Source organism: Vulpes vulpes, chromosome 9, assembly GCF_048418805.1.
Source record: "Vulpes vulpes isolate BD-2025 chromosome 9, VulVul3, whole genome shotgun sequence".
In the NCBI taxonomy this organism is placed as follows: domain Eukaryota; kingdom Metazoa; phylum Chordata; class Mammalia; order Carnivora; family Canidae; genus Vulpes; species Vulpes vulpes.
The window spans coordinates 72,429,839-72,574,017 of NC_132788.1; the positions used below are offsets into that span (position 1 = coordinate 72,429,839).

A 144,179-nucleotide genomic window follows, 5' to 3' on the forward strand; every position below is an offset into this window, starting at 1 on the left:
TGAATTATATACAGTTTGGGCTATTATAAATAATGCATTTATGAACATTCCTGTACATCTCTCTTGATGGATGATTACCACTCATTTCTGTTATATATCAAAGAGAGGAATTGCAGGCATATATGTATACAGACATACATATGTTTATTAGCATATACCACCAAACAATTTTTATTTTATTTTTAGTTTTTTAAAAATATTTTATTTATTTCATGAGAGACACAGAGAGGCAGAGACATAGGCAGAGAGAGAAGCAGGCTCCCTGCAGGGAGCCTGACGCGGGACTCCATCTCCAGACCCTGGGATCACGACCTGAGCCAAAGACAGATGCTCTACCAACCACTGAACCACCCAGGCGCCCCAAACAAATTTTTTAAATTTTTATTTATTTATTTATTATTTATTTATTTTTATTTATTTTTATTTATTTATTTTTTTTTTTTAGCCCCAAATAATTTTTAAAGGTAGTTGTGCCAGTATACAATCCTACTATAATCTTTAATGCCAAAAGAGGTGCATTTAGATCTGTACAATGGACTAAAAACACATTCACTTTGAATCAAAGAAAAGATTAGATTAATCATAACTAATTATGGTTAATAATTAGATTAATAATAATTAATGATTAATAATTAGATTATGAGAACTTTAAAAAGTTACATAAAAACTTGTCATGTATTTTTGGTAGATATCGTAGATCCTTTTTTCTAGTAGTTCTGCTGAAGTGTAAAGAACATGAAGGAAGGAGTTTCTCAAGAGGAACTCATGGGTCAGGTGCCCTAGATTTATTTCCCTGAAGCAGAGCCTGAGACAAGAATTTGGATGCATGTGATTTATCCAGGTGGCATTTATAGGAGAAACCTGTAAGGAAGGATGTGAAGAAGGACAGGGAAAAGGAAAGAACTGAACAGGGATATGGACTTGGGGAAAACTACTCTTGGCCTGATCCCAAAAGGAACCCTGGAGCATAAGCCATATTTGAGTCGTCAAATATGTCATTTAAGGCAGTATCTGCCTCAGATCAGTCTTCATTTTTGTGGGCCTGGATGGCAGAGTAGTGGTGGTGGTGGTGATGGTGAGAAGTACTTCCTGTATCCTCCAATCAATCTAGGTCATTTTCAACCGTGGGCAAATTTGTCCCCTGAGAGACATTTGGCCAAGTCTGGGGAGTTATTTGTGGTTATCACAATAGCAGGGATGGTACTGGCATTGGGAAGTTAAGAGGCCAGGATGCTGCTATACATCTTACAGTGCACAGGACAGCTGCCCACAACAAAGCATTATCTCCTGAAATACTTGGGGTGGACAAACACTGGATTAGGGCAGTTTTTTGGAGAAGGGGTCAAGGGCAAGCCATTAACCACATTTGCTGCTAGTGACAGATGGATTCCCTATTTCCATTAAGGTCATCTGGGCAGGGCATCAAAACATCTCCTGTAGATATCCTTTAGATATATGATGTTTAACAATGAAGAAAGCTTGGAATGCTGTTTGGTTAGCCTTTCTAAGTGGTCTGCATTTCATCTAATGGGATGGGACTAAGCATCTTGAAATATATGTTGCTAAGCCCTTAGCTACACACTACACAAACATGTTGCAAAAAGTTTACTGGTGTCAATGGCAGCCACTTTGGATTTTCTTCAGAGCTTTAGGGAACTTGTAGAAAATCGGAATTGGACTAACTCCTACCTGAAATACTCATCACTGCGCTAGGTTATTATCAGTGCTGGGCTCTTTTAACTACATAACTTGAATAGGCTGAAGGATTTATGTGATGATCAAAAAAAGTTGTGCTTACTATAAAAGGGTTTAAAAAACACTGGAGACTCATGGTCTGCTCTGTCTATATCCTGTTGGGACCATCCCTTAAGCCTCTTTTACAATCCAGTATTCATCTGTACATTATCCAAGAATTCATCCAAGCCCTCTTGGAAGCAGTTTATAACTGGGAATGGCAAAACTTAGGATGTCTAGTTTTATAGTACATACTACTGTTCTATAAAAGGATAACTTTTTTCAAACTTCAAAATGTCTTATCTAGTTTGTTTTCTAACTTTTGTATTTTTATTCCTGGGTCATGATCTATGTTTATGATTCTTTTTTTTTTTTTTTTTTATGATAGTCACAGAGAGAGAGAGAGAGAGGCAGAGACACAGGCGGAGGGAGAAGCAGGCTCCATGCACCGGGAGCCCGATGTGGGATTCGATCCCGGGTCTCCAGGATCGCGCCCTGGGCCAAAGGCAGGCGCCAAACCACTGCGCCACCCAGGGATCCCTATGTTTATGATTCTACTATTGGTTTCATTTTTTTCTTCTTTCAAAACCAATCCTCTGTTTATTCATCTTTTAAGTGTTATGATACTAACACAGATAAATAAGAAGGGTAAAATTATGGTACAATATTATTGACCAAAAAAGTAGTCAAACAGAAATATTGTAATGCTACATTAGGTGAAAAAGTAAAAATATAGAGATGATACAATTTTTGCTTAAAAATCTTTCTGTACTTTTATGAATAGGAATCTGAAAGGAGGTACACCAAAATAATAACAGTGGTTAAGGTGTAGTTTGCAAGTTCTGTGTAAGATCCCACCACTTCCCAAAAATGGCTCAGAGAATGAACTAGAGCTATAAATAGCTTTTTAAGGAAGCTATTTCCAACGTAAGTTAAAACTCTGTTCTTTGTGATAACACTGTCTTAATCGTCTATATGAATGCCACCTTCTGGAAACAAGGAGCATTTCACCATTAAAAGAGTGCTGTAACAATAGAATTTTGTCATATGGCTGAAACTGGAACTGTTTATAGAAAGTGTATTTTTAAATTTAACACTTAATTTTGAACTTTGCAGATTACAATCAAGTTTGTTAGAAGATAGGCTAATTTAATATAACCAGAGATGGTAAATTATATACACGTCCTCAATAAGGTGACCAATGAAAAAACTATTTTTAAAACACTGAAAGGGCATCCAAAAGTAAGTGTGAAGAAAAAAAAAAAAAGAAAACAAATACTGTACCCTTTGAATGACTCAAAAAATGATAAAAAATTCATTCCTGTTTGATTTTCCTTTACACCAGAGTTAACATGAAATGTTGAAATAATGTCTTGATTTTCAAGCAATTTCTATATCTAGACATGAAACTCAACTGACTCAACATGATCCATGAGTCTAAAATACATAGGTCTGAAAAATGATCAAAGTAAAAAAATAAAATGTTGTACACTTACAACATTTTACAAGAGATTACATCTATTGTTACAACATGTACGATAGATTTACATCTATTGTGTGATAACGTGCCCATGCATATGCAAACATAAAGTAACAGGTGCTTAGAAATGCATATAGAAATATAAAAAGTTTGCAAGTTTATCTAGAGGAATTAACTTTGGGGAAGTGGAAAAGGGGACCAAAGTTGGATGGCAGTAGAGGGAGATTTATCTAAAACATTCTATTTTTTTAAAATGTATTTAACTTGTGTAATTTACCACTAATTAGAAATTAGTTGCAACTGTCAGTATTTTGTGATTATAGGAGATGCAATATGTTTCTTACAAATAACAGCAGAAGTGAATCATATAGTCTCTTTATCTGTATTGCAGTCCTGTGTGTGTGTGTATGTGTGTGCGTGTACAAGTGTATGGCCAAACAGAATAAAATATCTAGGAAGTGTACAGGTCTAGTTTGTAAAGTGCTTTCACTTACAGTGTCCCCATGGAGAGAATAGCTTCAGCCTCAGATATTTCTTTGGCATTAATAATTTAAAAATATTAATGCTTGTCACCTACAGGAATGAGGTCCCCTGGTAGAAGTAAAGATTCTTTCTAGATAAGCTAATTTGAAATTATCTAGCCAAAGGCGTATCTGAAGGGACCTTTTGAGAGCTTTGCTAATTCCAAGTTTGCCCCAATTCATTTCCAATATTGGGCACCTATTATTTGTAAAGCTCATTATGGTCTACAGCAGGAAGGCTTAGACTCAGAATGTGGAACAGTTGGGTAGGTGGTAATATTGGAGGGAGGAAACTATAGTATTTTAGAGTCGGGGGCCCAGTTGGGTTTCAATTCCCATGGCACCAGGCACCACTTACAGCAGTGTGTTCCTGTGTGAGCGCTGGGGATATAGATTGCCTGCTTCAAAGAGCAGTCAGAAGGGATAAAGGGGATCATTATAAAGGATTTGACACAGTGCTGGCACATGGTAAGTATCCAACTAATTCAATTGATCCTCCTGCTACCCAGGAAATAATATATATGTTTAAAGATTTTATTTATTAATGAGAGACACAGAGAGAGAGAGGCAGAGGTTGAGAAGCAGGCTTCATACAGGGAACCCAACGTGGGACTCGATCCCGGGTCTCCAAGACCACACCCTGGGCTGAAGGCGGCGCTAAACCGCTGAGCCACCCGGGCTGCCCCGCTACCCAGGAAATAGATGAATATTTAAAGAGTATTCTTTCCATTGTTTCACACAGAGCCTCTTATTTTATGTTTATCAAGACTCCCAGAGTTAAGCAGAGTCGTTTTTTTTTGAAATTTTTGTTTTACTTGCTCCTGCTGATGTTTTTCGGAGTCCTAATTAATTTTCAAGATTCGTAAAAATTGGAGGTCAAAAAGGCTTTTGGATTTATCTGGTCCACTCACTACCACAGAGATGACTCTCATCCCTTTTCCATTGACATTGAAAGCCGGGAGGTAAATACTGTTTCCCGATTACTCTGAGTTTCTGGTGGAATAACAGGAAACATAATGAGAGGAAGTCAGGCCAAGGGAATAGGTAGGGGTTAAAAGGGAGATCAGTGAGACTAGCATTGGGAGAGTATGAGGAGCATGGACTAAAGTGTATGGAGAAAAGTGAGAAAAAGCAAGAAGGGGTACAGAGGAACGGCAGCTTGTCAATGCAGGCACTAACAGGGTTGAAGAATCAGATGTTCTGGTAATTTTAAGATGCATGATTATAAGATATGGTGCTTAACCTCTCTGAGTCGTGTTCTTTGGCGTTCACAGTACAGAGTCAGGGAGGTTAGTGGGGTGGACACTCTGTGAACAAAAATAAACAAGGAATTCAGAAGGGGAGAGAAGTAGCAGAAAAAGAGAGGGAGAGGAAAAGGGAGGGAGAGAGAAACCGACAAAGACGGAAGGGGGAGGGAGAAAAGGGAATCGGTGACAAGGCAGGTGAGAGCTAAGGAAAACCACAGTAACGACAGGGCTGTGGCTCCTGCGGTGACCGCTTGCACACAGGGAGCGTTGACAGCTTGCCAGGTACGTCGTTAGGGCTTTACTTGCATAACTTCATGTTATTCTGACCTCTTCGCCGGGCCAGTATTATCATCATTTAATACAAGAGTTATCTGAAGCATAGAGAGGTCTTGCAACTTCCCGAAGACCTTACAGCTGAGAAACGGCCGAGAAGGGACTCAAACACGCAGGTCTTCCTACCTGCAAAGCCAACAATGCCTGCCACGGCTAATCTCTTAGGATCTCGAAACAGGCTTGGTGAATCGCAGGAGGACGCTTGTCCCCGCTTTTCCGAAGTTATGCCCCTTGGTCGCATTCCTGCGGTCCCATCCTCAAGCTCCACGCCCTCTCGCCACGAGCAGCGTCCGGTCTCCATGGAGACCGGCGTGGGGCGGGACTTCCTGCCTCACGCAGGAGCACTTCCTTCTGGTGCCGGAAGCGCGCTGGCTGGCGGGTCGGCTGGGTGCCGGCGGCGTGGGTTGACCGGAGCGGCTCTGGCAGCGGAGTCGGCATGCTGACCCCTGCGTTCGACCTCAGCCAGGACCCGGCCTTCCTCACGGTCGCCATCCGCGTGCCCTACGCCCGGGTGTCGGAGTTCGACGTGTACTTCGAGGGGGTGGACTTCAGGTTCTACGCCAAGCCGTACTTTCTCAGGCGAGTTCCCGCTCTGGAAAAGCGCACACGTGGGGGGGGGGGGGCGGTGAGGAGTTGACGGATTCACTCATTTTCTTCACCTTCGCCTCCGGTGCCTGCTTACAGAGCGAGGGGGACAGGGCGGGACGGCGTCCCTTGCCTTTTCCCGAGGTTTCCGCAGCATCTGGGACGCGCGCCCGCGGCGGCTCGTTCCCTCCTTAGACTTTGTTAAAAATCCCCAGCGGGGGCTGTAAGGCGCGGCGTTGGGGCGTTGGGAGCCCTGGAGCCCGTGCAGCTTCGGTCGGGTCAGCCTGGTTCTCGCACCTCCCCCAGGAAGGTCGTACCGTCAGCCCTCGCCTGCTTGCTTTTTTTTTTTTTTTTTTTTTTTGCATTTTTTTGCATTTTTTGCATTTTTTTTTTTTGCATTTTTTTGCATTTTTCTCATTTGCAGAACCATAGCAACCGTGGTAATAGCTAACCGCTCCCTCAAACGCCTGAAGCCACGCGGGCTAAGTGTATTGATGGGTATGCATCATCTCCTCCAATCTTGACCTCACTCCTTGGAAATGGGCGTTCCTATCAGCCTCTTTTTTACAGAGGACACCGCTGGAGTATTTTCTTCTAAAAAATGGCCCATCCCTTATCCTTCCCTTTTCCTGCTTGGTAAAAATCCATTCTCTTAGTTTCTCCCTGCGACCTCTCCTTCCTGCCCATGTGCTTTCCTAATCAAAACTTCCTCTTGAGTCAAGAGGATCCAGTTTCCCCCCCTTTCCCTTAGGCCCCGACTTAGTCCACCTACTTGCATATATTGCACTTTTCTTGTTATTTATTTATTTATTTATTTATTTATTTATTTATTTATTTATTTATAAATGGGTTTTCAGTTTTGGGGATGTGGTGGTGTCTCATGTAGTTTACATTCTAGTAGGGAGAGAACAACAAACGGACAAGTAAACATGTAACTACAAAGTGTGTCAAGTGCTCCAAAGGGGGATGGAGAGCACTGAGCATTTTAATTTTTATTTTGTTTAATTTTTTTTTTTTTAGCATTTTATTTTAGAAAATAAAAAGTAGGGTACACTTGGGTGGCTCAGCGGTTTAGTGTCTGCCTTCGGCCCAGGGGGTGATCCTGGGTGCCCGGATGGAGTCCCGGGTTGGGCTCCCTGCATGGACCCTGCCTCTCCCTCTGCCTGTGTCTCTGCCTCTCTCTTTCTCTCTCTCTCATGAATAAATAAATAAAATCTTTAAAAAAAACAAAAGAAAAGAAAAGAAAAGAAAAGGGAGTCTGTTTAAATACAAAGTGGCCAAAGAAAGACTTTCTGAAGAGGTGGTATTTAAGGTAAGACATGAAGAATGGGAAGAAGATGGTGTTGGTGGTAGCAGACATTTACTGAATGTTTTACTTCAGGTTAATACTTAAGGTGGGCGATCTCATTTGATTTTAGGACAGACAGTACTACGAGGTAGCTTCTGTTATTTACATATGTTGTAGATGAGGGATCAGAGGCCCTGAGAAAAGATCTTAAATGAGATTAGGAATGTAAAATAAAAAATACATTCACAGAAATTTCAAAGTAAAAACCACTTTGCTTATGTTTGGGAGTTTTGATGAAGACCAAATAAGAGGTTGTGTGTGAAACAGTTTAAAGAGTATTCTTCACATGAACTCATATGCTTGGGTAGCAGCAGGAGCTTGGGAATTAGGCACACCTGGGTCCTAGTACCGTAACAGTTCTGGGACTTAGGGCAAGTTATTCAGTCTCAGTTTCCTAATCTGTAAAATGGGACTAATACTAGGGATCCTAAAGAGTGGATTTGAAGATTGAGATAATGCATGCATAGTTTTTATTACCAGGCAATCAGTTGTTCAGTAGACAGTAGATATTTATTATGAGGGCCTACTGTTCCGGTCTTCTCTTACTGCATAACCAATCAAACTTAATGTTGCAAAACAACAATTATTTAACTCGCTTGTTCTGGTTGTGTGTCAGGAACAGGTAAGGGCTTGGCTGGGCTGTTTTGACTTGAGATTTTTAATTCACTTGTAGTCATATTGTGGCTGGACCTGGAACGGCAAGGGCCAGAGCTGGTGGCTGGGGGAGGGCATCTCCTTTTGTGTAGTCTCAGGACCTTACTGTGTGAGGTCTTTGCATGGTCTAGTTTGTGCCTCCTTTGGGGAGGCGGAAGCTGAAGGTTTCATAGCCAAGTATTGCGGGGGGCGGGGGCGGGCAAGGCAGGTTCATGTCACCGTTTGTGACCTAATCTCAGAAATCGCATTGTCAATTCTGCTGTATTATATTGGTTAAAACAGTTCCAAAAATTAAAAAAAAAATTAATTTTAATTCTAGTATATTTAATATACTGTGTTATATTAGTTTTAGGTTTACAATATAGTAATTCAACAATTCTATACATTACTCAGTGCTCATTACCTATTTCATCTATCCCTCCCACTCACCTCCCCTCTGGTAACCATCAGTTTGTTCTCTACAGTTAAGAGTTTGTTCTTTAGGGGCCCTGAGTGGCTCAGACAGTTGGTTGGGCATCTCTTGATTTGGGCTTATGTCATGATCCTGGGGTCCTGGGATGGAGCCCTAAGTTGGGCTCCCTGCTCTGTGGGGATTCAGCTTGTCTCCCTCTTCCCCTCCCCCACCTTGTGCTTGCTCTCTTGCTTGTCCTTTATCTCTCTCAAATAAATAAATCTTAAAAAAAAATAAAATCTTTTAAAAAAGTCTGTTCTTTGGTTTCTCTCTTTTCCCTCCTTTGTTTTGTTTCTTAAATTTCACATGTGAGTGAAACGCGGTATTTTGTCTTTATCTGACTTATTTCGCTTAGCATTATACTCTGGATCTGTTCATGTTGTTTCATGTGGTAAGATTTTATTCTTTTCTATGGCTGAGTAATATTCCTCTGTGTGTGTGTGTGTGTGTGTGTGTGTGTATAACATCTTCTTAATCCATTCATTTATCGATGGACACTTGCAAGCTCACTCAGTTTTAAGGGGAGAGGACATATATGCCACAGTTGGGAGGAGTGATATGAGACAGGCCATCTTTGAAAATACAGTTCATTGCAGTATACCAGAGGTGAATAAAACCTCGCTTCTCTCCCTAAGGAATTTAGAGTCTAGTAGGGGTGGTAGGTCTGTGAACAAATATAGTTTCACTATTATGCAGTAAGAATTTATACTTACAAAGAGTTTAGGAAAAGGAAGTTGGTAATAATAGCTTACATTTTTTTAATGCTTACCTGTTTCACTAGCCACTAAGCCCCTTGCATTTTCCTTTCCTTCTCACAGTGACCCTGGGATACATTCTGTTGGTTTTCCTTTTAACAGATGAGGAATATGAGCTTTGAAGCTAATTGTACAAAGAAAGAGAGGTGGTAAATGGCAGAGCTGAGATTCAACTCAGATTCTGATTGTAAATTTAGTGTTTGTTACCATTATAACAAGCACAAACTGACTCTTTATGTTGGGCTTAGAAGGTATTTTGGTTTGGAAGATGCATTATAGCTCCAGAAACTATTAAGATCAAAGGTAACTAGTTTGTGAAGCCCTGTACCTTTGGGACCTGCCAAGTTTTGAGGAGGAGGAGGAGGAGGAGGAGAGAATAGGAAGCAAAAGGAAAAGGGGGATATAGGAGGAAAGGAGCCTAATATTTTACTTTGGAATAGAATGGGAGCTGGTCTGATACATGGTACCAATGAGTTTGAATTATTTAGTTGGTGTTAGGGAGCTGTAGAAGTTTTTTCAATAGGAAAGTGATGGTCTGGTTTCTGTTTTAGAAAAGTTCTTTTGGAGCCTTAGTGGAAGGCTGACTGAATCAGAGTAAAACTGGGCACAGGGAAATCAGTTCACTTCCTTTAATATGAAAGAGGGGGAAAATCTCTGTATAGTAATAATGAGACTTGAGAAAAACTTTTGCTTTTTTTTTCTTAAGTAGTAATTTGCCCAAAATAAATAATTGATTTGTTGTTTCTTAATTGTTTTCCATTTTAAAAATTCTTTTTAGTGGGGTGGGAGTCAGTGAATACACCTTGTTTGAGCCCCTGTGTGTCAGGCATCAGGTATATTAATGTCTCTTATTCATTAGGAAGACAAAAGTGTTGTAACAATAGTGGTAACCAATATTTATTGTGACTTTTCTTTTTTAAGTATCACTTTTTTTTTCAGTATTGCTTTTATTGGTGACTATGGAGTATTCAAACAGAAAGTTGAGTCACCTGTGATTTCTCATTTCTCAGCTAGGAAAAAAAATGTAAGTTATTTAGTTTGTAAAATGTTAAAGAAATGCTGGGGAATTGCCTTTTAAAATGGTTGATAGAGGGGATCTCTTGGTGGTTAAGTGGTTTAGCACCTGCCTTTGGCCCAGGGCGTGATCCTGGAGTCCTGGGATTGAGTCCTGCATCAGGCTCCTGTATGGAGCCTGCTTCTCCCTGCCTTTCTGTCTCTTTCTGTGTCTCTCATGAATAAATTAATAAAATATTTAAAAATAAATAAAATGGTTGATAGATTTCAGAGGTAAATGTATATTATCACTGATGGTCATTTATTATACTTTGTGCTTTTAGTACTTTATGAAACCTTATATTAAATTTGCAGATTGACCCTTCCTGGAAGAGTTGTGGAAAATGGAAGTGAACAAGGATCCTATGATGCAGATAAAGGTATTGCTTTTTGAATTTTGTTTATTCTTTAGATTCTTCATGTTAGCATAACTACGTCGTAATCCTTCAAGATTCGATGGGGACCTTTAGATGTTTTGCAAGTGCAGTCTGTCCTGGTCACATGTTATTGTTTCTTAACAAGCCTAGTGCCTACTATTCGTGGATTTCTTAATAGGTATAATTTTCTCAGTCCTTTCAAGTGCTTTACAGTTTTTAAAGTTGTTTACTGTTTCTTTTTTCTAGAAGTTTATTTTCTACTTCCCCTACTTTTAGTAAGCATTTACAAGTCAGATTATATGAAGTGATTACAAAAGATGTGGGTGATTTTTATAAGCCCTGAATGGAATTTTTCTTATGTGCTTTCAAACTTAAAACCTAATAACGCGTAGGTGGGAGAGAAACTGTCCAGAAGTGGCATTAAAGGCTGACTGAATTTTCTTTTCATGATTGATAAGCCCTTCATTTTATCTAGCCTTGAAACCATTTATTTTCCTTTTGTAGAAGCCACTGGATTTTCCTTTATCTGTGGATGTGGAAAAAGAACATATACTCGTGTAATTTATTAAGTGAATGTTTATTGACCTTAGTAAACTAGGGTAAGGGAGGAAGGATGGCATGAAGTAGTTAAATGACAAAGTTATAACCTATAACACAATGTAATTACTATGATAATGAAATATAATGAAACTGCCTTTCTAGGTAGTAAATCTGGTTTTAATTGCAGATAAGTTATATATTGAAACAAATTTATTAAAATTTAAAAGTACCCAGGAGCTTAGGAAGGTTGTGTATGTGGAAGTATTTGGGTTAACTGATATACACTTGACCCTTAAATAACATGGGTTTGAACTGTGCAGGTCCACTTATATGCAGATTTTTTCAATAAATACCGTACCATACCGAAAATGAATTTTCACTTCCCTATGATTTTCTTAATAGCATTTTCTTTCTTTTTCTTTTATTATTTTATTTAAATTCAATTAATCAACATATAGTATATCATTAGTTTCATATGTAGAGTTCAGTGATTCATCAGTTGCATATAATACCCAGTGCTTATTACATCACATGCCCTCCTTAATGTCCATCACCCAGTTACCTCCATTCCCCCCCAACTCCCCTCCAGCGACCCCCCAGTTTGTTTCCTATGATTAAGAGTCTCTTATGGTTTGTCTCCCTCTCTGTTTTCATCTTATTTTATTATTTCCTCTCTTCCTCTATGCTCCTCTGTTTTGTTTCTTAAATTCCACAAATGAGTGAGGCCATATGATAATTGTCTTTCTCTGATTGACGTATTTTGCTTAGCATAATACCCTCTACTTCCATCCAGTTCATTGCAAATGGTAAGGTTTCAATTTTTTGATGGGTGAGTAATACTCCATTGTATATATACCACATCTTTATCCATTCATCTGTTGATAGACATGTGGGCTCTTTCCATAGTTAGGCTGTTGTGGGGATTGCTGCTGTAAACACAGGGGTGCAGGTGCCCTTTTGGATCAGTATTTTTGTATCCTTTATTTATTTATTTTTTTTAATTTTTTATTTATTTATGATAGTCACAGAGAGAGAGAGAGAGTCAGAGACACAGGCGGAGGGAGAAGCAGGCTCCATGCACCGGGAGCCCGATGTGGGATTCGATCCCGGGTCTCCAGGATCGCGCCCTGGGCCAAAGGCAGGCGCCAAACCGCTGCGCCACCCAGGGATCCCTATTTTTGTATCCTTTAGATAAATACCTAGTAGTGCAGTTCCTGGGTCATAGGGTAGTTCTATTTTTAACTTCTTGAGGAACCTTCATACTGTTTTCCAGAGTGGCTGCACCAGCTTGCATTCCCAACAGCGTAAGAGGGTTCCTCTTTCTCCATATCCTTGTCGACATCTGTTGTTTCCAGAGTTGTTAATTTTGCCATTCTGATTGGTGTGAGGTAATATCTCACCTTTTCTCTTTATTGTAATAAGAATGCAGTATGTAATACATATAACATACAAAGTATGTGTTAATCAATTGTGTTATTGATAAGACTTCCAGTCAACAGTAGGCTATCAGATGTTAACTTTTTGGTGAGTCAAAGTTATACACAAATTTCTGACTGTACAGGGAGTCAGGCCTTAAGCCCCATGTTGTTCAAGGGTCAACCGTATTGGAGTATGGTTAAGTACAATGAAAAGAGTTAAATATTTTAAAATTCAGAGTAGCAGATAATGTAAGTTCATGAGGGGAGCCTAGATGAAGTTGATAAGCCCAATCAGGGAAAGAAAAGAAGTACATACAATTTGAGTATTCCTTAGACTTTGGAGTTATGTCTCTTGAGATAGCAGAGAACTTTATTAAGCTATAATTGCTTTAAGATTTTGTGTGTTTTTGAAACTACTGCTATTCATTGGATTAGATATCCTGATTTTTTTTCTCTTCTAGTCCAGAAATAAATCTTTTAAGTAGCTACAGGTTAATTTTAAGCTGCTACCTTCTCAGGCCATTGAGTTTTAGAGATTTTTGACTTGGACTTTTAATATTATCAATAGGTTAAGAGGATACTGTATAAGACTAAAGCATTCTGCAGCTTTAGCAGATTAATTTCTTATAGAGATGATAGCTGAATCAGTGATTCTGAAAAGCCTTACTTGAGCCTTTTTCTGTCCTGGTTTTTGTTCACTAAGTATATAATGGCATAATTTTGAAGCCCCATGAAATAGAATTATAATTTACTAAGATACATATTTCTTAGATGTATTTGTGAAGTCTTTGAATTTTTTAATAGAGCTAAGCTTAAAATGAATTTATCTTTAAGGAATTTTTACCATTCGATTGCCCAAAGAAACTCCTGGCCAGCATTTTGAGGGGCTGAACATGTTAACTGCTCTTCTGGCACCAAGAAAATCCAGGACTGCAAAACCACTTGTGGAAGAAATAGGTATGTTTATTGTAGTTAAGAAGAAATACAGGTTTTAAAAAAAAGAAAAAGAAATACAGGTTAATACAATATTTGGAATGCTGTACGTTTCTAGGGGAAGAAGGATAAAGCAAATAGGAAATCAGAAAAATCCTTAAGGTGACAAGGTAAGGATATCACATGAAAATGCAAAAAATAGTTCATTTGGTAACATATAATTTAAAGACAAAAAGAACTTTATCAAACCCATATGTCAGTCACGTTTTTGGACCATTCAAAACAGCATCTCTGTCTTTTGCAAAATAATGGCCTCATGAGCTTAGATCGAAAGTTTATAATCCAATGAATTACAAAAAAGAAACACCACCTAGTCAGGAAATGAAACATTTCCAATACCCTGGAATCTTACCCTGAACCACCTCCTGGTCACTTCTCCCTCCCTTCTCTCCATGTTACCATTAGCCTCTATTTTGCCTGTTTGAATTGTGTATATAATTCAGACGGTATGTATGCTTTTTTGTCTGGGTTCTTTCACTTAATATTTTTGTGGGATTTATCCATCTATAGCTCAGGTTTGTTTGCTTTCATTGCATTTATCATTTATACATCCTACTACTGATGGGCCTTTGGGTCATCCTTATTTTTATTTTTAACTTTTTGACTATTAAAAATAGTGGGGCTACACATATTCTTCTACGTCCCTTTTGGTGCACATGGGAAGACATTTTTTTTCCCCTATACTTTTTCTTCCCCAAGTTGTACCCGGGAAATCTAATACTTGAACAATTAATATTTAACACATTCAGGTGCATCTGAGGTTTCTGAGGGAGGAGTAGAAGAGGAGGATGAAGAGTTTGACTGGGAAATTGAACAGTCCCCCTATGAAGAGGCATCAGAAAGTGCTCTGAATCCGCAGTACCACTATGGCTTTGGAAACTTAAGATCTGGAGTGTTTCAGCGGTTGCAGGTGTGGTCTTTATAAAACACCTTGGTTTTACCATCTGGATATTTTAAGTTCATTTCTGCTCCTACTGGGAGGTTTTTATGAAGATTGTAGGAGATGACGTATTTAAAGCACAAATCCCAGCTTCTTGTATGTAGCAATGACCCAGATGTTTGTTCCTTTCCATTGCTTTGGCTGTTCTGCCCAGTTATACTGTGCTTACAGATGTCAGATGTCCTGTTACTTTCTTTTTTCTCCACTTCATTCAGTATTCTAGACATGAAGTTTCCAAAATACAAAACGGAACTCCTCTCTCCTCATACTTCTTGGCAATCTTTGTTTTATACTTCTGAAAAATGAAAATTATTACATGATGTCTCTTCTGTTTTATAAATATAAATGAGACCAAATGTTCCCGGTGGGAGTGAGTTTGTGTCTTTTGATCAAATTGTTTAGTTCTTGGTGTACAGTAGGCACTTTTGTCTATTTACTCTTGGTAGTGGGGATTGAATGTAATCTCTTGTTAAAACCCGATCATTTGTCAGACTAAAAAGGAATGACATCACTCTCTTCCGCAAAACACATAGGAAATGCTACTTTATTTTAGGCTATGTGGGGAGAATGAAATGGAGAGGAGAGATTTTGAACTATTTTGTCACTATGTTGTTTTACAGGAAATGCATCCTAGAACGTTATATAATGAAAGTGTTTGTGAGCCATTAACTTGGGTTTTTCATTTCTTTTTTTAAGTGAAAGAAACCACAACAACAGCCTTTTTTTTTTTTTTTTTTAAATTCCCCTGCCTGGGGGGAGGATGTTGAATCTGTTCAGAGTGTGGTTTATTGTAGTAAGACATATTTGAATCTACTCAGGAGTGGTTTACCTATGTTTTAATCCCACTTCTACATTGTTTAAATTTAGGATGATAGGCCACTTATTTGACTACAAACAAGTTTTGTCTCCTCTTTGTCAAATAGAGATAAATTTGCTCACCGACTTTGAAAGGCCATTTAGAAAACTTAAGGAGACATTGTGAAAACTCTTTGAAAAAAAAAAGTAGGATGCTAGAAAGACTTCTGCCCTTGAAAAATATTAAATGCTCTTGAGACTCCTTAAAGGGAGAAATATTGGAATTTACTTAAGCAAATAATGCCAATTAATTACCTTCAAAATGCTTTTTTGCTGAATTACAGTCTCTCTGGGTTCTCTCTCCCTAATCGCGTTGGTTGGTCATCTCTGAGGTAGTAAGAATAGAGTCAGTTTTGTCTACAGCAGAAACTACAGCAAGTGGACCTAAAGTTGTTTAGCCAAGAGCGACTCTGTGGTCAGTCAGTTCTGGGCTTACCTGTTTGGAGCTCTAAATGAATGCTAATTCAAGTCACACAGGCTAAGTACAGATTGTACATTCAGATGGAATATAATTTCTGAGGCCAGGGAACTTGATTTCTTGCCACTGCCGTTGAGGAAAGGTCCTTTCAAGGGATTTCTGCCAATTTGATGCGAAGCTGCCAGACACTGTAGTGTGATCCTAGACCAAGTCCTTTAAGTCACAGCTTCTTGCATCTGTTGAAATGTTCAATTAGTAACTTCGGTTTATTTAAAAAAAATTATTTTGGGATATTCTTTATGTTTTTCTGAATATCTTAACTAAGGCCCCAAATCCCTAGATGCCTATCACCCAACTTAAAAAATAAAACATAGCATAATTGGAGCCCCTGATTACATCATTCTGTTCCCCCCACTGAATTTTTTATTTTTTAAAGATTTTATTTATTTATTTGAGAGAGAGACAGAGATAGCAAAAGAGAGCACAAATGAGAAGGAGAGGGAGAAGCAGGCTCCCTACTGAGCAGGGAGCCTGATGCAGGGCTCGATCCCAGCCCTGAAATCCTGACCTGAACCAAAGGCAGACCTTAACCAGCTGAGCCACCCAGGTGCCCCTAGTTTAATTATCTAAAATCATTAAATTGTTCAGTTTTTTTTTTTTTTTAATTTATTTATTAATGAGAGACACAGAGAGAGAGAGAGAGGCAGAGACAGAGGCAGAAGGAGAAGCAGGCTCCATGCAGGGAGCCCGATGTGGGACTTGATCCCAGGACCGTGGGATCATGCCCTGGGCTGAAGGCAGGTGTTCAGCTGCTGAGCCACCCAGGTGTCCCTAAACTGTTCACATTTTAATTGAACATTGCTATTCTAAATACTTGGAATGCATATTTTTCTCAGCATAGGAAAAAAAAAAGATACACACATGCATGAACACTCTGAGGGATGATGTAAGTAGTAATGCTACTAGTAGTATAGGTTCATAGCCCATGTCTGTAGTATTGAGATCAGAGAAAGTTCTTTAAGCTTTTTTTTTTTTTTTTTTTTTGTATTTAGTCTGGTGGCAAAACCTGATCTGAGCCAATGTCTTTTACTAGTTTTTAAATCCCAGTTAGTGTGCATATTCATAAATTTTGCCATAGAAAATGTTATGTATTTGAATATGAGGTGATGCCCCAGATATAGAGGAGGTTAAATAAAATACGGGATATATGTATACCATGTTACTTTTTGAAACTCTTTGAAGAGTTTGAATCCTGAAGTTCACCCCTCTCCAGAGGATCTGAGTAAGAGATGTGGTCCTCTAGTGTCTGTGCATTGACAGCTAACAGCTGCTGTGTTCCTGTGCTAGGCACTGTACCAGGCTCCACGTTACTATTCCATCCTTGTATTTTTGCTGTAATGTGTGTACCTTTTACCAGTGGACAAACCAGCAGACACATGTAGGCTTTAAAGAATAGTATATTTTCTTACATGAATGAAATTAGAAGACTGTGATGTCCTTCATGGTTTTAGGAACGATTTATTTTTATTTTAGAGAGAAATGGAGAAAAAGCACGCATGTGTGGCAGGGGGTGGAGGTGGGGTAGAGACAGAGGGAGAGAGAGAATCTCAAGCAGACTTCCTGTTGAGCACAGAGTCCTAGTCGGGGCTGGATCCTGTGACCCTGAGACCACCAGCTGAAATCAAGAGTTGGCTGCTTAACAGACTGAGCCACCCACGTTCTCCCCCCTCCCCCATGACATTAGGAAATACGAGAACTTTCAAAAATCATATGTGAACCAGAGGCCACCCTCTCTGGGGTATTAAGGTAGATGTATTTTATGAGATAGTGGCAAAAAACTTACATACTTGGTATTCCTCACAGAGTTTTGCATTTATGATTGCTCGATTTGTGACAGTCATACCATGTGGTTATAAACAGTGATCATGTAAGGTTAGTGGTGTGACTTTTTGCTCGTGAAGCAGCTAGAAGAAACTGAAAGGATTGCTGCATTAAGAAATTTGAGAACATCTCTTCTGTTTTCAAATGATGTATTTAAGAAACGTCACCATTTTCTCAAATACTGTTTTCTCACAAGTGTAGAGTTTCTCTCGTTCTGCCTTTGGTGAGAAAATATCCATGAAGTTTTGTTGATGGCTTATATTTTGCTCATTTTTTTTGTACTCTTTTTTTCCCCCTTAAGTGAAAAATAGCTTTATTTTCTCTAATGATAAAAGCAATATAAATTTGTTATGAAAATATAACAAAGAGAAGCATCCATAATTCCAAGACCCAGGTATCTTAATTGAATAACTTAACCCTTTATGAGAAGGCATATTCTTTCGTTATTTTTTTTCCCTCCAACCATTTACATTTGCTTGGAAACTTCTGTGTTTCATACTAATAATGAGAAGAAAATAAAGGCATTTTTTTTTTTTCTGAAACAAATTCTTTTTAACATATCTCCCCCCTCCTTTTTCCCCTTTTTCCTTTCCCTTCTGAAATTGCTGCCAGCCACCAGGGCGCCTTTGGAAAACTGCCCTGGCTGCTCAAAGTCAGGCCTTCACAACAAGGTTTAGGCGGTGGTGGCTGCCAGGAGCAACAATCCTGGAGTCTCTGGGCGCCAACCCAGCCAGCTCCTAGGACCACTGCTGCCAGCAGCCACAGGACGCTGGCTTGCTGGCCCTTTCCTTCCCTCAGCTGCACTAAGGACCCGAGGCTGTCGTTTCCAGGAGACCTACTGGCCAGATGTGCACACAGTTCTTCATTTTCTCTCTGGAGAGTCTCTGCCAGAGCTGTGCCAAAACCTCACATAAGCCGGATCTAAATCCTACACGACCTTTTCTTGGCAATGCCCCTCTTTAAATGGCTCTACTCACAGTGGCCATAGCAGTGTTCTAAAAAAGAGAGAGAATCCCTTCCCCTGTGCTGTAGCTGAACCTTACCCATCCTCTTAATCTTTCTGCCTTTGGTTGATGCAGTAGACCAGTTTCTCTACCCCGAGCTAACTTTGCTTTGTAGTTTGTTCTGGTTCCTCTTGCGGGTCCAGTTGGAACAGGGCCACTGTGTATGACTATGCAGAGTCAAGCCTGGTGGGGCATGTAGTACTGTGGATATTAATGTTCTTGGGGGTATAGGCTGCATAGCTACATGTAGAGGCCCTGAGTCTGGAAGCAAGGGGGAAGAAGAGGGAGAGAGGAAGGATAGCTGCATCCCTCCTAATTCCTGTTTCCTGAGAGCTGGGATCTTGTCTTTGTGTCTATTTGTGGATTTCTAGCACCTCAGCCAGGCCCTCACACAGTATTTACTGAATGAATGATTTAGTACTGAAGGCCAGAAACATTGCTGGGGATACAGTGAGGAAGGAGATTGACCAGACTCTTTTCCTCGCGGAGTCTTCTGGTGGGGAGATAGACAGTAACATGTAAACAACCAACATGAGAATTTCAGATAGCGACAAGTGAAGGAAAGGATGGGGTGATGCAAGAGCTGGGGGTGGGGTCAGGGAGTACTCCTTTGGTGAGGATGCTTGGAGAAGGCCCCTTGTAGGAGGTGACATTTGCACAGAGTCCTGAATGCTGAGAAGTATACTGGAAGTGCAAAGACTCAGAGTTCTAGAAATGGAAGGCAGGCTGGTGTGTGGCTTGGGGGATTCGAGCGAGAAGGGGAAGGTAGGAGGTGAGGGTGAAGTGAGGGATAGGGGCTGCATGATACAGAGCTGTGAGTGGGTAAAGTTGGGGTTTATTCTCAGTGCAATTAGTATGTTGAAATGCCTGCAGGTCCCTAAGTCTATTTATCCTTAAATGTAGAATTACCTACTGAAACTCCCAGATTATATCCCACTTGTGACCTTATCTCTGGTCCAGGTGAAATAATGAAGTGGCACATTTTAATCCCCCCCCCCCCCGCTTTTTTTTTATTGCTGTGGGCAAGTAAGGAAATGGCAGGAGAGGGAGGATGTGTAATCTCAGTAGGGTGGCGGCCAGTGAGTAACAGGGAAGAGCAATGGAACAGGGAGATGCAGAGAAAGGAAGCTAATTTTATTGAATATGTCAAGCCCTGTACTTGATGCCTGACTCATATTATTTCATTTAATCCTCATAGCAGCCTGTGGTAGGCAGAATGATATTCCTTTCCACCCCATTCTCCGACATGTCTGTGTGCCAGTCCCTGGAGCATGGGAACACATTACATTACGTGGCAGAAGGGACTTTGCATGCATGGTTAACTTAAGGATCTTGCAATGGGGAGATTAGCCAGCATAACGGGTCCTGTCTAATAACAGGGTCCTTGTAAGAAGGAGATAAGAGAGTCAGAGTGAAAAAAGTGAAGGCCATGTGATGCTGGAAGCTGAGCGAGGAAGAGTATTGTCATGGGGGACCACAAGCCAACAAATGAGGAAGCCACCCCTCCAAGATGGAAGAGGGAAAGCAGCTGATTCTTCCCCTTGACCTTGAGAAAGAACCAGCCCTCCCTTCCCTTCGTTTTAGTTCAGTGACACTGATTCTGGACCTTGGAGCTCCAGAACTGGAAGAGGATATGTTTGCGTTGTTTTAAGCCACCGCGTTTGTAGTTGTTTATTAGAGCAGCAAGAGAAGAGTAATACTCACCTGGATGACGGAAGTGTGACTACGCTCGTTCACAGAAAGGAAGCTGAAGCTCAGGGAGGCCACAGAGTTCAGCTGGAGCTGGGTTTTCTTTCTTTTTTTTTTTTTTTGTCTGACCATAAGGTCACAGTTTTTCTGTTGCATCAGGCTGCTTTCAGAAGTGTGTGTGGTGTGCATGTGTACACGTATGTATGTATGTGCAAAGAACTCCTTGGAGCAAGGGGGAGAGGAAGTGGGTGACTCAGGTATTGGGGAGAAGGACTTAGGGTCTGTGGGCAGGAAAGGACTTTCCTAGGAGTCATCTAGCTGAGGTGAGTCCTGTGTGCACAGTACAACTCGACTTCTCCACCTCCCCCACCCCCCAAGGCCTACTTCAGCACCTTTGCCAACTCTGTGCCTGGGGGAGCAGATTTCACGCAGCCAAGCAAGTAGGGAAGAGAGGAAGAATCCAGGTTGTCCAAATTGGAGAAGAGATGTTTCTGGTGGATTAAAATGGAACTCTGAAAGCATTTTCCCATGGAAACATTGCCATAGGATTGTTACCTTATGTCAGGAGTACCTTGTTTAAAGTTTATTGTGAATTGAATAAACTTGTTGGTTACCATGAGCCTGTAACTACTATTTATAATAGTATTTCTATAGGAAAATACATTCTTAATTTCCCAGAAGTGAATTGTAAAGGAACTTTTGAAATGCAAAATTTTGTTTGGGGACCACCAGTGATCTGGTTTTTGCCTAGAATATTTGTAGTTAGAAGTATTAACATGTTCTGGATGTGACTTTTCCAAAGTTCTGTGGACCTTTTTGTAGTATCAGAATGTGCTTAGATTAAATGTTGATAGTATTTGAGCTAAGTGGATTGCGGTAGGGATGAGAGAGGTTTTTTTTTTTTTTTTTTTTTTTTTTTTTTTTTTACATGTATAAGTTTTGATTGTATGTGTGGGAGTGTGTGTCCTAGTGTGTCTCCTTGGCTTCTCCAGCTTAGGTCATTTCTTTGTACTGAGTTTATCTTATAGTTCTCTACTCTAAGCCTGATTATTAGGTGCTAACCTATCTGTTGTTCCATTTACAAATCTTGTTTTAGTTTGCCTCCACTCTGTCAAGTTATTTCCCTTGATTTCTTTTCAGCTAATACTGAAGGTTCTTCCAAATCCCATTTTTCTCGCTTGCAGTCAGCAATTGGAGTGGGGAGGTTAAAGAAAGAAGAAAAAGGTGTAGCTTTAGGAATATTTTGCATCATGTGAAGTTTCTTGGCTTTATAATTCCAATGAAAAGAGAAAATACTCTGTGGTATCCCAAACAGTTTTCCTACTCTACCTGTTTCCTATAGGATTTGGCCTAGGAAACATGCTGCATATCAGTGTGTATACATCCAGGTGAAGATTTTTACAGTAAAGTTGAACATTACTTAGGATTAGATTGTTAAATTTGCAGATGGAAAGTCATATACATTAAAATTGCCCTTAAAAATTCTTAAATTCTGCTTACACAGTAGAATGTATACAGTTTTGTGTATATATACATTGTATAAGTTTTAGTTGGTAATCCTAATTGAGACCAGTCAGACCAGCTGACTTTCCTTTTGTTTCAGACAGAAACAAAAGGAAAGTGTATGTGTAGATGTTCAAACCATTGACATTCAAACTATTTTGCTTGTTAAAAAATGATTAAAGAAGACAAATTATTAGTGTGCATGGGTGGCTCAGATGGTTAAACATCTGCCTTCAGCTCAGGTCATGATCTCTAGGTTCTGGGGTCGAGCCCTGCTCCCAGCTCAGTGGGGAGTCTGCTCCCTCCACCTCTCCCTGCCTGTTGGTTCTCTCTCTCTCTCTCTGTCTAAAGAATAAATAAAATCTTAAAAAAAAAAAAAAAGACAATTTTCAGTAATACAGACTTTTATTTAATACTTCAGGAAGCAAACAGTCTCCGCTGGAGGTTTGCAAAATGGGGCCAAAAGCAGAAAGCTTTTATAGGATAAAGAATAAAGAACAAGGAGGAGAAAGATAGGAAATATCTGATTGGCTATGCAGTCCACCCTGTTTTGGGTGAGAGGGAACAAGGAAAGACTTCTGGGGCCCATGGTTGGCTTGGCCTCTGGAGATTGGCTGACTGGATGTAGTGCATTTCTGGTCAAGCAGAAATATATAGGGATACAAAAGTTATCTAAGTTTCTGTTTGCTAACATGGCAGGAGTACTTCCATCTTACAGTCTAGAAATTTATTTAAACATGCTGTTAATAACTTAAAAATTTCTATGAGTAAATGGGGAAGAGATAAATGTCCCCACTTGCTTGCATGAGTTTATTCTGTTGGTTTTTCCTTTTTTTATGATGAACTTTTATAGCTCTAATATATATTGATCACTTTGCTGTAAGGAATTCAATGAGATAATTTATGCGAAAGCTTCCTACAGGGCCTGGCAAGCAATAGGTGTTTAACAAACATTTGCTGGATTTGAATTGAAATGTCACAGGTAATATTATGGCCCACTGGTCATATGGTTCCTTTGTTTTGGGCTTTTGTGGGAAGTTAGATTTTTCAATGATGAAATGGGAAGTAGCAATTATTCTTTCTTTTCTGGGTGTTCTTAGGATGAATTGAGTGATGTTATTGATATTAAGGACCCAGATTTCACTCCTGCAGCTGAACGAAGGCAGAAACGCTTGGCTGCTGAGCTGGCCAAATTTGATCCTGATCATTATCTGTGAGTATTGAGTTTTTTAAGGATTAAATAATTGACTTGACATTGATTTGAAAGTTTTTTGAGTGTCTTTTTAACCATGCTAAGCATGTGGTTTGGGATTCTAGAAATTAGTGATGGTTCAGAACCTTAAATGACAATTTGAATTAACCTATAAACTTAGGCCTCTTTGATTTTTGTAAGATGTTTCTCAATAGGTCACTCCAACAGAGGAGAACTCTTAATGTACTTCTTTAAATTTTGTCTCGCCAGGCTTAAAAGTAGAACACCACATTCATGAGAATAATTTTAGTTCTTTTCAGTAGACTTTTTGTTGTAATTAACAGTATATGTAAATGAAAAGATGTTTCAGTTTCTTTAAGAGTTTGACTCTACATGTACTGCACTTCTTGGCTGATGCAGAGTTTTCCCAACACTTGATCTGCGAGCACTTGTACTTGAGGATCTGAGTCTAATTACAAATACTTATTCGTTGTGGTAGGGTATAAATAAAATCTAATTTTGAGTTTTGCTGTATTTCCTGTCTGCTTTAATTGTGTCTTTCACCATAATGTGTCTCTATCAGGCTTGTATTTGCCTAACAAACTTATCTAGTTAATGAATAGGTAAATAATCACTCGAGACACTGATGTCTCTCATTGGCCACGATAGTAGCATTTTTTCCGAGTAAGGGATTGTCACCTGGCCTCTGTGGATGCTAGCTCGTATCTCTTAGGATGTGAGTCATATGTTGATGTTGCCTCAATTATTCTTCTTCCCAAGCTCTGGGCCAGCAATTTCTAAACTTGTTATATGTGCTGCTATAATCATCATTTCCCCTTATATTTGTATGGTGCTTTTAGTTTATCAAGCACTCTCAAGTGATTATTTAAATCACTTTTCACAACAGTTAGGGAAAGAAGGTTAAAGGACTTGCCCAAGGTCATACCACTACTAAGTGGCTCTGTCAGAACTTGAAAAACGTCTTTCCGTTTGTCATTTTGTATTTCCTTTTTATGTACATTATTTCAGTTTAACTGCTGTTGCACTTGTGATTAACATTCTATCTCCTATGACACAGTGGGAGACTAATTGGAATGGCAGAAATATATCTTGTGATGTGCAAATGCACTGAGTGATGTGTAGTGATAAATGGTCAAACTATTCAATGTCCTGGGGGGAGCTGGGTAAGAGCAGGGTATATTATATTTTGGAGGACATCTGAGATATTCAGCTCCATTTACATTGCCATTTCTAATTACCTTTATCTCTCTAATTGTAGTTTTAAAGGTCCACTGAAGAGTAATTTGAAGAAACCTATTTAAAATCATGCTGAATATTTAAAGTGGGAAATTTCATTGTCAGCAAATTTCTCCGGCCGGCATGAAAACAGAATGAGCTTCACAAGACTAAAATTTCAAGTGGGAGGGAGCTTAATTAGAAGAACTGCCTATCTCTTCTCTTCTAAAACTGGAAGAATAACTGTATGGCCTGAGAGAATTAGGAAATTGGAATTTATACTTAACAGTGTGATATTATATGCAGTCCTTATTTTTCTCCACTTCTGTGTCTCTTTATCCAGAGCTCATTTTCTTTCACAGTATGCATGAACTGTTCTTTCCATTTCTCAAGGAACGGTTCTTACACGAGTGGTTTAAATTTAGTCATGGGCAGGTCGGAGAGTGGGAGCCATGAGGTAAAGGTTCTTTGTGACTTTTCTGGTAGGGTGGGACTTTGGCTAATTGTAATTTTTGTGTTACTTCTTACTCATTATTTATATTAGCTGAGTGCCTCACCTAAATATGTTAATAATAAATGAAGTGCAAGTAAAATTCCTTTAAATTTTCAATTAATTTTTTTTTTAGCTCAGTGCTTTTTAAATTGTTCTTATTGGTTAATACAGTGGAAGAAAAGGTTTACTTCAGTTTTTACCTACCTTCTAGACAATACGTTGAATATTTTATATTACGCATTTATGTATGTAAATGCAATGTACATGTGTAATGCATAACATATGTTAGTGTGTAATATACTTTTCAAGTTGTTTCACTTGTCTTTACTGGGTCATGGTGTCTCTTCATGGTGTCATGTTTTTTGGGAGCTTAGGGAAAACCAATTTTAAATCCATCCCAAGGCAGAATACAGTAAGGTAAATTCATCATATAGAAAAATTCATACATTTCAAAGGCACATATAAATGATTTAGGATGATCATTATTTTAAAAATCTTTGGTTGTAAATTCTAGGTGCCATCGTGTGATGTTTTACCCCCTGCTGTGTGTTTTGCAGCCCAGCATAATACTAGTCATATAACAGATGGTCCATAAACACATATTGTTTTTGATATCTATTTTTCACCATTCGTAACTCCTTTTGGATATTATTTTTACACTACAGTTTGTCGAAGGCATTTTGAAACATTCTTTAATAGACATTCCTGTTCTATTATAGCCAAGTTTTCATATTTCTTTTGCTAGAATGTTTTTTTTTTTTCCTTCCCCAGACATATTGTATTTTAATTGTTGGCATATCTTTCACCTTAACCAGTTCATAAAATTTGCCTATTTCCTTCTTTTGGAGAGAATAGAATTTAGTCAGCATTCTAAATATCGGTGAGATAAGAAAAGGTACAAAAATGATCAGTACATTTGGGGTGCCATTTTATTTTATTTAAAAAAAATTTTTTTTTTGTATTTATTTATGATAGTCACATACAGAGAGAGAGAGAGAGAGGCAGAGACACAGGCAGAGGGAGAAGCAGGCTCTATGCACCGGGAGCCCGACGTGGGATTTGATCCTGGGTCTCCAAGATCGCGCCCTGGGCCAAAGGCAGGCGCTAAACCGCTGCGCCACCCAGGGATCCCTGGGGTGCCATTTTAAATTGTAACTTTTCAGTACTATAGATTCACTGAAGAGCTTGGTATACTGATTAGGCTTTTGAATTGATTGAGGAATCTCAAGACTGTAAGTAGTAATGATGAGGCTAGGAAGAGGGTCACCTGCTTCTGACATGTCTCTTTATTCAAAATGCCAAGCTTAGGAAAAAGCATTAGAGTAAAATTTCATCTGTTCATTTTTTCACGAGTGCACTTACTTATTCAACAGATACTTGTTTGGATGAGCTGCATTCCAGGTAGTGTCGCATACACTGAGGATTAGCATGACTACAACAAGGTCACTGCCCTCATGGGGACAATACTTTGATGGTGACAAGTGCTCTGAAGAAAAGCCACATTGTTAAGAGTTTGGAGAGCTGTTAAGGTTTTGGAGAACGACTGTTTGATGATTCTGCTATTGTAACATGTCCAAAATTGAATTCATCGTTTCTACCTGGAGAGTCTTCCTGAATTTTCTCTTTACGAAGTGTACCATTTTTCATGCCAGTCACCCAAGGTAGAAGCCTAGGATTTATCTTTGACTGCTTTCTTACCCCACGCTTCTAATCTATCCTAAAGTGGTACCATTTATCTCTTTCCTATTTCCTTCACTCAGTCTCTTTCTGGTCCTTGTATGTGTCTGCCTTAGTGCAGCAGTCTATTGACTTTGTATTTGGTATCTTTTTCTCCAGCCTGGACCTCTGCAACTCTGTCAGTCATATAAAACCACCAGTATAATGTCTTAAGTACTGAAAATGAACATCTGCTTAAAACCTTACTTCGTCTCCATTGTCTGAGGCATAAGCTTTACCTCCTTGGAATGGCATAGAAAGTACTCTACGATCTGGACTGTACCTGCCTCTGGAGCTTCTCTTTTGCCTCTCTGCCCACATTTTACACTGCAGCAGTAAAGAATTTTAGTATTTCTCCACCTGTATGTACTATACTGCTTCTTGCACACTTTTTATTCGTGATACTCCCTTGATAGCTGTTTTATCCCTTGCCCTACCTTGCTTGAATAACTTTGACTTCTCTTTTAAGATTGAGCTCCTGTTGTCATCTCCTGGCACCCTCTTTCCCAGACAGGCAGAGGAAGCCCTCCTCGGTGCTCCCAAGTTACAGCTCATCTTGATTGTATAGTGTTCTGTGTTTGTATACATTCCCATTAAGTTGTGGGCCAGGAGTGCCTTACTTCTCTTCATCTCCCTGATGCTGCTTGTGTACAGGGCACTCAGTAAATGCTCGTTGAACGAATGACACTTAAAAAACTTGAAAATAAATTTATTTTGTAAAGTGGAACGTTCGATCAACCAGATTTTGTTCACGAAACTCTTAAACCAGGAACAGTATAAAGAATAAACCATCACATTTTAAACTATTGGGACTATATTGTGAGATTTCACTCAAAGGAGTTATTTACACATTTTGAATTTTTTGGAAGGAGGGCATGGAGGCAGTAGAGATATTTTACAAAGTCGTGTTTGTTGTTTTCTTCCCCATCACTTTTCTCTAAGGGAAACCTAGCCTCTTTTCAGATGGGCTCTTCCACTTTGCCTTAAATGTTGTCAGTGCTCCAGTGTCTGGAGTCCTTTTTTACTCACTCTGCAAGTTCTTGCTGGGCAATTCTGTGTTCTATCTTGGCCTCTGTCACTGTCCAAATGCTCATGATTCGCATGTGTGTCTCTTGGGCATCAGATTTGTATGGCTAACTGCCTATTGCTCTAGTCTCTGTATGTCCTACAAGGACCTCTCAAACTCGGCCTGTTCCAAGTGAAAGTCATTATATCTCCAGTCATCTCTATGTTCCTGTCTCATCAGAGGGCACTGTTGTTTACTGAATTGTCCAGGCCAGAATGCTGGGCATAAACCCTGATTTCTGTCTCCCTTTACTCCTGCATCCTAAGGATTCTAACTTCTGGCTGTAGGTTGGCTCCATCCACTTAGCTCCTTGTCCGTTGCTGCTACCCTCTTCTAGGCCTGCATGATTTCTGTGCCTTGGGGCTTGTTCCTTTAGACCTTTTTCCAGACTGCAGTGAGAGTGATACTCCAAGACATAGCAATGTCAGACGATGCAAAAGCTTTTAAGTGTTCAGTTATTTGGGGGGATAAAAGTCCTCTAGGATTTTTTGATGTGGTTGTTAACAATGTTGTTGTTAACTGTAGCATAATATTTTCAGCTGTTCTCAAATTTTTTCCCCCTTAAATATGCTTTCTTGTTTCCCAGCCTTTGCTAACTATTCCTTCAGGTCAGAGTATTTTCTCCCACCCTTCTTAGTCTAGTTAACTGTTAATTATCATTCAGCTATTGGCTTAGATAGTTTTTTTCTCCAGAGACAACCTTCCTATTGTCCCAGTTTCACTTTGCTGTAGTTGCTTGTACTATTAAATCATAGCAATTACCTAGCACTTGTGATTTTTGGACTCTCCCACGATGCTGTAAGTTTCGTAAGGATGATGACTGCCTATGTCCTGTCAGTGGCATAATCCCACTGCCCAAAATGAAGTTGGAACAGGGCAGAGAGTCAGTACTTTTTGTTGACTTATTTAGCATTTTAGCCATTTTTTGGTATTATATTCTTGAAATCTCTCTCGTGCATATGACAAAATTGATATTGAGAATTACCATTTCAAGATCATTGCTATTCAGTTTTGTCCATTATGTACTTTTACTTCCTTAAGCATAAAAATGAAATGTTTATACTGGTTAATAGCTTGGATTCTGGAATAAGACTTAATTGGGTCCAGATCCTGGCCATACTTCTTACTGGTTCTTTGACTTTGGCCATGATACACATTTTCTGACGCTGAGTTTCCACTCACATAAAATGGGAGTGTTAATAGTTCTTGTGCCCCTGGGGGTGGTGTAAGGATTCAAGAAAATAATGGGTGAAAACCATTTAGTGCAGTGCTTGGCACATATGAAGAATTCTGTGGGTTACCTGTGATACTTCTTTTTAGAAAGATTTCACTGTCTCAGTTGAAAGAAAAAATATTTCAGTTGATAAAACTTTCAGCCAGAAGATCAGTTTATGAAATCATCCAATTTCTTGAGTTTCTAATTAGCTGAACTATAAATAATTTTTTCACCAAGAGTTAATACTTTTTGTCACTCTCTTCCATTGAATACCAGTTTTCAACTTTGAATGCAGGGTCGTATAATTGTGAATGGATGACCTCCAGGAGTATATTTTGAATATAACAGTTATTTTTCAAGATAAAACTGAGAAAGTAGAGGCCCCTGGGTGACTCAGTTGGTTACGTGTCTGCCTTTGGCTTTGGTTGCCCTCCCAGCGTCTTAGGATCGAGTCCTGCATTAGGCTCCCCGCTCAAGCTGGGAGTCTGTTTCTCCCTCTGCCCCTCGCCTCTGCTCATGCTCTCTCTCTTGTTCTCTCTCTCTCTCAATTAAAAAAATTTTTTTTAAAATGAGAAAGTAAAGTACAGAAAAATTTTCTGTTCTTTTTCTTGCTTTTTTCTTTTTCAATAATTTTAAGCAGGGCAGTCCCAGTGGCTCAGCGGTTTAGTGCCACCTTCAGCCCAGGGCGTGATCCTGGAGATCCAGGATCGAGTCCCACATCGGGCTCCCTGGATGGAGCCTGCTTCTTCCTCTGCCTGTGTCTCTGCCTCTCTCTCTCTCTCTGTGTTTCTCATGAATAAATAAATAAAATCTTAAAAAATAATTTTAAGCAAAGACTAAAATTACTAAGATTAGCAGAGCCGTGTCAGAGAAATTGTATCTTGGTGAAAAATATGAAAGCAAGTGCCAAAAAATGTGTATGTGTGTTTATGTGTAGCCTTTTTGTGGGTAGCAGTATCCTGTATTTCCTATTGATATGTTTATTTTTCTTTGCTTGGTGGAGTTAAAATTTTTTGTTTTCTTCGTTGTAACTTTACCTAAATAAGTGGTACTTACAAATCTAGCATAAGTTCTCCAGTCCATTGTATGTTCAGATTTGCTTCATCCCATGCCACTGCAGTACAGAGGATGGGCTTTCAGGGGAGGACTGGCACCTTGCTTCAGAACAGAGCAGAAGTATCAGATATCCCTTTAGTCAGATGCATGGCTTTCATTTTATGATGACTAGTGACCACAGAGAAAGTAAATATGGTGCTTGTTTCATTGATCTGTACTTTGAATTAATAACCTATATTTCTAGTACAAATGTGATGAGTTAAGATAAAATTTAAAAAGGTGAAAACCAGCTCAGTTCTATGTAACAAGTTTATTCACTGTTTTCTTTCTAGAGCTGACTTTTTTGAAGATGAGGCCGTTGAACAGGTTTTGAAGTATAATCCTTGGTGGACTGATACATATACAGAAATGATGGTCTCTTTGGGAAAGAGTCAGGAGCAAGAAAATCATGCTGCATTAGGTAAGAAACTCAAAATTAGGCTCATTTGTTTACCGTCTTCCTTGTTCTTAAGTACACAATTCTAATTGCCTCAGAGGGAAGATACTATTTTGGTTTGCTAATTTTGGAAATGGAGTCTTTACCCCGGACTGGAAAATGCTATTCAGTGATTAGAATTGTCTTGGAACAGTCTTTTGAAGTATGTTTTGGTTTTGAATCATTGAGTTCCTTTTTAAAATTTTTATTTTTTAAGTAAATTTAGGGACATGAGCACACAAGACATTTGTAGCAGTTGAGTAATCTGCTTGAAAGATCCGAACATTTAGGGGTACCTGGGTGGCTCAGTCAGTTGAGCATATGACTCTTGGTTTAGGCCCAGGTCATGATCCCATGGGTTGTGGGATGGAGCCCCCATGGCTGGCTCTGTGCTCAGCAGGGAGTCTGCTTGGGGATTCTCTTCCTCTGCCCCTTCCCCAACTTGCATGTGTGTGTGTGCGCACGCATGTACATGCATACTCTCTCACTCTCAAATAAAGAAACCTTAAAAAGATTTGAACATTCCTCTCTGGTAAGGGCATTTGAGTATTATTAATGGTGGAAAAGATCTAGTTTTCATTCCCTTTAGGCTGTTGAATGAATTTGATATGTCCTCCCCAGTTTTTTCAGAATGTTAATTCTGTACATTAGAATTTTAACAGTTTTGGATAGATCAAAAATAGAAGGCTCGTGCTCAGTCATACTGATTTGACTTTTATTTCTGTATTAAAAATGGAATTTCAGGAGCGCCTGGGTGGCTCAGTGGTTGAGCATCTGCCTTTGGCTCAGGTCCTGGGATTGAGTCTCGCATCAGGCTTACCACAGGGAGCCTGCCTCTCCCTCTGCCTATGTCTCTGCTTCTCATGAATAAATAAAATCTTTAAATAAAAAAAATGAAATTTCAGTGTTTAAATGAAAGGAATACACAACCATATATATGAATTGGAATATAGAATCTCCTCACTCCAAACTCCCCTTTCTGAAAGTACTCACTGTTAACAATGTTGGGGTGTTTTTACTGCATATACCCACATCTCGATATTTGCTGTGAGAAGTTTATACAGTCTCCTGTGCAGTCTGTTCTTCCCTTGCTTTCTCCAGTTTGTATTCTTTGTTGTTCATCTTCCATATCCGCACTTAGGGTTTTTACCTGAGGTTTAGTGTCTACCTCGTGTACTGTTGTATATACAAATGAACATTTGGGCTCATGACTACTGGTGGACATTTAGGTCATTTACAGTTTTCTGTAGTGGTGTTCTTTGGCCACTCCGCCTGAAGTAGCTATAGGTCTGTTGCAGAACAGTTTTTGATTCTCTGTGTAGTAAGGCAGTAGCCTGTTGTTTGCCCTGTTTTTGTTGTCTGATGTAGTGCCTGCTATATACTAAGTATGCAGTGAATATTTAGAGAATAAATAAATATTGCTGTCGATATTTTCGTAGTTAAGTTTTATTAAGAGCTTATATGATTTCTTCCAGATTGAAAAATTGCTACTTTAATCTTTGATAATTGACTCTACTGCAGAAGAGAAAGTCATTTATAAATAATGACTCATTACATTGTTTTCAACAAATCCTTGGTTTTATGTTTGATTTCAGTTTAAGAATCTTTCAGAGACTTCCCACATTATATTGACAAATTTTCGGGTATAAGATTGCTAAAACAATATAGTTCATTATCTATGTCATGTAGATCTGTTTGGAAAGCTTGCTCACTCTGGAGTCATTGAGGTTATCTAGTGGTCTGAATAAGTTTCCCCAATTTTAGCGCAGTATTTTGATGAGGTGGTGTGCAGTTAAGTTTTCTGTCCACAAGGGTGAGCTAGTTGCCCTAAAAATCAAGAAAAGGCATTCCAGTTGGTTCAAATTCTAACTTGCTCTACTTTGCTCAGTTGTGGCTTGTTCTAGGTCCTATTTTCTATGAGAGTGAGCCTTTGTGTTAGGTTGGTTTTCTGTGTGTAGTTGTAAAAGAAGAGTAAGCCAATTCATCTGCCCTCCCGTCCCTTCATCTTCATCCAACCCAGGGCATATATCTATCCACTAACCTAGTGTGGAGATTCATTTTAAATATCACCTTTAAAAATACCAAGGACATGTGATTATTTTTTTTTTAATTTTTATTTATTTATGATAGTCACAGAGAGAGAGAGAGAGAGAGAGAGAGGCAGAGACATAGGCAGAGGGAGAAGCAGGCTCCATGCACTGGGAGCCTGATGTGGGATTCGATCCCGGGTCTCCAGGATCACGCCCTAGGCCAAAGGCAGGCGCCAAACCACTGCACCACCCAGGGATCCCCCAAGGACATGTGATTAAAGGTAGAAGAAGTTGAGCGCTGTGTTGTACAGAAAGTACATTTTCCATGTGTGCCAAGTATAGGGTTAAGGATGGGATAGAACTAAAGCTGGGGCTCAGGCATCAATGCCTTGCTGCACCACAGGCTAGTGGTGTGATCTGGCATCTTTGCTGGGTGGCTGCCAAAATTCTATACCTGCCTACCTCCTAGAATTGTCTTGATGATTGAATGAAATGACGTACTTAAAATCCCTAGCATGTCGTAAATGTTAGAGATTATTATTGTAGAGTAAAATCAATGACAGGAGAGCCAGGAATTGAATGGCTTCTCTGTGAAATTAAAATTTTTGTACATTTATAAAGCTTTTGTTAATGAGATTTTTCTTCCTGCCTGCCTTTTTTTTTTTTTTCATTTCTTTTCTTTTCCCTTGTTCAAGTATTTGAGACACCTGGAATTGGGAAAATAAGTTAAAGTGTGTTGAAACCAGATTACAATATGGGAGAAAGGAATCAGCCAAGAAATAAACCTTGAAGTCCTGAGCCTACTCAGGGAGTGTGCTACTGCTGTATTTTCCCTTTCATTTCCTCTTTGTTCTTTGCCTCCTGAGTCTCCTTCCTTTTTCTTGGCATTGCAGTGGGGTGTTTTCTGTTTTATGCTCCCTCATCAGCCGTTGCCAGGCAGATACAACAGCGCAGGTGAGGGCTTACCTTTGATTCCTCTTGGTCATAAAATAGTAAGCTAGATTGTTTTGAATTCCAGGTAAGGCTTGGATGGTGAACTTTGTTCCCTGCCTTTGCCTGGATGGTGATTCCTGTCACTTTCGTTGTAGCCCTGAGTTACAACATGGAGACTTTTATTAACATCTTCAGCAATGATCCCAGTCTTCCTCCCTAAAGGCTTTTAAATGGAAGTGTTAAAATGCTGTGCTCCCCCTGAGCTCTGGTTTCATGAGGATGGACTCACCACATTTCCCATGTTGTCTTTCAGTGGTTAATCTCAGCCCGAGAGTCTTGGCACGTGGTTTCTTGGTGTGACACCACATAACATTTTTAGTCAATGAACTTCCTAGCAGGGACATCCTGTTTGGCACCAGTGAGTTCTTCAGTGTTTGTAGAGCTAACTGTCAGTGTCAGCTTTGAAAGTTGTAGCACTCAGGGCTACCCATTTAGGCTAGAGGTTTGAATGCAGCACATTTTCTTTGGGTTCCCTTGATCTGTTTCCAGAAAGTATACAATACAATCAACAGATTAGCATTCCTCTGAGAGGAGCCAGTTCGGGGATTATTTCACTGTTGACCCATGGAAGACAGATATTTGGGAGGGGGATTAAGAGAGAAGGGATGATATAAAAGTAACAGAAATAGAAAATATTATAAGTGAAGTAAGAAGGTCACTTTCCCTTTTGAAGGAAGCCCCTTTACAGTCAGTCGTCAGACATATTGATTGGGGTCTTTTTTTTTTTTTTTTTTTTTTTGATTGGGGTCTTTAATGTTGGGAGGTGGCCCTGGGCCTTTTGCATCCTGATAGGGCACCAGTTTCTTCCCCAAATGATTTGAGCTTTCAGCTGCCTTTGTTTGACTGTAGATTATTTATAGAAGTATAATTAACTGAAATGTTGTGAACTATATAGCAGAGCTGCTTTGTAGTGTAGCTAAGTCATACGAATGCTTGACAAATGTTACTCATGGTGGCAATCATCCAAGTATTGTTGGCACTGCCTCTGTAGTTCTTCCCATTGCTGCTGCTGGTTAGACCTGATTGTGTGCAAACCTTCCCAAGTTCCTCTTTGGCTGATAGGATTTACAACTCCAATAAAAAAAGGCCTTGGGGAGCCCAGACTTTTGGTGGTTTCTCTAGTGATTTCCTATTTTGTTGATATTATTATTTATTATCTCTGTTTTCTGTGCTCGAATTTCAGAATTTAGATATATCTGTATATTATTAATGAACTATTTAGGGCAAAATGGGACTGGAAACACTTGGAAAAAGGTGGTTTGTTGTAAGGAAAGGCTAGGGGGTACCTGGCATCCAAGAATTCAGAAGAGCACATTCAAGTAGGCTTTTCTTATATTTACAGTCAGGACAATGACCTGTATTATGCCAAAGCCCTTACTTGTGGGTAATGGAGCATCAGAACCTATAGTTCCCAGGTCAGCCTTTACAAATTATGAAGCATATATGCAGGGATGACTATTTAAGAATGAAGGAGTAAACATTTAGATGAGTTAATGTGTTACTAAATGGTTCTGGGCATGCTTACCTTATGATTTAGAATTATCTGGAAGCAGAAGTCCTTATTAGTCAACTAGGTTAAAGGCTTTTCTCAAGTGAGAATATCATCATGAACACTTGGCATTTTCTTATTAGCTAAAGTAATGAACGTCTCAAAAACTATGCCTAGGTAAATACTGCCTTAAACCTTATGAAATACTAAGGGACTAAAATACTTTGTTAGGTATACTTTCTTCATGGAGTGAGTATGTTCCTTCTTACATTTTCCTTATATCAGATTGCTTTAATTGAACTGAGAGCTTTTGTTTAAATTAAGGGATCTTCATGAGCCCTTTAATTTTGTCTTATTAATTTTGTTTCCAAATGTTAGTCTTTAAAAAATGTTTCACCTGAACCTACCTGCATTAAGTTTAAAAGTATACACATTTCTGGGGCACCTGGGTGGCTCAGTTGGTTAAGTGTCCAGTTCTTTATTTCAGCTCAGGTCATGAGATTGAGCCTGGCATCTGACTCCACACTAGGTGAGCCTACTTGAGATTCTCCCTCTCTCTCCACCTGGCCCCTCTCTCTCCCTCTTAAAAAAAAAAAAAAAAAAAATATATATATATATATATATATATACACACACACAGAGACACATTTTTTATGGCCAGCAAATGAAGTAAATGCATTTTCATAGTTATTTGTCATTTATGTAAGCAATGCTTGTGCAAATATATTTCTTTGTTCTTCTCGTACTTTTTAATCATAAAATCTCTAACATCATTGAAAAAATTATTAAATGAATATATTTCAAGACCTGTTTTTTTTGCACTAAGTAAATTTTAATGAGTAAAGGAATATTGCTTCTAGTAATTTCCAATGACTGTATTTAAGATTCTTTTCCCCAGAGGATAGATGGTAAAAACTGCTGGAAGGAAGCCTTTAAACAAAAAGAAGCTGTGGTAAAGTGAAGTCTCCTAAGAGAAGACTGAAGTGGGTTAGGGGAACTCTGTGAGAAGGGGCCAGCATGTGTCAGTAATCATAGTCTCTCTTGACTTTTACTCAGTTGTGAGGAGCAGAAGGGCAGTTTTTGTTGAGCAGAGATAGAAAGGGATGGTAGCTAGGTATCAAGAGGGTGATCTGGGAATACTGAAAAGGCAATGTAGGGGTGCCTAGCTGGCTCTGTTGGTAGAGTGTGTGATTGTTGATCCCAGGATGATGAGTTCAAGCCCTATGTTGGGCATGAAGCCTACTTAAAATTAAAAAAAAAAAAAAAAGGTGATTTAATAATTTTTTATCTAAATGTTAGCTTCACAGACAGCCAGGTGTCTTTTATTAGTCCTCCTCCCTTAAGAGGGTTCCTGAATTGGAGCTGGGTATAGGAGTGATTGCCCTGGGTGACTACCTTTTCTCTCCTCCTTTGCCACTGGGTGTAGTTACGTGACTGAGTCCTGGATGATGGGAAATGAGTGGCAGTGCTATGTGCACTGGACTATTTAGAAAGCAGATGCTTGCCATCCCATTCTGCTTTCCCATTGGTTAGAAAATGGTAAAAACCTGCAGCAGCTTTCTTCAATGCATAGATGGAAGTCATGTAATGGAGATGCTGTTCACCAGTCCTGGATCATTCACTCAGAATAGTAGCGTGGGAGAAAAACTTCTTATATAAGCCACTGTATTTTGGGATCTTTTGGTTAGCAGTTTAGCCTGTCCTTACCTAAATATAATGGGCAATTCTAAACCCTGGAGAAAGAACCTTTTAAAGTTATTTGGAAAGGAGGTTGATAGGAAGCACTGGAACTGAAATCCAGATGCTCCTCTTTATTGGGCTTAAAAACTTTCTTAAGTGCATTTGAAGATGATTGATGCGGCATGGAAGGAAAATTAAGGATTACTTTGCAAAGTAAGAGAGAGAGATAACACTTTATTTAGAGGTAACTTAAAATACCTAGATGGTTGAGTTTCTTTGGAAATCGCTCTAAGACAAATAGTAGGCCATGTTTTACTCGCACTGGCCAGGAACTGAGTACTTGTGTGTGGTTAGCTGTTACTCTTTCCATAAATCTTGCTTTAAGACCAGATGTATTTTACTTTGCAGGTATGGTAATAACTGATAATGCTTATATTTTAATGTGAAAAAATAGATAACTTGATAGCTTACCTGTATTATAGACATCAAAGGAAACTTAGAAGGAACTTTAGTCTCACACTTGCTTACCTTACTAATGTTGACCTAAAGTTTTTCTTTTTTTCTTATTAGCATTTATTAAGGACTTTAGTTTTTTTGGTCCGGGTAGCCAAACATTGGTTAAGAGGGTATGTGAAAAGAAATATTTTCTCTCTCCTCTCAATAGCTTACTGGAAATGGGTGGAAATGTTGTATTTACAATCACAAAAGTTGAAAATGCTTGGAAGTAATTTTTAGCAAGAAAAGCAAGATACTGTTTTACAAAGTTGGTGGTTCAGTACAGTGGGAAAAGATGGATTACTGACCAGACTGTGTTGGCACAATTAACTATTCATCTGGAATTAACCGAAATCTTAAAATATGAAAAAAGTAACTTCCAGATGGATTAAAGACTTATTATATTTTTAAAAGGAAATCATAAATTTTAAGAAAAGCTGAGAGGCTTTCATGTACAATTCAGGGGTTGGGGAAGCCTTATTGAAGGCTGTAAATCCAGAATCTGGTTTTTTTTTTTTTTTTTTAAAGATGCACATATTTAGCTACACAAAAAATAAATAATTCATTGGCAAAAGATCTCACAAAGTCATTGGGAGAATGCAATAGATTTGGAGGTGTGATGAGGGTCATATCTATGATTATGAGTTCTTAAATTTGACAAGCCATCAAATAGAAAAAAATGGGCAAAACACATTTAAATGGTTCATTCACAGGTTGCCAACACATCTATAAAGTAATGCTCAAAGTTCAGCAGTTAGAAAAATACTAACTGCAGTAACAGTGATAGATAAATCACTGTATGAGGTTTTTCTTGCTGTGTAACAAGTTACCACAAATTAGAAACTCTTCTAATTTTACTCAGTTTCCATGGCTTAGGACTTGGGCTTGCTTACTTAGCTCAGTCTTTGCTCAGGATCTTATAAGGCTATAGATAAATTTGGGTATCTTCTCTCTCTCTCTCTCTCTCTCTCTCTCTCTCTCTTTTTAAAATATGTTTTGGTAGCTATGTTCTTTTCTGGAGTAAGGGTCCTTTTCCAGGCTCATATAATAGTTGGGAGACTTCAATTCCTGTGGCTGTAGAACTGAGGTCCCCATGTCCTTGCTGACTGTCAGCTGGGTGCCACTCTTCGATCTCAGAGCACCACCCCCGTCCAGTTTCCTGCCACACAGCCCTCTTACATCATGGCATCGTATTTCTTCAAAACCATCGGCAAGCCTCTGGCTCCAGTCTGCTCTTAATGAGACATAATCATGACAGTGACTATCCCATCACCATTGCCATATTCTCTTTGATAGAAGCAAGTCACAGGTTCTGCCCACATTCAAGCGATGGGACTCAGTGGGTCTCATCTTAGAATTTTTCCTACCACGGATACTTCCTATCTGTTAAAATGGAAATGAGTAGGAGAAGCTCTTACATTTATTGCTGAGTGTGAGGGATGTGTGTAGGAAAGAGAACTTGTGTCCATGACCATTAAAAAGAAGGAGATTTGTAGTCTTTAAATGAAGTATTTTTAAAAAACAGATGCACTTTTTAGCTCAGTGAATCTACTCTTGGGAATTTACTATCAGAAATAAAGCTTCCAGTATCCAGGGACATGTGCTACAGACATTTATGCAGTGTCATTAACAGGGGCAGAGAACTGGAAGCATAGTGGATGCCCATCAGTAGGGGGAGTGGTTGGATAGAACATACTACACCATGGAATATTCTACTCCTTTACAAAAATTAGCTAAGTGCCAATTGACTTGGAGAGATTTGCCAGAAATACTGAGTGAGGTAGGCTAGATGGAGAAAAATAATTGAATTCTTTGGCGGGGTGCATGGGGGGGGGGGAGATATAAATTCCCTTGATATGTTTTTGTGTCTGTATAGCATTATATAATAGAGAAAATATGAAATGATATATACTAGGTTATTAGTGTGGGCAAGGCTGACAGTGAAGATGGAAACAGGGTGACAAGCCAAAAAAGAAAAGACACTGTCGAAAAGAACCATCTTCCCTCTTCAAATATGTGTGATGTAACACTTTGTTCCTGTGTATAAAGAATATCAATAAGTACTTTGCCCTTAACGTTGACTATAATGTGGGAATATTCCTATTTCTTTGTTTAGAACTTTCAAAATGGATAATGGGTATTTATGGAGTGCTTTATTTAGCTATTATTTTTTCTGTTCTTATACTGTCTTTTTATTTTAAAGTAAATAGCTCCAGGATTTAGATGACTTGAATACAGGAGAGTATAGCCAAAAGCGGGATCCTAGAAATAAGGAATAGATATTTAGACATTTCTCCTTTACTTAGATCTACTTAGGGTTTGAGCAGATACACAGCCCTTAATAAAACTGTAAAGTCTAATTTAAAAGTTCTCTCTATATTCAGAGTTAAACAACTTTTCAGTTTCTATAATCGAAGTTCTAATTTTGACAAATCCTTCACACTGGGGGTTTTACAAAACTGAATGGAACATTTAATTTTGAAATGCATTTTTCCCCCTAGTATCTTTTTCTGAAGAAGAGAAATACCAGCTGCGAAAATTTGTCAATAAATCTTACCTACTGGACAAGAGAGCTCATCGCCAAGTATACTATGGTTTGATTGATATCTTGCTGGCATATTGCTATGAAACTTGTGTCACTGAAGGAGAGAGGAATGTAAGTGCATGTATGTCTATGCATGTTGGCTTAAGTGACCAGACTAAATAAACTGTGAGGCATCACTCCTCCTGTCGAGAGTAGGAGCCATTGTGATTAGTAATTCAGGGGATGCTCCTGGCAGAGCTGCATATGTGTGTCGGTGGTGAGTACCAATGTGAACGCATAATGCTTGCTTGATCTTTTTTCTTCTCTCTGGGTATCAGTGTCTACCAAGTAGAGCGAGGCAAGAAAGCTGAGGGTAGAGAAAGATTATCTCTTGGGAGGTGGCTTGTCCAAAGAAAAGAGCTGTTTCCACATGACACTTGACATTGACAAGAGGTAAACTTTACCATACCTGTTTATAGCCTCTGTCCAAGCTGTCCCATTAGCAGACATAAGGTATAGCATTTTACAAAAAAAGGGAATCTGAGCATTTATCCACAGATGTCCTTTAATTTATGTGGTAGATTTGCTTCTGAGAAAATTCTGTGTAAATCACATTTTTGAAAACTTGAATCACGTCTTTTTTGCTATCAAAAAAAATCTTGTAAAAAGTAAAACCTTTTATGAAGTACATTATTTCTTAAATGATCTTTTTAAAAATAATATAAAATTTGTTCTCTCTCTTCTTAATCCACATTTGATTTGTAAATGAAGAGCTAAACTTCCCCCTTACCTGTATCAGTGATTGTATGATTAAAAAAGGTTGGAAAGCCAAAAAAAAGTCTTTCCAGTTAATGTGTCCCTGCAGCTGTTTATAATTGTACTTGCTCAAGGGTTATTTTCCAGCTGAGCATATGCTTTCCTTTTTACAAATTACACAGATAATTCATATCAGCATAAAAGGAAAAATATACATATGAAGAAAATAATTAAAATTTCCTGTAATCTCAGCCAATCAGAAATAACTAGTGTTACAAGGAGATACCTCCCTTCCAGTTTTTTATTGTGTACTTGTGTGTATGTGTATTTAAATTGGGTCATGATGTATATTATTTAATCTGCTTTTCTCAACATCATAGCATTAGTGTATAGGATTAGAATTTGATATGTGCCAAATTTTCTGTTGTTATTATTCTGAAAACTTCAAAGGTGACTCTTGAGATTTGCATTTGACTCCAAAATGAATATTAATGAATGTATCAAGGGCATAATATAGCTGGAAATGTTTTTTGTTTCCACTCATCTTTTAAGGATACTATAATTGAAAAAAAAATGTTCTTTGACAAAGAAAGTACTTCACATTATTGCTTAAGGAGATGAGTGAGAGTGTTCAGTTATGCTCGATAAAATTTGCCATTTTTGATTCTTTTATTCTCATATTTGACATCATGAAGTCTTGCAACTTCAAGACCTTCTCTAGAATGTACTTAACTCTCTCATAAGCATTTTCTGAAAGGCCACGTTCTTGAGCAGCTTTTTAAGTGCCTCAGTCAGCACTTGAGCATTATCTTTGAGTCCTTTGGCAGATTATTTATAGAATGTTTGGGAGGCAAGTAACTTAGTTGAGAAGGACAGAAATTGAGCAAGCCTTGCTTTGCTTTAATTTTTAGTTTCAAAGCCCCTGCTTATTTGCTCTTATGTTCTGGTACTCTTATCACTGGAAAAGCTTTACTTTGTGAAATCCCAAGGAAAGTAGGCAGAAACGTGCCTTTGATAGCTACTGCAAAGCAATTATTTGTTTCCAGTCATGGACACTTCTCAGTTCTTACGTATGTCAATGCTTCTGAGAAACTAGTTGAATAAATGGGTATATTTGCTTTATTTTAGAATGACTTTACCTTTAAAATGACAGTACTCTTTTCTCCAAAACAAATAAAGGTTGAATCTGCATGGAATATTAGAAAACTGAGTTCCACACTCTGCTGGTTTGAGGTATGATTTTCAGTTGTAATTTTTTAGATTTTATTTAAAAAGTTATTTTTCTTTTGCCAATAGTTCATTTTGGGTGTAATTCAAGCAATTCCTTAACTTCTAAAAGTGGAAACTTTATTATACAAAATTTCCCCCATCTTTAATAAAATTCTGATTGCATTTGTAACTCTTCCACTAATCATAGTATACAAATGAAGCTAGGGAAGGTGTTGTGGAATTTGGGAGGACGAGAACACCCTTTGGAGGAGGAATCACATGTAGTCTGTTGGGGGAACAAGTAGGGTGGAGTTAGAGCATGTTTGTAAGTTGGCATATATTTTGGCTTAGAGCTCAAAGTTGGGTATCAAACCTAGGTGATAGTTCTACTAGCTGCCATTTCCTGACCATCAGGACTGTGCTAAGCATTTTATATATATTAAGTCTCCTGTTCCTTGTAATAAGTCTGTAAGATAAGTATTACTGCTATTTTACAGATGAGGAAACTTAGATCATATAGTTTAAATATCTTATCTTAGGTCCTACAATTAGTATGGTCAGAGCTGATAACTCTCCTAGTAATCATTGTTTTTATATCTCTTTCCTAGAAAGTAGTGTGTAAGTCTTATCAAAAGATGATATTTTAAAATGTACTAGCTCTGAACAAATTGTTGAACACCAAAACAGTAATTTAAATAGGAACTTTAGGGCAGCCTGGGTGGCTCAGTGGTTTAGCACTGCCTTCAGCCCAGGATATGATCCTGGAGACCCGGGATCAAGTCCCATATCAGGTTTCCTGCATGGAGCCTACTTCTCCCTCTGCCTGTGTCTCTGCCTCTCTCTCTCTCTGTGTCTCTCATGAATAAATAAATACAATCTTAAAAAAGAAATAAAATGAAATAAATAAATAGGAACTTTGAGAAAGTGTCATTTTAGGGAAGTACCAGGCTGGCTTATTCGGTGGAGCATATGACCATGATCTTGGGATCATCAGTTCCAGCCCCATGTTGGGTGTAGAGATTATGTAAAAAAAGAAAGGAAAGGGATCCCTGGGTGGCGCAGCGGTTTGGCGCCTGCCTTTGGCCCAGGGCGCGATCCTGGAGATCCGGGATCGAATCCCATATCGGGCTCTCGGTGCATGGAGCCTGCTTCTCCCTCTGCCTGTGTCTCTGCCTCTCTCTCTATCTCTCTGTGACTATCATAAATAAATAAAAATTTAAAAAAAAAAAAAAAAAGGAAGGAAGAAAAGCTAGCATTTAAAAGAAGTGTCAATTTAAATAACTGATAATTGCTTCATCAATTAAGTACTATTTTTTTTTCCACTTTAAATCCTAGGTACAGAGATGGTTAAATTGTAAAATCCAGGGCTGTTTCATGACATCACTTTATTCAAATAATAGATAAGACTTGAACAGGAATTGAGACATTCAGCTCTGTCAGAAAATTTTGCTACTCCAAAGAATGTTCCATGAACCAGTGGATCAACCAGCATCCTTGGCTGGGAGCTTGTTAGAAAGACAGAAACTCAGTCCAGACCCACTGAAGCAGAAACTGTAGCAAGGTCTCCAGGGATTCATATGCATATTACAGATGGAGGAGCACTGCTCTCTAGATTTCACTTGGGTTCCTCTTAATTTCTGTGATCAGCATATAATGGAAAAACTTTTTTTAATGATTGCTTTGGTTACTTAGGTTGAAAACAAAGTAGTTGGTGACTAAATAATTTCATAGCTCAGTTATTAAAATCTACGTGATAAATTCACCTATTCATGATTTTACTTTGAAATTTTTATTGTTTTTGAGATAACTTAGAATTGCCAGAGATATAAAAAGCTATGTGAAACTTATTAAAGTATTTAGTTTTCGGTAGAATTTTAAAAATGTTTATAACTTTTTTAGCTATAAACTGTTCTTTGTCAGGTACTCTATATTCTCAACCAGATCTCTCATTTGTTAAGGATTAACATACATGGAAATTATTCTCTCTTAGTTTTACTTTTTATATTTTAAGTTTTATATACCAGTTACAGTTTTACTCAAAATCCAATAAACAATTTTGCACAAAGTGATATCAGTAAGTTTTGAATTGCTGATGGTTTCAGTTTGGTACTATTCAATATAAAATACTTTTTTTTTCAAGAAGTCACTTTTCACTTTGATAAGTGAAAGCAAATTACTGAAGTAAATACCACATATTTACCAAGTATTACTTATGCCCGAAGCACTAAAAAAAAAAGAGTAGAAGAGGGAGAGGTAGGAGACTGCGAATGCACTTCACTGGAGTTCCACATCTTTCATCTACACTATCTTGAAGAGTCCTAAAGGACAAAAATATGAAACGTATATTATTTAACAGTGTCTTTTATGTGCATCTGCATTTTGTTAGTGCCATGTGTTTTAGATTCATATATGTAATTCTTAAAAGACTTTCTAAAACTTTCCTGCTGCATATGTGATTTTGGGGGAGCATTTGTGATATCTTGATAAAGTATGAGAAATTACAAAGACTGCAATTAAGTGTTTTAATGTAAGGTATACAAAAAGAATCTCATTTCATGGTTTTGTATTTCCCTCTTGCGTGGCTTCATGGTGATCCAAACTTAGAGTTTTTAATTGAGAGTAGTTTCATATTACTTGGTGTCCTTTTGTTTATATAATATGGAAATGATTACTTATTTAAACTCTGCTTCACAGACTTGGACCAATGTTCATGAAATCCTTGTGTCTTTTGGAAGAAGAGTTTTGTGCTACCCACTTTATCGCCACTTCAAGCTGGTGATGAAAGCCTACAGAGACACTCTAAAGATATTGCAACTGGGTAAGATAAAGATATTCTTGTGCTTGCAAATTTGAGAGTGGAAAAGTTATGTTTTTAGCCAGTGAGGATGTTGTGAGTTTTGCTTTTCTCTGCATAAATGAGTAATGAAAATCATCAAATTCAATCACTTCTCCCCCTCAGGTATATGAAGTAATAATTCCTCTCTGTAGATATATAATCACACAGTGAGGTGTGGTACTCTTTCCTGAGAGATGCTGGAAGGGTTGGTGGAGAAGGTTCACATAGTATTCCAAACCAGTTTGTAGTATAGTGGATTGCATCATTCATTATTTCTTGGATGTCTGCAGTTTTCTAGGCATTACACTAGGATTGTGGGCATAATAGTAATAATAAGATATATTCCCTGTTTTTATGCAGTTTACAGTTTTCCCAGGGGGACAGATGACAAATAAGTAAGCAATTCCATTATAGAGTGAAAAGCACTCTGTCCAGGGACATAGTGATCACTGGGAGGGGACACAGAACCCGGACTTGGGATGTCAGGAAAGGCTTTCCAAAGAAAACACATTTACTCTGAGGACTTTTGACTATTGCCAAATCTAACCTGGAAAAGACAAATATTTGCTAGTTTTAAGGATGTGGAAAATGTTGAGCTCTGAAACAAATTCCAAAGTGACTAACAGCATCATTGGATGAAGTATATAATTTCCAAGGTAATGACTTTGAAGGGTGGCATCCGTTTGTATGGATTAGTTCTGGCACATTTATTTAAAAGTCACTTTCCATCCTTTATATTTCTTATATTCTTCCCTGGGGAGTCTGATTGCTCCTTTGTCCTTAGATTAAGATACTTCTGGGGCTTAGTTTTCAGACTTCAGGATAAGAAGGGAAAGTAAGGAAGCCCTTCCCTTTACCACCCAGGTAACATCATTGGCTTAAGAGGAAGAATCCCATCTCTAATGTTTTGTCCCCTTCTAGAAGTATACCTATGTTTTTCTTTGACTTTTGTGTAACCTATCACCTTCTTGTCCTGGGGGGAAATATCATATTTGAAGTAGATTCTTTTAAGGCAGATAATAATTCTAAAAATGAATTATAGTTAAATGAAAGATACCTTTTTTAGTAATCCACTTGGATTAGGCTGGCTGTATTTTGTTTTGAAGAATTGTTGTTCCTAAGATTGCAGAGCTACTACCTTTGAAAAATCGATCTTATTAGTGGGAAAGAAACTGCTTTGGTTTTTTTCCTGTTATTTCTTCTTGCCTTCTAAGATATTTCTTGAGTTGCAAAACATTGCCTTGGAAAATCAACCTATTATAAATGACTGTTGAACTTGAGTTACATGTCATCATAATTAATTTTTTGTTTAAGTCGTGTTAGATGATCTGCTCATTATTCACAGATTTATATAGTGAGAATGAGTTTACGATTATCCTGTTACATCATGGTTTCCAGATGGAAAACTGGCAAAACCCCTGTATGTGTGTGTGTGTGTGTGTACGTGCGTGTGCAAGTGTGCACACACTCATGCACATGGTTGCTGCTTTTTATTCTGGGAACTAATCTAGTTCTCTGGATTTTCATTTGAAAAGTAATCAGTTCTGTGATTGCATAACCAGAAATAAATTTGATTGCATTGACTTATTACGTGGTAATCAATTGCTCAAACAGTTTAGTAGGTGAGAATTGAAATTGAGACTTGACTTTTCATCATTATCACTTTTGACTTTTTATCAGCTGTGTCTTGGTAGCAACGTCAAACCTTAGGTAACACACCAGAGGTCTGTCTGTTGCAAAAGAATCTGAAGTCTCTGTAAACTGTACAAAGCATGTTCTGAGGCTAATTTGGGTCATGGTTAGTTAGTGCTGAAACAGAGAGTTGGGTTGTCTAGAATTCATACCATAAGCTATGGGGAGGACAAGCTCTGGATGTGGGTCGTAAGCTGTGTTGGTATAGGTGGATGGCACAGGGATGCCATTTTTCTATTGAAGAATCTCGTTTTGTTTAGATACCCTGTAATTGAAGCAGGGGTAGTTCTGTAGAATTCAGTATTTTCCAAGAATGTATTTGTGCCTACTTATAATTCAAAATGTAATCATGTGATCACACTTTTTGTGAGAAAGGTCAGTTCAGTGCTTCCATAGTTTGAAAGTAACAAGTAGCTCTCCCCCTTAAGAAATATTGATCATAATTGGAAGGAGCTTTCAAAACCAATATATCAAGACTTCAGAATCTATAGAATATTTCATTATAATAGATTGACTAAGATCTGAGTTTTCATTTTATTTTAAGATTTGAGTTTTTAAAAGAACCATGAATTTGCTTTGCCTTGACTTCACAGGAGCCTTCACAAGAATTCTTTCCCGGGCTTTGAGTTAGTCTCAATCTTGTGTTACTTCTCCCACCGCTTCTCTACCTCTGTGGGGACAGTGTACATTGATCTCTCACTGTTGCTACGTGTCTATTCCAAATTCCTTTAAGGGCAGAAAACCTGCTTTGCCCCTTTAAGGACTATTTTAGTGCTTAACACAGTACTTGTGCATGGAGTTTCTGTCCCTGATCAGTAACCTTAGGCCACATGATCATCCCTGTTTTTTGTTTCTGTCCTGTGTCTTGAGCAACTTCACTTCCTCCCCCTGTTCCATTCTTTTGGGAAGACGTGGGTAGAATCCTTGATGAGAGCATCACTTAGCTGTGGTTACTCACTGAAAATAAATGAAAAAAGAGAACAGCTTTTCTAATATGCCTTGAAATTTTATTCTGTTTAGAAGTGGCATAGTTTAATATTTGATTATACACTTCATACAGTTATTATTCGTACTAATATCTGCATTTCATTAATCTTTATGATGACATTCCTCACTCTGCTCTTGCTCAGCTTTTGAACATATAATGTAACTATTATATTGAAGGTGCTGAACATCATGAGAAACAACTTAATTTTTTTCTCTCAGTTCTCTCTTTGAACTCATTCTTTCTGTTCTTTTATTGTTTCTGGATGGAATATATATCCTATAAATATCATATCACATACATACCTATCTTATATAATAGATATTCTGTAAATTTTTATATCACTTTAAATTACAGGGGTCTCTTTTAAGTACTTAAAATGTCCTCTTTGAACTTGATTAAAAAAGTAAATCTTCCCTTTCCCATCTCAGGGCTGCCTCAGGTTGGGAAGCCAGCACCGGGGAGAGGAGGTTCCTCTTTGCTATTGCAGGAAGTACCATTTGCTTCCAAAGCAGGCTTCTTTCTGCATAGCCACCACAGGCTACCTATTCCTGCTTCTCGATAGGGGGCTTTTATCAGGTGTGGGGCAGATACCAATCTTTGTACCCTGCAATTGCCAGAGGTGGTAGGTTACACTGTCTAAGGCCCCTCTTAAAACTCCCTTTCTCAGGGGGATCCCTGGGTGCCTCAGCCGTTTGGCGCCTGCCTTTGGCCCAGGGCGCGATCCTGGAGTCCTGGGATCGGGTCCCACGTTGGGCTCCCGTCATGGAGCCTGCTTCTCCCTCCTCCTATGTCTCTGTCTCTCTGTCTGTCTCTCTCTCTCTCTCTCTCTGTCTATGATAAATAAATAAATAAATCTTAAAAAAAAAAAAAAAACTCCCTTTCTCTTGGTTTAGGTTGACAGGAAAGTAATTCTTCCCCTCTCTCATGGAGGATGGTTGAAATCCATAGTACTACAGTCTTAGCCAGAGAGATTATTCTCTACCTTTTTGCCTTAAACTCCTGGGGATCAGTGTTGGGCCAGGGGGTCGTATATCATCAGTGTTTTGTTAGTCTAAATTTAGCATAGAGAGGTTAGTGTCTTTTTTTAATATATACAAATACTTGCTATTTGCTTTGTCCTTTGTGGGGCTATTGGAAATGAGTCAGAAAGAATCTTGGTTTACTGTGCTAGTACAGTAATAATAACCACAGTTGCCACAGTAACTCTTTCCTGTGGGCCAGTGCTAGGTTCCATACTTTAGATGCCTTATCTCATTTCCTCCATACTGTAATCCTGGAAAGGCAGGATTACTTTTCCCATTTGGCAGGTAGAAGACAAGCTCAGAGAAGTTCAGTCACTTGTCCAGGGTCACAAAGCTATTTGTTGGGAGAGCCTGGATTTGACACCAGGTCTGTTGGACTCAAAAGTTTGTGCCTTTTGAAGTGTGGAAATAGTTGTAAATGAAATTATAGGAAGCCTGGGGTTTATTTTAGAATATCCCAGAGGTCTTGGGGGGAAGTGGGCCAGGTGTGGCCAGGTTGGCCACAAGTTGGTACCTGTGTGAAGCTGGTGATGCATATGTGGCAGCTCACCATCCTGTGATCTCCTTTTGCACATGATTTGCCTTCATAAAAAGCTTTTTGGTTTTTTTAAGTGTGGGCTCTTAACCACTATAATTCAGTGTTTTAAATTTAAGTATATTCACCATTTTGTGGAAACCTTGTAATTCTTGTTCAGACAGTTATATAGATTTTTTGGCTGATGAAAACATATGTTTGAAATCAGTTTTTTTTTTTGTCCTATTTTTTTTAATGATTTCTTTTTTTTTTTTTAATTTTTTTTTTTTTTTTTATTTATTTATGATAGTCACAGAGAGAGAGAGAGAGAGAGAGAGGCAGAGACACAGCAGAGGGAGAAGCAGGGAGCCGGACGTGGGTGAGACTCAATCCCAGGTCTCCAGGATCACGCCCTGGCCTGAAGGCGGTGCTAAACCGCTGAGCCACCCAGGCTGCCCATTGTTTTGTTTTTTTTAAAGATTTTATTTTTAAGTAATCTCTCCCCAGCATGGGGTTTGGACTCAAACCCCTGAGATCAAGAGTCACATCCTATACCAACCGAGCCAGCCAGGCCTTCCAGTTCTGTTTTGTTTTGAAGGCTAACAGAAACCTACCTTTCTATAAACGTTTGAGGTCTGATGCCTAGGAGCTCCATGGTAGGCTATAACTCTAGGAACAGCCTTCATGAGATTAGTTCTTGTTACCAACTAAAAAGTGGTTTTTCCTATAATTAATAGCCCTTACATATTAGTGTTTATTGGGCTTAACAATCAGTTTTTCAGAAATGACTGCCTTATTTGGTCCTTCTGTAGATAGCTATAATCTCAGTCCGTGTGAAAGACAAGAGTCGTCGGACAGGGCTTTGGGCTGCTCTTTTTCTTTAAGAAAAATGATTGTCCAGGAAATTGGGGTATGGCAAGTGTATTGTGTGAACTCTGAGTTCTGATGCGACCTTAGAGATGAATTGGTTTTTACCACTTAAATTCTATTTAGCCCAAAGTCAGTTTAGCAAGTGCTTCTTTTCATTGAGTTGTAGAAATTACTCCCAATTTGAAAACTAAAAGATAAATCACTAGGATTTTCCAATGTTGACATTTATCTGACAGTATTTAATATTTATTTATTTATTTTTATTTATTTATTCATTCATTCATTCATTTATTTATTCATTGATTGATTGATTGAGACTGTAAGCTCCTGCATCAGCAAGGTTTGGGGAGGAGTTGGTGAGAGGCAGAGGGAGAAGGGGAGGGAGAATCTCAAGCAGGCTCCATGCTCAGTACAGAGCTCAGTACCAGGCTCAATCTTATGATCCTGAGATGCTGACCTGAGCTGAAATCAAGAGTTGAATGCTCAATCAACTGAGCCACCCAGGTACCCCATTTTGTATTTAATTTTTATGAGTTTCCTATTATGGACATTTTATTTATTTATTTATTTATTTATTATGATAGTCACACACACAGAGAGAGAGACAGAGACACAGGCAGAGGGAGAAGCAGGCTCCATGCACCGGGAGCCCGATGTGGGATTCGATCCCGGGTCCCCAGGATCGCGCCCTGGGCCATAGGCAGACGCCAAACCGCTGTGCCACCCAGGGATCCCCTATTATGGACATTTTAAAGAACTGTTAGACTTTCTAATTTTTACTCCTCAAATACATTATGTAAAATTATTTTGCAAGCTACTTGCCAATGTTGAGCACTTACTATGTCAAGGTGCTGAGCTAGGTCTGGAGGTATACTTGTGAATAGGGGAACTGTGGCTCATGCACTCAGGGAGCTTAAGATTCTCGTAGGGGTGGTATGGAATTATACAAATATTAGGGTTTTTTTTTTAATTGCTTTTGTGATAAGTAGTTCACAGAAGAAATACATTGAAAGTGTAAAGTCCGGGTAATGGGCTTGCCTTCATGTTGTCATTTAAAACATGTAACCTCCTACGGAATGGAGCCTCTACCTTATTTGACTTTTGATTCTCAGTTCCTACTCCTGTTTCCTGTTATTCTGAAGTACTTATTAATTGGTTGATGAGTTCATGTATTTATCCATTCAACAGGTATTTCATCAGTACCCACAAAAATGCGATATTATGTGTGGAGTACCTTGTAAATACAGAGAGCTGCAGAAAGATGAATTAGACTTGTGTACTGTATTTGGGGAGTATACGTGCTCATAGAGGAGCTAAGATATCCATCAAAAACAAAATACATGGTAGATGGTGGTTAAGTATGGTACATGAAATGTGGATGAAATAGTTCAAAAAAGAAGGGCTGTTTCAATAGGAATCAGAGAAAGCTTCATTTAAGGCATGAGATTTGAATTGGGACTTGAAGGATGAGTGTTATTTAGATACAGTAGAATGGAGGGAAGTATTCTAAATATTATGAGTGAACAGTTCATAGAATAGTGTGGTTTCATCAGCGATTATTTCAAGTTGATAGACTCTCTGATCCTGAGACTTGCCTTACAGCCTCTAAATCTAGTTCCCTTTACTGTCTGAGTTAACTGGTTCACCAGAATTGGTTTCTCTACTTCTTCATGATTATCACTTTATTCCCTTCCCCTATCCAGGAGGAAGTTCTTACTTTATGTTCTCTTCCTCTCCTGTATTGTTCTTGAGCTTTTTATTTCCTAGTCAATTCCCCATTCCAATTAAAATGTTTCTAAGAATGGAGCAGTCCTAGTGCTTTCAGGAAATTTAAATAGCATGGAATTCAAATAAAATATTGAAGTGCCGTTTGTGCCTGTTTCTGCTAACCATTTGAGTACCAGCCGATCCAGAAACCAAGGGCTTCAGAGCTCCTGAGCACATGTGCTGCAGCTGAGATGGGTAAGAGGAGGATAGGGCTCTGCTGTGTGGTCACTACGGAACTGATCCTTGTTCTTTCTCTCTGCCTGGATTGTCCTGCCATGTGGCGAAGCAAATTCCTGGTTAGTGTCTTCCTCGGAGACATTTGTGTTTTCTAGTCTCTTAAATTGGCATATTCTTTCTATTTATCAATATTGTTTGTCCTTGGAACCTTTGTGGGTTTATACATACACTCTTATGTATAGAAGGATATTGTATATGAGCATAAACACAAAGGTGAGGGTAAATAAAATTCCAGTCATCTTTATAGAATTCCTTTTTCCTCCAATAATCCTGTTAACCAGTAAGTACTGTTAATCACTAGAATTTTTAAAAAGTTGCTCTCATGGTAAGTCTGGGTTGCATTTATGTAAAACCATCATTGTTGTTTTAAAATACTCTGTAGGGGGCAGCATTTGCTGTATGGTTTACAGATAATAAATTGTCTTTTAATTGTCACAGATGATTAAGAGTCTATGGTTATTCTGCTACCAAAAAAAAAAATCACTTGAAATATTTATGTTAGTGTTCTTTGGAAATTTGAGTTATATAGTAATGTTTACTGGTGGGTATAGCTCAAAAAAATCAACTGATCTCATAAATATTTACTCAGATATAGTCAATTGAAATCTGTATTATATTTCTAATACTATTTAAGATAAATTTTGTAATTTCTGCAGTTTTGGAGCTGAGCAGTGTGGAAAACCAGGTTAGTTACATGGTTTGATATTATGGCTTAAAATTATTTTCTATAGTTAGTGCCTTGTTTAATAAATCTAAAGTCAGTTTTGAGATTGTTTTTATTCATTTGAATTTTCAAAGAAGTAACTTTAAGTTTGCTTCTTTTAAGGAGGATAAAGGCAGAAAATTTTATATATTTAAGACAAATCTGGGAGAACAAAGAGGAACCATTTTATTTGACCCTAATCATAGTAATAGGGTCTGACCTAGATGAAATTCATTGAATAGTACTTCATATGTTATCTAGAAAACATGGAAGAATTATATTCTTGGAATTTAGAGTTCCTTTCAATAGGAATTAATACTGAAAAATAACAAGCTGGAGACACTTATGCAACATACATAAATCAAATCCCTTCTCTCTCTAAGGCATCATAACAGTATCAGCAAAGAGTTACAGGAATATATATGACTTGGCCTTAGCATTTAAGGAGTTTATTATGTAGCAGTAATGGTAAGACAAAGGAAAGATACAAAATATAAGTATAAGATACAAAGAGGAAAGTCCCTTAGGAAGTTAACTGGACTCACAGGCCAAATCCAAAGGCATTTTCTATGACCTATGAGCCAAAAATGTTTTTTATGTCTTTAAATGTTGAACGAAAAATCAGAATAGTGTTTGATGACACATGTAATTTATATGAAATTCAAATTTTAGTGCCCAAGTAAAGCTTTATTGGAATACATCTATGCTAGTTCACTTATGGCTGCTTTTGGGAGACTTTGATGAGTGAGCAGAGGTCTTTGGGTGCCTTGTGTCCCAAATACTGGCCAGTGTTGAAGGGGATCATTTCAGCTTTTTCCTCTACTCCCTGTAGGTAAGATGTAACTGATCTAGCTGGTTCCCATAAGGGTAGGTTCCTCAACACTAGGAGAAGTGAATTGAGATGCCTTCTTGTCCAAATAGGTGAGTGAGTTACAATGGCAGGAATTAAGACAATCAGGAGTAATGAGGCTTTTTTGAACTGGATACACATATGCCCCATTCATAGCCTGTTGTTGCTATGTGGTTCTGTAGCATTGCACATTTGGGGAACTTAAAAAGAATTAGAAAGCAGTGATCTTTAAGGTAAGATTTTTCAAAAGTGAAAGTATTAACAATGAAGTAGAGGTGGTAAATAATACCCTAAGAGCCATGGCACGTTAGAGTCCACCTGTGTGGGTCCTAAGTTTTTCATTTCGACTCTCAAGCATTCCAAGTGCCAGCCTGTTTTTCTCACACCCTCTTACACCTGCCAGTTTCCAGCTGCGTTGAGGGCTTGCACTAGATCTCTCTGCTCTTTCAGTCCCAGCTTGGGACTGACCCTCAACCTTATGGGTTCCAGGAGTAGATGTCAGAAGGAGTTGGGACATATCTTGCATCACTTGAGTAGCTGCCTAGAAACTTTAAAAACAAACTGGAGGGTATTATGCTGAGTGAAATAAGTCAATCAGAGAAGGACAAACATTATATGGTCTTATTCATTTGGGGAATATAAAAAATAGTGAAAGGGAATAAAGGGGAAAGGAGAAAAAATAAGTGGGAAATATCAGAAAGGGAGATAGAACATGGAAGACTCTGAACCCTGGGAAACGAACTAGGGGTGGTGGAAGGGGAGGAGGGCGGGGGGTGGGGGTGACTGGGTGGCGGGCACTGAGGTGGGCACTTCACGGGATGAGCACTGGGTGTTATTCTGTACGTTGGCCAATTGAACACCAATAAAAAAATAAATCTTTAAAAAAAACCAAAAACACAAAAATAAGGCAGATCCCTTACCTTTTTCCCCCACTTACTTTGTGCTACTCTCTTCAGCCAGAACCTAGTCAGAATGTAGGGGATGGGTCATAGGATTCCAGTATCATACCTCTCTGTGAACCCAATAGGATGCTTTTGAGTAGAGATGAGGACTTGATAAGGAAGAAGCACACAGCATGGGCCTAGTGAGGGAGGCTTAGTGGTAGTTACTACTTAAAGAATGTGTAGGATATAGAAAAGAAGTGAAGGAAGGTATTCCCTGAGAAAGCTACAAGATAAGGAAAAGCAGCTAGAGGAAAATAAGAGTTAGGTCCACAAAATAGCCAGTATTCTAGTTTGTCTGAAAGTGTGGGATGCAGAGGGGAATTGTGGGGAAAAAGGTACGAATAGTGTGTTGGGCCAGGATTGTGGAGAGTCTGCAGGGCCTTGCTGAAGAAACTGGGCCTTACTTATGAAGGTACTGCTGCACTGTGTGGTATGGATCTGTGATGGGCTCACAAAGTCACATTCATGCAGCAGTAACACAGGGCAGTCATTGAGGAGTGAGATGAGTGGCACAGACAAGGGAGGAAACTGCTGTTCTTACCTGGAGACAGGTAGTTTAGGTGCAGGTAATATAGTCTGAACTGGAGTGCCCGCAGTGGTGTGGAATGGGAAGGAATATGGGGGCAGATGCTTCACCAGTAGGAAGGAAGCAAGTGGGATCCCGTCTGACCTGCTATCCTCCTTCCCTTGTCATCTGTAAAGTGTTTACCTGGTCATTGTCTCATTACCTTCCATAGGAGTTCTAAAGATCTACCCTCTCTGTTGACACATGGAAACAGATTTGGATTAAATATCAAACACCAGGAGCAAGCTGACCCATGTCCCCCATGAGTGACCACAGGCTGCATAACTGTTCCACACAGAACAGTTATAATTGTTACCATTTTTACATTGTAGTGAAATCAGCTAGAACTGCACCAAGATTATGTAAATATGACTTTTTAATGATCTTTCTTTAGTCTTCTAGAATTTGGGACCAGAACTCCAAGAACTTAATTTCATAATCAAAATTCTCATGTAATCTTTTAGCGCGCATTGAACTTCCATGTAGATGTGGATACTTAATCATTTTTACTAAATTTTATTTACTATACATGATTAAAATGTGAAGAAGCATAACTCCATTTTATCAGTGTGCCCATCATTTAGCAATGACGACACACTCACTATAATACAGGGAGGATTTTAGAAAGGTTGGTTCTTTTTCCCTTGACATACTCATCAGTTTATCAAAGCGTCAGAAGGGACTCATAACACTGTTTGGACTGGGTTGGTTTTTTCCTTTTATGAGCCATTTGAGGAATCCAGTTGTCTTTCTTCCTATATGTTTCTTCTTTCTGACTTCATGCACAATTTTAGTTTTCCCAGTTCGAAATCCAAAGAATGAGTTAGAACTATGAATATTAAGTAATACCTATTGGAAAAACAATCTCATAGTCTTAATTAAAACAACATTAAAATGAATTACTTGAGGTTAAGCTACCAGGCTTTGAGATACATCATGTCTTCATAAGGTAGAATAGTTGAGGTAAAATTGTACCTGTAGAATTAATCTTAAACACTGTTTTAAAATATTTATTCATTCATTCATTTACTCATTCATTCATTCATTCATTTATTTAATTATTTATAAGTAGGCTCCACACCCAGCATAAAGCCCAATGGGAGGTTTGAATTTACAATCCTGAAATCAAGACCTGACTGAGATCAAGAATTGGATGCATAACTGACTGAGCCACCCAGGTGCCCCTATTTTTTGTTTTTTTAAAATCCAGGTTTAGATTGCAACTGTTTCCAGAGACTTTTTCCATAAATCTTCAGCTTCTAAAGCTTTCTACGTTTGTACTTAATATATAGATGGGTTTTTTGTTTTTAAATGTTCTGTCTTAAATTTGGATGCCCAGCTCTTCAAAAGAAATTGAAATTAGTTATACTACCATTATGCAGTTTTGATGACATCCTGCTACATATTTCTAGACTGAAGCAATCACTACTTTGACTTTAAGGCAAATGGAGTTAATGTCAAGGCTGTCCTTCTAAACCAGCAAACCTTGCAGGTACTGTTAGAGCACAAAAGGCAAATAGCAACCTTAGGTTAAATCCATTATTTGAACTTTTGATGGTGTAATAATATAAAAAGGTTGGCATACTACATTCTTTCAGGGAATAGATATGATAAAGGAAGGTATAAACACATTGGATATTCTACATTTGTCATGACACAATAATGTAAATTCATAGATCACACAGGTGTTATAACTAGACACTAACTGAGCAGTTTGACCAAGTGTTTCTGAACTTAGTCTTTATACTCCAGACTTTATTAGCAACCAGCCTTACCGAACAGGATCCTACAATTTGCTAGACATTGGTCTAGATGAGGGAAAAAAGGTGAAGAGCCACTATGTTCTTTTCTCTCCAGGAGTTTGCCACACCAGATGATCGATACTGACACAGTATTTATTGCACAGTGGCTGGGAGGCAGATGGACTTATTTTCGGATCCTGACTGTTGCTTCATAGCTGTAATCTTGGCCAATTCCATATCCTTGAGCCTCCCTTTTCTCATCTATGAAGTGAGGAAGGCAGTAACTAATTGGTGGGTTTAAGTGATGTAATGTGTGGAAAGTACTTGGTGCAGAGCAAGTGGGTAGCTACAAACTCCCATATTAGATGGGTGTGCCAGGCATTTTGAAAGAGCCCTTATCAGCTGGAGGGAGAATTGGGACCACATTCCTAGAAGCAGTACTGCCTAATTTGAGACTTGATAGTGACTTAGGATTGGACTTGCATTCCAGGCAAAGGGAACATCTACAAAGTATATGTTTGCTTTGTGTTAATTTTGTTTGTGGCTATAATAATAATATACGTAATTCTAATAACTAAGGATGTTTAAAAATCGATATAGGATCATAAATTTGTGCTCAAAATAGTAACTCTTAATTACTTCATATGTGATTCTTATTACAGCTCTGAAATGTAGGAGCCTAAATAGCCCTAAGAAGAATTTAAGGATAAAACAGTGAGATGGTTTGAAAAACTTTCATAAAACTGAATTTAATGTATGTTTGTGTTCATTGTTAAGGACGTGACTTTAAGCTACTTCCTGACAGAGCCTGATATTGAAGCAAATTACCACACTTTGATTCTCTTAATTTTGATTAATTTGACACAATTACCCTATCATCTCTTTCTATGGTTTAATCTATGAAAATTAATGTTAGAAGTAATTAGTAAGTTATCCTTTCTGATCATGTGGTCTCCTCAAAATCCCAGAAATCTGATATCTCATCTTAAAATGATAGCATTGTTGGCTTTTATGTTGAGTTGATTTTTTAAAAATATTTATTTATTTATTTATTTATTTATTTATTTATTTATTTACTTATTTATTTATGAGAGAGAGAGAGAGAGGCAGAGACACAAGAGGAGGGAGAAGCAGGCTCCCTGCTGGGAGCCCGACATGGGACTCGATCCCGGGACTCAATCCCGAGACTCCAGAATTGCGCCCTGGGCCAAAGGCAGGCGCTAAACCGCTGAGCCACTAAGGATCCTGAGTTGATTTTATAAATAAAGATCAAACAGTGCTTTCCTTCAGGTATTCTGAATAACTACGTCTTTTTCCTTTACTCTTTTTGGTTCCTTGTCTTACATAGCTCAAAACTTTAAAGGATAGAACTAGATACCCAGAAAACCACAGCCACATAGCAGCTATAATGTATCAGTAGTTGAATAGAAACTTAGCTCTTATTATATGGACTTAGCAGTTTATATTATTATTATTATTATTATTATTATTATGGTGATGATGATGATGATGATGATTTTTGCTGGCTAAAGACCAGCTAAATAAGTAAATAAATAAATAAATAAAATTTAAAAAGCCACTATTCTGATCATCTCTTAGTGATAGGAGCCATTTCTTAAGTGCTTCCAACTATGAGCTGGTCTGTCAGTAAGACATTGTCAAACCTGATCTGCTAATAGGAAAAATTCAAATAGCCAGTGGATTCTGATTTAAAATAGCTCAGTCTTGGAGCACCTGGGTAGCTCAGTGATTGAGCATTTTCTTCAGCTCAGATTGTGATCCCAGGGTCCTGTGATTGAATCCTGCATGGGGCTCCCTGCAGGGAGCCTATGCCTATGTCTCTGCCCTTCTCTCTCTCTGTATCTCTCATGGATAAATAAATAAAATCTTTAAAAATAAAATAAAATAGCTCAATCTTGTCTCTGTTTTGAGCTCTAGTAGCCTGAAATGGCACATCTGCCCAGAATAGGAAAACACTGCTACTAGTTTACCATCTGTCCCTCTCTCTTTTTTTAAAGTAGCGCCATGCCTAGCATGAACTTGAACTCACAACCTGACATCAGGACCTGAGCTGAGATCAAAAGTCAGACGCTTACCAACTGAGCCACCCAGGCATCCCATTTTGCCTTCTCTTTAAAGGAAAGCTGGAGGAATAGCCAGAGAAAGTGTTAAATAGTGTTTATTGCCCACCTGCTTGTTACTGGCATCCATATTTTTTTTATATTGTCATTATGTTTCTCTGTGTTGTTATTGTACAGTCATTTTCCCTGAGGTAAAACATTCATGGTACTTGTCATTTATAATACAGGATACTAATTTTAAACTGCCTTCATGAGTGAACAAGAGATCTTGGTCCCAGAAGCCTTTCTTCCATGCATGGTTATGGTTGGCTTAAGGAAAGACCATGTCAATCTGGAGAATCCCTAACTCTTGGAGAGGCCTGTTAGTACATTGTAATAGTGTAAACAGTTACCATGGTTACTGTGCAAGGCACCTTCTTTTTTCCTGCTTTGGACCAGGCAGCAAACTGGTTGAAAATGGTCACTTTCCTCCAGTGCCTTTGAGCAGAAAAAATTTTCTCAGATGTGGCTTGAGCAGCTTTTTATACCTCTATGCTATGTGACAGCCCACGACTGGATAAAGCCCTCACAGGAGCCAGGTACTTTGAGTCCCTGAAGGCTTCTGGCCACTGGCCATGTGACAGCTTGGAGCAAGGCCAGTTTTTTTCTCTGCTGATAGCTGTTAGATAAGTGGTTGACAACCTGGGAGAAAGAGCAGTCTGTACAAAAGAGACTAAAAAAACTTGCTGTGCCTCACAAGTCTCCTGGCTATGTAGCTATTGTAATTGTCTATGGTAATTTAGTGGGAACAAAAGAGACCCAAGTATGACCTTGGGGTAACAATACATATTGTTGGGGAAAGGATGATTTAAATGTACTTACTGTTCTAGATTGTCAGCTGCCAGTAGCCAAGTTATCTTGTACCTTTTTTGTCACATAGCATACTGTGAAAATAGTTTGAATGAGACATACAGTGAAAACACAGCTTTCGAAGAGCGCACAACTTTCCCTTTCAAAATTGCCTTGCATGTGCTTTTCTAAAATTACCTGATCTAAATACTGCCTCTCGGTTGTTCAGAACTACAATTTAAAGAAAATTTAAATATGAATTAAAATTTTTTAGCATTCTTTGCCAATATTTGAGGGTTGGCTGTGTAGCTGAGTGTGTCTAACTTTGTGTTAAACAAATAAATATTTACTGTGGGGATATCTTGAAAAGAGAGGAAAGTTCAAAGGGTGAGTAACTGTAATCCCACATGTAAAACAGTGCTGGGCACACATCAGGTGCTCATATACTTTCTCAGTGAATGTAGACACACACGTTAATACCATTTGGGTGTAAATATATTTAAGGGGTTTTTTTTCCTATGTGTATTTGTCTTTTTTTTTTTTTAAAGGAAGTAGGGGTCAAAAGGTACAAATACAATGTAACTTCTCTTTATATTTAAAAAAATTGATTATTATTATTATTTTTTTTTATTTTAAAAAATTGATTATTTTTGACATTTCTTATATTATTTTCTTTTTTTTTTGTTACCTTTTTTAAATTTTTTTTTCTATTTATTTATTTATCATAGTCACAGAGAGAGAGAGAGTCAGAGACACAGGCAGAGGGAGAAGCAGGCTCCATGCACCAGGAGCCCGATGTGGGACTCGATCCCAGGTCTCCAGGATCGCGCCCTGGGCCAAAGGCAGGCGCCAAACCGCTGCGCCACCCAGGGATCCCCTATTTTCTTTTATGATAGTGAAGATGTGGATTTGCTTGCGGTACTTAGCAAAGGGGCAAGCTTACTTGAGGCATGTCTGCTAAAGGAATCTATATTTAGGGTAATGGTTGCCTTGGATTTTCATTACACATACGACCTTATTTCCAAACCCTCCTATTTAGAAAACTGCATTTAGGCCTTCACACCTCATCCTTCTTACACCTGTTTCCCTAACCCTTGTCACTCTCTGATTTCCTCCTGACTCATCTGTTCCTCCCTCCACTTCCCTGCTTGACCCATCTGCTCCAACCTAATGATCTTTTCCTATGGTTCCCCAACCCACCCCATTTTAAGTCTCCTTTTTTGGTCCTTTTCGCACCATCCTTCAAGCCAGCATATCTCCGCTTTCTCTTCACTCAGTTATTTGCTATGAGGTCTTGCTCCAAATCCTGCATTTTCTATTAACTGGCTTATATTAGTAAGGTGTGTGATCTTGAGGGGCAGTATTCTGGGGTGTCACACTGTAGAGTTTTCTTTTTTGTTTGTGGGGGTTATTTTTTGGTGGTTAGGTTTTTTTTTTTTCTTTCTTTTTTTTAATAAAGATCTATGGTTAACTTTTAAAAGTCCACAGTTTTTTGTTTGTGGGGGTTATTTTTTGGTGGTTGGGTTTTTTTTTCTTTCTTTTTTTTAATAAAGATCTATGGTTAACTTTTAAAAGTTGAAATTGGTAGTTATAAAAGTAAACTTCTCCCTGAACGCTGCCCTGAAAAGAGAAAAAGAGAGAAACAGAGAGAGAGAGAGATTGACATATGCTTGCCCTGACATTTTCTTCTCTATGCCAATTAAAACTGTTCAAGAAATTCTTACACTTAGTTCTTACACTTAGTTCTTACACTTAGTTCTCCCTTGATTTTTTTCACTTGGGATAACGTGGCTAACTTGGTTTTATCACTTCTGTGAGTTTTGATTATTTTTTTGCCTCCTGTCGTCAAACTCTGCCTTCAACATTGCATACTTTGCGATGAAAATAGGCTTGCTGCAGGGGGTCCACACTAGTCATTTGATCTTGTTAACCTGGGCCACTCTAATATCCACAGTTCTGGCCTTGACTTAACAACGAAATGTAGTTTTAGGCCTTCTAAGTATTGGTTTCCCTTAACCAGTTGAGTAATGGGGGTTTTTACTGGCATTCTCCCCATCTGCACGTGAAGAAGCTATTTAGTTAAATTTTTAAAAAAATGCATGGCCCCTGCTTTGAACTTAATCTTTAACTCCTAAATAATAAAAATGTGCTATAGACAGAATGCACCGAGAACATGTGGGTAGTGTAGTACTGTGGCTAGCTACAAGCCAGTAGGTTCAGAATTGGGATCCTATGAGTATTTTACAACCTTGAACTCCAGGTTCTGCTTCTGTGAAATGAGCAGGGGAGCTCTAGGGAGGATCAACTGTTTTCTGTCCTCTTCCCTTGGCATGGTTCAGTAAAGAGCTTTGAAGACTAGGAGGTGAACCCAGGCTTCCTGAAGGGTGAAGTCTTAGGCTAGGCCCTGAAGGCAGGCTAAGATGCATTAGGTGGAGTGGAGAAGAACAGGCACTCTGGGTGTGGGAGCCAGTTAAGCAGAAGACCTTGAAAGCATGTGCTGGGAGGGGACTTGAGGAAAGTAGTGCATAGAGAAGTGTGTCAGAGGGCTAGAAGGAGAGAGTCTGGAATGTGAGGAAGGAGGAAGATCTTATCCATGCATGAGATAATCAGAGTACAGGTGAGGATAGCTGCACAGGGAGTAGGGGAAAAGGACAGCTGTGAGGGGTGTTTCCAGGAAGAATCATCAGGCCTGGTGTATGAGGCCATGGGATGAGAGGAATTAAGAGGGTGTAAGGCAGGCGGTCACTGTGTGATTCGTTCATTCATTCATTCATTCATTCATTCAAACAAGTCCTTGTGCTTTTTTTTTTTTTTTTTTTGTCCTTGCTCTTTTGAAATGTATTTTTCAGTGTTAATTGTGTTAAAATTTTAGTGGCAGCAATTTTGGCACCTTGAGATGTCGTTATGTAGCTCATGATTCTTTTATCTAGTCTAAAAGTCAAATGGGAAATGTCGACGAAAGCACATCCAATATCTTTAGGAAATCAATATACAGTATTTTATGTTTTGGGACTGTAAAGATAAGAATGAAACTGTTAAACTGAAAATGCTGTGCTTTACTGATCAAAGGAAGTGGTGCTACTATAGATTTGGTAATTTGCCTTATAGTCAGTACATTTAAGGGAATGTCATGAAGTTCAGGACACCTAGGGAATTGTTGAGTTATCAAAGGTTCTTTTTGTAGGCTTTCGTTGGGATTAAAATTAGGTTCATTTAATAATCAGGAGGAAGTAGTTAGATTGAACAAGACTTTAGTGCTTGATGGCTTTTTTCCAAGTGATTTTGTCAGCTTATTTTTGAATGAGTGCTATGATATTTTAGTTTTCAGTCTGTGTTTTCTCCAGTTCTTTAAGGTGCAAAAATTTAAGTTAGTACCAGATAATTCCTTAACAAAAATGTTGACATAAAAAATAAAGAAGTTTAAAAACCAGAATATAATTTTTCGTGGTGTTTTGAAAGCTTGAATTAGAAGAATATTTTATAATTAAAACTGCAATATACAACAACAACAAAAAAAAACTGCAATGCATTCAAATATTAGTGAAGAGAGCATTCCTCTTTTTTGCTTAATGTACTTAGTTGTGTTTCATCGTGTTTTTTATAGTAACCATAATTAATCAGCTATGGAAATAGAGCATAATGATTACTCATAATTCTTAATGAAAGAAAGAACTTTGGGCTTCATACTACTGATAAAGGAATGTTAAATATTCTAAAGACATGGTTAAGATTCTGAACTATTGTACATTTATTACTTCTCAGTATCTGAATTCTTCAGTTTAAGATAATCAGATATGTTTTTCTTAAGAATGACTTGATTATTAAAAAATTTCCTTTAGGTAAAAGTGCAGTCTTAAAGTGTCTACTGGATGTTCACAAAATTTTTCAGGAAAACGACCCCGCTTATATTCTGAACGATCTCTACATCTCAGACTACTGTGTGTGGATTCAAAAAGCCAAGTAAGTTTCAAGTTACTTATGAATTTTTTTACATGCTTCCATTTCTGAAAGGCCTCCTGATCTGGGAGGAAGCAAGTGAAAAAGCCTGAGAGGTAAGTTGTTATGATAAAGAAACCCCATCTAGCTACTAAACACATTAAAGAACATCAACATGAGGAGCTTGGTGAATTTGCTTTGGAAGGAGGTTATAGATGGTGAAAGTTAATTTTATTGAGAAGCATGGTTCTAGCCTAGAAAATAGGCATGCACACAGACAGTTGTGAATATTCATTGCTGTGCTATTGACTGTCCAATATTAAATGTCAAGTTTCATACTTGGGTACCCCAACTTGTGTCTGCAGATTATTTAGAGTGGAGTGTGTGTGTGTGTGTGTGTGTGTGCGCGCGCGCGCGTGCCCGTGTGCATGTGGGCACCTGTGCAAACATCATGGGACACAGACCTAATGAGCTGACCCCCCATTGGCTAATCTCTGGCTTACAGAATCTATTATTCAAAGTATAAGAAAGACAACCTTCAAAACTTAATAGCATGATTCTTGGTAACACATGCATCTGGGGGACCAAACACTCACAAATGGGCTCCTTGCACATGGCACAGGAGATTATACCGAGAGTGTTTACCATTGCCTCCCCCAGGGAACCATATGAAGTATAAAAAGGCAGAGAACTTTTATTTTGTGAAGAGAGTCAACAGCTATACCCAAATTATCCATTTCAATAGCAGAAGACGATTAATTAAGAGTACACAAATAGAGTCTTGTGGGAGTGCTTCGTAGGTACTCCAGAAAATGATGGCACAGTATCATTCTTGACTTAGAAGAAAAACAATCATGATAGTTGTCCTATCGCTGTGATTAGTAAAGAAGTGCTTTATTATACCTTTAGTGCCTGTTTTGAGTGAGCTACTATATAGAATTTATATTTGGCCTTTGTTCCTGGGGAAGCAATTATATTGCAGAGTGAAATAAGACAAAAAGTTGAGGCTGTACGTGCTGTAAGAAGCTGAGGGTCGGCTCAGCTTAACGCCTACTACCATACAGCAGGTGGCGACGATGTTTGTGGTGGAAATCTCAGTTTCGCCAGATGGAAAATTGCATCTTTAACCCCTGAGGTCATCATGGCACATCATCACTTCATCTCATCCTCCTGCTAATTGAGCTTATCAAGTACCCTGCTGCCATTTCCTGTTGTTTTCATAATAAAATTAAATTGAAATAGTCTATTTGTGTGGGCTTAGGTTTTTCTTGTTCCCTTCAGGGTGAGGATTTTATAAACACATAATGAGCATTGAGGTTTGTGTGAGGATCCCATTTCTATGAGCGCCTCTTTTCTCTGTGGCATTCCTTATTAACTGGAGAGAAGATCAGGTTTCATTAAAGTAGAAGGGTGTGTGCCCTCATGTCCATGTGGGGATTAGCACACCTCCTTGTGCTTAAAAAAAATCCTTTTTCGCTTGGTTTTAAGTTGCAGGAAATGAAAGTCTTAGGTCCCTAATAATTGTTAGAGTAATTTTTTCAAGGAGATATAATGTATTGGGAAGTGAGACAGAAGAGGAAAACCAGCAGGAACTCTTCAGATTACTTTGGAAAAATTTTTTCTACTTTACCAATTTGACCATAACTTTTTTTTCCCTAAATAGGCTGTATTGTTTTTCACTTCGTGTGTTATATTTTAACTCTGGTTGAGCCTGACTATTTTTTCTCTCCCTTGAAATAATACATTTGTTCATTTCCTTGATTTTTATTAAATTTTCTAGTTTGATCCTTAATTTTTAAAATACAACAAAATTGAGCCTTCCAATATCATCTTTACTGTGAACTGTCTTGGCTTTAAATTAGTTATACTGTAGTTAATGTTCATGATTTTCATCTTTTACCTTCTGATTTTTTTCTTTTCCATTATAGTGTATCAGTGAAATCTGGCTCCTTATTTTTATGTTTTAAAATAGTTCTGTATTTTCCTTAATCTCTACTTGATGTTTTTGGTGATAATACTAAAGGCTATAATCTAAAATATCAGACAAGTGCTAAATTATAATGAGCACAAAGAACAGCATTTCATTTTTATAGACACTCACCTTGGCAAAAAGTTGTTGGAATGTGGGTGGCAAAGTCATTCTTACATTGAATTAATGAAGTTAGGGCAACGGTTAAAACCTAAGTTTTGCTCTATACTGTGTAGTTATTTTTCCTTGTGATATCTGTGTCTTGTAGTACATATTCACAGATTTTCAAAATGGAAGGTTCTGTATGCTTATTCTAAGTTACAGATGACAAATTATTTTTCTGAAAAGGAAAACTCTGCCATCCTTCATCATAAGCTTCATTGGAAATTGCGAGTGTAGTGGTCACTACAGCACAAGTTCCCTGGGTGGCAGCATGAGGAAGTGATTTGCTTGAGGTCATGTAACCAATAAGAGACAACTGTGTGATAGTCTCAGAGTTTCTGGGTCTGGATTTTATGTTTTCCCAGTTAGGCCACCTAGACAACCAGTTTTCTTTACCCATGGCATGTGGGGGGTGGGGGTGGGGGACCAGAAAACAAAAAACAAAAACACCCAAAAGAAAAAAAACCCCCCTTTAGAGGGTTTTTCATTAGGAAGAGGAATTAATGGACTCACTTGTCTTCCTCCTGGATAATCTAAGAGCACTTGATTTAAGAATTTATGGGCACACCTTATGCCTGCCTCATTTTGTAGTAATTTAAGTGTTTATTTCTTTCCCCCTCTGAAGTTTTAAAATCCCTGTGAACGGGCAGCCCAGATGGCTCAAGAGGTTTAGCGCCGCTTTCAGCCCAGGGCTGGATCCCAGAGAAATGGGATCGAGTCCCACATCAGGCTCCCTGCATGGAGCCTGCTTCTCCCTCTGCCTGTGTCTCTGCCTCTCTCTCTCTGTGTGTCTCTCATGAATAAATAAATAAAATCTTAAAAAAAAAAAAAAATCCCTGTGAACAAGCCCTTCTCTCGGCCCATCATAATGCCTTAGGAGCACAGTAAGTTTTTGTTAAATTGAATGGTACCTAGTAGAGCCAATTAAAAGAGTACTTTTCATTATTTAAAACAAAACAAAACATAGCACTTTAAAAACTACACATTGTATCTTTTTTCCCCATTCTTACTTATTTTGACATTTTTAGCTACATTTGGTGGATTTTGCCCTTCCCTGATTTTTTTTCCTTGCAGGCTGCACTTATCAGTAGCAGGGATAGTTCTGAGCCTCTGAAAGTCTACACCTTTTTGTATAAGTCAGGATAGAAAAGCATGAGCTGTAAAATATATTCGAGTTCTTCCTCTCATTGGCTGTAAGACTTTAGCAAGTCACTTTATCACTTTATTTAATGCAGCCAGTATTTATTTAATTTAATAATTAAAATTTGTATTTTAATATTTCCTCTAGTTATTTTCCAGAGCATTTTTTAAACCAGTGAAAGTAATCCTGCACATATCATTTTGTAACTGTCTTATCCTTATAGTATAGTACCCCATAAATCATTTTCCTTTATAACATAATATCCATAGCATACTCTTTTTAAAAAATAACTAATTTGTTTCTCATTATAAAAGAAGTATATGCCCACTGAAGAAAATTCAATACTTTATGGTTTTAATGCATGGTGTATCTTGAAACATGAGGGATTAAATAGGATATATTTTATTTTTGCTACATAGAAAAAAAATTATTTTTTTAAAGATTTGATTTATTTATTCATGAGAGACACAGAGAGAGGCAGAGACACAGGCAGAGGGAGAAGCAGGCTCCTCACAGGGAGCCCAATGGCAGGACTCGTTCCCAGACCTGGGATTATGCCCTGAGCCTAAGGCAGATGCTCAACCTCAGAGCCAAAGGCATCCCTGGTTCTTTAAAAAAAAATTTTTTTTAAATGAAATTAAAATCTAAAATCTTGGCAGTCTTTACTCTGAATTTGAGCTAGTCATGAAAGTGTTAAATCGCACCCTTTCTCTCTAGTATAGTTTTTTTAGGGTAGTTGGTTATGGGGAAAAGAACCAAAATATCTTTGATGTGCTGAGTCATTTAATATTGAACTGATAGTTTACTTTGATTAATACATTTGATGCATTTATTATTTTCACTGCTTTTTAGCATACTTTGCTCCACCAAATCTTATTTTGTGGCCCTTTGAACACTAATTTGGAAAGTCTGAAGGGAAACCATTCTATCACTGAATAATTCTATCTCATTTGATAAATCCTGTACCTCAGTTATGAGTGAACATAGCCATTTTAGCACTGAAATCTTAAAATTCTAGGAAACTTAGGACCTCATCATTGCTTTATACTGTTCCTATTGCTTCCTCTGTGTATGTGCTTTGTTGGGGGATAGAGTTATGCATCTGGGAGCAGCATAGATCTCTTCTTTGGGCTCTCTCTTCTTCTAGGGTTATCTGCCAAAAGACATGAGTTTGGGGGTAACTCAAATGCCAAGATAGAGGATCAGCATTGAGTGTAAAAGGAGAATTATTTATTTCTCCAACCACTAGTTATTGAGTTTTACTATATGCTAGGTATTGAGATTTGCAATGGGGCTACTCAGGTGGATGAGAGACACACCATCTTAAAGCTGATCTTGTAATGAGGAGTACAGATGTGAGGGGGACACAGTGCTGTAGCCTGATGGTGGCTATAGTTGGGAAGTGTGGAAGCTGTGGAAGCACTTAGAAAGCCACATGTCTAGCCTTGGGGTAGAGGAAACAGCTTCTGGAAGAAACATTTGAAGCTGAGAGTTGAAAGGTGAGTAAGAGTTGGTCAGTTGCAGATGGGAAAGCAGGGGTAAAGAGTATTTCAGGCAGTAGGGACAGAAGAGTATGATTCTTACAAAGAGCTCAGAAGTTCAGAATGGATGGGTCATAGTATAGGGATGGAAGAAAGAAATGAGGCCAAGGAGTTCATGTGGAGCACTGGCCACTTAAAGATGCTTGGACTTTATCCTGGGAAAGTATGGAGCAACTGAAGAGGTTAAGCCATGCAGTACTTGGGTGAACGATGTGGTGAGATTCAGATTTGGCGAAGAGCCATCAGGTCCTGTTGTACGCAGTGAATTGAGTGGGGCAGAGCTCAGACTCAACACTGAAAGCCTTGCCAAATTGTGGGTGATGTGGGCAGAAGGCATAGACTGAGCCAGAGGAATGAGCAGGGAAGGAGACTGGTCAGATTTGAGAGGCGGATGAGCCAAAGCTTAGTAATGACAGGATGTCAGAGGAGAGTGAGAAGAGGAAGCATCAAAGATCCAGATTTTGACTTGGCCAGTTAACGGGGCCATTGGAGGTGCACTTGCTGAACAAGAGTGGAGAGAAGGTGTAGGTGGAAGAGAAGACAGAAAGGAGGGAAGATGAGTTTTAGAAATGTTGATTTGAGGTCTCTAAGGAATATCCATAAAGAAGTAGTCAGGAACATTTGGTTCACAGCTGGAAAAAATGTGTGGAAGAGAATTTGGACAAAGAAGGGATATAAATTAATAGCAAAACATAAACAGTGGTATCTGGTTGCATAGTACTGTTCCACATATGAGTATAATAATAATCAGGAATGGATACATTCCAGGCTGCAAAATAGCATCATGCAGAGGAGCAGACGAATAAAACATGTAAGCAACATGATGAACAGATTTCCTGGTTGTAGCTATGATGTGTTGGAAGGGCGAGAACGGATGTGAGGCTTTTTTGCATTTAGATCAGTTTTATCTATCCTTGTAATATCCCTTTATTATTGAATAAGAGAGTTCACAGTTAGTTTGGGGTCATGATGTTTTGCTAAGAGGACCACCTTTGAAATCCCTATTTCTCTATTTGATTATACAGGAGGAACACACTCAGACCTTTATAGTAAGAAATGGGAGCTTTATTAGGAGGCTATAGGTTATCTTCTGGAACCCAGATGGGGGGAGTTTAGCTGGGCCTCGTGAGCTCTAGTCCTGGTGCATCAGGCAACTTCCTCTCCAGTGACATATGGTCTCTGATGTTGCTTCTTCCCACAAGGCCCTGCCACTCTTCTCTTTTGATGCACATGGAGAATGGCTAGTCCACAGCTGAATTCACCTATACCTGGTTTCAGGAGAGGGAAACTACAACTACGAGTCCCTTGCTTATAATTCCCAGAAGGAAGAATGTGATTGACCCAACTGTGGGTCAGTGTCTTTTCCTGGTCCAGTTGCTTTGGTCACAGTTGGAATAGGGTGGGGATGCTCTCTAAGGTAGTACACACATGGTGCCGGGGCCCACTCTGTCACCAGTGAGTGGCATTCTCAGAGAAAGGGGCTTGCAGGGCTTGCAGGCGCCTTACGGGAGGACACTGCTATAATTCCGTGATGCTATTGTGAGCCGCAGCTGAGGAAGAACCCTGACACTTTACCATCACCTATGTCACCGATATTCATAATAAAGATATAGCATTGAAGTTGGATTTCAGGACTGTGCTAAATTCAGGCACAACAGATAATAATCAGACACTCTAGGTGGTTTTACGTTTGTATTGGAAGTTACTTCTGTGATAAATGGTAAAATGTTAAGCGTTACATTAGCTGCTAATGATTAGCATATAGAAATTTCAAGAAACAATTGTGCATAATTTCAAGCAAGTTAAAGCTCTCTTGAATTGAAATCATTCTTGGGTAAGGTGCTTATTCTGGCATGTCAAGTTGTTCTTTGGTTTTACTGTTTATTTTTAATTAAATCCACAAATTCATCCTGGATGGGAGTGGGTTTTATCTCCATAAGAAAAGATTAGTACATGCCAATATTCATTCACTTGTATCCCTTCCGTGGGGTTTCATATAGAAAGGATTTACTTAATGGTTCTTTACCTTATCACCAGTCGTTCAGCAGTGCCCACTGGGGACTGTTGCTCTTCATTAGACTTCTCTTACAAGAAATGTGCCAATAAATCTTAGGATTATGAATGTTCCTACAGATTTCAGACTAAAATGACTCTTTGTAAAGATATGAATGCTCCCTGTAACTATATGTATTGAGAAAACTGGCTAAAGAATTCTTTATCTGAATGTTAAAGTTGTGTGTGTTGGGGGAGGTTATTGGTTTTTTTTTGTTTTTTTTGTGGGGTTTTTTGCTTATTATATTTTCTTTATTTGTAATTTTTCTCCTACTGTTTTTTTAAAGGTAAACTTTTTAGAATAGTTTTATATTTCTAAAAAATTTTTGAACATGATATAGAGTTCCCAAATAACCCACATGCAGTTCTTCTATGATTAACATCTTACCTTGGTAGGTGTATTTGTCACCATTGATGAACCATTATTGACATATTATTATAAACTAAAGTCCTTAGTTTATTTAGGTTTTCCTAGTTTTTACCTAATGGCTTTTCCTATTCTGGGATACCACATTTTGTTTACAAAGAATTGGAATTCAAAGCAGTAGTGATTATTGCACATTTCGATTATCCAAGAGCTTCAATGCTTTTGAAAGGTAATGAAATATTGCAGAGATGCTAAGATACCTCAGGAACTTATACAAATAAATATTTGAACCTCAAGAACCCAGACTTTGAAAATGATAGGTTTGGCATATTTGAGAATTTTTAGAAATTTGGAAAAAAGTTTAATTCATATCTTATTTGTACTTCTACATGAACTGTAGGCATCGTAATTATGCTATTGTAATGAAAAAATTGAAGTTTATAAATATTAAATATAGAGTGGGCAAGGCTTTTATATTTTTATATACTTTATATATTTTCTCAAGGTAGAGATTAGAGGAGGAAGTATGCCTGTGAGTTCTTATAAAAAAAACATGAGAAGTTTCAGAGGTAAAATAGGCAGGCTCTGAACTGGAAAACACACAACATTTTTTGGTACAAGGAGGCTTACATGCATCAAGCACATTTTGGAGCCGTGACTGAGTGGCTGTGTTAGGTTTGTCTCTGTCCTTACTCATTTTTGGTCCCAGGTACTTGGCGCCACACTTCTCAAATCCTTGGTTTTGGCTTGCTGGAGCCAGGGCTTTTTACAGTGTATAATTAGCTACTGTGTGAGCAAATTGGTATTTTCCTTCACCTCCTTGTTCTGAGGCATACTCACCCGTCAGATGTCTTGGGAGGATGCTCGCAGGATCAGGTGAGTTCGGGTAGGCTTGATTTAGTCTGGTCTTGTAAACTAGTATTCTCAGCTTCACGTAGAATTGTCAAAGTGCTTGGATTGTCTTCATGTCTCATTCAGAGAAGAGGCTTACATTGATTAATGTGGCATATGTGTGGTTATCGCACTTGGAAAGTGCTCTGTTTAAGGAGAGCTTTGTCAAGAGCGTCCTTTGAATGGAGTCACAAGAAAGCTTTTTAAAAAAACTGTCAACTTCAAGTACAATTTCCTTTTTCTTCTGCCTATTATGATTGAAACCCAATCCTTGTTATAACATAATTATCTCCACCGAAGCCAGCAGGGAATCGCTGCCTTAATGTAAGGGGTGTGAAGTCCCCTAAATAAATAGAGGATTAATTACACTCACAGCATGTTGTGAAGGTGATGAGATTGATTGTGATCATTTCACTTGTCCCATTTCCTGCTCTGACTACTTTTCTGAATAAATAGAAGCTGGGAAAATAATAAATAGAGCTACCAAGTGTATTGTCAGGACTGGAGTGGGGAGCAGACCTGCTTAAGGTATGGTTCCAGATTTTAAGTGATATATGATATTTATTTTAGATCATTTTATCAGTGATTGTTCACTTACCATTCTCAATTTAAGCAGCTTTCCAGGAAATAATTTTTAACCAAAAAAAAAAAAAAAATTTAACAGAATGTTGAAAGAATTTGACAGACTATTTTAAATGAGTGGTTATCAACAAATTTCTGACTCATTTTTAAATGTTTTCACTTAGTGTGGCCTTTTGAAAGGTTTAAACTGAAGAAAATGTTAGCTGTTAAATGTTTGTATTGTCTTATAGAGCCCTGTGCTTTTCTTAAACTTAATGATTAATTGGTACTTTTCATAAAGCACATCATGTTTTCTGTTTTTATTTTATGTTTGTCTTACCTCTTTCTGGAGAAGTAAGTTTTTTTTTTTTTTTTAAAGATTTATTTATTTATTTATTCATTGATAGACATAGAGAGAGAGAGAGAGAGAGAGGGAGGCAGAGGCACAGGCAGAAGTAGAAGCAGACTCTATGCCGGGAGCCCAATGCATGACTCGATCCCGGGACTCCAGGATCGCGCCCTGGGCCAAAGGCAGGCACCAAACCGCTGAACCACCCAGGGATCCCCCGAAGTAAGGTTTTAGAATGTTGTAAGATTGTGATTTTGATTAATACATTCACTCTCCAAAATTTTTATAGCAGTGACCTCCAGAGTGAGGTGCACTTACCCCCCTGGAGCACAGAGGACCGTCTTTTTGTCATGGAAGAAGACTATAATAGGCATATCTGTTTATCTTAAAGAAATTAAGTTCATTAATATTTAACCTACAGATTGCTGGCAAAAATCATGTTTTGTGGGTTCCAGACATTTTGTTTTTTAGTGATGGGATGCTTGATCAGAAGTTGGGAGGAACAACCTTCCTTATTTCCAAAGAGAAACATCTCTGTTTCTTCTGAATGTTGACTAGGGAGGGTTTTCTTGTTTAATCCATTGGAAGTTAGGGCTTAGGGACTCTAGTTGGTCTCCACCAGTTGCTTGAACTAAGTTGAAGACAGAAACTCACGTGCTGGAGCTTGAGATGCTTATACCAGATGTGAAGTGCTCATTCCCTGCTTTAGTTGTCTGTTGTGTTTGCCTGAGGGAGAAAAGAAAGGAAGCCTAACTTCTGAATGCAGAGCCTTTGTCAGGATGGCAGCACATATTTCCTCCAAGCACAAACAACTGAGCCTTATGTAGTCTTTGCTTTTGGGACTCTTGTGTTAATTTAAAACACTGAAGAACAAAAACCCACCTATCATTTTAAAAAGAAAAAAATGAAATTTGAAACAGATGATCATCTGTCTAGGAGTGGGATGTGATAGGGGTTTATTCTCAAGATATATGATTCCATGAAGAATGATTTTGTGCTTTCGTTGTTAATTACTGACTCAAGGACAAAAGGCCCAGAGAAACCTGGGCTGTAAGTGTTCTAAAGGGCAAAGGTCATGTTCAACTTGGTACCCCAGCACCTTAGCCAAAGGCATGCCGCTTAGTAATAACACTCTGTAAATGCTTATTGAACTGAAAATTTCCTTCCTAATTTAGCTAAAAGCTTCAATGAAAGAAGCAGCGTTACCTTCTTTTTACACAGTACTCAGCCTGTCTCTTGTAGGACCTGTAGTGTGTGTCCTATTCTTCATATCCTAGCATAAAACAAGGATATATGCTCTGACTTACAGAGATGTTGTGTATTAGGATAAATGATGAAGTTAACATGCTTGTTTACTTAGGTGAGTTGGAGGTGTGTAAGGGCCAGAGAATAGTGTATGGTGCAGGTGGATGAATGTTGAGCTCTCCTGCATGCCACCTATTTGTTGGTGTGCAATATGGGCCCAAAGTGTCGTACTGGGAATGCCAAACACCTTCCCCAAGGAGTCAGGCTTTAGAATCGACCATCCCAGGTTCTGTATGCATCTGCTGTCCCCAAGTCTGGAGACATAGAGTGTGTAAGCCGATTGAGAAGGAAGAAGGTATTTCAGGCATCGGTTCCAAGATGTTGCCCAGACTCTCATCCTCAAATTACTCACATGATCAGGAGACATATTGAGTGATCTGTGATGTGACTGAAGGAAACAGGTATAGCTATTTGATTTCTTTTTTCTCATGGGGAGATACACCTGTGAAAATAGTTTTGTAGATCAATCCACTTCTATCTGAAATATTTGTATCTTTATTAATTATCAATACTTTATAATTATCAATTATTTATTAAAATATTGATTTATAATTATACATATTTCTGCTTTCTGTGACTCATTTGTTTTAAATGAATTTAGAGTCTGATTAAACCCAAAATTTACTGAGCACCTAGTATGGCCAGCATTGTACTCTGTGCTGGAAATAAGCAAGGTCAAGATTTCTGCATCAAGGAGCCCACTGTCTAGGAGGGTTAATGATGCTCTCCTATCATGAAAAGTCATAACTAGAAAGCTAAATGGAAAAAACAGCATATGCAAAGCTGTATATGCTGAAGTGGAGAAATATTTATTTATTTATTTATTTATTTATTTATTTATTTATTTATTTATTGGGGGGAATCATATTAAAACATATGGTCACAGAGCAAAAATCCTAGAAGGAAGCTCATTCATGTTAGTAAAAAATTATCTCTTTTTGATGGATTCATGGGCGTCTTTTCTATTTTATACTTATTAGTTAGCATATATTTTATTTTTCTCCCAGATACACATTTTAAGAAATTATGGGACTGTTACAAATGCTTGTTATTTTTTTCTTCCATCAAGTATAACAGTATATTATAGTATATTATAGATCTAAATTAAGTAGAGGCACCTAGGTGGCTCAGTGAGTTGAGCATCCAACTCATGGTTTCAGCTCAGGTTATGATCTCACAGGTTGGGGACCCAAGCCCTGTGTCCAGCTCCCTGCTCAGCAGGGAGTCTGCTTAAGGCTGTCTTTCTCTCCCTCTCTCTATCCCTCCTACCACTTGCATGCATGTGCACTCACTCTCTCGAATAAATAAATCTGGAAAAAAAAAAACTAAATGAGTGCAGTGGCCTCACAAGGCTCAACTAAATAAAATAAATAAATGAAAAAGAAAACCGTCATGCCATGAGTGAAATGAAATAAACAGAATAATTAGATAATCCATCAGTGCTGGTTTGAGATCTCTCAGATATGAACTACTTTGCATTTAAGTCAAGTGGTAATTTGACATTATTTTCAAATCAAGAGTTTCTCTCAATGTTTCCATGTGCCATTGTATTTATGAAATTACACAGCAGGAAAAAGACCACCATTAGAAGTCTACTGTGCATGTGTCCTTAGTCTTATAAGAATATATCAAGCAATAGAATATACTTCTGTTATAGCATATTTGCCCTTTGTTTAAACTTTTGTTAGTCTTGCGGCAGATATGTATGTAGCACAGATTTGTAGTTCTGTGGTATGCTTTATTCATGAGAGAGTAGAGGGCAGAGGGAGAAGGAGAAGCAGGCTCCCAGGAGAACAGGGAGCCCAATGTGGGACTCAGTCCCGGGACCCTGGAACCACAGCCTGAGCTGAAGGCAGATGCTTAACCAACTGAGCAACCCAGGTACCCCTGTGATGTGCTCTAAATGACAGGAATGCAGTATGAAAGTGATGTTTGTTCTGAACATCTTGTTTTCTTCAGACTCGTTCTTGCCTATAACCCAGACCACGTACTTACCTAGAGTTGTTTTTTGTGGATGTCATTTTTTGCTACCCTCCTGGAACCCAGAGATATTCTTTGGAGCAAAGAAGAAAACACCTTTACACGTGTAGTATTAAGTACCCTTGTGCCATTCCAAGTAAGCTTCAAGTAAGCTTACCAGCCAATTTAGATTTTATTTCTATCCTTAGAGTATCCTAATGCTTCAGGAAAACAAGAGTTTTATTTTTAGTTCTTATTGGGAGAAATTGCCTTCATTTTCAACTTGATGTTTAAAATTATAGTTGTCAGCATATGTCCTATATTCTTGTTTTAATGGACACAGCAGTTAAAAGGATTTCACTTATGAGCTGTGTAAGCTAAAGCTATCTGAATAGAACTATTGGCAAAGGCTCTCCACTCTATTAAATGCTGGATTAATTATAAAAACCAAGCTTTAAAAACTGAAGAAGTTGCAAAGCTTGTATTCTGAACACAGCAGCACTACACATACTTATGTTTCAGAAGCTTTACTATAATCCACGATTTCAGGTGAAATTCCAAATCTAAAATGTTCAGAAGATAAATACTGGATTTATATTAACCTTTTTATCAGAAAGATCCAGTCATGCTCCCAGTTTGTAAAAGAACATTTTGTTTTTGTTTTTAAACAAAAGCTACACAGATCTTATCATCATCTGTGTAGGGCAGTACAACATTTTTCCACGGATCATATTTTTTCAAGGTTCCCCTACCAGTCTAAGATGCGCTCTCCCCTTGAGGCTTGGGAGTGAGAAGTGATGCCACTTACTTTGTTTCGTATCTGTTGGGATCTTGTTATCCTACAGTGGTATCTAGAGGGGTTGTGTTGTGATTGCTTTTGGCTTGAGTATCTGTTCTTCCATCCATCCATTTGTGCAACACATAGTTATGATGTCCTACTATGTGCAGCATTCCATGAAGATTCTGAGCCTAGGAAAAACTAGACATGGCCCCCACCCTCAAGGAGCTTACAGTCTAAGGGATGAGAATTTTCATCCAATAATCACCTGTGCAGAAAGTGAAATCAAAACCTTGGAAAGTGCTGGAAAAGAAAAGATGGTGGCTGAAATAAAGAAGAAGGAGTCCATGTGTGGGACTTGGGGTAGGAGAGATAACGGCAATAGATAACACTCCTAGGTAGTGTTTGGAAGTTTAATTTTTATCCTTGGAGCAGTGGGAAGCCAGTGAAGGATATGGGCCATATGGTAGGGGAGGAAGATCCCTGGGGAAGTAATGTGAATTGCTTGGGGCTGGAGTGTACCCTGACCAGGGAAGTAGCCTGAGGAACTAGAGTGGGTTGGGGAGAGAGGGAGGGGACACAGGGGAGCATGATATCTGGGTTTATGGCCTGCACAGCTGCACAGATGAAGAGCCCTAATTAGCATAAAGTCATTCTCAGGCTGTTGGCTTTTCTTAGAGATTCTTCTGTGTACAGAACTTAGCCTCTTTGTGGGTGATTCATACTTCAGTTCATAATTCAGGGTAAGGGTTTTTTTTTTTTCTTTATCTCTGTTATTGTTTCCTTTATTATTTAAAGGAACTCTTGGACTCACGTATCTGTGGAAGGTTACCTTTTGTGTACCTTTTTGTTTATAGAGTTATTTTCTTAAAATATTTTCATATGAAATATAAGCTAATACAAGAATGCATAGAATATATATGTACATTTTAAAGAAAATTAACTGAACATGCATGTACCCACCATCAACCTTAAGAAATAGATTATCAGGGGTGTGCCTGGCTGCCTCAGTCAGAGGAGCATGTGACTCTTGATCTCAAGGCCAGGAGTTCAAGTCCCATGTTGGATGTAGAGATTACAAAAAAAAGAAAAAAGAAAAAAACTTTAAAAAGAAAAGAAAAGAGATAGATGACCTGACCAGTTTCCCAGAGGCTTCCTGAGGAATTGATCCCAATCATGTTCCCCCTCCTTGTGGTAACCACACCCTGAATTTTGTGTTAATCATGACCTTGCTTTCTTTTACGGTTTTACCATCTATGATTACCCCAGTATGAGTTTTGCTGTTTCTCAACTATGTAAATGGAATCCTACTACGTGCGTGTTTTTCTCTTACTTGCCTCTTTGACATAACATTTTTTCTTTTTCTTAGGTTTATCCATGAGGATATGTAGTGGTATAGTTTATTATTTTTTTCCTACTGTGTACTTTCTCATTGTCTGGTTATATTGCAGTAAGTTTATCTACTGTCCTCTAAATAGTTTGTTGGTAAATGGCTTCTTTCCAGTGTGGGTTCTTAGGAAAATATTGCTCTGAACATCTTAGTGTATGCTTCATGGTACACTTGTGTATACTTTTTAAATAAGCTCTATACCTGGGAATGGATTTGCTAGGATTTAGGGGATGGATGTAGGTGAGACTGTACTAGGTGATATCTAACAATTTTCCAAGATGGTGGTATCAGTTTATTTCACACACACACACACACACACACACACCAGTGAATGAGAGCAGAGTATGAGAACTTCCTTAGTTCAACCTCAACGTCAGCACTTGTTCAGATTTTAATGTTTGACAATCTGCAAGGGTGTTGAAAGAGTTCCTTTTGTCATTTCCATTTTCAATTTTTTTGAGAACTAATGAAGCTGAGCATCTCTTCATGTGTTTATGAGCCATGCGTGTTCCCTCTTCTGTGAGACGTCTGTCTGTGGTATTGCCTATCGCTCATTAGTGCTCTCTTTTTCTTTTTGATTTTCAGGATTCTTCTGGTATTCTGGATACTAGTCCTTTATTGGTTAAATATGTTGCAAATATTTTCTCCCAGTTTGTAGTTTATCTTTTACGTTCCTTGTAGTGTCTTCATAAACAGAAGTTTTTAATTTTAATGTTGTAGAATTTATCAGTATGTTCTTCAGAGACATGCTTTTTGTTTCTCATTTAAGAAACTTTTTATGATGTGGATGTCATAAAGATATTCTCATAGAGTGTCTTCTAAAATTTTTATTCTTTTGCATTTAGCATCTAAGTCTTTGGTCCACCTGGAACTGATTTGGTGTATTTTATGAGACAGGGGATCCAGTTTCATTTTTTCTCATATGGATCACCTTACCCCAGCTTCATTTATTAAATAGTCCATCCTTGCCTCATGCATCCTGCAGCGCTCATTCTGCCATGCATCAAGTTTACATACATACTCGGATCTGTTTCTGGGTTGTCTGTTCAGTTCCACTGCTTTAGTTGTCTGTCATGAACAGATACCATACATTCTTAATTACTGTGGCTTTCTATCTTAGAATCAGCTTGTCAAGTTCCATGAAAAACATTTTGATTGGAATTACTTTGAATCTATTAATCTGTTTGGGGAGACTGAAACATTTAGTCTTCCATAACAGGATATAACTCTGTATTTAAGTTGTCTTTGGTAGCTTTCAATAAAATTTTATCATATTTTCTTTAAAACCTTTGTGCATCTTTTGTTGGAATTATTGCTTTATATTTTGTGTCACTGGTTAAATGATAATTTTTTAAAGTGACTTGCAAACTAAGGCATATAGAAATGTTAATTTCACATTTTTATATCGATTTCTGTATCCAGCTACCTTACTAAACTATATTAACTATTATGCATAGGTTATCTCCTGTTTTCTGTACAGGCAGTAGCAACACAAATTTTGGTTTCTTCTTTTTCAGTCTTTATATTCTTTCTTTTTCTTCATTCTTCATTTTATGTGTCCTGGCCACACCCTCCAACACAGTGCTGAATAGGTGATAGTGGTAATATACTTCCTGTTTTGTTCTTTATCTTAAAGAAAATACTTGTGATGTTGTTTGCAGGCTTTAGTAGATAGCCTTTATCAAGTTAAGGAAAGTTCCCATTATTCTTAGTTTGCAAAGAGTTTTTGATTCTAAATGGTCATGAATTTTGTTGCATGTTTTCCCTCCTCTTTTGAAATGCCTCTTAAGGTTTTTCTTCTTTAATGTATTAGTGTAATGAATGGCATTTATGAAATTTCTAACTTAAGTTAGGCCTTGCATTCCTGGGACAAACCCATCTTGATTGTGATGTATTATTTAAATATGATTCTGGATTTGATTTGCTATGTTTGTGTATTGTGCACACCAAGAAAGAGAGATGGAGAGAGAAGGAGGGATGGAGGAGGAAGGAAGAATGGAAGGAGGAGAAAGGGATTTGGCTCATAATTTTCCATTCTTATGATCTCTTTTCCTTCTTTGTTCTCTGAGATAATTTCTGTAACTTGTAATGATCTTTCTTGATTCTTCAGTAAAATTTACCAAAAAAGCCATCTTGACTATATTCTTTTTGAGAAGATTTCTAACTATTCAATCACATTTTCCAATTTTAGAACTTTTCTGGTTCTGTTTCTCTTTAGTTGGTTTTGATAGGTTGTATTTTCTAGAAATTTGTCCACTTCATCTAAATTTTGAAAACTATCTAACATAGTTATTCGTATTTTCTCTCTCGTTTTCTCTATAGCATCTGTACATTGTCTTATTGTAATAGTATATTGTATCTTATTATAATATTTGTGTTTTCACTCTTTTTTATTAATCTTGCATGGGAGTTTGTTTAGTTTATCAAAGAACCAATATTTGCTCTTTTGGTCTTCTAGTTTTGTTTGTCTTCTTTTGCATTACTTTTTGCTTTTTATCTGTATCATTTTGTTCCTTCCATTTTGGGGTGTTTGATAGTCTCCCCCCCCCCCCCACGCCCCCGACTTCCTATCTGGATGCTTACAAATTCATTAACTTTGAGCCTTCATTTAAGCCTATTTGTTTTCCTGCAGGTGTCTGCTTTTTGTGCGTCTCACACATTTTGAAATAAACTGAATTTTCGTTATTACTCTGTTCCAGATATTTTCTGATTTTACTCATGAAATGTGGATAAGCATGTTTCTCCTTTCCACATGTATGGTTTTTTTCCCACATCTATGGGTTTTTAATAGTGATATCTTTGTTACCAATTTCTAATGTCCTTGTATTTCTGTCAGAGAATTTTACCATTCTTTTGAAATTTGTTGAGATTAATTTTATGTCTTGTATGTAGTCATTTTCATTAATTTTAAAGTTTGAAAATAATGTGTATCTTCTAATTATTAGGTTCTGTGTTCTGTGTACATTGGATAGAACTTGTCAGTTGAGCAACTTAAACTTTTTATATCCTTGTTGATTTGTCTGTTTCATGTGTCCGTTTTTTCACTGAAAGAGTTCTGTCAGAATCTCCTACTATGTTACGGAGCATGTCATTTTCTTCCTGTAGACTGATAGTCAATTTTTACTTTATATTTTGAGGCATACTATTCATTGTTACTAGTTTATAATTGTTACGTCTCCCTGGTGAATTGAAATCTTTGTTACATAGTGGCCTTCTTTATCAATAATATTTTTTTTGCCTTCGTTTATTTTGTCTGATATTAATATGGAGATCCCGGCTTTCTTTTGGTTAGTATTTGCCTGGCCTATCTTCTTTCTGTCCTTAGAGGAATTAATTTTTCTAGACATACTTTGATAAACTTTTGGTGACTAGTTTCAGATTCAGAGATAATTACAAAATCTTGTCTTTTATATGAGAAAAATGTACTCTGAACATATGATGTAAAGCTGTGATGGATCAGTAATTTGAGAACCAGTCGTGACTTTAGATGTTTTGGGGTTTCTTGGTCTTATTGTTAGGCACATTGACATGTCTGGGTTCCCTGATGCACAAGTGTCTGTCTTTGACTCCCCAGGCCACACTGAATCAGTCTTGAAGTTCTTTTAATGCTTCCTATCCAATGTCTTTCATTTAAATTCCTCTTTTTGGTCTTACTCTTTTCCTTTAATTCAGGCCTATAGTTTCTCATTGTTGCCAGAATGTTCTGTCTGTTCTCTTTGCCACCAGAATCAATTCCCCTTCTGGTTTTCTCCTGTAGTAATGCCGATCTAATCATTGTGAAATGCAGTTTTGATCAGGGCTGTCCTAAGAAGTTCTCGGTGATTTCCCCTTGCCAACAGGATAAAAGCCTGAGTGCCTGAGCTGGGTTCAGAGCCCAAGCTCTAGATCTTCTTCCTAATCTTTTATACTTCATCCCTCACTCCTGCTGACCAGGCTCCCTGGCTCTCTCCTGCCAAACAGATACACTAACCATTTCCCAAGTTTGCCGTAAACTTCTTTTCCTTGCCTTTATTTATCCCATTTTCTCTGTCATCAGAAATATTGCATTTTGCCTGAACCTTTTTCTCCTTACCCCCACAAAGTCATCTATCCATTGAAAGGCTTTTCATGGTGATGACCACCTTTCATTCCATCTCTTAGAGAATTGAAATGCCTGGCAGAGTCTTCCTTATTTGCAAGGCCTTATTTGGTGGATCAGTTCTCCCCGTGTGTTGCCACTCGGTGATTCTTGAGCCTTGTTACAAAGAGCTCCAGGGCCTCAGAATTCTCTAGTGAGTGAGGGAGCCCATTCTACTCTGAAGCACTGTAGATTGGTTAAAAGTCCTTGAAGATACCTGCTTCCTTCACGTTAGTTTTAGTTCCAAACCCATATAGAATAAGTCCATTCTCTCTCCACATGTGTCTTCAGCTATTTAGAGCATCACTAGTCTTTCCCTTTTAAGGCTTTCCAGATGCACCTTTTTCATCTTGAAGTTATTCTTAGAGGTCCAAACTCTTCAAATCTGTGGCCTTCCTGGTCTGTCTTGAGGCAAACTCTACTTTGTTGGTATTGCCCTCAATCCCACTCTTTGGCCAGTGTCCTTTATCTTTCAGGCTGAACACAATACTGCAGGTTTGGCCAGAAAGTAGAGAGGAACTTTTGAGCTGTTGTTTTCAGGGTTTCTCGTGAACATTCCTGTGTTCATGTAGTCTGCGAGCTCATCTATTTATTGATGGAAATCTCAGCACACTATTCTTAGTTTGCCAGTAGCCCAAACCCCTTAACATTTTAGCCTTAGACATTGTTTAATGCTGCTTCTGTGTTAGTGGTTGAAGAACTTTCCATTTGTCCTTTTTCATGTGCACCTTTTTGGATTTGGTTGATTCCATCTACCTGAATCTGCCATCTGTTTTAACACTGTAGGGATCCCTGGGTGGCGCAGGGGTTTGGTGCCTGCCTTTGGCCCAGGGCGCGATCCTGGAGACCTGGGATCGAGTCCCACGTCGGGCTCCCGGTGCATGGAGCCTGCTTCTCCCTCTGCCTATGTCTCTGCCTCTCTCTCTCTCTCTCTCTCTGTGTGTGTGTGTGTGACTATCATAAATAAATAAAAATTAAAAAAAAAAAAAAAACACTGTAAACTTGACTCTTGAGATCCCTTCAGCAATCCTTTTCGGGGCACTTACTGTGTGCCAGGCACAAGGCAAAGCCCTGGGGAATTGAAGAGGCATTAGATAGGGCTTCTCCCCTTAAGGAATCAGGACAAAGATTTTCTGCTTTCACCTAAGACAGTGAAGGAGATACTCAACTAGGAAGTCTGTGGTCACAACTTGGTGCTCTAACACCACGTATTTTCTTTCAGCTTAAAATTGGTCTCCCCTGTAAGATCAAATGTGATCCAGTCAGCTTTATAATCATCCGTCCTGTGTTCTGTGTTCTGCCCATAAAGAAGCCAGAGGAGATTGTGATATGCCGTCCTGAAACCCAGGCGCCTTCTCTGCACAGGGCTCTCAGCCTCAGGCCAGTTGGGGGGATGGCATCCGTTCTCATGCACCCATGCCCACACCTCAGCCTACCTTTTCACCTCTTAACTGCCTGCTGTTCATAGATTTTAGGTTCACTATCTTTGGTTTCATCACTTTACTTTTTTACCTTTTGGAAGTTAAACAGGATATAGTTGCCTCTTTTCTGTCTTCTCTGTGGATGTTGAAGGCTAGAAACAGCGTTCTGATTCCATCACTAATTATTTTTTCTGTGATTAGTAAACTGTCTTTTCTTAAAAAAAAAAAAAAAGATTTTATTTATGAGAGAGACAGAGAAATAGCACATGAGCAAGGGGGAAGAGGGAGAGGAAGAAGCAGACTCCCCGCTGAGTGCGGAGCCCAACACAGGGCTTGATTCCAGGACCTGGGATCATGATCTGAGCCGAAGGCAGACACTTAACCAGCTGAGCCATCCAGGCACCCCAGCAAACTATCTTTTCAATTCTTGTAATCAATGTCCCAGGTTTTGCCTTCCATAATAACAGTTGTCATTTTACAGTTCTTCCTGGGCATTTTTCTCTTCTCTTCATTCTCAGCTTATCAAACAGACCGACAGCCCTTGGTCAAACGGACAGAGAAGCAAATTCCTTAGAACTTCTGAGATATAGTCTGACTCAAGCCAGGCCCTGATCATCTTAAGCCATGGTCCACAAAGCCAAATCCTGCTTTTAATTGGAGAAGGCTGATGTTAGAAAGTTGTCCCTGGCCATGAGGAATGTAGAGAGACTATAGAGTATCATGGTTAAGACTATGGGAGCCAGCTGGCTGACTTCACCTCTCTGCTGTGCCTGTATGGCCTTGGACAACTCATTTTAAATTCTCTCTTCTTCAGCTATTCATAGAATACAGCGAGTTAGTTGAGGAGACACATGCAGTGTGATTAGAGCATGTTAACATAGAGTAAGTAGTCAATGAATGGTTTGTAAACAACAAAGTACCAGTGATGCAGTGCTTGCTTAACAATAACACGAGCTGAATTAGGCAACCACTCTGTAATAATAGTAGCTGACTGCATGTCAGGCATTGTGCTGAGTGCTTTACAGTCATCATCTCTCTTCATTGTACGGGTGCTATGTAAATTTGGGTTATGTTCCCATTTTATGATAGCCCCAGGTTACATATATGGAAACTGAGGCTCAGACAGATGAGATAACCCAGGCCTATTTGTCTTCAGAACCTGAGCTCTTAGCCACCTTGCTGTAGTCAATTGATTCCTGTCATCTTCCAGAGTCTGTGACACCACACTACCTCCTTGAACACTGTACATTCTGTTGACAAAGTACAACAGTCAGTGGTATGCTCCTAAGAAAGAATCAGGATCTGGGGATGGGGGACATGGTGTAGTCTATGAGGCTTGGGAAGTAGGGTATCGCGCTGGGAATTAATGGCACGTGGAGTCTGGCTGGGCACAGAGAAGGGAGGGGGATATGCTAGGCAGGGACACAACTGGACACATCTCCAAAGTTACAGTAGTGTGCTGGGTGTGGAAGCAGAGATGAACTGGTCACACTGGTGCGGCAGGTACAGGTAGGGTGTCCAGAATATGGTAGAGAATAGGGGAGGTGCAGCTAAGTCTGAGTTAGCTAAGAGTTCACTCCACTGGCCCTTGGGTCACATGTGGTTCTCAGTGAGTTTTTTAAAACTTTGAATTGGTTGTCAGCACTTAAAAATTGGAAGGTTTTATGTAAAAGTCTGGATTTACAGCTGCTCTGGAAATACCGGAAGTTCTGGCAGTTGCTGGGCCCCCATCCCCACATGGTAACAGTTGGCTAGAGCCGAGGCCAGCTGTCTGCATTATGTGAGACAAGTGCTCTCTGCTGTGGCACAGACCCCCACTCCCTTCCTCCCCACTAGACTCCCATCTGCATGGCTTGGGAGGGCAGCAGAATTGGTGACCTCAGCTAAACGGACAAGGGGTCTGATTCTGGACCAGGAGTTTCTTGTACTTGCCTCCTGCCAAACTGCAAGCTCCATGCAAGCAGGAGCTATGCTTACATGGCTTGTGCCCCTGCTTTACTGCTAGGGCTAGCAAAATGCCCAGCCAACAGCAGGCACTCGATAACCGTGGCACCTGGATGGCAGCAGTGACCACGTTATAGTGGGATCAATTTTGGAAGCTGTTGCTGGCCTCTGGAATGCTGAGGAGAAAACAGACTGTATGGTTCATTTTGAGCACTCTTTTTTTTTTTTTTTTTTAAGATTTTATTTATTTGAGAGAGAGGGAGAGGATGAGCAACAGAGAGAGCAAAAGCCAGGGGGAGAGGCATAGGGAGAGAGAGAAAGAAGCAGACTCCTCGCTGAGCAGGGAGCCCGACGTGGGGCACGATCCCAGGACCTTAAGATCACAACGTGAGCAGAAGGCAGATGCTTATCATACTGAGCCACCCAGCCACCCCTTGAGCCCTGTTTTTAAGGCAAACTGGATGACCAGTAAGTAGCAAATAGGCTGCTTATAAAAGAACAATCTGTAGGTGTGTCAGGGAAAACTGCCGGTGATGAACTGCTCTGTTTCCAGCCCCTCTCCCGCACGGGGATGGCTAGCTACCCTGTTGTTTTCTTCCGTGGACACCCACGAAACAATAGGAATGCATAAGTAAGGCTCATGGCACATACTTAGTCACCTCACTCAGCAGGATCATGGCATGACGGAGATCACAGCCAGAGCTCCAGGGTCTGTGTGGTTTCACAAAAACCGAATTGCTTTTAACCAGGGATATGATCTTTCTTCCTGGCCGCTGATGGTACCTCTTTCCGTGGTTTTAGCCTTTGTTCTTATTTTGTTTATTTATTTACTTGCCTTTCTTCTGCACTTGGTATTCCTCGGGGCTCTGCGTGAAAGCACCTTGCTGTCGGGAGCACTAGGAAAGAAGAAAGTCAAACTGTCTCTCCCCTCGGGCTCCAGCTCTGGCAAATCAAAGCCAAGCAGAGGCAGCTCTTCGCTGCCTGCAGCAGGGTCAGTGATTTGTGTAATGTTTTCCTTGTCAGCTTATCTCTGCTGAATTCTGGTGTTTTTGAGGAAGGGAATGAAGAGAGCTGCCTTTTTCGGCAGGTGGGACCTGCAGCTGGGATCAAAGCCCAGAGTTGGGGCTCCTGCCGACAGCAGACCCTGTTTTTTTGTAAACTGCACGTGGTAGGGCTGGATTTGCCTCTGTGGAGTGAGGTGGCTCCAAGAAAAACCAGCACAGATGCCCTGAGAATGAATGAAAGGAGAGAAGCATTTCTATCTCGCCCCATGCGGGGAGCGTTTGATAACATCATTGGAATCAAACCATAATTAGGCTTTTGCAACCAGTTCGTGTAGGAACATGAAATGCTGTTCAGCCAACAGGTTTGGTTCTAACAACCATCTGACTGGCGGTTTAAGTTGTACTGTGTATCCCTATATTTAGTCAAATACTATCTTTGAGCCACTTTTTCATTCTTATTTTTAGTAATCAGTAATTTTGCTAGGTAGTAATTTGGGTCTGATTGGGACACTTTGGCAACTCTTCAGTTCTAATTATAGAAGACTTTTTGCTTATATGTCTTGATGATAAAGTGAATATAGGATTTTAAAGAGCTGGCCAACCAACTAGTAGTTGAGTCCTAATTTTTGAGAATCATGGTTACCACCTTAAAATGTGGAACGAATGCTAGTTCCCGTCCTGATAAAACTACTCCAAGGGGACTTAATTTGCCTAACTGTTTTGACAAGGATTGGATCCCACGCCATAGGAAAGATTCTTTAGTGGTTCTACTGGCAGGTGTCCCCTTTTGGCCTCTTGTGTCATGTCATAAATAAGCTCTGATTACCCAGATGGTATCACTACTTCAGTGTGAGCCAGAACATAGTGGGTCCGCACATCAGAAACTCTGGCCTTCCCTGGGGTTAACTCTCTGTCATTAGACACATGTTTGCTCCTGAGCACCAGTGAAAATAACAGACAGTTGCACAGAGTTGTTTAGTTCATGTGACTGGGGAGAGGATCAGATGGGTTCATGCATATGGAAGCCATTGGAAAACCTTCCAATCTAGCACCAGTGTGGAATATCAGTCAGTACTCAAGGTTGCCATTAGCTCTGTGGCCCTAGCTATGTCCGGCCTCATCTTTGTCAGAGAAAATTAGGGCTTTAGATTAGATCTGTGTGGTCCAGTTTTGTGTTCATAGCTGCATGAGGCTATTTTAATTTAATTACTTAAAATTAAATAAAATATAAGATTCAGTTCCTCAGTCACATTGGCAACATTTCAAGTGCTCAGTAGCCATGGTGACTGGGGGCTACTGTATTGGACAGCACATATATAGAACTTTCCCATCATTATCTAAGGCTACAATGGACAACCTTGGACTCTCTTTTCTCTAAGGTATCTTCTGATCTGAGATTGTGGAGATTTCAACAAAGTGGCTTGCCTGTTCCTTTAAAAGAATTAATTTATGTCTCTAACGCCATCTCTGCCTACCCATAATGGGAGCTGAAATCTGTACTCCTTGTTGCCCTGGTGGCTGAGGATGAGACCTTCTTATGTCATCTTATTGAGATAAGTTGTAGAACAATAGATTTTTGAGCTGTCAAATAGTTACATCTAGTTTAAATTTGTAAAATGAAGTATTACAAATTCTGGCCAAGCCAGAATTTTTCTCCTTTTTTGCTAAATCTCTGGATCTTTTTTTTAGAAACAAGGTGACCTATTAATTCTCCTGAACATGGGACAGTTAGATTGGGTCTCAGGCTCAGGTGGATAAAAGGTACGAGAAGGAGTAGTGAAGGCATGCATACATGATGTGAAGATTAGAATAACTGTGTGGAAATTGGTATCCAGGTGGCCTTCAGCTAGGAGCAGAGGGTAGATGTGATTGTTGTAGTGAGCTTAATAGACTAGAGATTCAAGCCCAGAAGAAATGAAATAGGTGAAAAGCAAGAATAAAACTAAGTCCCACAGTTTATGCTATTCAAATATATTGGTCCCTTTTGTCACCTTTCAGTGAGGCCTTCCTGAAGAGCACGTAAAAATTGAACATCCCCTGCCCCTAGTGCTCCTGGGCCACCTTTTTAGCTGGTCTTTCCCATAGTACTTATACCATCTGGCACATTCTGTATTTTACTTACTTTGTGTTTATTGTCTGTCTTTTCCTATGAAAAATATAAGTTCCATGAGCACAAGGATTCTTGTCTGTTTTGTTCAGTGCTTGGGCACATTAGTACTTTCAAGGAATACTGAACGAATGAATGAAAAAAATAGATTGAGAAAGAAAATGTTTCTGAGAATGAGCCTCAGGATCAAGAGAGGCCAAGGTGATGACTTCTAAGCCAAAAAGGCCATTAGAGTAGGGCTGCTTGCACCATTTTACCTGGAGTCAACGTTGGTGAATGAATGCGGTTTGAAGGTTATGTTTGTACTTTGGGTGATGGAGAGCTGGCTCATAGTGAGGCTCCCCTTTACAGAATGTGTGAAGTGATAGTAAATGCGTAGCCCTCCAGAATTGACCCAGAAATAAAAGAATCTCATACTACTCCCATCCCTTTTAGATGTTTGATTAGATTGAGTCAGCAACGTTAGGAGCCATAGAAGCGTAAGGCGGTGCTAATAATCATTTGGACATAGTCACAACCCTCTGGAGTAGTGCTCATCAAACTTCATCCAGATCCCCTGTGGAGCTTGTTAAAATACAGATTCTGATACAGAGATCTGTGGTGGGGCCTCAGATCCTGCAGTTCTAACAAGTGCTGAATGCTGCTGCTCTGCTGGTCCAGGCATTACTTTTGAAGTACCAAGGCTTTATTAAGGAGAGAAATTAAAATTAGTCATTGTTATCAGTTGCCTTTATTAAAAATACTTTAAAATGCCCCTTGAATAGGCTAGAGACCGTCATTTCAGGATGTTCTAATAGAGGCTTTTTACTTTAGTTGAAGTAGTCTTTGAGATAGCATAAGCAAGCCTCAAGAAAACCAGCCTTTCCCAATTTTGATTTTCTGTAGTTGAACACTTGTCAGCACTTTTGTTAGGAATGGCTTTCAATTCCAAGGCTTCTTAAGGCAGTTGTTGAAAACCCCAAGTCTTAGCAGACTTTTGCATTGATTCCTTACATGTGAGAGGTGGTTGCACCCAGTATGGGTGTGTATATGTGCTAAGCTACGGATCAAGTTGGTCTCATAGCGGTCTGGATTCTAATTAGAAGTCTGTTTGTATAGTCCAAAGAAGCTGGCAGCACTTGATTCTCTCTGAAGGTTCACTATGCCTTTATTATTTTTTTTAATATTTTATTTATTTATGTGACACAGAGAGAGAGAATACAAGCCAGGAGAATGGCAGGCAGAGGGAGAAACAGGCTTCCTGAGGAGCCAGGAGCCCGATGCAGGGCTCAATCCCAGGACCCTGGGATCATGACCTGAGCCGAAGGTAGGTGCTTAATCAACTGAGCCACCCAGGCTGCCCTAAGATTTATTTATTTATTTTAGAGAGAGAGGTCGGGGAGGGGCAGAGGAGGGAGAAAAATCCTCAAGCAGACTCCCTGCTGAGCCTAGAGCCCCATGCGGGGCTCAGTCTCAGGACCCTGAGTACATAACCTGAGCTGAAATCAAGAGTCTTTTATTTCTGGGTCAAGAGCCACCCAGGTGCTCCCATCCTGGAAGAGTTAATGAGGGGAAAAAAGGACCATGCAAAACTACAGACATTTCAGAATTTGAGTTTGAGAGTCAAGGTCCCTTATAAATAAATGATCTTATGTGCCTCTCTTTCCTGTCACATTTTAAGATAGAGTACAATTGAACAGCATGGAGGGTAGAGCTGCTAAGTCTCCCCCCCTCCACACCTGCCTCACTCCTTGCCTCTATCTCCATGTAGTCAAAAATCTACATATAACTTTTGACTCTACCAAAACTTAATTACTAATAGCCTACTATTGACCAGAAGCCTTACTAATAACTTAAGCAATCAATTAAACATATTTTGTATGTTATATATATATATATTATACACTGTATTCTTACAAACAAGTAAACTAGAGGGAAATAAAATGTTACTAAGAAAATGATAAGAGAAAATACCCTTACAGCATTTTATTGTATTTATTGAGAAAAATCTGCATGTTGGTGAGTCTGAGGAGTTCAAAACTGTGTTGTTCAAGGGTCATTTGTATTTAGTCCTTGTGGAATTTTGTCCATCTGTCTTGCAGTCCAAGGACATAGCCATGGACTTAACGACACTGTTGGTCTTATACTACGATTCTTTGGTTCCTGTGTCACCAAAACCTTCCCACTTCTCTCACTTGGACTGCTCTCACGGGCCTTGAGAATGTTTGAGTGTAGGTTATTACCCTTTTTGTAGGAAATGTTCTCTGCTCTTGCCCCTTCTCTTTACTGTACTACCCTGAAATGGCTGTCCTTGGCTAGTACTGAATTACAGTTGATTCTCATTATTCACAGTAGTTACATTCTGTAAAGTTGCTGCAAACACTGACTTGGCAAACTCAACCATTGCTCCTAGGGGAAATACAAGGTTAGATTCCTTTGGGCCTCTGGTCACAACATCTTCATCAAACAGTATCCACCTTTATTCTGTGTTTCTGTTTAAAGGCACCTTATTAATATGTATTGTTGATTGATTCACAGTGACCCTCATGGCCAACAGCATTGTAACTCAAGCGTAAACAAAGCTTATCTAACACAAATACTTTCTTTTATAAGACACACTATAGCCTTCAAGCATTTAAGAATACTAAAGGGGTGCTTGGATGGAGCAGTCGGTTGAGCATGCAACCCTTAGTTTTGGCTCAGGTCCTGATCTTGGGGTCGTGAAATCAAGCCCTGCATCACACTCCACACTCAGCATGGAGTCTGCTTAGGACTCTCCCTCTCTTCCTGCTTGTCCCCACCATGCTTCCTTATGTGTGTGTGCTCTTTCTCTCTCTCTCTCTCTCTCTCTCTCTCTCTCTCTCTCTCTCAAATAAATAAATCTTTAAAAAATTCCAGTAAGTAATTTGATGGTAAGTTCAGGACCATTTTAAACAGTGAAATTATAACAGAAAGCCCCAAAATGCAAACAATATGGCATTAACTGGACCATGAAAAGGATTTTTCACTGTCTGAGAACTGAAACAGGTAGTCTGGGAATGTATTCATTGGCAACTGAAAATTTCATCTCTCTGCATGTCTGAATAAAAGTGCTGAAGAGTATTGATTTTGAGGGTTACAAATAAATTTTAGCGAGTAGACAAATTCACAAATAGGGTATCAGCGAATAATGAGAATCTACTATACCATAGATAGACTACGCATTGGTATAGGGAACAGCACAGTAGGGACAGAAAAGAAATAAGTGTCTTTCTTTCCTCAGAGAATTTAATATTTGAAATTTCAAGAAAAACATTGATGTAGTCAATCTGGGCAGAATTAGGACTTTAGTGGACTTCTCACCCTCATTTTAAAATACAGAATGGTTTTTGCATAGAATTCTCTGTGGGAAGAGACTGTCTCTTCAGGCCCAGGACTCTCAAAGCTCCTGAGCTGGACATTCCCAGAGTACCCTGTGCTAATCATTCTCATAAACTTACTTTACCAAGGTGTCATGGCTTGTTTCTTTGCCTTCCGCAGATTAAGATGATCTCATCTTCCAATCAGAGACTGCATTTTGTATTCACCATTATTATTATAATGATGATTAGGAAACTAACAGGGACAAATTTTTGTGGCTGACCTCAGTTGCTTGCGGGTCTTCTGTCTTGATGCTGACATTTACTGTTCTTGCCAGGAGAGTATGTTTACTGACACATTACTCTGTGGAATAATAGTAGAACTGGACATCATAGTCAGATTTTTCAAATCAATTCTCAGAGTCAAGGGATTTCTTTTTCTAGTAAACTCCACCCATGTGTAGATTACATGCATGTGCAGATTAACATTCAAAGTAAATATTTCTTGTACTGATAATAAAGTCTTAAGAGAAATCAACTCCTCTGCTTTTGCTTTCATTATGTAAGCTTCCTCTTCACAAAAAGAACTACTAAGCACTCTTCACACTAACCCTGGGGCTTTACTTTATATTACACACTGTCCCCTCAGGATTTACGCCATCAGATTATGGCATTTTATCACCAAATCTGGCAGATAGCAGGTGCTCAATAAATATTTGTCAAAAGACTGGCCTTAGACCTGGACACTTGAGCTGAAAAAGTTCAGCTTAGTTTACTTGCTTCTGGCTCTGGTCCTCAACTCCCTGTACACAATTCTGAAACCCAGAAAGTTCTTAAAGTACAAGTATTTTCAGGCAATTGGGAGCAAAACCTGACTAAGCTGAACTCACCTGACATGAGGCTATTTGTAGTCTTTAGTTAGTCCACTTGGAAAGACTAACCATACATTTCACTGCAGAAAAATATTGGAGTATTTGATTACAGGTTGTTGCTGGGGGTTTAGGTCATATATGGTGTAGTAGTATATCCAGGATTACTTTTCTGAAATGCAGAACAAGCAAACAAATGGAAATATTTATCTCTCTGCATGTCTGTGAATAAAAGTGCTGAAGAGTATTGACTTTGAGGTTACAAATAAATTGTAGCGAGTAGACATTCATAAATAGGGAATCAGCAAATAATGAGGATCTACTATACTATATAAACTCTTATGGGTCCAAGCATTTCAGATAAGGCATTGTTGACTCATGGTAAAATTTAGGAATTTTCTGTAGAAGTTTTGAGGAAATTGATAATTTATTGAGAAGCAATTAGCAAGAGGTATAAATGGTTAGTCTCTGGCTGATGAGAGGAGAATTAAGTGCCATAATCTGATGGCGTAAGTCCTGAGGGGACAGTGTGTAATATAAAGTAAAGCCCCAGAGTTAGTGTGAAGAGTGCTTAGTAGTTCTTTTCGTGAAGAAGAAGCTTACATAATGAAAGCAAAAGCAGAGGAGTTGATTTCTCTTAAGACTTTATTATCAGTACAAGAAATATTTACTTTGAATGTTAATCTGCACATGCATGTAATCTACACGTCGGTGGAGTTTACTAGAAAAAGAAATCCCTTGACTTTGAGAATTGATTTGAAAAATCTGACTATGATGTCCAGTTCTACTATTATTCCACAGAGTAATGTGTCAGTAAACATACTCTCCTGGCAAGAACAGTAAATGTCAGCATCAAGACAGAAGACCCGCAAGCAACTGAGGTCAGCCACAAAAATTTGTCCCTGTTAGTTTCCTAATCATCATAATAATAAATGATCTGAGAACTTGTTCTCGTCGTTTACCTCCCACTCTAGGTGGAAAGTTTTCTCTTGTTGCTGTATAAATTTTAATTGGGATTGCAGATACAGAATGGAGTCTTCTAAACGTTTTATAAGCTCGTAAAAAAAAAAAAAACTTTTAAGAAAGTAAGCTTTGTTCCTTACTACATAAATTAGATAAAATTGTTCACTTTGAGTAAAATACTCATACAACTGGTGTAAATGCTTTTGGTGGCTCATCTTCTGCTTTTTGATAGATGTGAAGCAGTTTTAGGGGCTTGGAGGTAGTACTGAGAGGAAAATTAATAGAAATTATTATTTTAACAAAACATGAGAGACACCTAACTCTGGGAAATGAACAAGGGGTAGTGGAAGGGGAAGTGGGTGGGGGGTTGGGGTGACTGGGTGATGGGCACTGAGGGGGGCACTTGGCAGGATGAGCACTAGGGTTATGCTATATGTTGACAAATTGAACTCCAATAAAAAATTTTAAAAGAAATTATTATTTTATATTTCAGAGAGTACTAGGATTGGTCTATAGATAAACATACGGGGAGGTGAAGAAGGGGGAAATGCCTTTAGAAATGTTATTTGAAACGCCCCACAAACAGGCTTTCTCCTGTACGGGCAGTATAACCTCCATAGCCGTGAGCATATGCTTCTTCAAGGAACAACTCTCCGTGTGTAGTTCACACATTAAAAGAGAGGACTAATGGATCTTTCTCTAGGCATACTTTGAGATTCCCTTTGTATTTGGCAGAACGTGCCATGCCTTTTAAAAAGACTTTTGCAATGAGAAGTGTTGTATGAGAGGTCCTGCTGGTTTGCCCAGAGGTAATGAGGGCTGGCTCCATAATCCTGTCCCCCACTTAGGACACACTTCTTGCAGAGGCTCTGTCTGCTTTTCCAGAACAAATGTCAGAAGCCTGTGACTTCTTTTCCAGGATTCATGTTTCTTGTTGTTGTTGTTGTTGTTTTAAGCTAATTTTTGTCGAAGTACACACAGATTATAAGTAGACAAAGAATGAACTCTGATGTGGCAAAACACTTGTGTAACTAGCCACCCAAATCAGGAATCGTGTTTGAGAGGCCCCCAGATGCCCCTTAGTGTACTGTCATTCTCTAACCCCTGCCCTGTAACCACTGTCCTGACTTATGCCAGCATCTGTTGGTTTTGCCTGTTTGGGAACTTTGTAGAAGTGAAATAATACAGTGTCATACTCTTCTGTGTGTGGCTTCATTCCTTCATGAAGCACTGGTTTTTGTTTTTGTATTTTTTTAAAGATTTATCCATTTTGGGGGTGGGACAGGGAGAGAGAATGGTGGGGAGGGTTAGAAGGACAGGGAGAGAGTCTTAAGCAGATTCCGCACCAAGCCTGCAGCCCACCATGAGACTTGATCTCAGGAGTCTGAGATCAGGACCTGAGCCGAAACCAAGAGATGTTTAACCAACTGTGCCACTTGGGTGCCTCTCTTTTAGCATTATTTTTATGAGCATTCTAACTGAGCATTAATCTTAAAGATCTCATTCGAGCAGCTTGAAAAAGATCTAGCAGATTCATCTCTCTGAGGACATGAAATCCCAAAAAGGTACACAGCTAGTCATGTAGAACTGTAGTTGTATAAGGAGCGGGAAGTAGGGAAATTGGGGAGGGTTAGGTGTTGAGTAGGTTGTAGGTGGCATATTTCTGAGCACTTTCCTCTTTGCCTTTGCTGACCAGTTCTCAGCAGGACCCCTTCCCTGCCAGAGCACAGCTTTCCAGGTCCAACAAGGAACAGACCCAGTGGGTCTGCATTTAGGAAGGAGCTGTACGCAGCTCTAGGTCTGACTTCTCTATGCAGGGGAGAGGAGTTAAATTGCTGCCTTTACTATATCAGTGAGCTGTACTGATGGGCACAGCGTGCAGTGGTTTTGTGTGAGAGCAGAGGGAGGTACAAGCAGGCCTGCCCCAGAGGTGGCCACTTAGTGCTGTTACCAGCCCTTGTGAGAAGCTGTCTGTCCCAGAGCTGTGTCCTATCAACTCATTTCTGTCCTCTCCGCAGGAAAGCAAAGGGTTCCAAACTTCCTTCAGAGAGCATATTAACTATGTTTCACAGTGAGTGGGAATAGGCAGCGCTTATGTGATATGTGAGACAATTAATAATTCCAGAAAAGCCAAACCAGGCAGCAGGCAGTGTACCACTGTCAATCAATTTTAGAACAAGGTTGTCATTAAGAAACCGTAGATGGGATGCCTGAGTGGCTCAGCGGTTGAGCTCCTGCCTTTGGCTCAGGGCGTGATCCTGGGTCCGCGGATCAAGTCCCACATCAGGCTCCCCTGCAGGGAGCCTGCTTCTCCCTCTGCTTGTGTCTCTGCCTCTCAATCTCTCTCTCTCTCTCTCATGAATAAATAAATAAAATCCTAAAAAAAAAAAAAAAAAAAGAAACCATACAATGGTTCAGGATTAACTGCTTCATGGCATTGTGATGTGTGCTTAAGAAGACTTTCCACTGTGTATCATCTCAGTGAGTAGATAAATATTTTGAATTTTCAGAGTTTTTGACTCCTGTCATAATTTGGAGAGCTGCATGCTTCAGCTTGTGCATGTGGTAAACATACCAGCACTTAAGTATTTTCCTGTCTCAGTGTTGTGAAAGCAACAGAGCACACTAACTTTATATTTTGTAACCAAGGAGAAGTTTTCAGCATTTAGAACAAGCACACAAAGAAATAAACACATTAAATCATTTAACCCGGTCTTTCCCTCTCAGAGCATGCCAAGAAATTTGGAAGCAGTCATTTTCATTTTGCGTTCAAGATGGGAAAGTGGAGACAAAAAGGACATTTTTGAAAAATTCAGCCAGAACCTCCACTCCTGTAGACCTCAAAACTGCCCTGTTTCACCAATTCCTAGTAGTAGGTCTGGGTATAAGAAGTTGGAGGGCAAAGGGCAGAGTGGGCAAAGCTACTGGTCCATGGCATCACGAATGGGTGTCAGGGGAATGAAGATACTGGCCCCTCAGCGTTCAGGATGGCAGGTAAGATACAGACCCTATGCCATGCCAGGCAAATAGCATTTTCTCTGTGTTCCATGACATGAAATAGCTTTGGAAGCACTGTGTTACATAGACTGCTTTTATAAGACTGAGGTGGGATTTTAGCCGAGTATTCAGTAAGTAAGAGCCCACATGGGAAGGCTTAGGGAAGGAGTGTTCCAGAAGAAGGGTACAACAAGTGCGAGGGCCTTGAGGCACGAATGCATTAGTGTGTCCTCTGGATAGAGAGAGGACGGTGAGTGGAACACAGTGCCCTGGACATGAATGGTGGGTGACCTCACTGAGAGGCAAGCAGAACCCAAGGCCCAGATCTCTGGGGCTTTGTCCTCACTGGGGAGTTCAGATTTTATTCTGTTTTGGGAAGCCATTGCAGGTTTTTACACAGGGAAACATAGAAATGTAGAACCACCGTGTTTAGATTCAGAGGGGAATTAGAAACAGACTGACCCATTCTCTGCATTTTATTAGTGAAGGAAACTTTTCTGTGCTTTGCTGCTGTTGATATTTTTGGTGGGGTCCTTTTTTCATCTGTAAAACCAGGAGCTTGTATGCAATGCTTTCTGATTTCTGTTCAGCTCTAAAGACCTTGATCCCTATATACCCCTCTGTATTATTGTTCCAGAACCACTGTAACAAATGACCACAAACTAGATGGCTTAAAACACAGAAAGCTATTCTCTCAAAGTTCTGGAGGCCTGAAGTCCAAAATCAAGATGTCCTCCACAGGGTTGGTTCCTTCTGGAGGCCTAAGAAGGATATCTGTTCCATGCCTCTTTCCTGGTAGTGAGCAATCCTTGACATGCCCTGGCTTGTAGATACATTACTCTAGTCTCTGCCACCATTATCACACAGCCTTCTCTGTCTCTATATCTTGACATGGTACTATTGTAAAGACACCAGTCCCCCTGGAGTCATTGGATTAAAGGGCCTGCCCGAACCCAGTGTGACATCATCTTGATTTGATTATATCTGCAAATCCTATTTCCAATTAAGGCCCTATTGACAGGTTCTGGTGTTAGGACTTGAACATATCTGGGGGGAAGTGGGGGGACACACTTCCACCACTTTCATAGTAATGCCTTCTCCATCTTATTTGACCTCCACTTAGTTTAATGGAATCCAAACAGCCATTTCATCTAAACAGCTACGAGGTCAAAATACTGCACCTCTTTTACTAAACAACATTGTTTGCCCTTTTCACATAGATGAAATGTAGAAATATTGTCAGAACTGTTCAAGTCTGACATACCCAAAATGTCGTGCTTCATGGAATCATATTAGAGAAGAGTCTATCTCTCACCCTTGGACCTATCAGCTTTACTTCTCCAGATCCTTTTATCTTCAACAGAAGTGGGGGTTTTTTGTTGTTGTTTGCTTTGTTTCTGTTTTTATGTATTTTTTACTTAACCAGCTGTTTGGTTTCATTCAAATTACTTGCTCTTTGCCTTGTACTAGAAATTATTTAAAGCATTTGTGTGTGTGTGTGTGTGTGTGTGTGTGTGTGTAAAACAATGTGACATTAATTAAAGATGAGGTCGAAGAAGGAAAAAAGCAACAAAATTAAAAGGGAGGCAGAACAAAGCTTCAGGTACATTCCATCATGCCAGGTGGGCCATGGATTTTACTTTCCTAACAGCCAGTGTGGAAAGGGGGGCCTCCAAGTTTCACTGTGCCGAGAGTTTTATGTGGCTGATTTTGAAATCGACTCTGAACCCCAGTGTGGAGGATTATCGTGAAGCACATTTCAGCAAAAGCAGTTCTTCTGGGGTGCAGGGGGAGTAGAGGGAAAGATGGCAAGTTGATGTGTTCACATTTCCATCTCTGCTAATCTGATTCAGTCTGGCATAAATGCAAAACCATTTCAGGGAGGGATTGAGTCTGTTTCTGTCAAACAGTTCTTTATGAACATTGTACCTTTCTTAATCTGTTTATCACTTCACCCTTCCATTTCTTATATGGGTATCAGTGGTGAAATAAATAGTAGCCTCTCTGGATTTGGGTAAACCTCCACTCACCTACCTGAGGCATGCTCTTCCATATGTGGGATTATCATAGCAATTTTTTAAAATATAAAGTCATTTACTTTGCTCTAGAAATGTGCATGTGTGTGTGCGTGCATGTGTGCAGGTGTAGCTAGTGCAGCTACATATGTATGTCATGCTGAGGGGGGGTCCTTATTTCTGAATATTCATTATTCGAATTTCTGTGCTTACAGTTACAAAGGGAAGTGATGGTAGAACACAGAAATATTCACTAATGATCAGACCACCTAATAAATTTAGTCCCCATTCTAGCATATCATTTCCTTCCTAGCATCCTACCTACCTATTTAGCCAGTGTTTTTGTTGTTTGACTTCTTACTGATCTTTGATACTATACAGTGCAGATAATTTGCAGAGTCAGCAAAAGATCAAGGACTTCAGAAGGGTGGGTGGTGAAAGTGATACAGGAACTGTGCTTGAGCCACACACACACACCCACTGATGTTGAGGTTTAGAAGTGTGGGATTAGTTAATAGTTGAAGAAGAAAACTCTACAATAATAGTGACATTAGTGGGAAGTCTTTAAATGCCAAAGGAATCATTTGAGTGTCATGTGATTGGAAGACCCTTGAGAAAACTGATGATGTCATGGTGATTATTTGTTCTCTGATTTGCTCTAAAAGACTGACCTAAAGTGATGAATGTCATATAGCACTATACTGTAATTTCGTTAGAACAGTTACAAACATAATATTTGGTTCATTATTTGTTCAGGAGAAATGGTACATAGTTACAATCATAACCTACATATTAAGTCATTAGATATTTTATGAACTTTTTTGTGTAGTTGGTAATTAGTTGAGATCTTAACCTTTTTTTTGTTACTATTTATTATTAAAATTTGGCCTTTTAGTTTGATTTACTTTAAGTGAACTTTTTTGGTCTTAATTTATCTTCCATTAATGAGCATCTCCATTGTCTATTTGCTTTAGCTGTGAGAGGTGTGGTATGTTGGAGAGTATCACCTCAGAATTCCCAGAACCTGAAACTATGACCTTATTTGGAAATAGGGTTACTGCAGATGGAATTGATTGGAGAAGGTCATGCTGGAGTAAGGTGGGCCCTTAGTCCATTATGACTGGGATCCTTGTAAGGAGAGGCAAAGAGACAGACACTCCAGAGGGAAAACAAAATGTGAAGAAGCAGACCCACAGGAAGAGTGCTGTGTGATGACAGAGGCAGAATTTGGAGTGATAGGTCTACAAGCCAAGGAATGCCCAGGGTCGCCAGCAACACAAGAGGGAAGGGAGAGGCATGGGGGACAGGTTCTCCCTCAGAGCCTCAGAAGGGACATCTATCCTCTAGAACTGTCAGGAAAGAAATTTCCGTTGTTTTAAGCAATCAGTTTGGGGTAGTTTATTATGCCCTAGGAAACTAGTATAGGGAGTTGTCAGAAAATTATTCTGCTACTCTGTAGACGACATGCTAATTTGCAGGCCCACAGAGGTATTACGTCAAGTTAGAAATAGGGTGAAAAGTGATTTCACTGGCCCAAACTCAATATGGCTTGAATAACTTGCAGTATTTTCTGTATTAAAGAAGTAGCTTCTTGTTTAAAGAAATAGGTTGTTTCTGTGAATGAGCTGGAGGCAGTTTTCACTAGTACACTATAACAGCACACAATTCTCCTCACCTGTGCATCAATCAGCCCTTGTGTTTCATGGCACCTTTCAAGAAGAGACTGTAGCCAGCAACTTCTACTTAAAGCTAACGCATTATCTTTTATTTATTTATTTATTTATTTATTTATTTATTTATTTATTTATTTATTTATTTATTATTTTTTTACTTACTCATTTATGACAGAGAGAGAGAGAGAGACAGGCAGAGGGAGAAACAGGCTCCATGCCAGGAGCCCGACGTGGGACTCGATCCCGGGACTCCAGGATCGCACCCTGGGCCAAAGGCAGGCGCCAAACCGCTGAGCCACCCAGGAATCCCCACGCATTATCTTTTAAATCAGGCTACATGAATGTGTTTTGGGCAGGGGATTTTGAAGTTTGGAACTGGTTCTTCTCAGGAGGCAGGAATTATGATCATGTGCCATTATCATCAATACCCTTTATAAAGAAAGTTGATGTACTTGTTTGTCCCAGACAGAACTTGGTGTGTGTGTGTGTGTGTGTGTCCTTTGAAATTAAAAGGCCAAGTCAGTGTATTCCATCATCCAGTATGAAATGTTTGTTGAATTGCCTCACTGGCGCCCTGTCTTACATTATCAGTTGCTGGCTCTAGTGTCAGTATGTCATGCCTGGCAGGTTAGTGGGTTTTGGCAGAGGAAATGAAACCTAGTCAGTTACTATGAGATTTATAGTAGATCTGCTATTGCAGGAAGTGGTGAAAAGTTGATTGATTGTTGGAGACAAAACTCTACAACAAGAAACAGGATGTATGCTTTCTGTTTATACCCACGTTTTCCTACATTTTAGGGCTCCTTTTGCACTTTGTTTTGGCTGTTTCATAAGGCCATGCAATCCCCCTCCCTACCGCCCCACTGTAACTCATTCACCAAAATATAAAGTAATTGAGGAAATTTTATATTAGCTTAGCCATGGTAAAGACATGCACGTCCAGCTGTTACTGTTACTCTTTCATGGTAGTTGTATTTACTGTAACTTATCAAAGAGCAGTTTTTAACTTAAAAAAAAATCCTCCAAATAGGGTATTATTTCACAAATACAAACAGAATGAAGACTTTTTAAAAAGTTACATGGTAGGATTACGTTTCCAAAAACTTTCTAAGGTAAACCTGTTTTCAGTATTTTATTAAAATTTGGCATTACTGTGATCCAGTTGTCATGTCTCCTTTAAAGGATGAATCTCTTTACTCTTGATTGAATACATTCTTAACAAGTAGGTGCTCTTCACTTAGACATAAAATATATATTTTAAGTATAACTCGTAACTCAATGTATTCATTGCTTTGTATCTAAATGTACCTGGTTTTTATACGCATTCTGGGTAACTAATGTCACTGGACAAAGCTTTTTGACATGAACTAGCTGGTCTGTTTTGAGTGTGACAGTCAAAAACCACTAACTACATTAAATGAGGTGCTTTCTGAAACGGAAAGGGCCATTGCACAGTTAGGTTCTACAATTTACAAGGAGTGGCAGACTTAGAACCAACTCTAATTGTAACAGTGGTTGAAAGAACAAAAAGGCTTCTTTTCATGGCTTAATGAATAGGTTTCTTTTATTGCAAGCAATGATCGCTAAGTTATCTGCATAAAATAATTGAATAGAAACAAACCCAACTTTCATTCCTTGGATTATTAGGTCACATTCTACATCAATTATGTTTTGAAAATTTTAATTTCTTTTTATCCTAGCATTCTTTAGGGGAGAATTCAGAATGCCTCTTCCATAAACTTAAGGTTTCTATCACAACTTAATTTTTTAAAGAGATTTTATTTATTTGAGAGAGACAGAGATAGCAACAGAGAGTTAGTGAGGAGGAGAAGGAGAAGCAGACATCCTGCTGACTAGAGAGCTTGATGTGGGGCTTGATCCCGAGACTGTGCATAACTTGAGCCGAAAGCAGACGCTTAACCAAGTGAGCCACCCAGGTACCCCTCTATCACAACTTTAATATTAATTTAGGAAACTAGCCAGCTTGACGTAGAAAAAGTGAGACTGCTAAGAAAAAGAGATGAATCAGCATGTTAAAGAATCAAAAATGAACATAAAATTCATTTTTTACATACTTATTTTTTAAAAAAACATTTATTTCAGAGAGCAAGAGAAAGAGAGCACAAGTGGGAGGGGCAGAGGGAGAGAGAGTATCTCAAGCAGACTGTGCTGAGCATGGAGCCTAACTTGAGGCTCAATCTCACAACCCTGAGATCATGACCTGAGCTGAAACTAAGAGTTGAATGCTTAACTGACTGTACTACCCAGGCACCCCCATTTTTTACATATTTTATATAAACAGGTTGTTTAAACATAATATAGTACTTAAAGTAAGAAACAACCTGAAGGATAAAAATTCAGAGTACCTAGTAACAGGCACAAATCCTGTTAGGATCACATGGCTTATCTGAGCCACTATTTTGCCTGTCAAAGTAGATCCTATTTAGTCTCACGTGTGTGGGCTCTGCTGTGTCTGAAAAGAGCTAGGATTACAGGTGAGAGGCTTTGAAATTCCAAATTTGTTCTGTTATACATGACAGATACAGTGTAGTAGACAATAATAACAAGGATCCAGATAGTTCAACCAGAGAGTTGACATACCGACTCCCTTCACTGTATCCATAAAAATAAGTCAGATGTGTTCTTCCCATTCTAAAACTGTGATTAAGGCTCAGATGTACACTTCACTGAAGTTTGCTAAGTGAAAGCCAACAGTGTTTGCAGACTTCTGTGCCCGTGTCGGTCAGAACTTGCTCATTGGGAAGACGTTGAATGGAGCTCCAACTGGGGAGAAGTGAAGAATGTGGTCTCAGGATGGGAAACTCTTCAGAGCCTGGATATTTGTGGGTATGGTGGAGGAGGGAGTACACTAGAGCCCCAAGGCATGGGAGTCTGGTTTCGACTGCCCCTGGTTAGCTGTGTATGTAAACTTCAGCAGGAAGTCTCTTACCCCTCCAGGCCTGTTTTGTTATCTGCAATGTGGACAAAAATGAAACTGACCTGTGAGGAGGTTGTCATTTGGAGCAAGCAAGTGTTTGTGAAACGTCATCTTTCATAGATTGTCGAAAGAATGTGTCATAGCTAATAAGAATGTGAGGTGTATGGTCACTGACGTAAGAGCTTGTATTTTAAATATTTATTTAAATAGATAGGTTCCTTGCTCTTTATCTGTTAAAGCTGTGGTTTATTACCCAGAGAGGACCTGCTTCAGTGGAAAAGATGGCAGTGACCTAGGGCCTAGGCTGACAGGGCCTTAGGGCAGAGATGTTTCAAACTGGTCCACTAACTCAGACCAAATTCTTTACCAGGGGTCATCAGAATTTCAAAATACATGTTGTTTGGACATTGTCTACAACTGCCTTAGACATGGACGTAAATTATGTGGCAACCCTCTCATTCTGTGCTCCTAGAGAGTTCTCAAACTGGCAAGAGCATCTCCAGAGTTTATCACTTGTTGGTGAATCATAAGCTGACTTCAGCAGATCTTATCCTAGTTTTTCTCTCCACCCTAGCCACCTTCCTTTTTCTAATCTCTGGGAATTCCAGCACACACTCAGGGGTTTCCTTGCATATGAGAAGGTTGCTCTCCGTGATGGCCATTGCCTGTGGCCATTCACCCAGCTTCCTGTACCTTGCACCCGCCCTTGGACACTGACTGCGGTAGAGATTCTGGGCCCTGACTGCACTTTTGGAGAGGCAGCAGCGGGGACAGATCATCCCTGCACAAAGTCATTACACCACATATTCTGTGACCAAAGGGTCTCAGACACATCTAGGCGCATTTATGTGAAAAATACCATCTTTGTTCACTAGTTCCCATTGCCCCACCAGTCACTTCAGGCTCAGTGAAATTAAGCCTTATTTTCTCAATATTCTGGGATGGACTGCTCTTTTACAAGTGAATTTATCTTATGAACTCACCCTCATCAGGTTTGTGTCAAAGCCTCTAAATGTTTAGTACACTCATTTCACCTTTGGACTTAGAGAAACATAGAAGCCATATCAGCATGTTGACCATTTTCACACACTGCCACCTTTTTCAGTTGTCACTTTAGATTTTCTTCTATGGGAGAGGAAAGACAGTTTTTGGACACCTGCAGTAAGTATACTTTTCATTGCTTCTTTCATAACAAAAGGAAAACAACTAATGTATCCAAGTTAATTAAAAAGATTATTTATTATAATGTAATGTTACAAATGTAGAATATCCTCTGATATAACATGAAATGGTTTTCTAATAAAAATAAAAAGTGCTTCATGCTGCTCTCTATGGTATTGCATTTTAGTTTTTGTATATTTAAAATTTTTAAATAGGTATTACATTCACAGAGTTTAAAAAATAATGTGCAGTGAAAAGCCTCCCTCTTACCATCACCTCCAACCTTTCCAGTCCTCACTATCCCCCCATATAAGTTAAAGTGTTTTCTATAGCTTTCTAGAGTTTATTGATAAGTATACAAGCAAATAGATGTGTTTATATTTCTTTCTCATTTTTTAACCTAAAAGGTAGCACACACATATGGCATGCCTTTTGTTGTTGCTATTAGACAGTATATCTGGGTTAGCCCATGAAGAGCTTTGTTCCTTAAGCAGCCATAGACTCTCTCCCTTTGCATGAAGAGGCCATAACTTATTTAACCAGTCCCATAATGGTGGGCATTTGTTTGTTTCCCATTTTGGGGTATTAAAAACAATGCCAGAGGAAATAACCTTGGGCCTCTGTCCTATAGCATATGTCTTTAATTTTCAGATGCGGTATTGCTGGGTCAAGAGTATGTACATTTTCAATTTTGTAAGTTCTTGCCAACTTCTCCTTCACAGGGGTCGGACCTGTTTAATTTCTCAGCAGCAGTGTAGGGAGTTGCCTTTTCCCCCACAGCCTTGCTAGCCATGCTATCGAATGTTTGGATTTTTGCCACTATGATAAATGAAAAATGTATCTTACTGTGACTTTAGTTTGTATTTCTCGTATTTGACTGGAGTTGAATATATTTTCTTATGTTTAAGAGGCATTTATATTTCCTTTTGTGAGAATTGTCTGCTTATGTCTTTTTTCTGATGAATTGTTATATCCATTTTTAAGAACTCTGGGGGGATTAGGCCTTGCTCTATGACATGAGTTGCCAGTATTTTTCTCAATTTTGCATTAGCCTTTTGACTTTATGATGATTTTTTTGGTTTCTTGTCTTACAGAAGTTTTATTTTGTTTTGTTTTGTTTTGTTTTTTAATTTGTCAATCTTTCCCTTTTTTGTGTGGCTTCTGGATTTTGAGTCCTAGTTAGAAAGGGCTTCCTCATTCTAGGGTCATAAAGGGATTCTCCTGCATTTCCTTGTAATACTTAATTTGCTTCATGTTTGGGTGTTTTTGTTTTTGTTTTTTACATTTATATCTTTTATATGTTTCAGGATTTATCTTGGTATGTCACGTGAAGTATGGCTCTGACTTTATTTTGTTAATTTAAGTTCTGTGCCCTGTTGTGTTCTTGGGCCAGGTAATGAATGGTCCTAATATTTCTTCTTAAAATGGCTTTCGAGGTCCAGCAAGTTGGCAGCTCTTGCAGAAGCCTTAAAGGAAGCATCCCTGACAAAGGCCCAGCTGGGACTGGAACTGGAAGAACTGGAAGCTGCAGCTTTTCTTGTGCAGGAGGAAGAAACAGCATTAAAAGCAGCCCACTCCATTTCCAGGCAGCAGACACCTTCCTCCAGTCCTGAGGCAAGTGATTCAGAGGAATCAGACAGCACCAGCGAATCTGAAACCGAAGGCTTGGACTCCGAGCAAGGGGAGCTCACGGGTAGTAAATCTGAGACCGTAGATCCCTCACGAGGTCCCTCTTTTGAGGCAGGCAGTGCCCTGCTTATTGATGACAATGGGGTGTGCAGAAACTCTGCCATCGGGACATCTGGTGGTAGTCCAGGCAAGCCACCTGCCTCCTCCTGTGCTCTTGGAGGGTCCCGGCCGCTGATAGAGGAGCTCGGAGAGCAACTGAACTCAACAGTTCAAGTTTCTGAACCCGAGGACTCTGCTGCTGGAAGCCACAGCAGTGTGCAGGGCAGAGTCAATGGGCAGACACCAAGTGACAGACTCTGAGTGGTTTTCTCCACCATTGAGAATTATGTCAGATTTGGTTTTCTTCACTGAATGATAATTCTTCATTTTCACTTTGTTGTCCTTCTTAGTGTATACAACACTTTTTCAGTGAGCTGATGTTGATACCTGTTGGTTTCTTAGTACAACTTTAAAAAATAAAGTTTTAAAGTATTTTTACCAAAGTGTCATTAATATTGAAGATGAAATAACAGTTCAGCTGGAATCCCTAGAATGTAGAGCTCATCAATATGTTTTTTCTTCAAGATTTTATTTTTAAGTAACCTCTATACCCAAAGTGGGGCTTGAACTCACAACCTTGAGTCACATGTTTTACCAGCCAGCCAGGCATCCTTAGCCACCTCTCCTACCCCCCATTAATATTTTAGGAGCCTCACCCAGGTATACTTGACATACAGTAAACTGCATGTATTTAAAGTGTACGGTGTGGTAAGTGTTGACATCTGTATGCACGAAAATGAAATCATCACTGCCGCCAAGATTCTGTACTTACCCATCATTTCCAAGTGTCCTCATCCCCCTTTGTTACCCTGCTCCCCTACCCCAACATACCACTCCTCCATTCCCCAGCAAGCGCTGAATTGGTCTGACACTGTACATTAGTTCGCATCTCCTAGGATTTAATATAATTGAATTGTGTAATATGTACCCTCTTAAAAATTAGGCTTATTTCACTCACTATAATTATTTTCAGATTTGTCGATGCAGTATGTGTTCAAGAGGGCTTTTTTAAAAAGCTTTTTGTTTTTTCCCCGTATCTGATTAGTATCTGATTGGATAGATTTTTCCATCCACCTACTGATGGACATTTGGGTTGTTTCCAGCTTTTGGCTGTCACAAATAAAGCTGTTATGAACATTTGTGTGCAAGTCTTTGTGTGGACATATGCTTGCATTTCTCTTAGGTAAATATCCAGTAGTGGAATGGCTGAGCCGTATGGTAGGTGTATGTTTAACAATTTAAGAAACTGCCAAACTGTGTCCCAACATGGCTATACCAGTTCACATTTCCACCGATAGTGAATGAGTGCTCCATGTCTTGCACGTTCTTATCATCACTGTGATCCATTTTTACCATTTTAATAGGAGTGAGGTGGTATCTCACTGTGGTTTTAAGTTGCGTGTTTTAAGACTTCTGTTGGTGAGCATCTTTTCATATGCTTGTTTGTCCTCCACAAATCTTTGGTGAAGTGTCTTTTCAAATCTCTTGCCATTTTATTTTTTAAGCTGGGTTGCTTGTTTTCTTATTTTTGAGTTTGAGAGTTCTTTATAAATTCTGGATACAAATCCACATTATGAGTCATCTTTACATGCCATGTAATCTTTGATAGGGCGCCATGCATTGTAAATTTCACTTTGTTGAATATATGTTCTTAAATTCTTCAGCTTTGTCTGGGGATGCAGTTAAGTTTCTTGGAAATAGTTTGATCCTTGTACGTCTTGCATGTGTAATTTGTTAGGCAGGTCTAGAACAGTGTTCAGTCTAGGATGAACTATTTCCTGATATTAAGGAAAGATTTTCCCATGCCCTGGGAATTACAGATTTTCCAGTCTGGGTGGGTGATAGAAATAGGCACCTGTGTGAATGCTGAGTGAGCACTGTTCCCACTAATGCTTTCAGATGGTACTTTCCCAAGATGACATGTTCTCATCAGTAAGTACTCTCATGAGTAGTAGAGGGGCCCCTCCAGATAATCTGGCCTTCTGTCCTGCAAATGCTGGCTGCTTGGTTCTCCCCTTGTCCTCAGCTCTGTCTCCTGAACTCTGGAGTCCACTGGAGTCCCTCCTCGTGCAGCTTGGACAGTGGGTCAGAGCAGTAGGTCAGGTGATGATGCAGCTCACTATGTTTGTCTCTCACCCCTCAGGATCACTGTCTTACGTTGCCTGACATCCAGTGTCTTGAAAACCATTGTTATGTATACTATTCCTGTTTTTCTTTTTTGGTTATGTTGGGTGGGAGAGTAAATCTGGTCTTTATTATGCCATCTTGATTGGAAGCGTAAGTCTCCATTAATATTTTAAATGTGAATTTTCCCACTTGAATGTAAGCTCCCAGGGAGCGGGTTCTGTGTCGTATCTGGTTACCACTGAATCATCAGTGCCATATTCTCAGCGCTACATAAATATTTGCTGAATGAATGAACAAATGAAATAAACCAATTTGCTCTAGGGAGGAAATGAAATGAAATCTGATATGTATTAATCTCAGTAGCATTTTTATTTCAAGGGTATGCTCCCTTTTACTCTAGGTTTATATAGGTTGCCAGTATTTGTATTTCCAATATAAATTTCAGTTTGTATTAATGGGATAGTTGGGGTGACTGTGCCATTTGACACGCATGTTAACTCCTGAGCACTGTAACTGCTTTGTCGGAATGTGTTCAGGACTTTTCTCAGACTCCCTGGAGAGCTTCAAAATCCCTATGACCATTGAAAATGCATTTCTTCTCAGTGGCACATTACCCGAAGCCAGTTTGAAAATGCATTATCTGTTACTCCCCTCATCCACTTCTAACGTCAAGTTCAGCAGATACACTCTTGTCTAATAAAGCCATGGAAACTCTTCCTTTTACCAACTCTGTCTTTACTTAGGAATCTACACAGGATCTACCTCTGTGAAGCTTGCCATGGGTGGAAAAACCTGTTACTCCCTTCCTAAAAGAATAAGCAAACATGATCCTTCCTGGACATCTCAGAGCAAAGGAACTCATGAAACAACTCTCAGGAGTATCAAAGACAATATGAGTGGGTGCCTTAATTTTGGCTCTATGTCTGCTGTGGGTTTTTTTTTTTTTTTTAACCTTCTCTTTATTCACAGAGGGTTAAAGCTTTGTGATATCACATTACCCTGTCTTTGTTTAAGATTGCACCACGTCTGTAACCCAAAACAAGTCCAAAGGTGCTGCCTTTTATTTGATTTTTTTTTTTTTTTTCTAATTCAACAACCTGCCAAGCAACTCTAGGGATCTCCAGTAATCATGTGAGTTTCCCAAGAGCCTCAGGTGAGATGGGAGGGAAAAAAATTGTTGGCAAAAGAGCGGGAGGGGACCTCAGCGACTGGTCCCAGCTCAGTGGGAAGAACTTAGACTTTGGGGTTGATGAGGTGAGGAGGTGAGTTCCAGAGCTGAAGCTCAGGTGTGAGCAGCCCCACAAGCAAGGTACACCAACCTCCAAACCTACGCCTTGAAAATGGGAATAGAACTATTTTCTTGCTTATTTTAAAGGGTGATGAGACTATGTTCAAAATACTTTATGAACTGGAAAGTATTAAACCAACATAAGGGTTTATTACTCTTCCCTGACTTCCCCAGAGCTGAAACAGGGTTCTGTTCAGCTACCTGACAACAGGTCACTGGGGGAGCCGGCACTGTGAAAATGAGTCAGCCGTGTTAATCGCTTCAGAGGCATGCCAGTGGTAAAAGTCTACACAGTTCAGCAGATTAGACAGAAATATTAATTATGTCAATGAATCACAGCACTGCCTCATCTTCTGGGTTCGCATTATCATTGACCTATTTTTCTGTGTTCTGTCTCTCCTCTGCCATTACCCTGGAAGAATAATCCAGGGCTTTGCCGTGGGCATGATGGGTTTCAGGTGCCAGTAACTATGCTGATATCATCTTTCACTGGCACAAGATTAATTTACAAATGAGCCAGGGCTGCTCCCTACCACTTTCTTAGTTGAACAGCTGGGGGGCGGTTTTCACACCTGCTAGTGGAAAATCCACTTTGGTTGTGTGGATCAAATTCTATTACAAAGAATGGGGGATGGGGGAGGAGAGAGGGAGAGCCAAGTTTTCTCCGTTGGAAGACTTCATTAAAAAAGTGTGCTTTTTTTAATCAGAGGGGGCTCCTCTATTTTGTTACAAAGAGATTTTTATTATAACTAGAAATTGACCCATGTAGTCAGCAGTGACAAACACCACTAAAAGAAAACAGAAGTGAGTTAAAGACGATAGAGGAATAAAACCTTACTCAATCAGATACTGAATCTGCATAATGTATTGTAAAATATTTGAAGATGCCAGAGCCCCCTTGTATCAGCTGATCTGTCATGTAACAACATTGCATGTCAGGTGGATTGAAGTGAAACTTCATAAACAAATCTGTTTGGTCAGGCATCTCTATTAAAGCGAATCAAAAACTGCAAATGTTTCCTTAACATCGTTCTGTCTAAATCCCCAATGGAATTCTTGTTTGTGATCTGCTCCCTGTGCCGGCCGTTCTCCGAGCGCATTATATATAGTTTCAATCCATACCAAATGAAGGAAGCATTGATTAGACTTGATTTAAGGCAGCAAGTGATAAATGCAGCTGGAAATTGATTCATACCTCTCCAGTGACTGGGGCACAGCCATCCACAGTTGACACAACTCTTGTCTCAAGGCTGGAGAAAACAAACAGGGAAACACATGTCAGACAGATAAATGACTTGGCTGTTTTGAGCTCTCCGTGGAGGCCATTTGTTTCCTAGATAAGGAAGACTGCTCTCCAAAGTCATGAAAAGATAAGCGAGAGGAAAAGGATGAATGTGGAATTGCATGCCTGAGCACTTGAAAAAAAAGAAAAGAAAAGAAACCGGACCAGAAAGGATTTACCTCCAAGAAGAATCCTGCTAGGAGGCTCTACTCTCCGCTCTGCTTTCATCTCAGGGGCGCTGCAGGCAGGGAGTTTGCCAAGCAAACTTCAGTCCAGCTAGGCTCTGTCTCCGGGATTTTAAGTGATGGCGGTGGTATGCTGTCGTCTTTCAAGTTCTTTCCGGGGAGACATTTCCCAACTGCTCTCCTTGGAGTGAACATTCAGGGGGAAGAAGCAGCCGGCTTCCGGCCTGAAGTGCCAGCAGTTCGACCAGCAGCCCAGAACCACCCCCCGAATGCAGTAGCTCTCTGGCAATCCAGTGCCTCTCAGACAGCCTCTCCCACAGTATGTAGTTAAATATTTACTGTGTTTATGCTCTGTGTTTTCCCACGTTGACATATTTGCTCATGCATTGCTTTCTCTTCTCCCTGTTACTTTGCATAGGTGGACATACATTTCACCCATTCTTCAAGGCCTCATTGAGCCTTCATTCTTCCCGGCTGGAAGTTATTTTCGTCTTCTGAACTCCCACTGGATTGGGGCCAGGTCCTGCTGGAAAAGCCTTGAATTAAGGGACAGCTAAGGGATCAGAGTAGGGATGTGTGATTTCTGTGAGGCTATGCTATAGAGCAGTGGGTTCCAGAGTTCCTATGTTGAGACTTCTGCAAAATTAAAATTAGTGGAAAACAAACCACTATGGAATGCAGAGGGCTCCTGACAAAGCTGCCAACATTTAATTTTGCATATACAGTTGACCCTTGAACAAGACAGAGGTTAGGGGTTAAAAATGCACATACAACTTTTGACTTCCCAAAACTTAACTATTAGCCTGCTGTTGACCAGAAGCTTTACAAAACATAGTTAAAAACATATTTTGTATGTTACATGTAATATAGACTGTGTTCTTATGATAAAGTAAGAGAAAATGTTACTAAAATCATAAGGAAGTGATGGGCACGTGGGTGGCTCAGTTAAGCATCCAACTCTTGATTTCAGCCCAGGTCACAATCTCAGGATAATGAGATGGAGCCCTGCATTGGGCTGCGCTTCAGCGAAGCATCTGCTTGAGATTTCTCTCTCTCCTCTGTGCCTGCCCCTGCTCCCACACTCTTTCTCTAAATAAATAATAGATAGAATCTCTTTTAAAATCATAAGGAAAATATATTTACGGTACTGTATTAATTGAAAAAAAAATCTGTGTATTCGTGGAAATGTGTACTTCAAACCCATGTTGTTCAAGGGTCCCCTGTATAGGTATCCTCACCCACCTAGTATTCCACTGAAATTCCACTTTCTTTCATAAAAGCATGTTAACATCAAAAAAGTAAAAAGACATGTCAGAATACAAGTCTGTCTTCTAAATTGGACATTTATTAGCTTTATGAAAAACTCTTTTCCTTGAGAATCAGAGTTGGATTCATCAGAATTTTCCTGTCCTGCAGTGTATTTGCCAAGCATGGATGTCCATCTTGTCTAGGTGTCTTCTCAGCAGCTCTTCCTCAGCTGAGGTACAGCAGCTGCCTAGTATATTTTAGAAACAGTACACCTTTGAATTAGAGATGAGACTAGACTTTACTAACAGCCATCACATGTTGAGCCACTGCCTTGTGCCAGTCTATGTGAGGTCTCTCTTGTTTTAAGCATGTCAAGCAAGGCCTGTCTCCACTTTAGTTCTTCTCTAGGCTCAGACCTGCCACTGGAGCTCTGCTCTTAGCTGACTGCATCGGGGTTGAACTTGACCCAAGGGCAGGCTGGGGCTTCTGACCTGGAAAGCTTTATTAAACCATGGGTTCTACAATTCTGGCAGCATACTTGGACCATCTGAGAAATTCTAAAGAAAGAGATACCCAGCCTCCTCTGCAGACAGTGTCTAAATAGGCAAGAGCTGGAATAATCAGATTTGTGTCCTCAGAAATTTGCATGGTGAATTACAGAGCACAATAGGCCCTTGGCAGTGGTTACAGAGGGTGAGAAATACATTAAGTCACAACTAGGCCTGGAGTCAGTCCTACAAACTCAGGAAGGAGAAGAAATATGAATTAGAAGAATCAACATAGTGGAGAAAATACCAAGAACGGGGTGAAGACACCAGCTGGTCAAGGAAAAGAGTGGCGGGGCACCCAAGGATGTACACATGTGGAGTTAAACCACATTCCTCTCTGAAATGAAGATTCAAACATATCTGCTCTGAATCCCAGAGCAGCCTGGGATCCCCGTATCACTATTTAATGAATCTCCATTCCATTAGAGTTGACACTATGATTGTTCTTACTTGTGGAGTTCAGAGGGCATCTGTTTCCCATATCACTGATCAAACTGGAGGCCTTTCTTATAAATAACAGGAAAATTGACCAAACTGTTTCAAACAGTAATGAGGGTTTACTAGTTCATGAACTGAGAAGTCTGGCCACAGAATGGATTTCAGGAGAGGCTTAACCCAGCTGCCCAGTGATGTGACCAAAGCCCTGTTTCTTGTGGTTTCTCTGTTCTACTATCCCCAAGTGTTGATTTCGTCCCATTTTTGCCACCTCGCATGTCCTGAGGTGGCTTCCAGCAGCCCCCAGCAGCTATCTCCTTTCTTGTTAACATCCATCAGAAAAGAGATTATCTTTGGTCCAGCATCTCCAGCAAATGTCCTCAGACTGATTGGATCCATTTAGGTAAATTTAGAATCATTCCCAGTTGGCCAATAAAATGGAATGTTCTAGTTGGTTTTATCTCAGTCATGTGGCCACCCATGGAGCTGGAGGTAGCCATGGTAGTGCACTACTCAGCTCTCTCCAATATGAGCTGACAGTTTCATGAAGGAGATACGGTGTTCACTTGGAGGCCACACTCTCTCCAGGCTGCTCCTACCACTGACAGCCACAGACAGGTGCTAAAATGGGGCCATTCCTGCCCAGTGTTGGATCCTTCCCACTGGCTCTTTGCTCCAGGCTCCCTCTTGTCCTTCCAGACTTTCTGAGCTTGCAGAGTTAGCTGTGTGGGGTCTCCCTGCCCAGTCTTCCCCCCTCCCTCCAAGTGCTGATCCTCCTCCCTGCCCTGGGCTCTCCTCTCCTGCTCCTTTCTTATGCACTTGAAGCAAAAGAGGCTGCACTTGTAATCCTTTCTTGGGGCTTTTGCTTCCCAGAGGACCCACAGAAGACACTCCCGTTATCCCAACTACTCTGGAATGAGCCTCTGATTTTTACAAAGGAACTTAGCTCAAACACACTTTGCCCCACAAGTGCCTTTGTGTGTGTGGGGGCGGGGGGGGGGGGGGGTCTTTCCCATGAAACCAAAGAGGAGACCAGGATTCCAGGCGGAGTAACTTGCCAGTCACCCGCGCAGCAAGGGGCAGCCCTGCGTGCAAACCCCATCTCACCCTCGGCAGCCCCAGCTCTTTGCCAACACGAGGCGCTGCCCCTTGTAGAGAGCCCTGGAGAGGTGGCCTGCGATGCTCGAGTTCGCTTAGCTCCCCAGGGGGTGAAGGAGGGTGAATTCCAGCGTGTGTCCCCTCTGCTGGGCTTTCCTTGAAGCAGTCACCTGGGGTGGGGTGGGGGTGGGGGGGGCAGGGACGGGATCTGTGGGTGGATGAGCTGAGATGGTCACCGCCTGTCCTGCCGCGCAGGCTGCGGGATCCACTGCCGCCTTATCGTGCTTGGACACCTGACAGGTGACACGTCCGCAGGAGTGGCATCCCCTGCACGTAAATCCCCAAGGAAGAGCAAAGGCGCCGGGCGCCCGAGCCCCCCCATCCCCCCATCCCCCCCCCCCCCCCCGGAGGCGATCGCGGCTGGGAGCCCGGGCGTTCCCGCGCGCCGCAGATCAATGAGGATGCCTGTTCTCCGTTATGCCAGCCCACCCCCTCTAATCCGCCGCATTGTCCACTGACGTGTCTAATTATGTGTCTTACAACCACAGAACTCCCCCCAGAGCAGCGGGGCCCTTCTGGCGGAATGAGGAGCATGATTGCTCCATCTGTTCCTCGGGCGCCGCGGGAGGCTGCAGGCGGGCGGGCGGGGGGCGGGCGGGCGGACTGCGCGTGCGCGCGGGCGGGCGGGGGCGGGGCCAGAGCGGGGGCGGGGCCGGCCGGCCTCCGAGCGCAGGTGCCTGGGGGAAGGGGATCCCCGCGGCAGGTGCGGATGCCAAGCTCGCCGCGGCGCAGTCTCTGTTTAATTACTGTCGACGGAGGGGGCTGTTTCATTTTAAGAATTCCAGGAGACAGGTTCAGATGGAGTTCTGAGCCGAGCTCGGGAAGGTGGCTGGCTGGAAGCTGCTGGGGAGGGGAGACACCTGCGTCTTTCACTGAGACTGGCTCGCTCAGGATTTCCCCGATATGTAAAAACAATCACCTGGAGTGTGAAGAGGCTTTAAGAGAGAAGTCAGCCCGCCTCGTCCTCCCCGCGGCTCCTCCCAAGCTGACTAAATTGTCATTTGGCGAAGCCCGTCCCCAAATCACAGGCGTGCTATTCCTCTCCCAGTCACACTGCGTGCGGAGATCTGGCTCGAAGGGTCCATGGAAGTGTCACCTGCGGAGGATGGCACAGAGGAGATGACCAAAATTAGGCTCCCCTTGGAACGGGATGCCGATACCAGCTCCCATGTGCCACGCCCTCTACAGTTTGCAAAGTGATTCCGTCTGCCTCGCCTCTTTTCCAACAGGGACAGCCAGGGGAGGTCCCATTTTAAAATGAGGAACCCGAGAGGCACTCAGGCTTTTGCAGGGTGAGCACACCGGGCAGTGGTCGCCCCAGGACTCGTGAAAGATCTCTGTAGAAAGGATGAACAAGAGTTGGTCAAGTGGAGGGAGGTGGGGGTGGGGAAAGTGTATCTCAGGTGGAAGGATGTGATGGGTGAGAGAACCAGATTGTTTGGGATGATTGAGACAGAGGGGGAGGCTTAGGCCAGCTCCCGGATTGGGCAGTAGCTTACAGAACACCACATAGAGTTGTGGACCCAAACGCAAATGCAGATCATGTAGAGAGAAGGAGGAAGAAAAACCCAGGACCACAATAACTGAAAAGTGATTGAATATTTACTGCAGTCCTTTGTGAATTTCATCATAAAGCAAATGTTGTAAAGCCTTCTCCCGTTCTCTCTTGCATAACCTCACTCTCTCGCCCTCTGTCACTCTTTTATCATAGTCACTGCCCAGAGTCACCTTTCTCCCTCCAGACTTCCTCAGCCTCTCTTTCAGACTCTACTCTCACAGCTTTCCTCCCTCCCCCTCTTCCCCTCTTCTCCATTTCAGTGTCTATGATTTGGATCCTATAGTACCGTCTTCCCTTCCAGTATGAGTTCCACTTGCCTTGTGGCTCCTTCCACTTAGAGCAGTTAGGGCAGGAGTCGACAGACTAGCAGTCGAGGGCTACATGCATCCTACCACCTGTTCTTGTGCAGCCCACAAATGGACTATGTTTTTTAAATGTATATTTAAAGTGATTGAAAAGAACTTGTAGAAATTTATTCTCTCGCTTGTTACAGAAATACCTACATGATAGCTGTGAGTTGGCCTCTTGGCCTACAAAGCCTACCATACTTTACAATTTGCCATTTAAGAGAACAAGTTTGCTAACCTCCTCGGTTAGGAGAAGTGGAATATGGATGCTTCCTCAGTAGTGTCTTGGATGCCAGGCCTATAGCTTCTGGGCTTTTCCCAGCCCTGTGAGGGAGATTTTTGCAGGAAGGTGGGGTGAGGCCCCTGCATGGCAATCTGGAGGGAGGGAGAATTTATGGGAAGGGGACAAAGCCTGCATTTGAAAGAAACCCATTGAGAGCTGTCACAGGGGCCAGCCAAGGACACACTTGTTTTTTCAGTTTGAGAGGTACCTTACATTTACCTGATCATTCCTAGGACTAGGAATGGTAGAGTTCAGCCAACCGAACTCTAAAAGCTGTGATCTCTAAAAGCTGTGATCCTTTGGTGATCCCGCAGTAAAGATGGAGACCAGCCCAGCATACAATAACCTGAGAGGTTTCATATTCCAGAAACAGATAACCTGGCAGGTCAAGCCTGTTCCAGTGTGTTGTTTTTGATCAAGAGGTAAGTAGTCTACCAGCGATGCCTTACCAGAAAGTGTAACATATACTGCAGTCTTCTCCGACTTTTGGGTCTCTTTCCATATACCATGAATACACCCTTATTGCCTTTTATCCTGGGTGACCATCTACTGTTTTCTTTTTTGAGCATTTTAGAAACCTTGTCATCCTAAGCATCTTCCCATAATTACCTGGGCTACCTTTTGTCTTTCTGGCATCCTCTTAGGGAAACCATTCCTGACCCCTGTAATAATGCTGCTTCTTCCCTGCCTATCTGAAGGGCTTGATATTACCCTGTAATCCCACCAGAGAGTTGGACCCTTGGCCCAGGTCTGGCTAATCAGAATATCTTGTTCCTCTGGCCATAGTGATTGGTTTAGGGATGGAGTGATGTCAATGAAATTCCTCTTCAGAACTTTGGCCAGAGCTATTAGAATGATACTTTTTCTTCTCAGTTGGTAAACTGGAAGAAAGCTATTTTTGAGTTGTTGATAATTATCTTTTTAAACACATGGGTAAAGCCTTCCTGGAAAATGAATATCATATGTAAGAAAGCAGAGATGGAGAGAAAGAAGGAGATGGGAGAGACTGACAGAAAGAGAGAGATCGAGATCTGACATAATTTCAAACTCAGCATTCAACCATTCCTGAAGCTAGTTCAACCCTGGATCAATTACCCAAGCTGGTAAATTGCCTTAAAAAAAAAAAAAGCGGGGGCAGCCCGGGTGGCTCAGCAGTTTAGCGCTGCCTTCAGCCCAGGGCCTGATCCTGGAGACCAGGGATCGAGTCCCGCGTCAGGCTCCCAGCATGGAGCCTGTTTCTCCCTCTGCTTGTGTCTCTGCCTCTCTCTGTGTTGTCTGTCATGAATAAATAAGTAAGACCTTTTAAAAAAAAATTTAGCTGACTGGGGTAGTGTTCTTTTACTTGTATCCAGTTACTTCCTGAGCAATGTAGGGGTTTCACCAGGTACCTTGGAGTGTTGGATGCCGCCTCTCGGCACTCACAGCCCTTTATCATGTAATTTTCAGCGCCCTTATGTTCTGACTCTGGACTTACAGCAAGCTGCTTTGGCCACTGGGATGTTTGCACATGTGATGCAGGTACAGTGGGGCTTGTCCTCTCTTTGGCAACTCTTGAGCCCTTCTGCCATCATCTGAACAAGCCCAGTCTAGCCTTTGGGATGATATGTAGAGCCCAAATGAGCTGTCCCAGCTGAGGCCCCATCGACTAGCCAGCCCGAGCCACACTGGAAGCTGATGGTAGCCAATAGAATGAGGCTGGCCAGAGAACCACCCACCTGAGCCCAGCCCAGCTATCCAGCCTGAGGAATTGCAAGCTAAATAAATGATAGAGGTTTTAAAGCACTTCAGTTTTAAAGTGGATGGTTAGGCAACAAAAGCTGATACACAACAAACGGTGGAAAAGGTATTTGAAAGGCGCTAAAGGAGTGCATCTTATCTATCACCCCATGGCCTTTTTCATGGCTAGGGAAAACACTGAGCTGTGGTATTGAGCTTAAACCAACCCTGGCTCTAGACCACCAGTACCTCAGCAAGGAGCCCATGGCACTTACTGAATCCAAGCTGAGCCATCCCTGTAGGCTGGGAAATCCATGCCGGGTACTGTCCCCCAAAGCCCTTCTGGGCAGTACTCACTGCCGTCATCATGGCCAGCACAGGACAAGGGATCAGATGCACACCTTACAATTTAGAACTCCTCCTGGTCATGTCCTATGTTAGGGAGAGTTCAAAGGTAGTATCTGTGATGCTGTCAGATATGACCAGCAGTGACTTCCTACAGGCTGGTTGGGACCAGGAGGAGGAGAGAATCCAAGAGCAAAGCTTTGCAAAAAGATGGGGAGAGATGCAATCTTGTCTCATTCAACAGTCCTCTAAGAGTCTGGCTGAGTTGGCTTACAAAGTTACTAAGGACTCCTGCCACCCAGCCTGGGAAAGCAGCTGGTTTGTTGCTGGAGATGTTGGAAGAGGGTCCTAAGAGCAATCAGTGAATGCAACTTCCCTCCCCTCCCCGCAAAAACCCCTCACAAGCTTGTCCTGGCCTCTGCCCGGGAGCTCCCACCCATCTGCACCGTGGCCAGGCTTGGAAAGAATCCTTCTTTGATGCCAAGTATCAGCAGGGCTCTCAGAGGGTGTGAATTATTCACTGACAAACCCAACACCCATCTGTCTCCAGTCGAGCTGCTGGCATCTCCCTGGGCCCAGAAGCTACCCAAGGCACCTCCAACCCAGGCCTGCCCGTAGGTTCCTCATAATGAAGATTCAGCTGCCCTGAGGCTTTTGCCTTAATTGGAGAGATGATGGGGTGAGCAAGAGGCTCTAAAGTGTGCATTTGAAATCAATTTGCTCCTTGAAGTGGCATGAAAACCAAAGTCTAAGAGATGCCCGCTGTGAGGGGATTTCCCTGGTGCCACTCGGCTCAGTCTCTGTTAATGGCCTGTGTTTAATGGCCCCTCACATCTTTTGCTCTAAAGAGGTTGGCAGGAGCCGTGATGGGGTGGAAGTGGCTTTGTGGGGAATACAGGCCTTGCAGTGGTGGTTTCACCCACAGGGTACGGCCTCTGGGAAGCAAGGTTGGAGGATGGGGTAGCCACGACAGCTTGCACATGCATGCTGGCTGCTCAGGGGAGACTTCAGGGGCTCCCCAGGGAGACGGCAGCAAGTTCTCAGAGATTTTCAAAAAGAGGTCAAGTTGCCTACGAACCCAGCCAGCTTCCTGAAATTTCTGGAGGAAATAGGTGACAGCATATCTGTAGGATAAGAGGCTGCAGGAAAACATATAGGTTGGTGGTCACAAAGTCCCTTGATTCTAAGGGGCAAAATGGCTTTTTCCTCCATTAAAATAATAAGCCAGGAATTATTTGTATGCATCTTTAGCGACCAGTGACTGACTTTCAAATCTGCATATCCAGGGTTAAAAAATAAACGAGGGGTCCTCGTTGGTAACTGTCTACTAGAGTAACAGTTGTGACTATTGCCATGTAGCAAACCATTGTAAGATGTTCACTGGCCCTAGTTACTCTTAGTTGTAGAACCTGACCTTACAGTATATATCCTATCAAACATTATAATGTGCCATTATTATATGTGTATATATATTTATATATAAATATAATATGCATATATAGGTTGTATTCTATGTTTATTATATATCATAATGCCCCATATCACATATAGGGATATATATATATATGTATTTATATTATATATTTTTAAAAAATAATTTTTAAGATTTGCTTTTGAACTTACTTGGCTATGAATAGTAACTCATTTAATTTACTATTGGTTCTATTTTGTAAGCAGTCATTTTGCATATGTAGAAGTTCGCACAAAACAGAGTAACCAAATCATGAATTGTTATCAGAAGTAATAAAGCCTTTATGAAAACTAAACTCGACAGTGAACAAAGTGGACCTAATGTTTATAGACATTTAGTTGAACATTTATTCATTTTGATTTTGCATATTTTAAAAAAATATTTCAAGGGAAGCCCGAGCGGCTCAGCGGTTTAGCACCACCTTCAGCCCGGGACGGGATCCTGGACACCCGGGATCGAGTCCCAGGCTCTGCATGGAGCCTGCTTCTCCCTCTGCCTGTGTCTCTGCCTCTCTCTGTGTCTCTCATGAATAAATAAATAAAATCTTTAAAAAAATTTTCAAGCTGATACCTTTTATTCTTTCCTGGACTCTAATATGTTTATGAGACCTGGAAGGTGTGGCTGTGTGGAGTGGGGTGTATGCGTGTGTGTGCGCATGCGTGCACGTGTGTGTCCTAGTGGATAAAACATCCTTGCCTGGGTGGGGGTGAGTGGATGGGGAGCCTGAAGGAGATTCTGTCAAGGTCTCCAGGCTTCTAGAGTCTTATGTCTCACAGGTCTTATTGGCTGTTTCTTTTGATTGCCAAAATAACTTGGTAGGGTCTGTGCTTAGGTAAGGAGGTATGCTGGCATGTGCAAATCAGCACCTTTAGGTGAGGAGGACCTAGGGTGGTGCCAAACCCACTAGGCTCTGCTAAGAAGTCAAGTGACAACTGTGGATGTAACCCTCAGGACACAAGAATCACAAAATGGAAAGGGAAGGCTTGGTTCTCTCACCTGGTGTGGGGTCTCTCAGGGGGCCTTGGTTCATGCATCACTTTACTCAGCAAAGGAATAGGAAGGCCTGTTTTCAGGCCCAACCTGAAGTGGGGGGAGGTCAACGACCAGTGGAGTGACCAGTGGGGTGTGAGGTTTATCATCATTGCCTTGTTGGTGGCCTCCTCTCCATTAACATATTTCCCTCTTGGCCCTCAACAGCGGCCAGCATTCAACACTAGTGCAGGGTTGACCCAGTTGTGAATGTCAGGGGACCCAGAGACTTGTGCCCATGGGTCTCCACCAGGCCCTGACCACTTCAGGAGTCCAGTAGGCTACTGGGGGCACAGGAGGGACAAGAAGAACTAAGTCTGAGAGGACATCTTCTGGTTGCCAGACATTACACCTTTGTTTGGTATTGGCTTCCTAACCTTATGCCTCAAGCCAGCATGTGCTCTCTTTCAGCTGCAGAAATGGGAATTCTAGACAGTTGAACTGATTTACCCAAAGGGGCAGAGGGAGGATTTGAGCTCAGAGCACTCACACTCAAGGCCTGTTCTGCTTCTCCCACACCCTGCTTGCTCCCTGAATTCCTAGGAATGTTCAGACTCTCAAGAGTATGTTGGTGAAATTTCTGATATGCCTCAAAAATAGATGAGTTGTCTGTTCCAGGTAAATTGTTACTTCCTGAACCCAAGAAGAGAGAAGTGGTGGATATGTCAATGGCTGCCAAGGGACTTCTTTGTCGGACACAGCACAGGAGATGCACAGCAGGGGAGTAGTCAGGTGAGGGCTGAAATCCAGCCCACGTGTCACCTGCCTGTCAGTGCCCTGGTGCTGGACTTCATCAGATCAGAGATGGGTTGCTTGCCAAGCCCTACATCCCTGAGACCACATCCACCAAAGGGGTGCCCCTTAATAAGTTTCACAGAGGCACTGCTTTGGTTTGGGTTTTCCTGGAGGCAGACGTGGATGGAGATGTGGAATGCAAGTGAGTCTTCTGGGAGGTGATGCCAGGAGGCACTGGTAGGGAGTGAAGAAGACAGGCAAGGGGTGCAAACCATTCAGGTGTGCATCGCGATGGTTACGCCATTGGGGAACAGTCGAGAACATTGCCTGAGTCACCCCATTAGTTATCAAGGGGGCTGCTTCCCAGGGCTCCCCCACTGGCCCTGCAGGCAAGCTGTGTGTCCCGGGTGGCAGAAGGCACTCCTTTATGGTCACAGTTGTTTCTGATGAGCTGCTGTGGTGGCAGGTGCGTGCAGAGGGCACCGGGGCAGGGTGGGGCTCGCGTTGTCCCTAAGCATCCTGTGGGTGAGCCTGACTTCTGTCCTGCTGGATCTAATCTGCTGAACTATTGTCTGCCACCTAGTCCCCATCCATCAACTGAGACATCCACCTGTGATGTTGTCCTCCCACTGTCTAAACCGGGATTCCTTCCGGAAGAAACCCAAAACACCCACCACTGCTAAAACATCATCATGACACAAAGCCTCCCGACCTTATAATCAGGTCTGGGATCCGTTCCTGGCTGCGATGTGTGTGCCTCTTCCAGCGTCCTGGCTTCGCTTTCTGCCCCTTTCTCTGCCTCCGCTCCGCCTCTGGAAGCCCAGAAGGAAATCCAGGTTTCCTGGCCTCCCGCCTTCCTGTTTTGATCCCAGGGCTCCGGAGGGCTGGCAGGAGCGGGAGGTAGCAGCCCGGACGCTCAGCTCTGGAGGGATCCCAGGCCGGGGCTCGGCCGGGGGCCTGGGGGCGCCTTGAAAGCTGTGCCTGTCGCAGCTGGTTTATTCCTGAGGGTGGCCAGTGGAAGTGACGGGAGGTTCAAGCCACGCTTGGCCCGGCCCCCTCAAAGCCCGTTCCTGCCTCTGCTGACCCCTGGCCGGCCTCGGAGTCCCGCCCTTGTCAGCACCGCCCCCAGGCCACCTGGTTCTGCGGTTCTGCTGTCCTGGGGCGGGTGACCTTAGGAAGACTTAGGGGGCCTGGCAGACGGTGAAGAGTTGATTCAAATCAGAAACCACCCCCCACGCAGACCTGGGACTAGGTCAGTTTCCGTTTGCTGCGCTCTGAGGGGTCTGGATGTCACTCTCCAGCTCCCAGTGACCTTGGCCGCCCCAACAGGACCGGCTCCCAGGGAGGGGAGCGCTCACCCCGTGGCTTCCTTTGGCACCAGCGGCCTAATGAGGTGTAAATCCCACAGATGCCGCTCCGGGCGGCCGCCGTAGTAATTTATATCAATTGGTGTGATTAGAGGAAGCCCTCAATCATCCTGTGGTGTCTCATCGCAATCTGTCATAGTCCTAATCACATGAGCTTCACCCAGCGTTTGTCCTGGGGAGAATACACTGCTTTCCCCGATTCTGCTCCAGAGCCCAAATATGAGATGGAGAGATGGGCCCCAGGGAGGGCAAGTCACATTCCTCCCGTTGGCCCAGGAGGTGGCCCGGCTGAGAGGTCCCACGTGTCCCTGTGACCTGTTAGCCTGCCCTCACGTGAACTTTCCGGAGCACCAGTGGCTCAGCCAGGCTTTGGGCCAGACCTGGGCACAGCAAGACCCTCAGGGACAGGTCCTCTGGGCCCTCAGTGGAGCCATAGGCCCAGGAGCCAGGGGCGCTGTTGTCCCCCCTCATCTTCTGCTTTAGTCTGTCCGGGTCAGACTCTGCCCCAGGTGTCTGGTGATGAGTAAAGCAGACCCACCCTTACCTCAGGGGATTCCTATTCCAGTCAGGGAGCCAGACGTTCAACCACTAGCTAACGATGAAGTAGTTAACCAAAGCTGTGACAAGTGCCAGGAGGGAGGCCCATGGAAGGCTGCCTCCCAGTGTGTACAGGGGATCTGACCTAGTCCGCGGGGGTTAGGAAGATTCCCTTGAGGAAATGACTTAACTGACGCCTTAAGTAGAGTGGAAGTGGGGGAAGGGAGAGCTTGTGATTCCATCAAAGGAAGCAGCTGTGTGGTCTAGACAGGGGAAGGAGCTGATCTCAGGAGGGTAGCATTGCCAGACGGGGCTGGGGGCACAGGAAGCAGCTCATTTCATCTGCCATGTTGAAGACTTAGAACTGTTAAAAAAAAAATTTGTCCCAAACTTAGAAATCTGGCAGAAAGGAAGACTGTAGATTCTTTCAGGTTCAGACTACAGCATTATCTACCGGGCCCACCCAAGGATGACTTAATTCTCTATGGGATTGGGCCTTTGTTTGATTTTGCTACATACCGATTTGGGCTGATCTCTGGGAGGTTACGGGTACGTCTGTAGGTGGCCGTCCGCCTGGGGAGAAGCCAGTGGTTTCTGTCAGGTGGAGAAAGTAAGCCGAGCGGTTATCACTTCATCATCCTGAAGGACTCCAGTCAGTGTTATTTCTAACTTGGAAGATAAGCAAGGAAATTAAAACTTATTTCTGTACACCTTTTCTGAGGGACTGGGTTAAACCCCTGTCATCAAATGCTACCTGAACCAGCCCTTCCATATTCCTTGTTCTCTCATTAATGAGTTAAAGAAGTGTTTGACACATATTTATTCTTTATCAGTGTAAGAGTTGGGTTTTCAGGAATCACTCTCTTGAAGGCACCTCCATGTTCATTGCAGCATTATTTACAGTAGCCAGGACGTGAAACCTAAGTGTCCATTGACCAATGAACAGATAAAGGGAATCTGGTGTGTCTACATACATTGTGTGTAATACACACGTACAGTGGAATACTGTGCAGCCATATAAAAGAAGAAAATGTTCCCATCTATGACAACACGGATGGACCTTGAGGGCATTATGCTAAGGGAAATAATCCAGAGAGAGAAGGACAAGTACCGTATGTCCTCAATTATGTGTGGAATCTGAAAGAACCAGACTTACAGAAGCAGTGACCAGACTGATGGTTGCCAGGGTGGGAAGTGGCAAAATGTGTGAAGGTGGTTGAGAAGGTGCAAACTCTCAGTTTTAAGATGCATGAGCTCTGGCTGATGTTAAGTAAACTTACCGTGGCGACAATTTTGTAGTATACACAAATATCCAATCATTATGTTGTACATCTTAAACTAATACTACTACTTCTCAGTAAAACTGGAAGAAAAAGAGTTGGGTTTTTATCATTGGAACATTATTCTTTGACAGAACTTTCTCCTAAGAGTGATGAGAAACTGGAGGATTTTAAGTAGGCAACTGCCATGATCACATTTGCCTGTGGACATGGTGCTAATGTTCATCTGAGAAAATTCAGAGACTTGACTCCTATTTTTTTCTCAAATGGGGGGGCTTTCCCTTTTGGGACAAATAACTGGTTTGGTTGAGGACCAATCTGCTGTTGTTATCATCAAGTGTAGGTTTATTATAGGGTCCTTCTACAAACAGAGGAGACTCTAATCATTGCAGTGTCCATTTTGTGAAGATTTAAAGCCGTAGATAATAATTTATTGTAATGGGATCTAAACTAATGAACTCCACTTACAATTGAAATGTTTTAGAAAGCTTTCTTTTCTCCTGGGTCTCCCCAGGAGGCCAAGCTCCAGCAAAAGTGGAACCACTCTGCCACCGGGCAGATTGCTCATCAACTGTGTCAAGTGTCAGAAGATTGGGCCATCTCTTTAAAGTGCTTAAAAAAAAAAAAAAAAAAGAAAAGGAGGGGGAAATATCAGCATTCATTTCCATAAATTATTGAATATGGAATTTAAAATCATCTAGTTGGAAAAGTGTGGAAATTACACATGCTAATTGGCAAGTCGGAGAAGCAGTGTTGGCACTGCGGAGAGCAGAGCAGTAATTGTTTCTAGAGCTTTGGTGGTCAGATGAGGGGGCCGTGCAAGGTGGGGCAACCACACAGATCCAGATGGTCTCTCAGTAAGAAAGGCACCAGGTATTAGGGTAGGACCTTCCCTATGTTACCTCCATTAATCCTTATTCCACTCTTTGTGGACCATTATTTCTCTGAGAGGTTGAATGACCTGCCAGAGGTCATATAGCTAGTAGGCTGCTGAGGTGACTTTTGAATCTAGGTATTTTGGATTCAACATACCTGCCTGTGATTTGCAAACATTCTTCAGTTGTCACTTTCTCAGTATAATCAAACCAGTAAGCGTAGAAAGAGCATGACCACCCCCTTCTCCAACCCTACCCTGTAGGATTAACGCTTATCAGTTGTAGGCAGTTGACAAATAATTAATTTGGGAAATTATGATTCCTCCTTCCCTGCCTCTCCACTTGTAGTTTTTCCTTTGTCTTATAAGTATGTATCTTTCAGGGATCCCTGGGTGGCGCAGCGGTTTAGCGCCTGACTTTGGCCCAGAGCGCGATCCTGGAGACCCGGGATCGAATCCCACGTCAGGCTCCCGGTGCATGGAGCCTGCTTCTCCCTCTGCCTGTGTCTCTGCCCCTCTCTCTCTCTCTCTCTCTCTCTCTCTGTGTGACTATCATAAATAATTTAAAAAAAAAAAAGTATGTATCTTTCAAGTTTTTGCTCAAACATCATCTACTCCCTAAAACCTCCTATGGCTATACTACTTAAAATTGCAACCTTCGAGGTGCCTGGGTGGTGCCATTGGTTCAGCGTCCAACTCTTGATTTTGGCTCAGGTTGAGATCTCAGGGTCCTGAGATGGAGCCCCATGTCTGGCTCTGCACTCAGCATGGAGTCTGCTGGAGATTCTCTCTTCCTCTCTCTCTCTACCCCTCTGGCTCCTGCTCTATCTTTCCTTCTTTCTCTCTCTCTCTCAAATAAATAAATAAATCTTTTAAAAATGTGCAACCTGTGTGAGCCCTTAGTTCTGTCTGTCACCCTGTTTTCTCTTTTTCCTTTTTCCCCATAATTAACTCTAACTTAATATATAACTTATTTGTTATCTTTATTATTTGCTATTTGTCTTCCCTTAATAGAATTTAAATATCAAGAAGGCAAGAATCTTTGTTTACTGGCATATTTCAAGTGCTTAGAACAAGACTGAGAATGTAGTAGGTACTTATTAAATGTTTATTGAATGGATGAATGAATAGATACCTATTATGTGGCCATTTATAGTTTTCTTTAATCCTTAAAACAGCTGTCATTATCACCATTTTACAGATGAGGAAACTGAGGCCCAGAAAAGTAGAATCACTTGACCAAGATTAGTACTTTTATTTTTACTTATTTATTTATTTTTAAAGATTTTATTTATTTATTCGTGAGAGATACACAGAGAGAGAGAGAAGCAGAGACACAGGCAGAGGGAGAAGCTGGCTCCACACAGGGAGCCCAACGTGGGACTCGATCCCAGGTCTCCAGGACCAAGCTCTGGGCTGAAGGTGGCGCTAAACCTCTGAGCCACCCAGGGATCCCCAGATTAGTACTTTTAAAAACCATTTTGTTGAGGGATAGATTTCATATAATAAAATACACCTGTGTTCAACATAGAGTTGACAAGTGGATACACCCATGTATCCATCACCCATGCAAGATGTGGAACTTTTTCATTCCCCAATACAGCTATCTTGTGCTCCTCTGTCGTCAGTGTCCTCCAGCCCCTGGGAGCCCGTTATGTCTTCTCTCCTTATTCTTTTGCTTTTTCTAGAATGTGGTATAAAATGGGATCGTACAGCAGGTACCCATTTATGCTTAGCTCTTTTGCTCAGCATAATGATTGTTAGAGATACATCCATGATGTTGTATGTATCAACAGTGTATTCCTTTTTTTTAGTTCTGAGTAGTATTCAATTAAATGATTGTACCATAATGTCTTTATCCACTTGCTTGTTGATGCACATGTGAGATGTTTTGGCTCTTAGAAATAAAGCTTCTGTGAACATTCAGGTATAAGTTTCATTTGGACATATGTCTTCATTGCTCTTAGGTAAACACCTAGAAGTGAAATTGCTGCATCATATGCTCACTCTGTTTAACATGATGAGAAACGGCCACATGGTTTCCCAAAGTGTTTGCACCACTTTGCATTCCCACCAGCGGTACATGAGATTTTTGTTCCTTACCCTCACCAACATTTAGTATGGCCAGTCTTTTTCCTTCGAAATTAAACTCTTTAAGTTCAAACATTGAAGTGAATATCCAGAATTGTCTCACCATAGCTTAATTTTTCATCTTCCAAATGACTAATGATACTGAATATTTTTCATGTGCCTCTTGGCCAGCAGTACATCTTCTTTGGTGAAGTTTTTGTTCAGATCTTTTGCCCATTTTTAATTGAATTGTCTGTCTTATTATTGAGATTAAAGAATTCTTTACAGGGGACCCTGGGTGGCTCAGCAGTTTGGCGCCTGCCTTTGGCCCAGGGCGCGATCCTGGAGTCCTGGGATCGAGTCCCACGTTAGGCTCCTGGCATGGAACCTGCTTCTCCCTCCTCCTGTGTCTCTGCCTCTCTCTCTCTCTATCATAAATAAATGAATAAATCTTTTTTAAAAAAGAATTCTTTACATATGCCAATTTTTGTTGGACATATGTAATGTGAATGATTGTTTTGTTTTTTCCCAATGTGTGGCTGGCCTCTTCATTTCCTAAATGGTGTCAGAACTGCTTTTGAACCAAAGTCTATCTGCCCTTCTGTCCTTTCCATTTTCTCGAGTAAAATTCATCTTGAGGAATTGCATGGACAAGTTTGACAAATAAGTTTGCCTTGAAGGGTTAAGAAAAAAGAAAAGGAAAAAAAAAGAAATCATAAAGAATAATGAAAGTAGCGAAAAACAAAATCTTGGCCTATGTTTGTTCAAAGGTTTCAGAAACAAATTACCCTAATGGGAAGCTGAGGGAGGTAGAGGGAAAGTTAATCACTAACCCAGGCTCAGCGTTTTTTTTTTTTTTAATTAAGCATAATAAGAATAATGAAATTATGCACCTCTTAGGATTTATAGCTTAGCTATTTGTATGGCACCAAGAGGATTTCAGTAACAAATAGAAATGATGGAATCCCAGGGACTACTCCTGTCTCGCCAGATTGCCTTTTCATAACCGCACAGGGTGCTGTCATGAAGCGGGTGCAGCAGCACAGGGTAGGGGTTCGGGAGCCTTGTGTGTAGGACTTGGGGTAGACGCTCTGCGGCCTGGGCCTCAGTCTCCTCAAATAGGAGGGATCTGATACAGCAATGTGCTACCAAATGTTTAACACCTAATAAATAAATGCCTCTCCTCTGCCCCCAAAAGTACATATCTACATATATATGTGCTCGCACATATTACATATTTGTCACACATTTTATTAATATTAGTGGTGTATACTAAGCAATTTAGTACAAATAAATATAATATTCTATGCAAGTATCGGGTATAAGTATACTGTCCAATTTAACATAAATTAAAGAGACAATATTATACATTCCACATGTCAGATGATTTTCACAAAATGCTTTGATTTTTCACCCAACGCCTACATCAGTATCCAACCAGTAGTTGACAAACGAGTGCAGCTACAGCATGAATATGGGTTGATAGTTTTGCTTATGTTAAAGACTAAGATGGAAGTGAAACAGTGAAGACATTTGTTTTCATCTCAGGGGCATGAGTACTGCTGAATAGGAGAGCAGTGTTTGAATAACTGCAAGCGCACGTCCTTGATTTCTGTGCCATTCACCATGTAATATCTATATATAGGAAGCACTCAATTATTGACATTTTCCCAATCACTTTCCTAAGTCTAGGCTTTGAATTAAAGTGTTTGCCAATGTCTCTGGTGTAAATACACCCACCCTGACCTATTTTATGCTACCGAGGTGATGTCCCTGAATGGGGATTTGGGAAGTGATGTACAGTTGCACACCATCTTATGGCTTGTCTAGATATGTGATGGTAAAATGTGGTTTTGAGTATTTATTACCTTTATGTTTAATATGATGTGATAGTAAAATGTAGTGAAATACATATGAAGATATGTGATATGTGATAGAATGTAGTAAATACGTAATACGTGATAGTAAAATGTAGTAAAATACATATGAAGGTGTGGGTTTGAGTATTTATTGCCTTTATGTTTAATGTGATGTATTTGATAAAAGTTTATGTAATTCACTTTTTAATAATGACTGTGCTTGTTGAAAATCTTATAGTCAGCTCTCAGGTATGTATGAGTCAGTGACAGCACAGCCCTAGTTTGAGGGGATCAGATCCAGTGCCCTCTGTCAGGTGAGATTTCCAAGAAGGGCCCATATTTCAGACCTTTCCTCTCCAGGGTCACTGTCTCTCCCAACCAGGGCCAGACCTTCTTCCATTCTGAGAGGAGCAGGTATGTAGCGAGGTATTAGTCTACTTGGGCTTCCATAACAAAATACCGCAGACTGGGTTATTTGAACAACAGAAATTTATTTTTCAATTCTGGGGTCTGAAGGTCCAAAATCAAGGTCCCTGCAACATTGTTTTGTGGTGAGGCTCTCTTCCTGGCTTATGGATGGCTGCCTTCTCACTGTGTTCTCACGTGACCTTTTTCCTGTGCCTCTTGTGGCCCTTGCCACTGGAGCACCATCACCCTGAATGGCAGTGGAGCACAGCGGTAAAGGCCGTGGACACTGAGCCAGGCTTCCTGGGCTGCAAGTCCCAGCTGCACCATTTTCTAGTGGGGTAGCCTTGGGCAAGTTCCTGTCCTTCTCTGTATCAATGTTCACATCTAAAGAGTACAAATAATGCTAGTAGTACCTTCCTGCAGGGTGGCTATGAAGAGTAACTGAAAATATATATTTATTTATAATTAGAATATAGAATATAGCTACAAGTGAACATAGCACTGTGACTGATATGTCAGGGTTAGCAATCACAGCCGCAGTTATATTCTGTTTCCCTCTCTCAAGTGTGTGTCTTTGAGAGGATGGATCCCTTGTCTCGTCTGTCTTTGAACCCTCTGCCCCTACCACCATATCTGGCACTTACTAGATATCCAGTACGTGTGTTGAATTACAAATAAATACCAAAGGGTATTGGAGTGATTAAACAGTCAGGAAACAAGAATATTCATTCATACATGGAATCACCCAATGATTTAATCATTCATTCATTTAACCAATAATTTTTAACAGCTTTATTGAAATAGAACTCACATAGCATACAATTCACCCATTAAAGTGTACAATTCAGTAGGTTTTGACATTTTCAGAGTTGGGCATCCATCACCACCCTCAATTTTAGACCATTTCAACACTGAAAAGAAACCCAACACCTATGAGCATTCATTTTCCCCCAGGGTCCCAGCCCCAGGCAGTCACCCATCGACTTCCTATCTCTAAATATTTGCCAGTCTCAACATTCTGTATAAATAGGATGGTGTAGTGTGTGGTTTTTATGTTTTAGCAGGTATTGGTATAAATAATTTTTAAACATCTTCAGAACACTGTGAGATAAACCAAAGAACCTCCCATAAAAATCTTACAGTCAGAAGACACATGTTCAGGGAGCCTGGTGGCTCAGTTGGTTGAGTGTCTGACTCTTGATTTTGGCTCAGGTCATGATCTCAGGGTTTTGAGATCAAGTCCCATGTTGGGCTCTGTACTCAGCACAGAGCTGCTTGAGATTCTCTCTCCCTCTGCCCCTCCCTTTGCTCGTGCACACGCACTTTCTCTCTCTCTTTCTAAAATAGGTAAATAAAATTTTCTAAAATTTTTTTTAAAAAATAGAAGACGTATGCTCACATACAGAACTGCACTTGATCACTCTTAGCAGCTGATTTATAATAACCAAGAGCTAGAAACAGTCCCATTAATTACAAACAGTTAAACAAACTGTGGTCTATCCATGCAATAGAATACTACACGGCAATATAAAGGAACAAAAGATTAATACATGATAACAACATGAATGGATTTCAGAATCACTATGCCAAGTGCAAGAAGTCAACCACAAAAGACAGGAAGTACTGTGTGATTCCATTTATATGAAATTCTAAAAAAGGCAAAACTACTGTGACCCAAAGCAAATGAGTGGTTTGTCTGGGGCTTAGGGTCATGGGAGAAGCCCAACTACAAAGGACCTTGAAAGAGCTCTGTGTTGAAGGCGCTCTTATATTCTGATTGTGGTGGTGATTACACTGATGCATAGAATTCCCGAAATTAATCAAGCACTGTACTTAAAATAGGTGAATGTCATTGTACTTAAACAAAAAAGTGTATAATCTATAAGCTGTTTATTTATTTTTATCTTTTAAAAGATTTATTTATTTATTTATTTATTTATTTATTTATTATATCTTATTTATAAGAGACACAGAGAGAGGCAGAGACATAGGCAGAGGGAGAAGCAGGCTCCCTGTGGGGAATCCAAGGTGGGACTTGATCCTAGGACCCCAGGATCACACCCTGAGCCAACAGTAGACGCTCAACCACCGAGCCACTCAGATGTCCCTCTAAGCTACTGTTTGTTAACTGGTACTTAATAAGGACCAAATACTATAAAGACTTCACGGAATTATCTTTTAATTCTCACATTAACTAAATAGGATAGGTGCTAGCAGCTTGGACTAAATTGTGTCCCCCCACCCACCCAAATTCATATGTTGATGTAACCTCCAATGGAATTCAGAGATGGGGCCTATGGGAGGTAATTAGGGTTTTATTAGGTCATGAGAGTGAGGTGCCCATGATGAGATTAGTACTCTTCCAAGAAGAGGAAGAAACATGAGATCTTTCTCTCCACTTGTGTGCACATAAGAGAGACCAACTGAGGACACAGTGAGAAGGTAGCCATCTTCAAGCCAGGAAGGGAGCTCTTATCAGAACCCAAGCAGGCTGACAGACACCCTGACCTTAGACTTCCAGTCTCTAGAACTGTGAGAAAATACATTTCTGTTGTTTAAGCTACCCAGTCTGTGGTATTCTGTTATGACATCCTGAGCTGAGACACTACAATAATTCCCATTTTACACAAGGGAAGATTGAGACATGGAGCAGTTGCTCTCTCTCTCATCAAGCATATCTGGAATTTATTCAGACTTGTGCTAACTATTCCCTAATTTCCTTGAATCACTCTACTGTCAGCAAGTGTACTTAGGAGGCAATTCTATCCCCAACTCAGACTTAAAGGCCATGAGTTGGCTCAAGCCAGTCAGTATATCAAGTTTCTCTGACCCCAAGGATTGGCTCAGGGTTCACCAGAGACCCCAGTAGAGCCACTGAAACATAACACAACTTCTACTGGGCCTGCTAGGGCTGAGACACTTTCCGAACACGTAGGAACCTGGGAGGATGTAGGGCATCCTGTGGCAGGCATGTGGCCTCCATGAAGGGATATCCCATCTAGAAATGACCCAACAGTCTGGAAGCAGAGTCTAAGAGATGGAGAAAACAGATCTGAGCCACCGGATCAGACCAGATCGAAAGCTGCTATATCCCTGGATTCTTCAGTTAATACCACCAGAAAATTCCCTTTTGTGTTTAATTCAAGGGTGTATATTCAAGGTCACACAGCTAATATGTGCTCAAGGAGTGTGGGTTCAAACCTAGGTCAGAGTCCACTGTGCCCACTCCTTTGGCCATTGAGCTCTAGAGGAGGAGGAGAGAAGAAAGAGGGGTTTGGTACAGGAGGATGTCAACTTTGGAAGATTCTGCAGGTTGGAAACCTAGAGCAGGGACTTGATGTCGGCTCCACCTGAAGCCTGGCTCTGCCATTGCAAACTGTGTCTGTGACAAGGTACCCCATCTCTTGGAGCTTCAAGTCTCTCCCTCTGTAACATGGGGATAACAAAGCATCCACCCTTGAGAATGATCATGAGATTTATGCAAGATAATGAGGAAAAAATATTCAGCACTGCATTTAGGAACCCACCGCCCTCAACCCAGTAATTACTGTTATTGACTGTGAACCCTTGGACCACCCATTAGTGTCTGATTACAATGTGAATGTTTCGTCTTGCGTTGTTTTTACTGAAAGAGATGGAGATTGTTGAATTATTGTAATGATTTTAGCAAGACCAGCCTCCTCTCTGGAAGCTTCGATCTGCAAGGATCAGAGGGTGGTATTGTCCGTACCCCTGTCCTCTTCCCAGATTTTTGTTACTCCTATAACACTCTTCATGGAGCTGTTCTGCTCTGGAAATTCTGAGCTGTTTGGCTTCACAAGCGAGAAAGAGACAGAATAAACAATCCCAGGGTCAGAGAATCCTGCTTCCAAACAGCATTCCCCAGGGGAGAGCCCTGGGAAGGAGCAGCTTGGGCAAGCAGGAAAGGCAGCCTGGACAGAACTGGTTCTGTTCAGCTCCGCCCACCTGCTCTGCCTCTCTTGGGGGGGCGGGGGGGGCTGGGAAGTCGGCCTGAGGCTGTTTGTGCAGGGGAGTGCCAGGGGTGCTGAGCAGCGTGCCACAGTCCTCCTTCACTGTGCCTGGCCTCTAGGGACCCTTGGGGGTGGCTCTATGTCCGTCCTGGACCTGGCTCTGCATCCTGCCTCCCCCACTGTGAAGTTTTGTGACAAGTGAATTCATTGCTCTAAACCCCGATTTTCTCACTTGCCAGATGGGGGCGAACACTATCAGGCATTGGGGTCATTTAGGAGGTGAGACCTCTGGCCTTGCAGTCTCCTCTCCCTGAGCCATTTCTACCTTCCTCTCCTTCTTTGCTTCCTAAGCTCTAAGCTCTAAGTGTGCTCCCCAGACCAGCTTGTTGGGGGCAGAGGGAGGGATGCAAATGCACAGACAGACTATACCCCAGCTCGACTGAGTCACACACTATGGGGCCCTCTGCGGGGGCGGGGGTGGGAGACCGGACAGGGAGGACTCTGATACATCAATGTGGAAGCATCATGCTAGCTAAAACTCTGTATTCTCATCTCGGCTTAGCCAGTTCTGTGACCAAAAAGGTGTTTCCTAGCTCCTCAGGCCATAGTCAGATCTCTTTGTTCTTCCTACAGCACATCTAGGACTTAAATGTTTAAAATTTTATATATTCAGTACACTTTCAATTATTTATTTTACTATTTGCTGAACAAATAAATAAATCGATGATAATTTATGAAAATAATACCTTCCCGTTATGGTTAAGAGTATACACGCTGAGACCAGACGCTGGGGTGCAAATCCTGGCTCTCCCATCTACTTGCTGTGTGACTTGCATCACCTCTCTGTGCTTTCATTCTGTCAGTGGCAAAATGAGGCCAATGAGAGCACATACTCATAGCGTGTTGGGAGTATGAAATTATTTAATCCATGTAAAGCGCTTAGATTGGGGCAGGGTGCATTTTAGCAATTAAGTGCAGCCCTGCACTAAGGATTCACCTTCTGTTGTTTATTCCTCTTACCCTATCAAGGAGGCAGGCATTACTGTGTGCCCATTTCACAGATCAGAAAAACAAGGTTGAGAGAGTTAATTAAGTAGCTTGCTGAAAGTCCTCACGGCTAGGAAATAATCACGCTTGGATTGCCACTGAGTTCCAAAGCCTGGCTATGCCATCTCCCTCCTAGCAGACAAAATGCTCAACAAGAATATCCCCCGATTCATGTAAAAACGTGCTCGTCGAAGCTGTGCTGTTGCCTGTGTTCTCAGATTGACCCCTGGGCCAGGTGTCAGGTTTACTTTATGAAAAATACAACAAAAGGAAGATGTAGGCTCTGTCAGCTGTTCTAGCCCACCTGCCGGAATGGGGCCCAGGGTGGACAGATTAGCTTCTTTTGTGTCTCATTTCCCAAGATCTATATTCCTGTCTTTTCATACCTGGCTGGGAATTAAAAATGAATGTGTGTGATGCAGTGAGTCTAGCAGCAGACTCCAGGATGCCTTCTGGAGCCCCTTGACGTCGTGATCTGATACCTAGGAAGTGAGCTTCAGGGGGTATGTTTTTAAAGAATGGTAGTTTTATTAGGGACAACGGTGCCTGCCTGTAGCCCTCAGCATTATGGATCCTTTAAGAGCAAACCACAGCAGTGATTTTATGTTGGCATGCAGGCACTGGAAAGGACAGTGTCTCAAGGTCAGGTCATCCCCAGGAGAGGACAGCACGCAGCCTGACAAGGTCATGATCAGGAGATGCTGACCTTGCAGTTTAGTTATCACAGGCCCTGTGGGCTCAGAAACTCAGTCTTGCGTGTTGCAGTGTTCCCGGGAGGTGGACAACAGCTAAGGAAGCGAACCGATGAGGGTAGCCTGAAGAGCTTTTACTTCTTGGACACCTGCTGCACACCCAGCCATTTGCAGATCATGCCTCTGACTCCGTGCTCATCTACCTTGGTGACAGGCACTCTCCATATGAGAAACCAAGGCATGAGAGGTGACGTGACCTGCTCAAGCTCCTGCAGCTAGTCAGTGGCAGGATTGAGGTTTTTAACCCAGTTGGTCTGGCTTCCAGGTCAATGCCAGGTAATTCAGTGACAACTCAGAAATAGAAGTGCCCAGTAGATGGGAACTTTGTAGCTCCCCGAAGGGAAGAAATACACCCTGGGGGCACGAACTGTGGATGCGAGTCTCATCTGTTTGCAGAGTTGTTTTGTTTGGCTCAAAGAATGTTTTTTAAAAAATGTTTGAATTCATTACCAACTTTTAGAAATAGGGAGTTTTCTTACAGAAGGCAGATTTCTGGCTTCCCTTGGTAAAGCAGGTGTGGTTATAGTCAGCTGGAGCTGAGGACGGCTGCCCTCTTTAGAAGGAACAGGAGCCTTCCAGAGTGCTGGAGCCTGCACCTGCCCTGTGGGAAATCTGAATAGCCCCACAGCCACCCGGAAGGCTGGATCCAGTAAAGGGAGATTCTTGGACACCAGTTTGCTCGGTTACCAGCCTATCACATCTTAATGAGTGTATGAGTTTGCTCAGGCTGCCGGAACAATGTACCACAGCCTGGTGACTTAAACGGTAGAAAGGTATTTCTATTACAGTCTAGGGAGCTAAAAGTCCAAGGTCAGGGTGTTGGCAGGGCTGGTTTCTTCTGAGGTCTCTGCTTGGCTTACAGATGGCCACTTTTTCCCCGTGTCTTCACATGGCCTCTCCTCTGTGTGTGTCTGGCTTTTCTTAGAAGAATGCCAGTCATATTGGATTAAGACCCACCTAATGACCTCATTTTGATGTGATCACCTCCTTAGAGACCTTTCCTCCAAACAAAGTCGCATTCTGAGATGCTGCAGGTTAGGTCTTCAATATTCAAATTCGCGTGGGGACACAATCCAGCCCATGACAATCAGGTATTGATTGATTGTCTCCCACAGGGACAGACCTACTTTTGTAGAGTTCAAAGTTTACACCATGTTGGAGACCTTCTGGATAAAGAATAATATCAGTTATAGATGTAAAATTAGGTGCAGGGAACAGAGCTGCTGGTGTCCTGCCCATGTCCCACAAGGTCCTAGCACTTCAGTATGTTCCAGCCCTTTCAGCTGCCGGGACCTCCTTCTTTCTCCAAAGCCTCTTGCCTACCAGGAGTGCTGGGGAGATAACCCCCCACCACCACCACCCCCAGAAGCCCTCAGCCAGTGGCTCCCTGCCCCGGAGGTGGGACGGCTCTGCGGTCCGGTTTCTGTTTAGTGTGTTGCCACTGTTTTGCCATCTGGGAGCTTGCTGACCCTGGTGGGTTTGGCCCTCCCAAGGTTAGCCAAATGATAGAAATACTCACCCTGGCGTATAAATTTCAAATGCAGACCAACCAGTCCAGAGCCCATACCACCAACCACCTCCTTAATTGGGTTCTGATGCTCCAGGCCACTATCCACGTGCCCTAACCTCCTGAGGGCCAGGTACGGATCAACCAGGGACAGCGCAACCAAAGCCTGCCAGGGATTATTCCAACCAGCCCGTCCTAAGCCTGCTTATCCTGCCTCACCCTTTCTTTGCTGTAGAAACCACAATAAAGACTCCCCCTGAGGTGCCTCCTCATGTGGCCCATCATGGAGTGGTGTGCCCTGTCCTTTTGGGAACTGTGAGAAACAAGCTGTCTTTTCGATGGCAGTTGTCTGCTGATCTGTTGTCCTTTCCATACCTGAACAATAAGAAAGCCTGTATTTTAAGGCAGCCTGTCCCTCAAAGGCCTGCATGGGATTAAGCCCCAGGGGTTCACACAGGGAGCTGGCGCTTGTTGGCTTGTTGGCCGCTTGTTGGCCGACTGCCCTCACTGGTTGCCTTTCCCACTCCAGTGCCAGGGTCTCCCGCGCCTCTCAAGTAACCCAAGTCTACTCTCGTCCTTGTCCCGGGGGGTTACTTCCTCAGGGGTCCAAATTAAGTCAGCACAAAAGGGAATATTTATTTTCAATAGAGAGAAGAAATAGAAGTGGAGATGGCGGCCTTAGCTGCTGCTGCTGAAGTGTCTTACGCTGGCAAAATTCACAAAATCATGGGGCCACGCGGACACACTTTATTAAGGGCTCTTAGGAAGGGCACAGGTGGGCGAGGGCCCCGCTGCTCGGACTTCATTAGTTTACAATGAATCTGCCTCCTGATGAGGACATCAGCTCCGCCAGGGCCAGGACAGTGGGCTCAGCACAGTGCAGGTGCTCCAGAAATAAAAGGTTAGTGAATGAGTAGCCTAACAGCGACTGCCACTGGGCAGTAGACCTGGTGTACCCACCTCTCTCCTGGGTGGCGCATGGATAGGCAGCCTTTAAATCTTTTTTTTTTTAATCCTCTTTTTGAGAGCTTCCACTACTTGTAGCTAAGCTTCCTTCAAAGGGACACAGTTTCTTTTTCTTTAAATATGCAAATTCTTTCATTCCTGCAGACCTAGATGCCACAGTATCCTTTAGAACCGCCTTGCAGTTTGCTGATTTGATCCTGTATGGGCTGACTCTAAGGTTTAACTCCCAGATGGTGATTCTGTCTTCCTTACTTCCAAGTTCTCTGGTGCACTGGGATGGATGGGTGGGACATCTTGCCCTCCCTTCATCTCCTCCATCCCCACCCAGGGAGTGGTGTATATTATATTGACTAATATACGTTGTGGAGCTGCACAGACCCAGTTGGAGGTCCCTCCGCTCCCTGGTGGAGAGATCTAGGGCAAGCTACTTAGATTCCTGGACCTCAGTTTTCTCATCTGTAAAATGGGAATAATGCTGGTAACCACCTTCTAGAAAGATAACACGTGCAGACATTTCAGCACAATGTTTGATCCTTTGTTAGGGCTGAGTAAGGGGATACCATTTATGGGAAATGTAATACTATGCCCAGAGACTTAACCCTGTCAGAGTGGGTTTCAGTGCTATCCACAGGGCTGGGGCAGCACTGACTTGATTCTACAAGTGACATTTCACCAATGTCTGGAAACTTGTGAGGCAGTCAGGCAGCGCTTTACCATGAACAAAACACCATAACCGATGTGCTTTGCTTCCTGTGGGGTGGCTTCCTGGTGCCTCTCTCAGGGCACCAGACCCCTCCTTCCTACACTGTTGGCTTCCTGAAGGAAACAGCCCCTCCTGTGGTCAGCCCATCAGATACGTATTGTCCACCCGGGAGTACTGTTTACCACCAACAGCTTCTGGCAACACAGGTAAACAGGTAAACTCTCTATAGGAACAGAGAGGCAGAGCAAGAAAGAGAGATCAAGGGAGTGAGAGAGAGAGCAATGGAGAGCTCTCTTGGCAGGCTAAGTACAACAAGGATGTAGTCTGTAGGAAACAATTTACAGAGATGAGAAAGGTCTGTGAAGTGTGGAAACAAAGAAAGAGAAAGTGAACCAGGGAGAGCATGAAGAAGAAAGGAGCAAAAGAAAGCAAAAGGACGGGGAAATGGCACATGAATCCAGCAGGATCCGACTGAAGGACAGACAAAGCCTGGAAATGGAGTAGGTAACCGAATTGATAGGCATACGTACCGTTTTCCTCTGTTTCTGGGCCTGTGGCAGCATTCTTTCAGATGATCTCAGACCTAGCCTCAGTCCTCAGTCAGAAAGCCAGGTCATCACTACTAATCCATGAGGGTCGGTGTTTACATTGAACCTCTCTTCCTGTCTGGGTTGTAAACCCTTGCCACAGGTTTAGGGAGCAGGCTTAGATTAGAAGACAGACCAAGACGCAGAGGACACAAGAGCAGTAGGGAAGGGGCATTAGAACTGGCACATTCCTGGCCGAAGGGCAGAAGAACAGATTCTTCATAGTCCCAGAGACTAAAGCTCTGTCTCCAACCCTATTCCCCTGGCCAGGCAGTCCCACTTCTCTGACAGTCAAGTAGAGAGGGAAAGGGGCCACACTGAAACCAGAGCCTCAGAGCTGGGTACATGAAACCTGTGAAGATGAGGCATAGGAGAAAAGGACTTGTTCCAGCCAACTTCAGCAGTGCTTGGGAGACAGCAGGTGCTCAACAAAAAAATGGTTGAAAGGACTGAACAAGGACTGCTCAGGGGTGGTAAATATAGGGGAAAGAACTATCCACTCACCACCGGGGGGAGTGATGAGCCCTTTCTGGAGGGTGCAACAGTCCTACCTAAAACGTTAAAAATGTGCAGAACTTTTGATCTAGAAATTCTATTTCTAGGAGTTTCTCCAAAGGAAATAGACCATGGAAGTGTACAGTATCTTATTTCCAAGAATGTTCATTTCACTGTTGTCTTTAATATTGCAAAAATAATGAAAGCAACCCACATATCCAACAGCAGGGGATAAGTTCAGTAAATAGCAACATATTCAGGAGATGGAAGATTACACAGATGTTTCATGGGATGCTGTCTAGGAAGGACATGTGACTATATTTATGATATATCACCAGTGAGTAGAGTGACTTATAAGAAGGCAAGTACCTTATGAAAAAATAAATATGTTTATGCACACAAAATAGCACTTGAAGTATATTGGCCAAAATGTTGAAAAATGTTTTTCTGTAGGTCCTTGGACTAATAGGTGGCAGTTATTTTTTCTTTCTACTTTTCTATATGAAAAACCTTCTACAATAAACAAATTGCCTTTGTAATTATTCAGATGTTTAAGGGTGCTTGGCAGGGGCATATACACCTGGTCATTTTACACTGAGAGATGCACACATCTACATCGTGTATGCGACTCTTTAGATGTGTGAACTCTTTGGGCTACTTAATAATAACAAAACGGAAATATCTAATATTTAATAAACATGAACACTAAGTATGTAAGTCCTGGGTACTAGAGTAAGGTGTTTTCATATCTGCCTCTTGTAACTTCATAGCAGCCCTGGGAGGGAGGTTCTACTTCTTCTTCTTCTTTTTTTTTTTTTTTAATTTATTTATGATAGTCACAGAGAGAGAGAGAGAGAGAGAGGCAGAGACACAGGCAGAGGGAGAAGCAGGCTCCATGCACCGGGAGCCCGACGTGGGACTCGATCCCGGGTCTCCAGGATCGCGCCCTGGGCCAAAGGCAGGCGCCTAACCGCTGCGCCACCCAGGGATCCCCGGAGGGTCTACTTCTCTCTCCATATCAGACCTGAGTAAACTGAGCCCAGGTGTGAGGTGTGGGGCCTGTCAGCCACTGCTGGGTCCGGGCAGGACTCAAAGCAGTCAGGATGTCTCTAGAACTCCCACCTTCAACCTCCTTGCTACTTTGCTGCCAGCGAAACAAAAATCTCAACCAGAAATTTTTGAAATTCTAAGACCGAACCAAGGGCATTAGGAAAATCACATTAGCCATAATTCTGAGTGCCCCCCCACCCAATGAAACTAGATTCACATTGTGTGTGTGTGTGTGTGTGTGTGTTCTTGTCAAGACCAAAAAAAAAAGGAGTGAATGAAAATGTCTTGAAAAGATTCCTTTTTCTAATGAAGCCTTTCGTGGCTGCGTTGTGTTGCCCACGCTGGCACATGACCGCAGTGAATGGGGTCGAGTCGGGGTGAGGGATGGGCCCTTTCTGGAGGGGCAGGCATCTCCCCCCCAGGCAGATGGTGGGGTCTCCCAGGTGGTCCGGGTCCCCCACGCACATCCTTCCCGCTGCCCACTGCGTGGAGGTCCCCGCGGGGGCCTACATTGTGGTCTCCCCGTGATATCTGTGGTGCTAGGGTCTCCCTGAAGCAATTTGGAGAAAATTGGGCCCAGGGGTGAGCCGCTGCAGCCAGGACTCCGCTCCCCGCGGAGGGGAGGCCGCTCTGGTGGTGCCTCAGCACCTGCTTCAGCAGGGCCTCTTCTGGGAACCAGGGGTTCTTTGCACCAAAAGGGAAGGGTCAAGGGAAAGTAGGGCTGCAGACCTGCCAGGGGGGAGCATTCCTGGGCCCAGAAGGAAGAAGGGGTGAAGGAAGGAAGAAGGGGGGGCTGTGCATCCTGACTTTCACCCTCAGGAGCCATGGCACCTCGGGCCAGGACTCACTTCTCTGACCTTGGGTTTCTTCATCTAAGAATGGGAGAAATGCTTGTCTCTTAGCTTCCCTTCCCTTCTTCTGGACTCACCTCTCCCCTCCCTTCTTTCCTCTCTCCTTTCCCTCCTCCCCCTCCTTTTTTTTTTTTTTTTTTTTTTTTTTTTTTTTATGATAGTCACAGAGAAAGAGAGAGGCAGAGACACAGGAAGAGGGAGAAGCAGGCTCCATGCACCGGGAGCCCGATGTGGGATTCGATCCCGGGTCCCCAGGATCGCGCCCTGGGCCAAAGGCAGGCGCCAAACCGCTGCGCCACCCAGGGATCCCTCCCCCTCCTTTTCTCCTCCTCCTCTTCTCCTTCGCCTTTTCTCTTCTCCTCTCTTCTGCTCCTCCTCCTCTGCTCCTCCTCTCCTACTCAAATCCTCCTCCTCTCCTGTTCTTCTTCCTCCTCTTCTCCTCCTCCTCATCCTCCTCTTCTCTTTCTCCTCTGCTCCTCCTCCTTCTCCTCTTCCTCCTCCTCTTTTCCTCCCCTTCTCCTCTTCCTCCTCCTCTACTTCTCCTCCCCTTTTCTCTTTCTCCTCTTCCTCTCCTCCTCCTCCTCTCCTGTTCTTCCTCCTCCTCTTTTCCTCCCCTTCTCCTCTTCCTCCTCCTCTACTTCTCCTCCCCTTTTCTCTTTCTCCTCTTCCTCTCCTCCTCCTCCTCCTCTCCTGCTCTTCCTCCTCTTCTTTTCCCTCTCCTTTCTTCCTCTTGTCCTCCTCCTCTTCTTCTTTCTCTTTCTCTCTTACTTTTTCTTTTAGGAGGTGAGTAAAATGCCATGCACAAAGGAGACACCCAACAATAACCAGAGAAGGAGTATACATTCATGGTTATGGCCCAGGGCTCTGGAATCAACAAAGACAAAAAATATGATAGATGGAAGAAAGTCTGTGATACCCCTCGCACCAAGAGGTCACATATGTGTCATTGCCCTGGACCTGGCTGGGCTCTCTGACATGCTTGAAGCCATGCTATACTGGCTGTGGGCCCAGGCCTCAGGCAGCTTCCACTTGCTCCCCTGGCTCCCTCTGTGAGCCCTGAGCTGCTGTGTAAGAGCCCCATTACCCTGAGATGGCTTCGTTGGAGAGATCACACCTCTTCTTCTGGTGATGGTCCCTGCCTAGCCACCCAGCCTCCCTCCCTACCAAGGCAGCAGGCATGCAAGAGAAGCTGTCTCCAACCCTCCAGATGAACCCCTCCACCAGCTAAATACCCACAGTGACCCCAGTCAACACTGCATGGAGCCTACCCCTGCCCAGATGGTGGTTGTTTTAAGCTGTTACGTTCTGGGGGTAATTTGTTACATAGCTGTGGCTAGCTGGGGCACTAGGGTTCAAGTCCCTTCTCTATCACTTGCTAACCAGCAGTCTAATCTTCGGCTATTACCCCTCCCTTGGACTTTAAATGGGGACAGGGACAGTCCCTGCCTTGTGGGCTTTGTGAACATTCAATGAGGCAACTCCAGCAGAGGTGCTTGGGGCAGGGTCTCGTATCTAGTAAGCACTCAGAAGTGCTAAGTATCGCTGTTACAGTTCCCTTCCCATACTTTGCCAGTGGGATCACAAAGAAGTGGCAGAGGAAAGCTCTCAGCCCATGTGCACTTGAGGGCAGTGGGCCCTGGGCAACATCTTTTGTTCCCAATAAATAGAATTGTCTTAATCATACTTAATCCTGTTCTCAGGAGGGTATTTGAAATTGGAACAGTTATTTATTTGGTTTCCGCTGAGTTGCTCTAACGAACCTACATGGTTTGGGAGGGAATTAAGAGACTCCTCTCTGTCCTTAGCTCATAGAATGCCCCACCTCCTCTCTCCTATATGCTGTGTTAGTGCACACGTGTGGTGTTGTTGGCACAGCTCCCTTCTTGTTTTTCTTCCTCCTTTTACTCCAGGGACCGTTCTTTGAGGGGAACAGTTGCTGCTGACTTCTGGCTGTAGGTGGGCACCTGAGATGTTTTGTCTTGCTCTACCACCTGAGACCCCACCACCCTGTGGCTGTGCCTGTGTCCTCCTGAGTCAACTCACAACCTGCCTTGGCTTCCTTTCACTACTGACTATAAGTTTCTAAGAAGGTATTATGTCAGGCTGTTTTTCTGGGTAGTTTCAGAGAAAGCAGAGCCTGTGATATGCAGAGTCTGGGACTGAGGGAGAGGCTACAGCAGAACCCTGTTGAGAAAACACCACAAGCATTTTGGGGTTATTTATTAATTCAATAGATATCCTTCAAGTACCCTCCAAGTGTGCAGCACCAGGCGAGGCATGGCTCTAGAAATGTTTGGGTCTGATGCTCGGCCCCTGTACCTAAAAGTTATCTGACATCCACCCAGCAGAATGTCTAGTACAAAACCAAGAGCCTATCCCAAGTCTCACTGAGGCAGTAAAG

The 144,179-nt window shown here is 40.9% G+C and overlaps 1 protein-coding gene and 2 long non-coding RNA genes across 4 annotated transcripts; 2 read left to right on the top strand and 1 right to left on the bottom strand.

The window, feature by feature from the left end:
- Window positions 1-5,656: 5,656 nt before the first annotated feature.
- SHQ1 (SHQ1, H/ACA ribonucleoprotein assembly factor) lies at window positions 5,657-106,836 on the top strand. 2 transcript variants are annotated; one of them, XM_072720429.1, is made up of 12 exons: window positions 5,660-5,894; window positions 10,477-10,541; window positions 12,352-12,466; window positions 13,331-13,453; window positions 14,239-14,399; window positions 22,880-22,992; window positions 30,087-30,214; window positions 39,418-39,572; window positions 41,376-41,429; window positions 44,100-44,223; window positions 62,884-63,004; window positions 105,408-106,836. In XM_072720429.1, the coding sequence occupies exons 4-12, from the start codon at window positions 13,390-13,392 to the stop codon at window positions 105,958-105,960; spliced, it is 1,473 nt and encodes a 490-aa protein (XP_072576530.1). In that variant the 5' UTR covers window positions 5,660-5,894; window positions 10,477-10,541; window positions 12,352-12,466; window positions 13,331-13,389; the 3' UTR covers window positions 105,961-106,836. The 2 variants fall into 2 exon arrangements, with proteins under 2 accessions (XP_025840535.2, XP_072576530.1); XM_025984750.2 differs by lacking the exon at window positions 12,352-12,466 and having other exon boundaries at window positions 5,657-5,894.
- A 1,071-nt stretch (window positions 106,837-107,907) lies between these two features.
- LOC140593912 (uncharacterized) lies at window positions 107,908-110,760 on the bottom strand. Its single transcript, XR_011994338.1, has 2 exons — window positions 110,576-110,760; window positions 107,908-110,364 (listed from the first exon to the last, which is right to left on the bottom strand). It is a non-coding gene; the product is annotated as an uncharacterized lncRNA (long non-coding RNA).
- Window positions 110,761-110,763: 3 nt separating this feature from the next.
- LOC140593911 (uncharacterized) lies at window positions 110,764-111,900 on the top strand. Its single transcript, XR_011994337.1, has 2 exons — window positions 110,764-110,900; window positions 111,000-111,900. It is a non-coding gene; the product is annotated as an uncharacterized lncRNA (long non-coding RNA).
- Window positions 111,901-144,179: the final 32,279 nt, after the last annotated feature.

Excerpts from the sequence above, each read along its gene's own strand:
- SHQ1 (XM_025984750.2), top strand. The coding sequence starts at position 5,752 with ATGCTGACCCCTGCGTTCGACCTCAGCCAGGACCCGGCCTTCCTCACG. Across the intron at positions 22,993-30,086 it reads TTTGATCCTGATCATTATCT|AGCTGACTTTTTTGAAGATG; the intron begins GTGAGTATTGAG and ends TTTTCTTTCTAG. Across the intron at positions 44,224-62,883 it reads TCTAAAGATATTGCAACTGG|GTAAAAGTGCAGTCTTAAAG; the intron begins GTAAGATAAAGA and ends AATTTCCTTTAG.